The sequence below is a fragment of the Pezoporus occidentalis genome, unplaced genomic scaffold (assembly GCF_034315485.1).
Source record: "Pezoporus occidentalis ecotype Australia unplaced genomic scaffold, CSIRO_AGI_Poc_V1 ctg314, whole genome shotgun sequence".
Taxonomy (NCBI): domain Eukaryota; kingdom Metazoa; phylum Chordata; class Aves; order Psittaciformes; family Psittacidae; genus Pezoporus; species Pezoporus occidentalis.
Window position 1 is genome coordinate 58,886 of NW_026915095.1, and position 140,766 is coordinate 199,651.

The 140,766-nt window shown below is 52.5% G+C and overlaps 3 protein-coding genes and 1 long non-coding RNA gene across 8 annotated transcripts; 1 reads left to right on the top strand and 3 right to left on the bottom strand.

Moving 5' to 3' along the window:
* The first annotated feature begins 3,716 nt into the window (after positions 1 to 3,716).
* Positions 3,717 to 5,271, top strand: LOC134168564 (exendin-3-like). The gene is made up of 3 exons (XM_062628373.1): positions 3,717 to 3,817; positions 4,942 to 5,094; positions 5,199 to 5,271. The coding sequence occupies exons 1-3, from the start codon at positions 3,717 to 3,719 to the stop codon at positions 5,269 to 5,271; spliced, it is 327 nt and encodes a 108-aa protein (XP_062484357.1).
* A 7,829-nt stretch (positions 5,272 to 13,100) lies between these two features.
* On the bottom strand, positions 13,101 to 75,385 carry ATF7 (activating transcription factor 7). 4 transcript variants are annotated; one of them, XM_062628363.1, is made up of 13 exons: positions 75,292 to 75,306; positions 57,027 to 57,095; positions 38,303 to 38,556; positions 33,292 to 33,388; positions 30,127 to 30,245; positions 27,385 to 27,519; positions 26,253 to 26,410; positions 23,392 to 23,491; positions 21,791 to 21,904; positions 20,510 to 20,656; positions 18,294 to 18,491; positions 16,555 to 16,663; positions 13,101 to 13,360 (listed from the first exon to the last, which is right to left on the bottom strand). In XM_062628363.1, exons 4-13 carry the CDS (start codon positions 33,338 to 33,340, stop codon positions 13,143 to 13,145), a joined length of 1,347 nt encoding a protein of 448 aa, XP_062484347.1. In that variant the 5' UTR covers positions 33,341 to 33,388; positions 38,303 to 38,556; positions 57,027 to 57,095; positions 75,292 to 75,306; the 3' UTR covers positions 13,101 to 13,142. The 4 variants fall into 4 exon arrangements, with proteins under 4 accessions (XP_062484347.1, XP_062484345.1, XP_062484348.1 ...); XM_062628361.1 differs by lacking the exon at positions 38,303 to 38,556 and having other exon boundaries at positions 75,292 to 75,385; XM_062628364.1 differs by lacking the exon at positions 75,292 to 75,306 and having other exon boundaries at positions 57,027 to 57,105.
* LOC134168565 (uncharacterized) lies at positions 71,699 to 74,393 on the bottom strand. The gene is made up of 2 exons (XR_009966581.1): positions 74,330 to 74,393; positions 71,699 to 74,130 (listed from the first exon to the last, which is right to left on the bottom strand). It is a non-coding gene; the product is annotated as an uncharacterized LOC134168565 (long non-coding RNA).
* A 426-nt stretch (positions 75,386 to 75,811) lies between the features above and the next one.
* Positions 75,812 to 77,076, bottom strand: ATP5MC2 (ATP synthase membrane subunit c locus 2). Of its 2 annotated transcripts, XM_062628365.1 has the most exons (4): positions 76,983 to 77,076; positions 76,454 to 76,531; positions 76,147 to 76,307; positions 75,812 to 76,057 (listed from the first exon to the last, which is right to left on the bottom strand). In XM_062628365.1, the coding sequence occupies exons 1-4, from the start codon at positions 77,019 to 77,021 to the stop codon at positions 75,943 to 75,945; spliced, it is 393 nt and encodes a 130-aa protein (XP_062484349.1). In that variant the 5' UTR covers positions 77,022 to 77,076; the 3' UTR covers positions 75,812 to 75,942. The 2 variants fall into 2 exon arrangements, with proteins under 2 accessions (XP_062484349.1, XP_062484350.1); XM_062628366.1 differs by lacking the exon at positions 76,454 to 76,531 and having other exon boundaries at positions 76,983 to 77,073.
* Positions 77,077 to 140,766: the final 63,690 nt, after the last annotated feature.

The window sequence follows — 140,766 nt, forward strand, 5'->3', positions numbered from 1 at the left end:
GGACACAATCCAGGCCGGGTTGGATGCGGTTCTCAGCAACCTCATCGAATTGAAGATGCCCCTGCTCCTTGCAAGGAGATTGGACCGGCTGGTTTTGAAGATCCGATCCAACCCAAGCTATTCCATGATCCTATGATCTTATAAGAGAGATTCATGCCCCCATGGTGCGGTCCTTTAGGGTGGCAGAGCCACCAGCAAGCCAACCAGGTGGAAAGGGAAGGACCACAGAGGGCGCTTGGAACCAGGAGCGCAGCATCAGTGGGGAGAGCTCCTGCAGGACCCTTCTCCAACCCACCCCGCTCGGTGCTGGCTGAGCTGAGCACTGCGGGGTCCTCCGTGGGGCCGGGGAGAGGCGGGATGGGGGGGGGGGGGACGGGACCCCATCACAACCAGAGTCAGCGTGAGCTCCTTGGGTGCCATTCAGAAACCTCTCTGGGAGTGATGGGTGCAAGAACCTCTCTGGGAGTGATGGGTGCAAGAACCTCTATGGGAGTGATGGGTGCAAGAACCTCTCTGGGAGTGATGGGTGCAAGAACCTCTCTGGGAGTGATGGGTGCAAGAACCTCTCTGGGAGTGATGGGTGCAAGAACCTCTCTGGGAGTGATGGGTGCAAGAACCTCTCTGGGAGTGATGGGTGCAAGAACCTCTATGGGAGTGATGGGTGCAAGAACCTCTCTGGGAGTGATGGGTGCGAGCGCTCCCGGAAGGCTGAGCTCATTAATCCCCGCTGATGACAGGCTCCGTGCTGAGGCCACCGCTGGCCCTCATTAGGAGGCTCCTCCAGATGAGCCCCTGCTGAGCACCAGCCCCGTGCTGACAGTGATGGGAGCTGCAGGGAGCTCTTCCGTAGCGCAATAATTACCCAGCCCCGGGCAGAAAGGTCCCGGGGGCAGAGCACAGAGAGGAGCCGGAGCCTTCATCTCCTCCGGGGCTCGTGTTGGATGCAGGGGAAGCGGGGTCCCGCTTGCCTCTGCCCATTGACAGGGTGACACAGGACACCTTTAGTCCCCTGAGCGCTGGACCACGGGCGGTCCACAGCCAAGAGCTTCAAACTGCCCCCGTCAGAGAGAGGCAGGAGCAGCCCTCAGAGGTTCAGGGAGCTCCTGCAGCTTCAGGGAGCTGAGGGCTCTGCTCCACTGCCAGCGATGGAGCAGCCAAACCTTCCCCGTTCAACCCATCCCAGTGCCCCAGCACCCTCACGCTAAGGAGCTTCCTCATCTCCGAGCTGAACTCCCCCTGTTCCACTCTGAACCCATCACCCCCTGTCCCATCGCCCCCGTCCCTGATGCAGGTCCCTCTCCAGCATCCTTGTACCCCCCTCCAGGCACTGGAAGCTGCTCTGAGCTCCCCACGCAGCTTCTCTGCTCCAGCCCCAATGCTCTCAGCCTGGCTCCTATGGGAGCTGCTCCAGCCCCTGAGCATCCTCATGGCCTCCTCTGGCCTTGCTCCACCACCTCCATGTCCTTCTTATGCTGAGGACCCCAGCACCGCACCCAGTGCTGCAAGTGGGGTCTCACCGAGCCGAGCAGAGGGGCAGGATCACATCCATGACCGGCTGCTCACGCTCCTTTTCCTGGTGCGCAGCCAGCACCAGATGATGCTGAGCAGCCCCAGTTTCACCTCTGGCCTTGGAGGACAAACCCAGGCTTGGATCCAAGGGTGCCCATGCATCTGAGCTGGGTTTTACCCTGCAGGAAGCAGCAGCATCCTGGTACCCGAACGCTTCTTTGACACCTTTACTCCTGCTTTATTCCTCTGTGTGTTTTAACTCAACCCCGAGCGGGGTGAAAGGGCAGAGAAATCAGCTCTCCCTGCAGGACCTATGGTGGCCAAGTCACCTGGAAGGAGGAAACCCACAGATCCTTTGGGCCAACAAGGACCCAGCAACAGCGAAAGCCCCATCCCCTGCTGCACGCATCAGCTGCAGACGTGGCAACGGCCTTGCCTGCAGCAGCCCCACTTCGAGACTGCTCTAATGATGCCGAGTGACCCGTGCAGCACCGACCAGGAGCAGCAGTGACCTCCCCGTCAGCTCGCAGCATCCTCCTAACAAGCTTAAAAGCGCTGGGAAGGGGAAGAGCAGCGCCAGAACCTGCTGCAAGGAGGGACGGGCGATCCGGCTTGGAGGGCAGCGGGGCTGGGCAAAGGTAGGAGCCTTTTCCCCCCTTCTTTCCCACCAGTTTGGGGATTAAACCCTTTTCCTCCTTTCTTTCCCACCAATCTTGGGATTAAACCCTTTTCCTCCCTTCTTTCCCACCAGTTTGGGGATTAAACCCTTTTTCTCCTTTATTTCCCACCAATCTTGGGATTAAACCCTTTCCCCCCCCTTCTTTCCCACCAGTCTGGGGATTAAACCCTTTTTCTCCTTTATTTCCCACCAATCTTGGGATTAAACCCTTTTCCTCCCTTCTTTCCCACCAGTCTGGGGATTAAACCCTTTTTCTCCTTTATTTCCCACCAATCTTGGGATTAAACCCTTTTCCTCCCTTCTTTCCCACCAGTCTGGGGATTAAACCCTTTTCCTCCCTTCTTTCCCACCAGTTTGGGGATTAAACCCTTTTTCTCCTTTATTTCCCACCAATTTTGGGATTAAACCCTTTCCCCCCCTTCTTTCCCACCAGTTTGGGGATTAAACCCTTTTCCTCCTTTATTTCCCACCAATCTTGGGATTAAACCCTTTTCCTCCCTTCTTTCCCACCAGTCTGGGGATTAAACCCTTTTCCTCCTTTATTTCCCACCAATTTTGGGATTAAACCCTTTTCCTCCTTTCTTTCCCACCAGTTTGGGGATTAAACCCTTTTTCTCCTTTATTTCCCACCACTTTGGGGATTAAACCCTTTTTCTCCTTTATTTCCCACCAATTTTGGGATTAAACCCTTTCCCCCCCTTCTTTCCCACCAGTTTGGGGATTAAACCCTTTTTCTCCTTTATTTCCCACCAATTTTGGGATTAAACCCTTTTCCTCCCTTCTTTCCCACCAGTTTGGGGATTAAACCCTTTTCCTCCCTTCTTTCCCACCAGTTTGGGGATTAAACCCTTTTCCTCCCTTCTTTCCCACCTCTAGTGGAAGAAATCAACCCCGAGTCATGCAAGCGGTTGGTGACGGGCATCCCAAAGTCTGGTTATCAGGAATTAAGGGATTGGGGCTGGAATTTTACTCCTCCTGACTGGCTAGGGCTCCTAGATAGAAATAGGGCTCCTAGGTAGAAATAGGGCTCCTGGGTGGATGCAGTGGTCCTGGATAGAAATAGGGCTCCTGGATGGATGCAGTGCTCCTGGATAGAAATAGGGCTCCTGGATGGATGCAGTGCTCCTGGATAGAAGTAGGGCTCCTGGATGGATGCAGTGCTCCTGGATAGAAATAGGGCTCCTGGGTGGATGCAGTGCTCCTGGATAGAAATAGGGCTCCTGGATGGATGCAGCACTCCTACACAGAGACTGTGATGAGGTTTCTTGCAATGAATTCTACCTTTAGATTGGCCAAACCCCTCCTTGGGGCTCTGCGCCTGCTCCTAAGCAATGGCAGAGGTGCCGATGGGGAACTGTGAGGCTGCACTTCCCATTGCACCCATCCACACCCTGCCAGGACCCCCAGGCTGGATGTGTCCCGTGCCACGCTGCAGGGCTGGGGGGGGCTTGGGGGGGCAGTGGTGATGGTTTTCTCTGTCGTGACATGGATGCCTCTCTCGTGACTTTTGCCTTCTCCAGCAGGACCAATGCAGGTCGTGCGGTGGCTGAACCTCTGCGGGCTGGTGTTGGCCGTGCTGATCCCCACAGGGTGGCCGATGGGCACCAAGGACCCGGAGGGCACATCCAGGTAGGGAACGTTGGTGGAGCTGCTCCAGGAGATGCTGCCATGGGCAGGGGCTGTTGGAGCAGCTCAGCCGTTGCTGTCGCTGCCTCACTGCTGCAGCGTTCCTGTTCTCATTGCTCCAGGCAGGCTCCCTCCTGGCTCTCTCCCTGCCCATGCAGGGACATTGCCATGTCCAATCCCCTGGAATTCTTGGATGTGTCAGACCAGTGATGGGATGCAGTGGGACATAAAGCTTTGGGAAGGATGCTTTGGGCAGGATGCATTGGGAAGGATGCATTGGGAAGGATGCTTGGGCAGGATGCTTGGGCAGGATGCATTGGGAAGGATGCTTTGGGCAGGATGCATTGGAAAGGATGCACTGGGAAGGATGCATTGGGAAGGATGCTTGGGCAGGATGCTTTGGGCAGGATGCATTGGGCAGGATGCATTGGGAAGGATGCTTTGGGCAGGATTCATTGGGAAGGATGCATTGGGAAGGATGCTTGGGAAGGGTGCTTGGGCAGGATGCTTGGGCAGGATGCTTTGGGAAGGGTGCTTTGGGAAGGATGCATTGGGAAGGGTGCTTGGGCAGGATGCTTGGGCAGGATGCTTTGGGCAGGATGCATTGGGCAGGATGCATTGGGAAGGGTGCATTGGGAAGGATGCATTGGGAAGGATGCTTTGGGCAGGATGCATTGGGCAGGATGCATTGGGAAGGATGCATTGGGAAGGATGCTTTGGGCAGGATGCTGAGCTTCACTCCATGGGGAGGAAAATCCATTGGGAACCCTCTGCCGGAGTGAATTTGGGATAGGAGGGACCCCAACATCATCTCTCCATCCTGGAGGGGCTGATAGGAGCTTCGGGCATCACCACACTCCTTCCCAGGAGCAGCAGATTGGAGGCACAAACCCACTGCAGCCAAGCAAGACACAGGGCAAATAATATGGGATGAAATTTCCCACCTAATGTCAGGGATAAACCTGGCCAGGCTGGGCTGACCCCCTTGGGAAATGGTTTTTATGGATTCTTAGGGCTTTCCTGGAGGATGCTCCACACGGTCAATGCCCGAGAGGATTCTGTGCCCAGAAGGGTGCAGGATGGCACCGTGTGCATTAAAGCCACGTTGTCTGCCCCATCCCGAGCAGATGGAGCTCATCCGAGCCACAGAGTGCCCAGACCTTGGCGTCCAACAGGAAGCGGCACTCGGAAGGAACCTTCACCAGCGACTTCACCCGTTACCTGGACCGGATGAAGGCCAAGGACTTCGTGCACTGGCTCATCAACACCAAGCGGTTCAGGTGGGAAGGGGGCACCAACGACCCAGCACCGCTCCATGAGCCCCATCCCAAGGGAAAACCCCGCTTTGGGATGGTTTATCCCCACCTTTCCTCTCGTTTGGCAGCTCCACAAAGAGGTACCTAAAGGAGGAGCCGCGCAGCATCCCCTTCCCCGCTGCGTCCCCACTGCTGGTGTAAGTGATCCCCAACAGCCAAGGCTCAAAATGAGTCATTGGAAAACTCATGGGGATTCCCTGCTATTCATTTGTAATAGGATGAAGGAAATGAAGCTGGATGGGGTGGGGGGATTCAGTCACTTCCAATGGGAAGAGGTTGGTTTGTTCTCCCCATGCTTTCGTTCTGGTGTTCTGCACCTCACTTCAGCACCTCAGCCTAGTGGAAGGTGTCCCTGCCCAGGGGAGGGGGTTGGAACTGGATCTTGAGGTCCTTTCCAAGCCAAACCATCCCATGATTCTATGATGACCGTGGTGGGATCAGCGTTTATGGGGTGTATTATCATGGTTCGGTCTTGCTGAAGCAAAGTGGTCGCTCCTTTGCCAACGCGTTAAATCCCTGTTGCTGTTCCAAAGCTCCAACTCTGATTTCAGGGGGAGTTGAAGCCGTTCCATGTCGGTTTGGGTTTGATTTTTAAGGTACAATTAAATGGCAAACCCAGGCGTCAGCTTCCCAGCATCATCAGCATGGGGATGTTGGACCCTCCATGGCCGGCAGCCGTTGGATGCTCCAAGGGAAGGATCCATCCATCACACGCAGCCGCCTTCACCCATCCGGGCTTTCCCAGCCTCCTCCTCCTGAGCCTGCTCCCTTCCCTTCAGACCCACAGTTCTCCACTTCCTTTTTCCTAAAGTGTAATAAAACCTTCCCTAAATCCTGCTGCTCATTCCTGATGTCTCCAACCTTCCTGAGCATCCCACGGGGATCCCATGGCCACTGGTCCTGGGGGATATCAAAGCATCAGCCTCTGCCCCCAGCTTGGTTCCGGTGCCTTGTTTTTCCCTCAATTCCTGGAGTTTTAAGGAAAAGGACAATTGGGATGCACGTGCTGAGCCCAGACCTGTGCCAATGGGATTTAGGACTAAACACCCCCCTGCCCCCCAATATGAAGGGTAACTGGGATCCCTTTGGATTTAATTTGGATTGAATTCTAATGGATGATCCAATGGATGATGCTCTGATGGGGGATTTCTACCCTGTGCCAGAACCTTCATCCCACCTGGTCCCATTCCGGATCCCCTTGCACACATCCCTACTCTGTCTGAGGTGCCTTGTGTGACATTGCCACCCCCTGCCCCCTTCAGCAAGGAGCCCACTGCGATTCCTGGCAGAAAACAAGGTTAAAAAATATAAAAATACATGAAATAAATGTTTAAAAATTAAAATAAGAAATGAAGAAAACCCCCCACATTTTAAAGCCCAAACCAACGAACAATCACTGTTGAGGGGGTGGCATCGGTTTATTGGGGGACGGATGACGATGGACGGACTCAGCGGACTGGGGCTCAGCGGCGGCGGCCGAAGCGCTGCGGCGTCGCCATGGTCCAGAAGGGGGCGGCCGGAGGGTCCCAACTGCGAGGGCTGAGCTGGGGCTGGACCCTCACCCTGTGATGGGGCAGACGCATGGACTGGGTAGGATGGAGGTAGGGAGAAGGGGATACAGGGACAGAGGGACCGAAGGGGACAGAGGGATGCAAGAGGATGGACAAGAGCAGACTGGTACAGAGGGACAGAGACAGAGGGACCAAAAGGGACAGAGGGACCAAAAGGGACAGAGGGATGCAAGAGGATGGACAAGAGCAGACTGGTACAGAGGGACAGAGACAGAGGCACAGAAGGGGACAGGGGGATGCAAGAGGGTGGACAAGAACAGACTGGTACAGGGGGACAGGGACAGAGGGACCAAAGGGGACAGAGGGATGCAAGAGGGTGGACAGATGGACAAGAACGGACTGGTACAGGGGGACAGGGACAGAGGGACCGAAGGGGACAGAGGGATGCAAGAGGATGGACAAGAACAGACTGGTACAGGGGGACAGGGACAGAGGGACCGAAGGGGACAGAGGGATGCAAGAGGATGGACAAGAACGGACTGGTACAGGGGGACAGGGACAGAGGGACCGAAGGGGACAGAGGGATGAAAGAGGATGGACAAGAACACACTGGTAGAGGGGGACAGGGACAGAGGGATGCAAGAGGGGGGACAGATGGACAAGAACGGGCTGGTACAGGGGGACAGGGACAGAGGGACCAAAGGGGACAGAGGGATGCAAGAGGGTGGACAGATGGACAAGGACAGGTACAGTGGGGACAGGTGGACAGAAGGCGGTGGAACAGATGGAAGCAGACTGAGGGACACGGCCATGGGACATCCACAGACAGACGGACCCTAACGGGGACCCGGCACCATCCAGGCCACTTCCTTGTCCCGCTCTGGGTGCCCCCCCAAACTCCCGGCTCCCCCCTAAACCCTCCCGGCCCCCCCTCGGGTCCCGCTCACCTCTGCGGCTGGACGGGGGGTCCGGGGCTGCGGTCGGGCCGCTGCAGAGACCGGAGCATCGCGCCCAGGAGGGCTGCGGGAAGCGGCGGCCCCGGTGAGACGGCGGCGGCGGCCTGCGGGGAGGGGTCGGACGGGGAGGTCGGGAGGGGAGGGGGGAGGTTACGGCAGCGCCGGACCCAAAGGGTTCCACCGCCCCCCCCCGCAACAGAAGATCCCGTCCTCAGCCCCCCCACCCCCCACCCCCTGACGGCGCTCACCGGGGCCAGGTCGGGGTCCATGGGGCAGGAGCGGGGCGCGCACAGGGCCCCCCCCAGCAGCAGCAGCAGCAGCAGCATCCGCCCGTCCATCGCCCCCACCGCCCGCTGCCGTCGCCGCCTCTTATTATAACCGGGCCGGAGCGGGGGGTCCCGGGGGAAAAGGCCGGGGGTTAAATCAATCCCGGCCCCCCCCGCCCTTAATGGAACCCATTTACGAGCCGCGACGGCCCCCGGGGATGGACGGATACGGACGGGTGATGGGCGGATGATGACAAATGGACCGGGGCCCCTCCGCATCCCCCGCCTGGGACCTTCAACCGGCACTACCGGGGCTGCTCGGACCGAGAGACCCCCCCCAAATCCCGGGATCCCCTCCTCAGACCGGGACTCCCCAAAGTCAGGACCCCCCCCTCGCTGATCCCAATCCCCGACCAGGGACCCCAGGACAGGGACCCTGCCCCTGCACCCCCTCAACCATCCCGGTCCCCTCTCGGTCCCCCCTTCTTCTCCACCGCGGCTCATCTCCGCCACCGTGTGGCCGCGCTGCGCTATTGCAGCCCCGACGGGACACACAGATCGCGTGTTTCTCGCGCTCCCTTTGCCCCAAAACAAGCGGAAATCGCCCCAAATCTGCCCGTGGGTGCCCCGGACCACCGTGAGTCCCGTTCCCCCCCCCTCCCCCCAGCAGGTTCACCGGCTGCCACCCCGCGGTACCCCAAGTTATGGCTGGATGGTGTCACAACCCCACGGTGCCCCCGAGGAGGACTGAGAGCATCACCCAAGTGGGTGACAACCCTGTATCCCCCCGACGGGTGCCCCCCCGCACCCAGGTCACCTCCCCTGAAGCAAAGGGCAGCAGGCGCCGGCTCCTGGGTAATATTTAATGTTATATTTGCAGCATAAATAAAAGGCACGTTACATGTTTGGTACGAGACGTGTCCCCCCCGTGTGTCCCCGTGTCCCCAGGGGGCTGTGAGGACCCGCTCACAGGGTGGGGGGGCACCGCGGCAAGGGGGTTACAGCTGGAACAACCATAAGGAGCTGCGCATCCGCTTGGGAAGTTGCTTATACGTCTATATAGGGCTGTATATACTCAATAGATACGTGGGGTTTCATAGATACTACACCCTCGGGGGGGGGGGGGGGGGTCCTTTTTCTTGGCTTCTCCCATGGAAGCTCGGCAAAGGAAGCAGCGTGGGGGGGGCAAAGGGACACCCCAGACCTTCCTCCCCCCTCCCAGGGACCCTCGTGTCCCTTTGTCACCTCCTGGGCTTGTTTCAGGGCGTGGAAGTTGGGGGGGGGGAACCAGAGCGAAACGGGTCCATGAAGTCCAACACTGACTGCATCTGCTGAGCCATCGCAATCCAGAACCAAGGAGGAAAAGGGGCACCGATCCCAAAACCTCCCTAATCCCGAAAGAAGGAGCATTCCCAGGGTTCAGCTGGGGAATGACCACTCTGGGATGTGGGGCTCAGCCATTTCTATTCACCAGGACAATGAATCCCAGTGGCTGGTGCCACCTTTGGGGGGTCTCCCTACCTCCCCATCACCACCAGAACGTGGGCTTCAAACTCCTGGCAGAGCCCCAGGGTCACATCAAATGGGCCACGGAGGAGGGATGGATGGTGCTGGGTGAACCTAAGCTAAGGCAAAGAGCAGGGCCTGGGGTGCTCCATCCCTTGGGAGCATGTGAAGAGCAGGAGGAATCACCCTGAAGCACAAAGCAAGAGGGCAGTGGGGCTTCCTGCCCTGAACGCCTTCAAGCAAGAGCTGAACCAGGAGGAGAGGAAAACGCCTTCACCCTCTCCCATCACCATGGGTCCAGGGGGAGCCTGCACCACCAAACTGGCTGGAAAGGCCACCTTACACCCAAAACCACCCCCAAAGCCAAAACCTGCCCTCTCCACCTACAGCCTGGAGAAGGAACCTCACAGAGACGTGATGAGGAAGGAGAGGCTGATGCAGGGCAAGAACCCAGCAGCCCTTCGGCTCTTTGGAGCTGCTGGAAGCGCTCGGAGCCCATCAGCTCCCTGGGATCAGCACAGGCATGATCCAGGAGAGGAGAACACAGTAGAGAGCCTGGAAAGAGGCACCCAAGCGTGCCCATCCCACTGGGAAAGCAACAGCCACCAGTGACATTCAGCTCCTGAGGTTTGGGTCTGGCTCAGCATCAGCTTCTGCGACCACAACAAGGATGAACCTCACCCCATGTGCTCCAAAGTGGCATTTATGGCTTGGGAAGCCCATCCATCACACTGGGATGGGATCACACGGTTCCAACCAGTTGCTGGCTGGGGGGAGATGCGTTAGCAAAGGGTCACACTGGGCTTTTGGTTGCCTTCCCCACTGCGGGGATGCTGTTGGCAAGACCCCAACCCTGCTCCGGGACCTGCTCCCACAGCAGTGATTCAGGTATCGGATGCTTTGGGGTTAAAACACCCCCAAAAAGGACACAGAAAGCTGGAACCCTGTCGATGAAAGGAAGGAAACCATCAAGGTTTGGTCGACACTTGTTCCCTGCCCAGGTGTGGAGCTTTACAATGGTGTTTCCATGGATGTGGGGGTTTTCCAAGGCACTAAGCAGGGGAGCACAGAGAGACAGGGGAGCACCGACGGCATCGGGAGCACAGGGCACAGGGGGAAGAGCCACTCTCTGAGTCCCCATTCATCACCAGCAGTGTCTGAGATCTCTGCTCTCCCACCACAGGAAACGGGGTCACTTTTAGTCCCTAAAGGCAACATTAAGGGCCGGGGAAGCTGCTGCACTCGACGCCAGCGCTGCCCTGTGCGGCCCTGTCCCCATCTGCTGCCTCTTCCCTAACCACCCCCTCACCTCTGCCTCATCCAACCGGCCCCAACACCACGAAGCAAACAAGGCACCAGCGGCAGGATGAGCCACAAGCCCAATTCCTGCTTCTTCCCTGCCTTCCATCACCCTTATCCCTGGCCAGACGGGGTTTTCCTGCCGAGCCTAGGAGGAGCTGGTGAGCTGCGGTGGGACCCAGCCGCTGCGCCCGGAGCACTGCACACCAAAGAACAGGGATTCAAGGAAGCAAATATGTTTAGAACACATTTTTGTCATTCCTGCTATTGCCAGGGAAATAAAGGCGCTTCTTCCACCCCCCCTGAAGCAAACTGAGCACATCCCAAGACCAAAGCAGGTTATAGATGGGGTTTTCTGCTGCTCCCTGTCACAGCTCTACAACCCGCATCCACCAGCAGCCCCAGGAGAGGAGCCAGAGCCAGGCTGGATCTTCTGTGTCCTGCAAAACCCTCTGCCTTTCGATCCTGCCCATCCCATGCAGCTCCTGAGCCCTGGCCTGGCTGAAACCTCTTTCTGCCCAGGTCTCAGGGTGCTAAGACATCCTGAACCCCCACTGCAGCAACGCAACAACGCTGGGATAGGAAGAGCTGAAATATCGGGGCACAGACTCTGCAGAAGCAGCTTTCCAGAAACAAAAAGAGGGTCCAAGGGAGGCCTGTGAAGGATCTGAACCGGGAATGAGAACTGCCAAGGCCGGAAGTGACCCCGATTCGGCATGAGACAGCTCTGGAAGCAAGAGGAGCCAAAGGAGCACGAGAGCAGCATCAAGCAACCAAACCCAGACCCGCCGTGGCCAACACTGCCAAGGTGAGGAGAACCTGAAGAAGAGGGAAGAAGGGGCAGGGAGACAGATCCCATCGATGAGAAACACCAACGGCCGAGCTGCCCCCATCCCCAACGGGATCTGGTTTCTTGCTCAGACCACGCTTTGGGTTTTGCTGTCCCTGGGAACCTTCCAAGTGTGGAGAAGCCAAACGCAATCACTTTGACCACCAACTTGGCTCAAAAGTGGCGAGTGCAACCTGAGGTGGGCGAGAGCTCAGGTGAGGAGGGACCTCCCGAGGAGGAGGAGAGGAAGACCAAGGCCTGCTGCGGCTCCATGGACTTTGGTGAGGTTCCTTCCACGAGCCCGAGCGCACGGAGCACCCCTTCCCGCTTCCAAACGCCCGATTCCAGTCGCTTGCTGCCTCGGGAAGCGCAACACAGACACAGACACACACACACACACCCCAAAACCGACCCGATTCCAAGCATCTTTCAACATCCAGGCTGGGGTTTTAACCCAGCCCATGAAACTGGAAGCTCTGCTCTTCCTTTGCTCCGGCTGGGAAGCGACGGATGCTCCGTCACCAAGAGCGGAAGAGAATCATGAAGAAGAGGTAAAAGCCCAGGCAAACAGAAACACTGCATCGTGCTCCCTCCCTTGGAACAGGCAACTGATTCATGAGTTAAGGCCACCATCGTTAAGGTCATGGAGTTTACATGTAGAGGAGATGATCCTTGGAAATGGAGGGATTTCTCTGTAGTGGAGTTGGGGGCAGCTGATGAATTCTGGGACTTGGCTTATCCCTGCCTGCTGGGACGGCTCATCCTTGCGTGCACCTCCCAGAGCACCTTTGCACCGGTCCCAGCGGGCACAGAGCAGCACCAATTCCTGTAGGGAAGACTGAGAGCAGCCCCTCTGCTGCTAAACCAGCCGGTACCTTTACTCCAGCAACCACAGCATCCCAGTACGAGAGCATCCATGAACGTCTGCAGCTCCCGGGGTGGCACAAGCGACCGGGAACACGTGTGTGTGTCCCCAGCCCCGTGTCCCCCCTCTCCCAATCACTGGGCACAAACTGATTTATGGCAATTCCATTCCCAACGTGTCCAAAAACCTGTTGCTGGCATCTTGGGAGTGAGCGTGCGAGGAACCAAACCTCGATCCCTTTAACCTCAGAGCTCAGGGAGGCTTCTTGTGCGAAGGTGCAATGTTTCAGGTAGCGAGAGCAGAGGGGGGAGCAGATGCCTGGAAGCAGCATGCTGTTAAAAATAAAATACATTGACAGCACGACTAAATGTCACAGCCTCCCAAGAGCTGTTTTCCTTTGCTGGGAGTGAGGAGGAGGAGGGAGAAAGGGGAGACTTGGAAGAGTGAAAAGCGCCAAGGGGATGCACTGAGCATGGAGGTTTAGTGTTAATGTGAGACCTGAAAGCGAACCTTTCAAGGTGCTTTTCCAAGTGAGCTCTGCGTGTTGACAGGTTGCCAACCCCAAGAGGTGAGGCCGTCCCCGTGGGGACAGGCGGTGGCCGGGCAGGGTCTGTACAGGCTGTGCAGCGTGAGAAGCACCACGGCTGCCCTCCGCTCGCTTGCAAAGACTCAAAAGAAGGCAAGAAATACAAATCCTCCTCATCTCCCCCGAGGCGGCAGGGCCACGGGTGCGCTCGGTGTCGGCGGGGAGCTCCGTGTCACACGCCCCAGGCTGGGACATCATCTGCCAGCAGACTGGGACTGTGGGGCCATGATGACGTGTGACGGGACCGGCAGGCTCAGTTCTGTCCTTTGACTCGCCATCTGCGTCAGCACCGAGGTGGCAACGGCTTCTGCTGCCGAGCGCACGCTGAGCCCGTTGGGAGAGCCCGTCACGGAGCTGTGCTGGATCACGGGAGCAGGGGAGCCCGTGGGCTCCGAGCTCTCCTTTGGGCTTTCTGCTTGGCCAGACAAGGAGAAAGGGATGGAAGGAAAAGAGGAGAAAATCAGGTTACAGAGACGGTGAGCGTGTTGCCGCCGGGTGGTAGCGGCAAGGCGGTGGGATGGGAGATCGCTCCTGCTTCAAAGCGTGTGCAGAAATCACTCAGGGATTTACTCAACGCTCACCTTTCACTGAATCAGAGGACCACGGAATGCTTTGGGTTGGAAGGGACCTTAAAGCTCCTCCAGCTCCAACCCCTGTCACGGGCAGAGACACCTTCCGCTAGAGCAGGGTGCTCCAAGCCCCATCTAAACCTGGCCTTGAAATTCCCAGCCTGGAGCAGAGAGGCCAATCCCTGCAGGAATCCCAGCTCCTCCCACCAAGCCAGGCCCCTCCTCAAGCAGCTGTTTGGCAAAAGCAAGGGAGGGCTGGAAATAAAACTGATTAGAGTTGGGACATAACGACCCGGCGGGTCCTGCTGGCCCCATCCCTTGGTGAACCACCAGCAAATCTTCCTGAACTGAGGCCAGGAAGGCATAAAGCTGCACACCAAGGACAAGCAGACCCTGCATAACCTTTAGTGTAATAAATCTGTTTCCTCATTAGAAGAAATGAACTTTCCTACATGTTGTTTCCTGGCATGGTACTTGGTTCAAGGCCATTTAGCCCAGAGACTCAATAGCTCCTTCAGAGGCTTTGCCATCTGTTGGTGAGCACACGGGTAAACGTGCACTGAAACCCTTCTGTAAAGCAGGGCTTTTTTGGGCCGTTTTTAATAGAAATTACCTGGTTTGCTCTTTATTGTCCTCTAGAACATTAAAATCAATTAGAGCCCATCACAAACTGTTTCCTTGCTCCATTTCTTTGCCTAACCTGAAGCAGTTGAAGGGATGGGAGGCAGAGAGCTTCTCCTGCGCTCCATTCCAAGCGATGTGGATCGGTGTGCCACCACTCTGGATTCCCTCCCACAAACAGCCCCTTGTGCCCCTGTGCAGAGCTTCAAACACAAAGGGTAATTTGTGACCTATCAAACGCCAAGGCGAGAGCAATCAGACCTCTCTCTTTAGGGGTATACACTCATTACCCACACATGTCAGGAGGAAATTCCCTCCTGTGTACTTGGCTAGATGAATTACAGGTAAGATGCGGTCACCTTCCTTTAAAAGAGCAAAATAATGGCATGAGGTGGGATACTTCTTCCACGTCAAGATGGTAAATCCCATGACACGGAGGGGAAAGAAAGTCAAAGCAGAGGTTTATAAACCTTATTGTGAACTGGGAAATGCTCTTTAGGGCCCGGATTTCTACTGGGTGCCTGAATCAGTCATGGAATGGGTTGGGTTAGAAGGGACCTTAAGGCTCATCCAGCTCCAGCCCCTGCCACAGGCAGGGATGCCTTCCACTAGAGCAGCTTGCTCCAAGCCTCTGTGTCCAACCTGGCCTTGAGCACTGCCAGAATACTGGACCCCTTTCCCAAGTGGGTTTTACCTGCTGGAACCTTGGCTCAGCCTTCACCAGCCAAGCAGACAGCTGAAAACTGACTCAGTGATGAGGGAAGGTCGAGCAGAGCAACAGAAGAGTTTGGCATCCCCCAAAAGCAGATTTACAAGGTATTACAAATAAAACAACCCAACTGTACATGAGGCAGCTGTAATTCCATCGAGGGAATCTGGCATTTTTGTTTAAGGACCTGTTTAGTCACAAATCTCACTAATAAAAAAGGCAGCCAGGGATGGGGGGGGCGAATTTCCTTTTTATTATTCAGATGTGTGATGGATTCCTATTATTAGAGTAGACAGACTGTGAGGAATAATAATAGGAACTGTAAACTTGGGGAGTTAACAGGAAAAATCATGTTGCCTCTCTGCATTATACACCTGCCTGCAAGGGCTGGGGGACAGCGAGGAGCTTCACGACCACATTACTCAAGCTCTGAGTCACTGTAATGAGGGAAAATAAACTGGCTGTGCCCCTGTACAACACGTATGTGTGCCTCACTGCACATGAGAGTGCTTCAGAGAGCCAGGAGGTGGGAATGGGGAGGCAGTCGGGAAGGACAGTGCCGGCTTTCCTGGCTTTTGTTGTCTCCTCCTTCCTTTTCCTCTCTCCATCCATCCCTGCGTTAATCCAGGCAACGCTAGGGGACCCCAGCATCCTCCCAAAGCCTTTCTGCAAATCCCCCAGTGTGGGATTGTTATTGCAGAGATGACATAAGAATCCAGACATAATGTTTAGCTCCTGGGTTGATTATAATGAAATAGGCAGCAATATAAAAAATGAAAGAAAGAAAAGAAGATAAAAAGAGGCTTCTTACCCCCAAACCTCCGCTAATTTGATGGGAATTGCAGAGAAGGAGATCTAGAGCCCCATGATGTCATCTACAGAGTCTGGCCTTTTCTGACTCTGGCTTTGCTTTCAGAGCAGCAATAGTTTTTCACTTCAAAGAGGATATCAAGTGCTTGGCAGGCTGCCTGGGAGTGGGTGGAGAGATGCTGGCCTACACTCCAGGGAGAAGCAGTCTTCCAGTGCCTAAAAGGGCTACAAGAAACCTGGAGAGGGGCTTTGGACAAAGGCCTGTAGGGACAGGACAAGGGAATGGCTTTAACCTGCCCCAGGGGAGACTGAGATGAGCTCTAAGGCAGAAGCTCTTCCCTGTGAGGGTGCTGACGCGCTGGCACAGGGTGCCCAGAGAAGCTGTGGCTGCCCCATCCTTGGCAGTGTTCAAGGCCAGGTTGGACACAGGCGCTTGGAGCAAGCTGCTCTAGTGGAAGGGGTCCCTGCCCGTGGCAGGGGGTTGGAACTGGATGTGCTTTAAGGACCCTTCCAACCCAAACCATGTTGTGATTCTATCTAGGATCTTTGTCAAGTATCCCGCAGTAGAGAGATGGGAAGGAAATGAGCTATCTCCTTCCCACAGTGCTTTCACACCACTGTGGCCCTTTCTGCCTGGTTGCAAGATGCTATAAACCAGGTTAACCTGGTGGAAATTCGAAGCTCCAGCATGGGGTGGCTCCTCCTTAATAGTGAGGCTTTAAAGGCCATAAGAGCAGAAAACACAGGACCAAGGTCTATCCTGTCCTGCCACCCGCTGCAGTTGGAAGGTGATGGAGCAGAGACTAAGATGAAAACTCCCTTCCTTTGTGTGCTACACATTTCATCTGTTTAGACCTACTTAAAAGGCAGGAAGGACCAGCAAAAGCCACCACTCACCAAGATAGCCCTGTGTCTTCTTCTGTAGTGCAGTGACGGGGCAGTCCTTGTGAGCCAGCAGGAGCTGCTTGAGTTGAGCAACTTCGTTCCTCAGTAGCGTAACTTCATTCTGGGATGGGAAAACAAACACACACGTGTGCATCACTCATGCTCTTGGCAACAGCCTCTAGCAGGACATGCATGAATGTTCCCCACCAATTCACAATGTGTTGTCTAACCTGAGATGTCTCCAGCCCAGGAACACCAAACAGTGGTTTTGGGGTTGGGGAATCTAGTGTGTAAGACATGAACACACATTTCCCTCCAGCAGCCCCTCGCTATGTTAATCACCTAATCCTGGACATCCATTTGCCTGATTCCTCTTGCAAATGCTGCTGGCTCTGATGGAAAACTAAACAGAGTGAGAAGCTGAGTGTAAAACCAACTCAGGCCATGCCAAGCCCTGGGGAACATCAGAGCTCCTCCAAGCTCTCGGTACCTCTGTGGGCTTCGTCTGTAAAGCAGACCTGCTGCCCTGAAGACTTTGTGCAAGTGTGTTATTCCTCTGCTGAGATGTTTGGAGAACCAGCTGGAATGAAGTCAATTGTATTTCAAAACTGCCTGAGGAAACAATGTCTATAATTATCTTGGGAAGAGAATGAAAATACCACGATCAGTGCTATTGAAAATCCCAGCACATGAGTCATAAGCCACCAGAACGGACCCCAGCTCAGTCTTTGCAGACCCTTCAATCCTTAGCATCAACAAGGGGGCTGACAGCAATGGAAGTGAAGTCTGTATTTTACATGGGCTACACTTCTGTTAGGAACACCAGGGTGCTGCTGCAGAACCAGGAAAACCCCATTGTCCAGGAAAAAGCAGCAGTGTGGCTGCAGAGCCTCGCTGCTCACCCTGGTGCCAGGTCCTCTGTGCAGGGAAGGGAAGCAAGGCTGCTTTTGCTGACCCCATGCCAGTAAAGAGCTCTCCCTTATGCAGGGAAGCTGCTTCCTGGGGCCCCCGTGCCCTGCTCCTGAGGCTGGTGTTGCTGCCTTGATGGGCAGAGCCCATTTGAGGGGACAGGGAGAGAAACCAGAGCACTGAAGAGCTCTTCCCCCATGGCCTGCTCGAAGCAGAGCATCAGGATGGAAAGCAAGGAGTGAGATTTGTTGAAGGTGGTGGGTGAGGAGAAGCTCCCCATGACCTGGCCTCAGTGTGTGCTTGAGCCCAGCTTCCCTCTGTGTGCTGGGCTGCACCCCCAGAGTATGAGCAGCAGCTCAGGGATGGGATCCTGCACCTCTGCCATGCTCTGGGGAGACCCCTCTGCAGTCCTGCACTCAGGATGCTGAAGAGAGACCTTCATCAGGGACTGTAGCAACAGGACAAGGGGTGATGGGTTCAAACAGGCAAAGTTCAGGTTAGATGTAAGGCACAAGCTGTTCCCCATGAGGGTGGTGAGGCACTGGAATGGGTTGAATGGAGAAGGTTTGGATGCCCCTTCCTTGGCAGTGTTCAAGGCCAGGCTGGACACAGGAGCTTGGAGCAACCTGCTTTAATGGAAGGTGTCCCTGCCCGTGGCAGGGGGTTGGAGCTGCATGAGCTTAAAGTGCCTTCCAACCCAAATCCTTCCATGAAATCTAGAGGCAGCACTCCTGTTCCAGACAGCAGCACGCTGTCCCCGCAGCACGGGGGAAGCCGCTCCCTGCGGGGTGACGGTCCTAACGCTGGCAAGGGGCTGTGCTCAGCCTCGGTTACATACTCACGCTCAGCTGGATGTTCTGGGTCGTGAGCTCCTCAGCTTTCTTCTCCAGGGAGGACACCCAGAGCTTGCGTTTCTGACGGCAGCGGGAGGCTGCTGCCCGGTTCCGCTCCAGGAACCGCTGCCGGCGCTCATCCGGGTCTTCATCCACCGTGCGCCTCCGCCGCCCGCCGGTGCTGGGGGTGGGCTGGGCTGGGGAAACCTGGTGGTGAAAGAGATGTTGAAGGGCAGGCAGGCACACAGCAGCACAACCAGGCTTGGCAGAGGAGACCGGCGTTAAAAGAGATCTGGTTCTGCAGAGCAGCCAGAGCTGCCCAGTGCAGTGATGGAGCGAGGGCAGACAGGGGAGCTGGGGATAAAGTTCAGTTCTGAGCCCTCACTGCAAGAGAAACATTGAGGTGCTGGAGCAGGGCCAGAAAAGGGCAAGAGACCGCCAAAGAGGAGGGATGGCAAACTCACAGGGCTAAAGACCATGGATGGGCTCAGCACCAGGCTTTGTAGGCAGCAAGAGCTCAACCAGGTGAGGTGGATTGCTGAGGCTGATTGCTGGGGTTTCGGAGTAAAATGCACTGATTGACGCAGGTGAAAGGACAGGGCCTCTGATCTGACCCCAATCACCATCAGCTCCCACTGGTGAGGAGCTGTGGAGCAATGAGAGGATGCTGTGAGGGAAGGGAAGGATGGACAGAGGAAGGATGGACAGCTCTGACCTCCTCACTACAAGAGAGACATTGAGGTGCTGGAGCGGGGCCAGAGAAGGGCAGCGGAGCTGGTGCAGGGCCTGGAGCACAGGGGTGATGGGGAACGGCTGAGGGACAGGGGGTTTCGGAGAAGAGAAGGCTCAGGGGGGACCTGATCACTCACTGACAGCAGGATGGAGCCAGGAGGGGGCTGAGCTCTGTTCCCAAGGGATGGGGCAAGAGGAAACGGCCTCAAGCTGCACCAGGACAGGTTTAGATGGAGATAAGGAACAATTCCAAACCCAGCCCAGGGGTGCTCAGGCATTGGAACAGGCTGCCCAGGGCAGGGCTGCAGTCACCATCCCTGCAAGTGCTGACACACTGTGCAGATGAGGCCCTCAGTGCCACGGATTAGTGGTGGCCTTGGCAGTGCTGGGGAACAGTTGGATTTAATGAGCTTAAAGCTGTTTTCCAATCTGGTTGGTTCTATGATTCTAAAGAGCCTTTCCCAGGTGTTTCTGGCAGCCCTTCCTCAGTGGAGTCTGCAAACTTCCTAAACGAACTCTCTGGGATCCTGAAGCCAGTGAATGGGTGAATGTCAGGGAATTAGTTAAATCCCAAACTCCTACAGTCACCTAACGGCACGTAACCAAGAGCAGGAGTTTCCTCCCCTCCATGCCAAGGAGCTAAGGTGGTAAATGACCACACAGAGAAACCACCTTCCTTTTGACTTCACTTAGAGAGAGTTTTAAAAGCACTTTGGGGACTCCCACATGGGCAGGGCTCAGGGATCAGCTGCCAGAGGGTGACATCCAGCTGCAGGGCTGGGAGCACTCAATCCCACTCTGACGCACGCAACCACGCACGGGTCCAAGCTCTGTCTCCACTTGGGTTCAGTAACTCATCCACAGAGCACAAACAAATTCCAGCTTGGGAGTGGATCATCTGCTTTCAGAATGAAGCTGGGTTCAATTTGCCCTGGATACCTCCAGCTAAAGAAGCTCTCAGAGGCAACTGGCACAAGTAAAGCGACACATTTCCTGCTTTGATATGGGGAGAACAAAGGGAAAAGTCAGGGAGGGCAAAGGCACAACCTTGCTGGTGCTTCTGCGAGGGCTCTGTAATTACACCACCACAATCAGGGAGTGCAGCTCCACTCGGGTACTCGCTGTCAGGCAGCATATGGATATTAAACTTTTGGAAGCCTATCTAACTGATGGAGCAGGTGGCGATCCTGCTGGAAAGCTGGCATTTGGTGAGCTGGCAGGAGCTACTGGAGCTGATTGCCTAAGAGGGGAGCATTTAACCCCAGTAATTGAGCAGAGAGAAGAGAGCGAAAATATTCTTTCCAAACTCCAGACCTTGTCAAGCAAATGGACGTGTTGCTGAAGTTTGCTGCCTGGTGGTGTTGGAGAGCATTAGCAGCACTGAAAAACAAGGCTTTTTAACCCATTCTGCAAAACAGGAAGCCACAAGGTTTTCCCCTGCCTTCCCCAAGGCCCAGGAACACCCCAGCAGCTCCAGCCCTGCAGCAGCAGACCTGTGGTTGAGCTGGGGAAGGGGCATCAGGGTGCTGGACAAGGATCTGACTCTGTTCCGGACGTGCGGTCACCATCGTGCTGGCTGAGCCCACCACCAGGTTGCTGCCGTTCAGTGAGGAAGACGCCGCCAAGCTGGCCTTCAGCCTCTGTTAAAGGAGGAAAAAGGACATCAGGAGACCTGTTCTCCATGCTGTGAAGGCTTTAACCGGCTCCTCTATCACCCCAGGAGTGATGGGGATTGGGCTCTTCAGAGAATGTGGCTGATTCAAATCCAACCGAAAGCCATCACCATCTGGCCTTCCCAAAGGCAGCTTTCAGCTTAGACCCAAGCAGACAGGTGTCCACATCCCAAAATTACTACTGCAGCTGGCACCAGTCAACTCCCAGCTGGCAGGATCTGCAGACAGACCATGGACTGAACAGGCTGCAGAGCCCAACTGTCCTTCATCACCCGCAGAAGGGTCCTTCTGGGATGGAGAAGGACCTACACATGATTGAGACCATGTCTTGCAAGCAGCCAGAGCAGCCAGATACAGGCCAGTGGGGCAGGATGGCTCCTCTATGCCTCAGCGTTGTAGCTCTGATCTGCACCTGGATCCTGCAGACACCAAAACAGGGTGCAGTGGGAGCAGTGACAACAGTGAGCAGCTCTAAGAGGTGGGTTTGCAAACAGCTCCACCCCATCCAGGCCAAAAAATCGGAGGGGGGGGGTGGGGGGTGTCACAGAATCAGAGAATCACTGAATGGGTTGGGTTGGAAGGGAGCTGAAAGCTCATCCAGTTCCAAGCCCCTGCCATGGGCAGGGACACCTCCCACTAGAATAGGCTGCTCCAAGCCTCATCCAACCTGGCCTGGGTTTGCTCCCCCCTCTTCTTCCACCTTGCCTGAGTCATGAAGAGCCAAGAGAGGAAAACTCTTTCATAAGCTTTGAAAGGGATTTACATGAAAGCCATTCCCAGGATCCTTGGATTACAGCGCAACATCTCTTCTCTTGGCTCTGCCTTCCTCAAGCCCACCTCCAATCCATCTGTTATTTTGGAACTAGAACTAAACAGGCGCATTTAGGATGGGGCTGACGTTTGCCCTGACAACAACGTGCCTCCTCTGCCTGCCAGAGCCGCAGTGCTGATGAGCCTGATATTCCTGGTGGCATTTCCAACACCTGCTCCTGGAATGGGAAGATGCTCTGATGGCTCGGCAGGATTTCCAAGAAGCCACTGAAGACTCGGGGACAACACCAGGGACGTGATGCCCTCCCCAGCATGGATTCAAACACTTACCATTTTGGCTTCAGAGTGCACTGGAAGTCCTGACGGGGAAATGGACCCGCTGCTGTTGATGGGCGGCCCAGGAATCCCGGGAATGTTTGGCACCATGGACATCGGCCGAGCCAGCTATCGGGGAGGAAGCAACACGAGGGGATTGGAAGCTCAGGGGCTTTCAGGCCGCGCTCCGTGAAGCAGCTCTGTCATAATTCCCCAACTGAGCCCATTTATAAAGCCTGACAAAGGCACAGCCTTTAACTGCTGCCATCAATTCCTGCTGCTGTCACTGAAGGCCAGCAGCCACTCCTTTGGTGGCCATGGTGCCTGTTTCAGAATCACCCAGCCATCCCAACCACTGAGGACAGGAGGAGGGCAGCTCTAAAGCCTCCTTTCCTTCCCTTCCTTTCCCTTCCCTCCCAGAGGGCTTTTCCCCACCAGCACAGGAAGGCGGATACAGTGGGAGGGTATTAGATCCCCTCCAGATCTCAGCACAGCTCTACTGCAAAGCAGCCACAACACCAAGGGTAAGGCAGAGCATCCCTGCACAAAGCTTTCTGCCTCCACAAAGAGGGGAAAAAACAGAGTATGCACTTGCTTTTATGAGCCACTCAGGTGTGCTGTTGTAAAGCACTACATGTAGGGACAGAACAAGGGGAATGGCTTTAACCTGCCAGAGGAGAAACTGAGATGAGCTCTTAGGCACAAGTTCTTCCCTATGAGGGTGCTGAGGCGCTGGCACAGGGTGCCCAGAGAAGCTGTGGCTGCCCCATCCCTGGCAGTGTTCAAGGCCAGGTTGGACACAGGGGCTTGGAGCAAGCTGCTCTAGTGGAAGGGGTCCCTGCCCATTGCAGGGGGTGGAACTGGATGATCTTAAGATCCTTTCCAACCCAACCATTCCACAACTGTGATCCTACAAAACACAAGGTGTGTTTCAAACAAACAGGAAGGTTTGAAGATGTTTCCATGCCCACAAGCTGAGCTGAGCTGCCTGCGCATCTGCCTGCTTTGACATCAACGTTCCTGTTACCTGAGGCAGGAGGTTTTGGCCGTTACATGCCCAGCAGGACAGGCAGGATCCACATGGGCTGCCTGGTCAGGAGCTGAAGCACTCAGAAGAGGGACAAGGCACCCACCCACCAGGCAAATCTGCTCCTGAGCTCTGCAGCATGGAAAAGTCTCCGTATGGAAAAGCACACCCCTCACGGCTGATATTCCAACAGCTCTTTAGCCCATTGGCAAAGCTAGGGTGGCTTTCCTAGCCTGCAAAACCAACATGTTCTCTGCAAGCTCCAATGCTTTCAATTGAGGTACACTGTTCCAAATGGAAGCAGCTAATCAGGGATCCTGCAGTTCCCAGCTCTGGATCAATGGCATGAGCCATCTGTCCGGGCAAAGCTTTGTTTTATTCCAGACTTATTGCCCTCTAGTGTGATGGACGTGCTATTGCTGCCTTGCCAGAGCTGCCCCCCTCCTCCTCCTCTTCCAAGCCTTATCTTGCACAGAGGGGGAGATATATTTTAACGCTGACAAAATGGGAAGCGTCTGCATCTATTTGGCAGGAGCAAAACGCTGTCCCCTCCTCTGCCATGCAGGGCTGTGCTGGAAGCTTCTCTCACCGATATAACAGAAGGCATCTGCACGGGAGGGCCTGGGAGCACGGGCATGGTCTGTCCATTTGCAAGCTGCACGACAAGGGGCAGGGATCCTGTGGGAGACCTGCAGAAACAACAGTTGGAGTTCACACGGATGGCTTCAAGTTTATGCTGTCCCGGCAGCCCCCCGAGCTCAAGGGCACAAGCACAAGTTCATTCTGGTTAGCAGATTTGGGCTCTTTTTCCCATTTCCCTTCCCTGGGGTGATCCCAGCTGCTGCTCCTCACTAGGGGCTGGCAATGATGTGGGTGGCCCTGAGATATGATGTGCCCCTGGGTGTACATAGGCTGGGTAAAATATGCTGGCTGAGGCACAGTGTCCACCTGAACAGACAGAAAAGCAGAGCCAAGAGCTGCTGCAGCTCCTCCTTGGAGAGATGAGAAGTGTCCTCATGGGCTGAGCCTTGCACCAAGCAGACGGGATCTGGGCTGCTCCTGCCTACCAGGAACTTCTGGTCCTGTGAGCCACGTTTGCTGAGCACCCAGGAGAGGGCTTGCAAGGGATTCATCTCCTGGGGCTGAGAGAGCTGGGCTGGTTCAGCCTGAAGAAGAGAAGGCTCCTGAAGGGGAGACCTTAGAGCAGCTCCAGTGCCTAAAGGGGCTGCAGGAAACACGGAGAGGGGCTTGGGACAAGGGCCTGTAGGGACAGGCCAAGGGGAATGGCTTCAACCTGCCAGAGGGGAGACTGAGATGAGCTCTTAGGCACAAGCTCTTCCCTGTGAGGGTGCTGAGGCGCTGGCACAGGGTGCCCAGAGAAGCTGTGGCTGCCCCATCCCTGGCAGTGTTCAAGGCCAGGTTGGAGCAAGCTGCTCCAGTGGAAGGTGTCTCTGCAAGTGGCAGGGGTTGGGAAAGCTTTAAGGTCCCTTCCAACCCAACCCATTCCATGATTCTTTGATTTAGTTTCCATTAAAAACCGCTTCTGAATCTGATTCCAGTGAAAACCTCCCAAACCCAGAGTGGGATGGAGAGAGCTGATCTGTGTCTGCTCTGGGAGACAGGAACAGCCCCACTCCCTGAGGGAGGAGAAGATCCCACTGGAGCCTAACTGTGACAGATTACAATTCCTTAGAATTCTTCCCTTGCAGATTGTTCTGCAGTGAAATGCAATGTTCCTGCCTGTGGCAACAGCACGCACTCCCTGCCTGCACTTCAGAGCATCAAAAACCTCCCTGTGCTCCTGCTCTGAGCCTCCCAACTCAGCCTTTCTAGGAGAACAGAGGAAAAGCTGGAGCTGATGTGCTCCAGACGACAGGGAGAGGAAGGAAACCATCCCTCTGCCAGCAAGGGCTGATGTCCTGCTCCTCCTCCGTTCCTAGCAGCGCAGCAGGGAACCGAATGGAGGCAGAGATGAGCCAGGAAGAGCAGAGCAGAGCTGCTGGGAGCAGCAGGACTTTGGGGGAAGGATGAAAAGGGGATGGAGGAGGTTGGGCTGACTCCTCTGAGGAAGCTGTGCTGGCATGGAGTAACGGCAGGGTGGGGAGCAGCAGGAGCTGTGGGTCAGAGGAGGGGGGAGTTCATGGTGCCAATAACTCAGGCTGGAATTTTTAAGGCTGCCTTGGGAACGCGAACGCTCGCCTCTCATTCATTTCTATTGGGCATCCCAAATCCTCCAGGCTGCTTTTGAAAATCCCAGCCTAACAAGGCGAGTTACAGGGAGGTCACAGCCTCCCCTCCATCTCTGTCACGCTGACAGCCCTGCCACGTCTGCACCAGCCCCAACGCAGGGACACTCAAAGCTGCAACCCCATCCCTGAGGAGGGATCGACCCCCCCCCGCCGTGGGCTACAAGGGGAATATAAAATCATATTCAAGTCCAGCTTACTCCAGTTCTGCTTTCTGCATGCCTCGAAGCACAAGGGGACTCCAAACAGCCTCAGGAGTCGGTGCCTGGGCTGGGTTACAGAATGCCCTTTGGAAAACCTCCGGACAATCACTTAACCCCTTAATGCCTCAGGACAGGATTTAAAACTTTCCATCAGGAAATCGGGATTGATGGTGCCAGGGGGTCAGAGCAAAAAAACCATACATACAAATATGAACTGACAGCCAGAACAAATGGGCTGGTTAATGTAAGGAGCCAGCCTCAAACAAGGGTAATTAGAGAGAGGCCAGGACCACAGCAAAAAAGATGCATCCTGACACCAAATAGAAGCGGAGCTAAATATATGTCTCCTGAGGGCTCCCTGTAATGTGTTTCCTGCATCCTTTAGGCTCCTTCCTTTTATGTGCAGGGCTGGAGCTACCCACCAGTGGGACAGGGCTCGTAACTGCTGCAGCGACTGCTCTGGAGCCTTGGCTCCAGATTGTTAAAGGAGCAACAAGGAGCAGGTCATTAGATGTGCCGAAACAAACAGCTCCCGAGGCAGGAGCTGACCACGGAGGAGGCCAGCAGGTTGCAGGAGAGGTTACACTTCAGAGGCAACAGCTGCCTGAGAAAGTCCCAAAGCCATTACAAGAGGCAGACAATTTCCTCTTGCTGCTCCCGCTGCCGTGGCAGTCTCCAAAAGCAACCTGGGAGTCCCCAGCCAAGCCCTGCTCTCACCATAGACAACAAGTGGCATGTCAGCATGGTGGGGGACTGGCTCTAATTCCTCCCCGGGGTGGGTTTTGCCTCGTTTCGTTACACGGAGACAATTAGTTCCTGCTTCCTGCACTCCCACCCCATTCTGCTTCTGCAGACAAGTGCTGCAGCGAGGCCCTTATGCCCAAGCAGCCGCAGCGGGCACCACAGCCCCTCGGTTGTTCTGATCATCAAGGAACTGATTGAGGCACCTAATTACTGCCCAGGCAGCCTGACGGGACAGGAGGAAGCTCCCCTGCACTCACCCGAGCTGTCTGTTGGAAGGGGGAGCCTGGGTGATGACAGAGGTTGGGGAAGGCAGCGTAGGGTGGAGCGGGTCGTAAGCCAAGTGGAGGGGCAGCGAGCCGGGTCGCACGATGGTTGGAGTAGGTGTAGAAATGATGACAGGCTTGGAGGTGATCTCCTGAAGAGGAACAACAGGCAGTGGACATGCTGTGAGTTATCAGTGTAGTAATGACCTGGTTTTCTCTTCCTTCTGATGGCTTAAGAGCAGTTTAGTGCTACAGAAACTGAGGCACGAGGGGAGCAACTTACCCAAAGCCACAGGGATTTGATGGTAGAGCAGGGAGTGGGACATGGCAGTTCAGATCCTGCTGTCTGCAGCAGCCTCTGGCAAATAATCCCCCTCCTTGAATTACTGCTCCAGCCCCAGCTAGCATCTCTAGGGTGGGAAGTTATTCAGAGGGAGGATGTCACATGGATAATGTGACACCTTAGAGCAGCTCCAGTGCCTAAAGGGGCTGCAGGAAACACGGAGAGGGGCTTTGGACAAGGGCCTGTAGGGACAGGCCAAGGGGAATGGCTTCAACCTGCCAGAGGGGAGACTGAGATGAGCTCTTAGGCAGAAGCTCTTCCCTGTGAGGGTGCTGAGGCGCTGGCACAGGGTGCCCAGAGAAGCTGTGGCTGCCCCATCCCTGGCAGTGCTCAAGGCCAGGTTGGACACAGGGGCTTGGAGCAAGGTGCTCTAGTGGAAGGGGTCTGTGCCTATGCAGGGGGCTGGAACTGGATGAGCTTTAAGGTCCCTTCCAACCCAATCCATTCCATGATTCCATGACTAATCTGCTCTGAATCACCAGCCCTCCAGGACACAGGGAGTTGGTCTTGGCCTCATAGAAGATGCATTAGTTGTATGTCACTTTTGCCCTGCCAGCAAAGCACTCCCAGGGTGAACACAAGACCTTCTGCAGTAGCCAAATCCCCACGGAGACTTCAGGGCAGCAAATGTGTATTTCAGCAAACAAACTTTACTCTTTCTTTCTAAGACAAGTGGCACCTCACAAGCCCAAATCCAGCCCTGACACCCACGTGGAGAAAAGGCTTCTTCTCATCCAGAGGAGAGGCCAACATCTCCATGGGGCACTGGTGGAGGAGACCTACCTTCTCCTTGTTCTGTGGCGACTGTGGGTTAGAGGCAGGGCTGTCTGGTGGGGATGAGTCCACCTCTACCGGCTCCTCCTCCTTTATCTTGATGTCTGGGGTGGAGGGCAGAGACATGTCCAGGGCTCCAGCACTCTACAAGGAAAGCAGCCACAGACTGAAAGGCCAATTAGCTCACATTGTTTGGGAAGCACTGGGCTGCTCCCAGAGGAATTGCTACGGCTCTGCCAAAGGATTATTATTTATCTGGACTGAAGAGCATCTGGGAGCCCGAGGCGGCCGCGCCGGCCCCATCCAAACAGAGACAGAGGCCTGGAGAAGACAGTCTCTGCCCTGGATGGCACCATTCCATGCTTCCTCAGTAACTCACACACAATTCTTTCCATAGTTTCGATTTTGGGTGCTCTTTTCCCCTCCTCAAAGGGCTCTGCTCAGGAGAACAGGTAACAAAGCCAAATGCCTGCGAGTTCCAGAAGGCACTTTCATTCACAGCAGAGCTGTAAAGCATTGTATAAATCAGCCTGAATTATTTTATGACCCGATTATCAAAAGCAAACAAAGAGCCATGCAAGTTATTAAATATCTATGAGCGCCCCATTAAAATAAAACCCAACCATATGCCTGAACCTGGCAACTTGCCACCCCACCCCACCCCAAGTTCCAGCAGTGCCACGTGCCCCATTTTAACCAGTTCATGACTTGCTGGGGACAGGAAAAGGGCAATAAGTGACAATAAGGTGGGGGGATAACTAAAGGGAACGGCCACCTCTCCCATCCTCAGAGTTGGAGGAAGAGAAGACCAGGGAGAAGATGGAGCACCGGAGGAGCACGCACCGGAGCGAGACCCTGCAGGATGCTGCATTTAATTGGGTTCCAACAGACCTCACAAATCACCAGGTCGGTCCCTCCTTCCATCCGGGCCAGGAGAAACTCTTCCTAAATCATTCCTGACAGCTGTTTGTCCAACCTGGTCTCCCTCCCTCCACAATCAATCCCAGCGCTTTCCTTCACTCGCCCCGACCGCTGACAGCTCGTCCGAGCATCCAACCTAAACCTCCTCCTTTGCTGCATTTTAAGTCCTCTCCAGGGAGGGAAAACTGCAGCAAAGAGGGTAAATCCAGGCATCTGTGGATGTGCCTGATGCTCGGAGTGGGGTGCACTGATTTATGCAGGGGCTTTGCTTGCGGTAGGTGCAGTAACCATTTACCTGCCCTCTTTAAGCACTGGGAATCACAAAGGAGAAGGGATTAACATGCAGGAAAGTTTCAAACCACTTAAAGTGCCTCCAGGGAAGCTCCTGCTGTGTCTATGTTTTTAATTAACATGCTGGTGTCGAGACCACCCTTGGAACGGGAGGACAAAACACAAACAGCAGCAGCAACAAGGGCTCCATGCGGCCAAACGGTTGAAAGCATCTCAGAAATGCAGCAGGCAGCTCTGGCCAGGTTTGCTGAGTGACAAGCCATCTGGGCTGGGGGACCTCGCCTCTGCAGAGGTTTTCTAGGAGGGAAAATGCCTTCCCTAATGCCTGAAACCACCCCAAGCTTCACAACACCCCCCTCTGCCTGGCTGCAAGGCAGAGATATTTCGACTGCAGGCATCCTGAAGCGAAAGCCAGGGAACAGCGAACAGCTCAAGGGTCTCAGCTGCAGCTCTTGGGTAGCAGGGCTTAGGAGATGGGTGGTCTGACTTTGAAACCAGCTGGCTAGACTGTGGGCTGCTCAACCGTTTCGATGGGAAACCACAAGCAAAAAGCCACCTTCTCCCCTGCACGGAGCCGAGAACAAAAGGCAGGGAAGTCAGAGCCGCGCCGCGCCGCGGAGGCCCTTGCAGCATACCAATGAGAGAGATCAATTTCTGCTTTAAAGAGCCCTGTTATTAGGAGCGAGGCTGAAAGACAGTTTTCAGGTTTAATTCTGAATTCCTCCGTTGCCCATCGGAGGGAAGATTTACGCGGCTTCTGCTCCTGCAGTTTATTTCCGAGCAGCGCCGCTGACTGCGAGCGTATGGACGCCCATAGATCAATTTAGTAAATGTATGTGCCAGCCTAAGAGCCCACCACGCATCTGCTGCTCCTCAGCTCCTGCGAAAGGGAGGGGGAAATGGCCTTAATGAGCTGCTATCCGATGAGATCCCCTTGTCCTTCACCCCCCTCCCCGCGCTCCCCAGGTTGGCAGGGGCAGCCTGAATCGATACCACCTTGCGTAGGAAGGAGCTCTTTGTTAGGAGCAGCCTCTCTCCTCCATGGAGCCCCTGCTCTGTTTGCATCCCTTCACATGCTAAAGGCGCACAGCTGAGCTGATCCCTGCCGACTGCACCTTAAAGGCATCAGCCTTCAGCATCTCCATCCCAAAGGAAGCTCAGAGTGAATTTTTGCTGCTTAGCAGAGTCTTGGCTCTTTTCCTGCACCTCCTTCTCAAGGTGCAAGGTATGCTGGGCACTGTCTTGGCTTTCTGGGGGGGGTGATGTTGACGTGAAAGACCAAAGGGGTAATAAACCATCGAAATCCCCTCACACCAGGCCTCGGATCGCAGGATAACCAGCCAAAGTCACCTGAGTTCAAATAATGAAGTTCCATATTAAATCCTAGACGACCCTAAGTTACCCTCCAACAGCCTCTGTTACACCTCCAACACTCCAACACCCTCTGATGCCTTTCACCAGAGCAGCACTGTCCCCCCTCCAGCCCTCACAACATGCACCAAGCTCTGTTTTATCACAACAGTGGCCTTTGCCTCTTGCCTTTTTCTCATCATCCTCTGCAGCTTTCTTGAACTCGTGCTCAAAGGAGCTGGCCAGTTCATTGAAGAGTCCCACTTCTTCACAGTTCTTCAAGAACCGAGTCGGGGTCGGAGTCTGATCTGTTTGGGGTTGTAACACCAAGCATCAGTCAGAGAGAGGGGAGAAAACACATCCTGAACCACCCTAATCCCCTCTGGGGACCCCCAGAATATGGGGTGTTGTGGAAGCCTGGGTGCTCTTCTGCTAAGGTGTGTGTCTTAAGTGACGATTCAGAAAGGGGGAACTCATTCCTTATTGATTGTGTCTCTCTGGTACTAAATAACCATCGCAGGCAGTGATTGCTGCAGAATTCCCAGCCTGTGGCTCGTGTGTTGTCCCTCCCATCCCGGGCTTTCGCCTGTCCTCAGCTGAATTGCTGCTGCGAGGAAGGAAATCAGTGAGGTTTCATCTCCCTGAAACAGCAGATCTTACAAATAGAGAGTGATGAGAAGGGAAACAGCTGACTGGAGCAGCTCCAGTGTATGGAATAGAGCCGGGAAGAGCCGCTTCCCTCCCCGTGCTGTCTCCACGCATTAATCCCATCCTCGGACAGGCGGCTCCGTGGGAGTGCTGATCGTTACCACCCTGTCCAAAGCCATCCCTCTGGGGCCCGTTTTCCACCAGATTAACACGTTGAGTCATGATCTCTCTGGCCATCACCCAGGCTATAAAGCAGGAAGCAATGGCCCCGCTCCCGGTGAGCCTCGTGCTGCACGCATGACGTTAGGTCAGGAGTCCAGGTACCAGTGGGAACCCAGCACGAGCACACGGCACCGACAGAATCCATCTGGCAGCAGAAGCACATGGATTCGGAAGCACAAAGGGGATCCCTGGCATCGTTTAGCCTGACCTCCTGCATAAAACATCAGCTGCTTGGCACGGATGCTCCCCGGGCGAGCCGCGGGAGCGATGCGTGAGCTGAAGGGGCTATGGGAAACATCGCCTTCCATTTCCAGCCAGGGGTGGGGAGCCTTCGGGAAGCCACTCCGGTGATTCCTTCCCCTCGCTGTCACAGGACTACACGTTATCCCCAGCCTGTTCAAACCCTACCTCTTGCCTTTGTCGATAAAGCAAAGGTCTCCTCCGAGCACACTTTGCTTCCCCCCCACATCTCTCGTCACTAAACCAAGAAACTTTGTCAGCTCAAGATCTCGGCAGGAGGTGGTTTTTCCAGGGCTTTAACAGCTCTCCGGGCTCTTTCTGGACCATTCCCTGTTCAGCAATGTCCTTCCAAGCCGTACACACCAGCCCAGAGCCCAAATCTCTACCAGCTCTAACCAGCAGAGAGAGGACAATTCCTCAGGACTCGCTTTAGGCTCAGCAGGGCGAGAGCCACACGTTGAATCCTCCTGCACATCCATGCACAGGCGGCTGCCCTGGGCTCGGCACAAAGCAACAGGGAGGGAGAGAACAAGAAAAGCCAGAGACAAAATGGTGGCTTAATAAAAGCCAACCAGAAAGGACATTAGGAATGTAGGGCAATAACAGCCTGGATCTCGCTGCTCAAAGCCAGCGTGCTTTATAGCCCCCGCAACCCCCAGGCTGCTCAGGCTGCGTCAAGATCTCAGCCAGGGAAAGGCAGCGTTAAATAGGCTGGTCCTGCACTGCCCACAGCTAAAGAAGTTGGGGGGGTTTATTATGTTCTTCGTGGTTTAGCCCTGAGCAACCCACTGAGCATCGGCTCAAGAGGGGCTGGGAGAGGGGCTGGACCGTGTTCCTTGTGCTAAAACTGAATCCCTGCATCCCACCCATGGTTTTACCTGCTGGAGCTTGGGCACAGGAGGAATCTACAGCTCTGGGAGAATCATAGAATCACTCTGTGGTTTAATCTACAGCTCTGAGGGCTGCAAAGAGGAGGGTTTTGAGCAAGCTGCTCTAGTGGAAGGTGTCCCTGTACCTGGCAGGCCGTTGGAACCAGATAAGCTTTAAGGTCCTTTCCAACCCAACCCATTCTATCATTTTAATGCTGTCTCCCTGTTGGAGCAGGTGGGATTTTGGCTGGAGATGGGACCATCCCCTGTTCCTGCTCCCCCATCACCACCTGCCCAAGCTACACCCTGCATTGAGCAAGCAATAGCTGTGAACCCTGTTTAGAAAGGGGGGGAACTGAAGCTAAAAGCATCTTTAGGAATGTGAGAGTTCTTTCAGCCCCTGCCCCAAATTCTTCACCATCCATTCCCAAGAGCCTGATCCCACTTGTAACCAAATCTCCCTCCGGGAGCCTGCTCTGCCTCTCCAAGGGGAAGCTTTGTGCCCTTCTAGCAAAGCCTGCAGCAGCTCTCCTACGATCCTACCTGCAGCTACAATTAAGTTGAAGGCTTTACGGAACCAACTGAATTGCTGTTTCCTGCTCCAACACCAAAGTGGGGCTGGAGATAGGGAAAGGATGCCAGGCTCTTCAGCTCCATTTCCCCTTCTGAACTCTGAAGGCTTCACAAAGCATTTCCTCCTCTCTTCTTGTTCTCAGCAACAGCCTTTCCAGCCAGGGGTAACACAAACCTTCTAAGCAGCCTGACTGAACAGGGCCTGACAAGGCAGGCGGGTATCTGTAACCAGCAATGATCTGCTGCCAGACAGCAATATATGGGGGGGGGTGTGCTTTTGTTCTCCCAAACTGCATTGACCCCGTGCTGCAGGAGCTCCTCATTTGGGCTCTGCAAAGGCACAAACTGGTGCGCTCAATGGTGCTTTAATTTATTAACTGCTAGCCTAAAAGCTCACCAAAATTGACACCTGGGCTGAGGAGAGGAAGCTGAGTTTGTCAGCTTGTGCTCCTCGTCCTCAAAGCACACGCAGGAACGTGAAAGCCCTTTTGGCCATAAATCTTCCAGTCTTAATAAAAAAGGGTGAGAGCTAGAAAAAAAAAAAAGAGGAGGAGGAGGAGGAGGGGAAAAAAAAAAAGAGCCCAAACCCCACAAAACCTGATACTGCCATAAAAAAGGGAAAAAAATAGCAACTTGGAAGCCTCTGGCTTTCCTTTCCTCCTGATTAAATGCAGATCACAAGAGGGTTTTATGGGAGGTAGAGCCGTTTTGCAGTGCATCTGGTCCCTGGTATTAATCTTGCAGTCATGCTGTATTAATGTGCCCCATTTCCCGCGCTGGCCTGGCTCGGAGCGCCGCATACCTGCGATGATGACTGAGTCGGTCCGAGCGGGGCCGAATTTCAATGTCATCTCATGCTTGTGTTTATGAACAGCCAGGTGGTCTTCGTTTGTAAACCTCTGCAATGAAACCATTGAGAGAGGGGTGAAGAAATGCAGGGGGGCTTTAACGGGTACATCCTGCAGGAGGATGGGGAAGGGGGAGGAAGGGAAAGTCGCCCGGAGAGCAACGGTAACGCAGTCACTGCCAAGTGTTAAAGCCAAACCAGAGAGGGACATGTTGGGTGGGAAGTGGGGTGTGGAAGGAAAATGCCATTCCATGGGGCTTCTGGGTGATGAGGGACAAATACTGTTGTTAATACTAATAGTAATGATGATGATAATACATTTTGCTAAGCATTGCAACCGATGTCGGAGATGTAAACCCGCCCCGCTCACTCGGTGAGAGGCTCCCCTTTATTGCTGCCCAATGGAGGGATGAATTAGGGGCTGTTAGGGAATGATTTTGGGATGGTATGTGGCAAAGCTGGCACCTGCCCACTCATCCAGGCTGTGGCTTTATGGAGCAGGATGGAGCGAGATGCCCGCCGTGCAGCTTGCCGATGGCGCAGCCGAAGCACGGCCACTGTGGAACATGGAGAGGGGGGATGCAGCATAAAGACTCCATCTGAAATTCCACCTGAATTGCAGGATAAAAACCCACCCGTGACAGCGTTAGGTCGGGGAGCCGAGTGCGCGGGGCTGATACCCAGACAAAAGGGCAGCATCATCCGTTGCGGGGCTGCTTTGAACGGCTGCACCAGCCCCAAGCATCGGGATCAAGGAAAGGGCAGGGGAAGGGGTGAGGCAGGGATGGGGTTAAAGCAAATCATCATAAAGACCCGAGGATGGATTGCGCCTCTCCTAATAGACTGCGACAAAGCGGGAGCTGAGGGCACAGCTCGGGCCGTACCGCAGGATTTTTATGCATCCCGGAGCCGCGCGGCATCGGGCTCGTTTCTAGAAAGAGCTGCTGCTGCTGCAGTGAAACATTCCTGCCCTTTTCCCCCTTCCTTTTGTCTTTCAGATGATCTTTAAGTTCCCTTCCAAGCCTCCTGATTGCGTGAGTCTCTTTAAAGCATCCAACAAACAACCCCAACCCAAAGCCACCTGTGTCGGTGAATCAGCTCGAGCATCACGCCCCGGGTGCGCTCGCTCTCGCTGATGCTTATTTACAACTCAGATTTATTTGCCTTTATTAAGCAAATCCCTGTTTTCCAGGCTTGGAAGCTGCCACGGTGCCTTCCTGGGAGCTGTGTGACATAGCAGGGATGTTAGTGGAGGGAAGGAACAGCAATGCCGAGACAACGGGCGCATCCGCACACGTCCCATCCATCTTCCCCTTCGGTGCAATAAGGGTGTTATCAAAGCGTCCTTCAAACATGCTATAGGAGAAGGTGCTTTTGGTGATGACTCGTCACCGGGGCTCAAGTTAACACAAATTCAGAGCTCGTGGGTCCTAATGGTGTTGCAGGAAGAAGAGGTTTTGGCTGTGTAATTCCAGGTGGGCACGCTGCAGCTTTCCCACTGCTGCTCCCAGACCCGGTCCGCATCTAAACCTTAACTACGATTTATTAATGGCTTTGTTAAAGACACACATGCCCTGGGTTTCTTTATTCCCTGCAGCTCCCCAAACCCCTCAGCTCTGCTCCAAACACAGCCTCCATTCCAACCAGCGCTACAAATCCCGGCCATTCCAAAGCATCCCCAAACAAAGGAGAAGCGAGCGAAGCGCCGCCGTCCTTTTCCCAATGGGAAAAGACCAAATCTGCAGCATTGTTTTGCATTGCTCTTGGGGAAAAGGAGAAGGGGGGGACACAGGGAGGGAAAAGGGGGGGCACTGACACTTGGTCATGTTTCTAGCCCCGAAAGCACCTCAGGTTTTTAAGGGGCTCGGCTGCCATCCCCGCTCGCCCTTGCGATGACAAGAGAATAGGTGGGTTACGGTAAGCAGAGAAAGATAAATCAGGGTTTTGGTGAGGAGCAAGGAGCAGCTGGTTCCAGATGAATACAGAGCAGGCAGGAGGCTGCTGCTCCCGGAATACGGAGCACCCTGAGCCAGGGGAACAAGGAAAAGGAAGAAAATCCCCACTTCTGGTTTAGACCCAAGATTCTTAGGTCAATGCGGGAAGTGGCACAAGGAAGAGGCAGAGAACGGGGTCTCATTTCCCTCCCCGGCTCCACCATGGGCACGGTTCAGCCCAGCTTTGCTATACCTGAATTTATTTTAATGTTTCATTTTGCTCCACTGCTGCCTTTTTTTCTTTATCCTTCCCTCCCCCCCCCCCTTTTTATTTTTTCTAGGGCACTTTCCCTGCTTTCGGTGCGTGTTACAGCTCTATTTAACATCTTTATGTGGTCTTGCAGGCTGGGGAGCTCTCTTTTTCCCTGCACAGAAATGCTCACAGACACAATATATCTTTCCACATACATTTCCAAACGCCGAAACCTAGAGGCTGAGTCTGGCACTTCAGTTCTAAATCATGTCATTTTACACAGAGAACGAAAGCGGGGGGAGAAAGGGGGGAAGAGGAGGGAGAAGGGGGGGGGGGAAATGGAATGAGTTAAAGCCACAGCATTGGCTTTAATATTTAATCTCCTTCCATCAGCAGCTGCCATCCAGCAGTGTTATTTCAGCCCGCTATTCTGCGGGTGTCGGAATTAAAAGGAAGAGGTAGACTATGAACTCTTTGGGATAACGAAAAATCAAAGGGCTTCACACCCAGGGCTGAGTAAAACCTGAGTTTCAACACCACCCACCGCCCCGAGTCCTGCTTTTCTCTCCCTTCGGATGGCATGTGGGGGTTTTGGGAAGCACAGGGTTGGGTTTATTTACCCCAGAGACTGTAACAGCTTTTGGGAGAAAAGAGACTCGAGGCAGCCTAAAGCTGGCCACTCCACATTCCTCACTCAAACAGGCTGTGACAGCCCCATCAATAAACGTGCTCCCTTCAAAAGCTTTATTTAATAGGACACAACCCTTCCAGCTGGACCAACGCACCACCGCCGTTAGAGCAAGAGCCAGAGAAGAAACGCAGGAGGCCGACGCGTTTCGGCAGGCTGAGATTTTTTCCATGCCTTTAATAAGCACAACGGGAGGAACCAGGGCTTGCGAGGGGTTTTGCCTTGCTTTTTGCACAGCTTCCAACCGGCTCTGCTGCAGGAGGAGGGTCGAAGCCACCGCATCCAAGCCCACGGCCACGCCGAGCCCCGGCGCTCGCTGCCTCTTTCGGCAGCTCCAGCACAGCTATTTTTTAACCTTGACAGTCATTTGCAGAGCACATAAACACCCTGGGCCAGCCATGCAGCCAAGAGGCGGTTTTAATAGAGACCGGGTGTAGGCTACAACAGCACACGCTGTTCCACGGCTGCCTGGTTGTAAAGAGAAGACTTTACCGCACTGAAAGCACAAGCTGGGGTACGGAGCAGAACTGAAAGGGGCGAGGAGCCAAATCCATCTCCATCAGGCTCATTGCACAGCTGAATTAATCAGCTGTCGTTAACACAGACGCTGCTCCAACCTTAAACCCAGCACGGTGGGTGTTAACTCTGGGCACGGACACCACGGAGCTGCCTGACATGGTTGAAACACCTGGAAAACAGGGGGAAACGAAAGGAAAGGGCACGTGCCTGCAACTGCGGCGCGAGAGGGGAGTGAGCGCCCCAAGAGCTCCAGTGTGGATGAGCCGAGCTCAAAGTCACCCATTTTAAAAGGAGCCACAACAGGTTTGACTTCCAAAGTCCATCCGGTTGTGGTGATGCCCTAAAGCAATGATTGTGACGTGATCAGCCGGGGATGAGGGGATGGGGGGGTCAGAGAGTCATGGAATGGTTTGGGAGGAAGGGATCTTAAAGCTCATCCAGTTCCAGCCCCTGCCACAGCCAGGGACCCCTTCCACTGGAGCAGGGTGCTCCAAGGCCCTGTGTCCAATCTGGCCTTGAACACTGCCAGGGATGGGGCAGCCAAAGCTTCTCTGGGCACCCTGTGTGTTGTGCACCCTCACAGGGAAGAGCTTGTGCCTAAGAGCTCATCTCAGTTTCCCCTCTGGCAGGTTAAAGCCATTCTCCTTGGCCTGTCCCTACAGGCCCCTGTCCAAAGCGCCTCTCCATGTTTCCTGTAGCCCCTTTAGGCCCCGGAGCTGCTCTAAGGTCTCCCCTTCAGGAGCCTTCTCTTCTCCAGGCTGAACCAGCCTGGTTCCAGAGCAGAGCTGCTCCAGCCCTCACAGCATCTTTGTGGCCTCACTCCAACAGCTCCACATCCCTCTTGTGTTGATGCCCCAGAGTTGGATGCAGGACTGCAGGGCTTTGCCTTGCTCTCCTGTCACCTCCATGGGCGAGGGGTAACCACCTCCTTCACTTTGGGGAACCTCCTGGTGGGAAAGACATGGGAGAGCAAGGCCAAGGCCATGGGGAGATGCTGGACCTCCTGCACTCATCCCAGCCCACCCAGCATCCGAGCAGCACGTCCCCGCGGCTCTTCCCGGCTGCGGCAGACCTGCTGCCTACGCCCCAGCCATCCATCTCGCCGCTGACAGGGCTCAGATGGATTTCCAGCCGCTTGGCAGGCTGGAGAGATATTCCCCGTTCGCTCAGCACAACGGCCGAGGTAACTAATGCGGGGTCACGGGTGCCCCGAAGGGCTGGGTGCCCAAAGGTTATAGCTGTTACTGCTGGTGAGTGATGTGACCCCCCAGTTCTTGCGCAGATCGGGGCTCCATCTCACCCATTTCCCATCTGAGCAATGACAACGATAATTCCCTCCCTTGCAGAGAGGCTGTAAGGATTAATTCACTAATGTGCATAAAGTGCCCAGATACTGGAGTGATTCATAGATTTTAAAGGCCGGGGGGACCATTACAATTATCTACCACGTGAATCCCCAAATGGGCCCGTTTCCACGGGAAAGGAGACGACGAGGAGGGAACGCCGCAAAGACTTGTTGGTTTGAAAGAATGCACCCAGGGCACAGCTCAAGTGTCGTATTTTTACACTTACAAGAGATGACACACACAGATTTTGGACCTGTTTCCTCTTGGAGCGTTCCCCCTATGGCAGGGCTCGCCAGGCCAGGTTTCAGAAGAGCTCAGAGCCCAGTTGCTCCCACTGAGTCTCTGGAAGCAGCCGAGGCACCGAGTCGGTGCAGCTCGAAGGTGGCCGCGGCAGCTCCGGTTACTGAGCGCTTCTGGAAAGCTGGTTTCAGTGGCAGCATCCTTCTGCTAGAGGAGGGACGAGCCGACACCTCCGCGAGCCTGAACAGGATAAATGAGAGGAAGAGTGAAGGTTTACGAGCGATCAGCTCCAGAATAAAAAACCCCACATCATTTATGGCACGTAGAGCATTCAAAAGGGAGCTCTGCCGCTCCTCGAGCACAAAAGCCCTTTGCAGGAGGGGGAGAGGCTGCTGGTGGGCTGCGAGCTCAGCGCAGGCTTTACATTGAGAACGCCCCGGAGTCAAGGTCGTTTCACTCCAGCCTGTGCTTGGGGCGGGGGTGGAAGAAAAGCAGAAAGAGGGATGAGAGGGAATTGTGCAGGAGCCGCGGCCACCGGCTCAGCGCCCGCAGCAGCACTTGGCTCCGGCGCTGCCGCAGCGGGGCCGCTTCTTGCACTGCGGCAGGATGCTGCTCTGCAAAGTGTTTGGGCTTCCAGCACCTGGTGCCCTTCCCACAGGCAGCAGGAAAAGCTGATTTCTACTCACTCAGGTCCTGTGACTATCAGAGGGGCTGCAGGCAGCTCTAGGTGCAAGCAGCACATTTGTGCAATTCCCCCACACACACACCCAAACTGCATCAAGATTAAACCTTGAGATGTCATTTTTGGCTCAGGCAACACCAGGGACCGATGTGGCTGTGCCTTTTTCTTTACAAACCTGCTTACATCCTATGACAAATTCACCTTCCTTTCCTTGATTTAAAAGGGCATAAAGGCAGCAGAAACTTCAGCCTGTTTACAGGCAGAACGAGGTGCTGGCATTGCAAAGCCACGTTCAAAGAGCCAAAAAGCGCTTTAACAAACGCTACTTTTGGGATGCACATTGTGCAAACCACAAGAATTTGGCTTTTTTTTTTTCTCCTTACAGAGAACCATCTGCCTTTGGATGCTGTTTTTCTGAGGGGCTGGGTGTTTGGTTATCACAGATTGGTGCTGCACAGCAGCATCTTCTCTGTGTCACATCATCTGCCCTCTTAATGCAGGCGGCTCCACGTCGGGCTTCTCCCATCCTCTCCAGTGAGCCGAGGGGAGAGCAGCAGCAGGGTTAAGACGCCAAAGCATGACACAGGACACTCCAGTTTCCCTGAGCTCAGTGCCTGGGAGGTGACAGACAAGCTGTATTTTTTATAAGGCAGCAACAAGCACAGGGAGAGGATATTTTATGGGCTGAGCATTCGGCTCCTACCAAATCACTGGCAATGAGTGCTGAGATGCAGAGGGTGCCCCCCAAAACTTCCCTGCAATTTAAACAGAGTTAAGCAGGTTCTGGAGCCCATCCCATCCCCATTCCTCCTTGGCCAGAAGGGCAGAGCATTTAACTCCGAGTAGGTAAATAATTTAATTTACATTTCTATAGCTCCCCATATCCCAGAGGGCTTCTCATACACATGCCCCTCCACTGAAATGCAGGTGTTTCAGCAGGGGGGAAGGCAGCAACCATCTGGCCTACAGCACACCATATAGCAGTGAGGAGGGAAGCCAAGGACACACGGGGCAAAGTCTTTAATAAACTCTAAGCTCAACTTTACTTCTTCTCTTTACGGTGATTTTAATAAAGTCCTATCTGGTAGACACCGTTTCTCCTTCAGCCCGAGCTGAGCATCGGCACGTCTGAGTGCAGGCAAAACCAAGCACCATCCTTCTGGGGCAGCCAGCAGCCAACCTGCTTGGCCAGGAAGACATTTATCCCAGTGGGATTTAACCTGGGTTGGACACCGAGCGCTTTTCCCATCAAAGCCATCTCCAGCTACTGAGGAATTCCTCTGCAGTGCACCAAAGGACCATGAACCAACCTTCTCTCCTCTTTCAAGGGGCATATGTAGGCAAACAGCAGATGGCTGAGGTGGTTCATGAAGCACCCAGGGAGAAAGCAGCCCCTGATTTTGCCCTAAGTACACCTGATCCCACAGACAAAGAGCCCTCAGTGCCTCAGAGGCACCGCTCCCTCAGGAATCACAGCCCAAACCCTAGGATTCAAACCTGAGCTGGGAAGATCAAACTCCTAAATCTCAATGGGAGAGCAAGCAGGGTTTGCCAAGGCACCACTATCCTCCTGCAGTGCTCGAGCGATGCTCGAGGGGGATGGACACCTCGAGGAGCCAAGTGTGCTCCTCCTGAGCTCTCGGTGGGCAGCTCCATCGTGGCAGCAGCAGCAAGTCTCTGCAGCCAGACACAGAGCATGGATGCAAGGAGCTGCCCGAGGTCACACCGCGCCGGCAGCGCTCGCTTAGAGCCGTCACAATTACTTCCTTCCACACGGTGGAGCGGTTTTTAGGCTTGTTTGGAGGCAAGTGAAGGTTATTAAAACCCATGTATTAATTACTGCTGCCACATAAGTTAAGAGGAGAGGCACAGCAGTAATTAAGGGAAGTGAGTGAGGAGGTGGAGCTGCACAACGTCAGCGACTCCACAGCTTGTGCCGATGGATTCGCGCTGGCCCCATGGGAACCCCCAGATCGCTCCAATGTGGATGTGAATCATTATTACATCCCCAGCTCGAATCCCAGCAGCAGCAGCGCAGGTTTGCAGTGTGACCTTGGGCAAGCCATCAATTCTTCCCCTACCTACCAGACAGAGCAAATAAAAGGGGGGGGGGGAAAGGCACAATCCTTCATGAGGGCGTTAGGGAAGAGGGAGCCGACTGCACACGCAAGTACCAGGACCCATGTGAGAAGCACTGCAGGAAAATAAAGAATATATATTAACAAAGGCAATTACAGCTGCGTTGCCCTGAGAGTATTTCAAGTGTGGGAGCTCAGTGATTCATTAGGAGCCCAGCGTCTCTTCCCATCACAGGAGCTGGGAGATAGAGCCTAAGGAAAGCGGGCAGAGGCACGGGAGCTGGGGCTAAGGGAAATTCCTGCCCTGCCCTACTGCTCAGCTGGGGCTGAGCTGGGCTAGGAAGTTGTGTGGCATTGAGGGAGGAAAAGGGTGAATTATGCAGCTGGGTCATTCACAAGGGTGATGCAGAGCAAGGATCCTGAGCCCCTGGGGTGGTGGTAGAGAAGGAAGGGGGAAAAAGAGGGGAAACCAAACAAAGAATTCCCCCCAAAGGCTTCAGATCTACCACAGAAACCCAATCTGGGCTCCTGCCTCCCCCTGTGTGGCTCTGCTGTTTACCAAATGAGTCACTCTTCCTGCCTCCAACACTCCACAGCTCCTGAATGAAGAATGTGGGAGCAAAAACCCTCCTTCTCTGCAAACAGCCTCGGCCCCGCACGCGGCTGCGTGCGAGGGGATTCAGAGTGCAAAGAGCAGCAGAACAGGAGCCTCCTTCCCCGCATACCCTGAGAAACAAGAACGTAACGTGTAAAACTCATTCAACCCCAACCTGGAGTGGATGGATTTGCCTGCAGGGCTGTGGGTTTGTGCTGGGGGAGGCTGCACCGGGATCTTAAACCGCCTCTGGATGGTGGCCAAGCCTGTCAGTGCCGCACGGGCGAGGAGAGGCTTTGGCAGCTCCATGGTACGGGCTATTCCCGCTCCCCTGCTCCCTGCCAAGTCATGGAAGCAGCCTGGGGATGCTGCCCCAGTGCTATCAGTGAGCTTGGAAATGGAGGTACAGGGCAGAGGAGGGACTGGAGCCAGCAGGACTGAGCCTAAAGCAGGATCTGGATCTCGCTTGGATCTTAGGTACCCAACGCAGCTCTGTGGGAGCAAGGGTGTGTGGTTGGGCCCTCAAGCAGCACGGCAGAGCTGCAGGGAGCTGCTGCGCCCATGCATGGGATGGTGACGTCTCCCTTTCCATCCTTACCCCAGGAAGAGAAAGCAGCGCTGGGAAAGCAGGATTCCAGCAGTGGATTCTGCTCCAAACAGCCTCAACTCCAATCCAAGCCCCTTACGGTCGTTCCCAAAGCTAATTCTCAAGGGTTAAGGAGAAGGGAGGTTAAATTTGGTCTCATCTGAGAGGTTTGGGGGTTGTCCACTCAGAAGATGCCTGCACCAGGCTAACAGGATCCTCTCGCTGCTGCACTATTGTTTCAGGGCTAGGAGAAAGCTGATCCTAGAGGAAAAGTTAGCTCCAATGGGAAATAGCTCTCATTGTGCCACTGCTTGGAAGCTCTCATTGTGCTGAAGCTTGGAAGAGCCTCCGTGACTCAGCCTTGACCTCTGAACACCACTACAATTAGGAGAAGGATGCCACGGTCCCCATTCAGGTTTTTAAGGCACTGGAAGGTTGATTTCCTTCAATTCATTCGTGATATTGGGTATGTGCCCACCCATTCATGGTGTGTGAGGCTCCAGCACCTGAAAACAGGGGTGGGTTTTGCGGGCCTGAGCTTGCATCTCTCCAACAGCATGTCTGGTGAGAGCAGCATGTCAAATGAAGATAGAATTCAAGTGCTTTGGGGGTTTTCCCCCCTTTAAGGGTGGCATTTCTTAGTGGGAAAGAACATGCTCTGAGGAAGTGTAGACCCACATAACTGACTTAGCCATAGAATCATGGAATGGTTTGGGATGAAGGGACCTTAAAGTTCATCCAGTTCCAAACCCTGCCACGGGCAGGGACACCTTCCCCTAGAGCAGGTTGCTCTGTCTGCAGTGAGAGGTACAAGCGCTCAGTGGGGATGGCTTTGGCCAGCTCCTGTCTCCACACCTATCCCAGCACAAGATGCGAAATGAGAAACTGAGGAATCCACCAAACCCCTGCAGTGACTCCCAGCAGGCCAAAGCCATTCCTGCCCTCGCATCCCTTCCCATCCACCCTTATTCACTGAGCTCCACAGCTTATCCTAAGGCACAATTCCCATTCTCTGCCTCCCTTCACCTTCTTGATTCTAAGCAGCCCTTAAAGCTTCCCACAACGATCTCCCCAGGGCCGTGCATCCTTCCTTTGTGCCTCCCCACATGGTGCTTTTGGCCAATGCACAGAGCTCCTTCCCTCTTTTTTTCTGCCCCTGCTTCCCAGATACAGACACAAACCCCAGCCCTGTCTTTTATACGGCCCATGATAAGTTGTCAGGTGTCAGCTCAGCACCATAATTAAGCTTTTAAAAGCAGATAGGCAGCAAAAAAAAAAAGAAAAACCTTCAATTCCTGACGCTTGACACTTTTTGCCTCTTGGAAGAGCCACCTGGTTTATCGTAACAGGTAGATTTATGGGCATATTAACGCGGCGCTGCTGCTCCCACCCTGATGAGGTTCTCAGTGACCCTCTTCTCGCTCAGGATTTATGGCTTTCTGTTGCAGAGGGCTCTAACTCCAAGCTCTTTGCCTGCCTCCAGCCTCCAGCAGGAGCATCTCCCGCACTCAGGCTCTGGAGCCTGTTTTTCCCACCCCACATCAGCTGCAATCATTAGGCAACAGCCTCGACTTTCAAACGGTGCCAGGTTTGCCCCAGCAAGTCACGTCAGGCTCATGGGGAATCACAGAATCACAGGCCCGTTTGCCTGGGAAGAGACCTTAAAGCTTATCTAGTTCATCATTATATGAACACAGAGGCGAGATATAGATTAGATATACAGAATCATGGAATGGTTTGGAAGGGACCTTAAAGCTTCTCCAGTTCCAGCCCTCTGCCACGGGCAGGGACACCACACACTAGAGCAGCTTGCTCCAAGCCCTGTCCAACCTGGCCTTCAACACCACCAGGGATGGATGGGGCAGGCACAGCTTCCCTATTGAATCCATCCCAGGGTCCTGCCATCCTCACAGTGAAGTCCTGCTCTTCTCCCATTCACTTCCACACATCTCACAACCCCTGTGATGACAGAGCTCACAAACAGGGCCATCTACACCGCAGGATTACATCCAGGAGCCCATGAACCCACTCCCAGCTCTCCAGACCCAATCAAATCCCCAGCAAAAGCCTTTCTGTGCCTGGAGTGAGCTCCCAGCTGCGATTCACACCAGCTCAAGGCTCTCACTCACTTCTAACTGCCTCCTGTACATACCCTTTTAACACCCCTTTCCACCTGCAGCCCTTAATAAAGTGGATAAACCCTTAAAGTGCAAGCAAAATGAAGAGGAGATAGAAGCAATGTAACGCAAGCAGCTTTGCCATCAGCTTTTCCCCACCGTGTTTGATCTACAGACTCGCAGGCAGAGATCCCCCTCCCCGCTGCGGTGCCAACGGGCTGATGATTCAGCGATGTGGAAATACACAGCTGAGGTCACCAAAAACCACTGGATTCGCATCTTTTGGGCCCTTCCTGTTTTGCTGCCCCCCATTCCACACTCAAAGGCATAAAATTTCACGTGCAGGCAAAGCAAAAGGCATTGAAATTCTCTTCTAAAGCTCACAGACGGCTGGAGGTTTATAGCAAGCAGCACGTAAGCCTCTTAAAAAGGAGCCCAGCTACCCCAGCAAGCACAAAGTGGGTTTAATACCAAAAACGTGTGCAGGAAACACCTCCCCTGGCCTCAGGAACAAAAGCCTGCATTAAGACCCCCGCGAGGAGGTGAATTAGCAGCTTCTTCTAAGGGCAGAAGCCAGAGTGAAGACGTCAAAGTGATGCTGTGCCATGAGGAGCTCACGCTGTATCCTCAGCATTGGCCCTGCAGATGTCTGGGGTAGCAGAAGCAGTGGGGAAGGTGGAAGCATAAAGCAACTATAGCAACGAGCCAGCAAGACACACACAAGCAAGGCAGCAGAGGCATGCTCTGCTCTTTAAAGCTTAGATGGCTTTAAATCCAGTCCTTGCAATATCTATTCTTATAACTGAGTTTTAGTGCAGCTGAAGCTCTCATCTCCCTGTCTGAAGCCACACTAAGGGGCTTTAAGCAGATAAACAGAAGTGATGCTTTGAATTGCTGTCAGCTATTCAACTGACCCCCACATGAAGCCCCCCTTTCTGCCTAACTGCTACGCAAGATGCATTTCCCATCTACCAACAACCCAGACTAGTTCAGCATCCCCCCAAATCTCTGCCCTGCCGTGCTCAGCCTTCTGCAAGAACTTCCCTTGATGGACCGGTTTCATTTGCAGCCTTTAGTGCTGAGATGAATTGACAGCTTGTTTTGCAACGCTGCAGAACTCTCCCACCCCATCCCCTCTACACACACACAGCTCTTTATTGTCTACATGTTTACTCTCAGGGGGAATGTGAGGACTTTAATGGTTTTATTGTTTTAATCCAGCATATATAAAAGAAATTATTTGAGGAAAACAGCTGCTCCAAGTGCTTGGAAGTGGTGGAGCTGTTTCTCTGCTCCCAGCATTAAGCAGGTGTTAACTAAACACGATGCTCCTCCTCAGATGTATTACGGCAGGAGATTTGTAGGGCTGGTACCAAGAGCTCAGCCCTTTCCTCTCCCACCCAGGCCCTGCTTTAGCCTCAATTCCTCCAGCCCAGCTCCACTCACGCAAGGGTGGCAAGGAACAAGTCCCTGCTTGCTGCTTCCTGTACACAAAAGGACTGCTGCAGACCACCCCTGTGCCGCCTTCTTTACACACAGAGAAGGAAAAGCCCCCAAAGTGGGGGTTTATTCTCTTTTTGACATGCAAACACCAGCCCTTTGTGTGGCTACAGCATCACAACCCCCGCGGCGGCAGGATAACGCGGTGGCTGCCTGGCGAATCAACCCTTCTCAATATATATATAAAATCCATAAATAAATGTATTTATTGTGAGCTTTTACACCTCAGCCCAAGAGCTGACTCTTTAAGGAAGGTTCTCCTGCAACCACGGAGGGAAATGTCAGTCCAAACCCCCCCACAAATGCTTCAAAAAGGCACTATCAGACCCCCCTCTATGAGCAGCCCCGCTTTGGAGCTCAGCTCTCACATGAAATCTCTACAAAGGACTTGACATTTCAGGTTAAAGGGGGTTTTTCCACCCTGCTCTTCAGCAATGAGATGCTCAGGGGGGTGTTTTCTCCCTACCCCGTGTATAAGGACACAGCATCTCCCGTTTGCCCGCGCTTTGGCAGCATCGCGGCGGCCGGGAAGAGCCGCATGGACCGCCCGCCCGCTGCCGCAGAGGGGCGGAGCGGCCTCTTTCCAGCCAACAAAGCCCGTTCCCATCCCAGCGAGAGCATCCTTGGGACAAAAAGAGAGGATTTGAGCTGCCTTTCCAACGGGCAAGAGCCGGCTCTGCCCGCCCCCCGGTGCCCCTGCAAAGCTCGGTTGTGTCCTTCTGGGATGCGAGGGTGGAACACGGGAAGTGGGCTCAGGAAACGAGAAACCCACTGCTTATTTAGATAGTGAAATAAAACCAGGTCATGGTGTTGGTTACTAACATCTACCTCCATGCAGGGGCTCAGCAGCAGGAGGAAAACACTCCTGTCCCTTCTCCTTGCAACCTAAAGCATCCCCCTTCAGCATCGCTTTTGCTGGGAAGGAGATGGAAGCCTCAGGAAGGGTCCCCATACTTGCTTTTTTAATCCTTACACAGCCACTTGATTGGATTTTGTGCAAGAACCTAATAGAAAATGCTGACAACTCCTGCACCTCTTTGAAAACCAAGTGTACCCATGATAGTGAGAGACATCCCTGTCCGTGGCAGGGGTTGGAAACGGATGATCTTAAGGTCTTTTCCAACCCAAAGCATTCTGTGATTCTCTGGCACGGCGTTAAAGCTCCGTGCTGCAGCCATGCTTGGGGAGTAACTCATGCAGTACCACACAAAGCTGACAGGTAGCAAATGAGGCTTTGAATGACAAATAAAACCCCCACAAAACCAAACAGCCTTGTGTTTAAAAGACTGCTTTTAAATAAGGAAATATTTTACTGGCCAAGAAAGCAAATCAGAGCTCAAAAGAGGAAGAAAAGCCCATTCCTGAGCGTAAGGCAGGTTTCGATTGTATCTTAAGATCTTCTCCCCCAACCAGCCCTCCTCCCTCTACCACCTCCAAACCCAGTGCCCTGCTCTCATCTGCTTGATGAGGGATGGCTCCTGCCCTCCAGTATGGATGCATCAGGATCAGCTCACACGAGGTTAAACTCCCAAGCTACAGCCAGTGTGGTGGTGCCAGCTATGGGAGAATGCAGTCACCAACAGCCTTCTGCTCCTGCTAAGCTCAGGACCACAAGCAAGCTTTGAGATCAGTCTAACTGCAAGTTAATAAAAGCCTGGCTTAATTTATGGCTCTGTGCTAGCAACACATGCAGTCTGCATTACTGATACTGATATAGAGCAAGAGCTGTAGATAAGGGCTGAGATGAGTTCGGTCCCTACAGAAACTGTGATGGGGGAACTCCCTTAAAGCAAAAAGAGAAGGAACCATTCCCTGTGAGTGCACGGGTTCATTTGGGGGTATTTTTGCAGCCCTGGTCATGTTCCCAGGAAAGGGGAAACCCTCATTGTGAATAACTTATTCCTAATAGCGGAGAGGGACTTTTAATAAGGGCACACAGTGATAGGACAAGAGGGAACAGCTTTAAACTGAAAAGGGGGAGATTGAGATTAGATACATGGAAGAAATTCTTTACTATGATGGTAGTGGGACATTGGAATGGGTTGCCCAGAGAAGCTGTGGATATCCCATCCCGGGCAGTGTTCAAGGCCAGGTTGGAGCAACCTGCTCTAGTGGAAGGTGTCCCTGCCCATGGCAGGGGCTTGGAACTGGAGGAGCTTTAAGGTCCCTTCAACCCAAAGCATTTCATGATTTTAACATCTAATCTCCTTTATATGCTCATATTCATATAATATGTTCATATTCATATAAATATATATGTAGATACACATATGAGACTATATAAGAACATATCGGAGTGTGCACTCTCTCCCTAAATACACGTTTATAGCTGCTGAGTCTGCAAGCCACCCATCAAAGAGCAGATGGTTTAACAGCCCAGCTTTCCCTGGAAATCAGGCTCGATGCTCCTCAGCGCCCTTCTTCCAAAACAAGGAAGGTTAAAGGCAGTTTTTAAGCAGCTCTGAAGAGAACAGGGTCTGCTGCTCTGCGGGCAGGATGGGTCCCTTCACCCAGGACCCCCCCCAACACCCCTTCCCCAGCACTGCAGCTCGGCAGGAGATGCGTTTCTGCTGTGATTTGTGAGCGCTTGAAGAATCCTTTGGGACTATAGAGGGGCTCCAAAAGGGCAATTAGATCCATTACTGGCTCTTCTATTGCCCCATGAAATAGGTTTACTAGTTGTGTGCCGCCTCATATACTCCAGTTTTATGCCAAAATGAACAAGGATGCTAATGAACGACTGCGGAGCACGCGGATGCGGCGGCCGGCGCGCACGGAGCATCCTCCGATCGCATCTTCTCTGACAGGCCCTGCATTAATGCTGCTTCCTGCAGATTTGAAGGTGTTATTCAGGCATTCTGCAGCCTTGGCACAGCATGCCTTAGATGATAAAGGAGGGGAAACAATGCAGCCGTTTCGTCAAATCCAAAGGTGCTATTTCTTCATTTCCATTGCTGCAGCAGCCAATCTGGCTCACAAATCCTAAGGGGGGCTTGGTCTAGAGCAGCCCTGGGGCAGGAACATAAAGGCCATCACCAAACCTCACTGTACCTCCAGAGCAGGAAGCCAAAGTCACAGCCCAGATGCTCCAAAGAAAATCCAAACTAAAAGGGAACTAACACGAGTTGAAGTTATTGATCTCTACACTTTACACCAGTTTGAGCTCGAAGCAGTTACTTCACACACACAAACCCCACAGATCCATTTCGACCACCAAACCTGGAAGGTTCTCATCAAACACACAGCAGAGCCTTCTCAAGCACGTCCAGAGACCTTTTGCCAGTCAAATCCTAGTGCTGCACATGCAGTGCACACAAGAGGACGACACTGGAACAGCCTGAAATGCATGGAATAACCATTCCTGGGTAAATCTTGCTCTTTAAAACAGAATGGCCTTAGGGGCGGATGTCCCAGCTTGTGGCTGGGACCCTGCCAGAAGGGAAAAGCTGCTTTCATACCCCCAGCCCTTCACATGTGGCTGCAGAAGGGTGAGGAAGAAGAGGAGCACTCAATCATTAAGGTGAAGATGTCAGGGGTTTCTGCATCCTGCTCTCAGCATCCCATACCAAAGGCTGCCCAAGGAAGGCATCTGGCAGCAGGGTTAAAGCTTATTCACCCGTCAGGAAGAAGAGAGCAAGAAATCCAGCAGGAACGGAGAGGACACTGTTCCCAGTTCCACTTCCATGTGCCACAGCAGGAACAGGGTGTTGCAACAACCCTGCCTCTACGCTGCAGCAACCAAGGGTATTTTTAAACATGGGGAGGGAGTGGAAGGCAAGGCAGTGAAACAGAGGAATCAGCAGCGCAAGCAAGGGATGAAAACCAAGCCCCACGCTGGGGGGGGGGGTGTGTGACAACTGCTCAGCATCATCCTGCCCCATGGCACGAGGCCATCGCCTGGCATCAGGAATTGCGACAGCGAGAAGCCTGTGGGAAGCCCTTGCGAAAGAGAAGCTTCTTCCTTTACTCCTGTGAGGAAGCAGCTCCCAAGTTCCTTATGGCTGCTGGTTTCCAGCTTTCCAAAGTGCCCTCAGGGTGCATGGAGGACACCAAAGCAGCCATCAGGCTAAACACACAGCTCCTACCGAGCACCTCAGCAGCCAGAGGGGATGAAAACGGGTTTTCCTATGAGGAATGAACCCACTGAGGGTTTCATGTTAGCAGGAGCTGAGCTTTGGCAGAGCCTCACGTGGCTGCTCCCTCCCGGAGCCATGGGATTGGAGCAGGGGTCCAGCGAGTCCTTTTGGCATCCAGGCTCTTATTTAGGAAAGGGGAATCTGGAATGTTGTCCAGAGCCATTTCCATCTGACAGACAAGTGTCTGTGTGGGTTCAGCGCTCACACACGTGCTCCAAATGCAAAGCAGAGCTGGCACGCTCCGAAGTGGCAATGAATCCCAGGCAGTGGAATGATAAAGATTTTTAACTTACAGGAAATGCTGCTATTAAATAATATTTAAGTCTTAATTATATTTTAAAACAGCCATTTTGGAAAAAAAAAGAACTTCTATGACAGTGCTTTTGTAGTTAAAGGTCTGTCAACATTTCCATTTTAAACCTTCATTTCGAGGGGCTTTATAATTTGGCCATAAAAATTCATTCCAGGCTGGAACTTGGCATAGAGGGGCTCAGCCCAGGAGCAATATTTTTTATTATCCAATTTGGTTTAAATTGGTTTGGCCGTTTTTAAGTTATAGGAGTGTAAAAAATAAACGTTTCCTGCTTTCAGATGCCTTCCCAAGCTTCTCCGTATTCCAAATTAGCTTTCCCCCTCCCCGCCTCCAAAACCTACCTTCAAACAAGAGGTGGGAGAGCTCATTTCACTCTGCTGACAATACATGAGTTACAATTCCGATTAATCCACTTCTTTTCATGCTAACAACCTCAAGAGTTACTATAGCCAAACACCACTTGTATGTGGACCCATTACAGCCTGTAACTGCGCTGAGATTTGTGGAGCATCTGCCATTGTGGGCTTCATGTGCAGGTACTGCAGCTGGGGAGGCCTTCATTTGAAATCCAGAAGGAACTCTGGAAACCTGCCTCCCTGTAAAACCATAGACAGACCTTTCCCCAACATGGTTCTCTGCAGGATTTCATTTCAGCTTCCTATAAAAAGGCTGCAGATGTGAAGCAAGCAGGAGCACGCAGCTCAGAATTCCTCACCACGGAGCTGCAGCCTTTTCCTTTCCATTTCAAACCCTGAAAAGAAACTGGAGTTTATGGCTCAGATCTTCAAATCATCCGGGTGCAGTAGGGAGATGGCACATACGTGATGCTATTGCTAACACAGACAAGCGCTCGCTGTGCCCGAGCTGACACAAAGCTCAGGGCAGGGTTTTATTCCTGCTCCATCCTTAATATCCCCCATTTCTCATTTTAATATTGAGAGAGGAAGCATCCACCACAGCTTGAACCCACCAGGGAGCGACGTTTTGGGGCATGTTGGGAAGTCTTGGCACTGCCTGGAGCCACCTGCATGAGCTTGGAGATCACAGAATCACAGACCCTGCTCAGCTTCCAAGAGCAGATGAGATGGGAAGCACCTCTGGTGTGAGCCAGCCCTGAGCTTGGGTCTCTGGTGACATGCAGCATCCAGCCCCACTGTGTCGTGGTGTCACCTGGAGCTGAGACCCAACATCAATCCATGTGAGCCTGGAAGGGGCAGTTGGGAGTCCTGCTCTTGGCCTGGCACCCTCATGTGCAGCTTTGGGGCCTGACATTCCCCATCTTGCTCCACAGAAGAAGGCTCAGCTTTCCAGGGAATAATGCTTCCTACCTCATTGAATCATTGGGTGTTAGAAGCCTGAATTTTTTAGGACAAAGGCCTGTGTCCAAGTCCAGTCCCATTCATTTCCCGTGCCAGGACAGTAACAATTCCTACTGGAGGCCAGGGTATCATAACTGTGCTTAATAACCACTTCCATTCCTGCTTGCTCTAACAGCAGGCAGCCAGTTAGGCTGGCGTTCCTCAAGGATTCAAGTTGAACGTGGAATTTCTTAGGCAGTTTTTCTGGCTTCCCTTCCTCAGCTCCAGGAACAACATCTCCAGAGGCTGTTAAATCAATGCACAACGATTACCACACACAGTTGAGTCCTGCATGGTCCTGGCCAGGGCTGGCATCAAGTTCCAGCAGGGCTGAGACTTCCCAATAGTAAAGGGGGCTCCTAGAAGCTTCCATCAGGGAATATTTCTTCCCCTTCTGCTTTACAAAGGGACGAGAGAAGGATGGGAACAAAGCAAACCTTTGAAATCATACTAAAGATGCTTTGTTGAAAGCCAAGGGCCGTGAGCACTCCTTCCTCTGTGCCTGCCTACCTGCTTCAGTTACTCTGCAACTGATGCACCTGCAGGGACAGGGACAAGTCTCATTCCTCCCACCGGTGGAGCTGGTCCTTTCCTGAATGTGGGATGAAGATACACGGGTATAAATCACAGTTCAGACTTCCAACAGCCATGACTCCATGGCTGGAAATCCCATGGAGTGACCACAGCATCAAGCACATCCTGGACCATCCCAGAGCTTAAGCTGTGATGAGAAGAGCTCACAGCCTCTCAGCAAGAGAAGAGCCATTCCCCCCCCTCCTCTATACCAGGACTCATATAAAAGCAATAATCTATATTCGTTTGGATTATACAAGCTACAAAACCCACCTCAGCTTCAGTTCCACATTTAACCAATCTCAGAAGCCATTTGTTGCCTCGTATATTACAAGGCAATAGAGATTTAAGGGATAATGGTCATGGCGGCAGAGTATACAAAGCAATAAACTGCTTTTGAGGTTGGTTAAATGCCAAGTGATGCTGAGGCCTCAATGCCATAAACATTATTTCTATTATATGACAAGATAAGAGGATACAATAAACCACAAAGAAGAAAAATCATCTTCTGGCCTCATGGAAGTTGTGGGCTCTGCGTTTCTCGGACGCTGCCCGAGCATCACCTCAGTGCCACAGGTTTAAAGGGAATAAACTGGTAAATTAAGGGGAGGTTTCAAAAGCAAATGGTTGTTTGAGGAAATGGCCTCAACGTGTAACTGGAGCATTGGAATTAGGACCCCAGTGATGATTCCTGTTACTTATGAAGAGGGAAATGGTGTGGAGAGGGGAGGCAGGGCTAGGGAAAGTCCTGCTCCTAGTAGAAGATACTCAATATTATGGCCCCTCCATTAGGCTGGGCAACAGGAGCGGCCCATACAGTCTTATTAATAAAGATGCTTCTCCTTGATGACACTTCATAAAGCCTCAAGTATCCAAAGCCTTCAGGAGAGGAGCAGAAGAGCAGCCTGAGGAGAAGGACCCGAGGCTGTTGGTCAATGAGAAGCTCCCCATGAGCCAGCTGCAGAGTGTGCATGCATCAGCCCAGCTTAGTTTGACTCAAGAGAGTCAAGGAAAGCCTCACTTGAGGCACTGCTCTGTGGCTTCTGCTCTGTGTATTCTACCTCCCTCCTCATCCTCAGGCAGCAGCACGAAGGGGTATGTCCCTGCTGTAGGATACTTCTCCCTCCATACATAAAGGACATGGGAAAGGGGGTAAGGGAAGAGGACAGAGTCATTTGTCCTCTTTGAGGAGAACCCACATACATGACCTTGAGAAGAATTTGGTTTAAAAGCAGGATCTGCAGCACATTGAGGTGTCAGCTGTGGCACAGCAGCCTCGCTGTTAGGAAGCGATCTCGAGTCCAGGCTCCAAAAATAGCCACCATTCAAGACCTAGCAACCAAAACATGTTTACAGCCCCACTGAAAGCCCACTAGCTGTGATGATACGGGGGGTACAGCGAGATCTGCTCGTCTATTTTTGGTGGCTATTCCCTCTTCCCCATCCTCACCTCCTTGAAAAGCTTGGCAGCCTTTCTCTGCATAGAAACAGGGAAGGAAAGGGAGGAAAAAGGACATACACCATAAGAGACAGGGCTGGTATCAGCTCCAGAGGGGAAGCAGCAGCTCATGGTTCAAAGACATTACGTTGGGAAGGAAAATAGGGGTTTTTCTTCCTTTAAAGGGGGAAAGTTACCTCTGGCTTCCCAGTGTCTCCAGTCTCCCGTGCAAATCAGTTCCCCATTCTCCTTCTCCTGTGCTGCAGCACAGCACGTTGCAATGATTGCAAGAGGCAGATCCCTAATTGTAGTGAGTGGAAAAGGACTGGGGGGGTTTGTCCCCATGCCCCTACCCCAGCTCACACTGAAATCCAGAAGATCATCCCCATTTACCCAGGGCCAAAGCAGCCTGTTCCCACCAAAACCAGAGTGCACCCCTCAAGCACAGCAATAGCCAAAAGAAGAGGAATCTGCAGGGATAAAAACATGCCAATGGACTGGGCATGGGATCAAAGGTTTGGAAAAGGAAGAAACAAAGATGCTGGAGCCATGTGGTGAAGGGGCCTGGTGAGCCAAGTGCTACCCTGTGATAACCCAAGAGGCTCGACAGCCATCCCATTCCAGTGGTGTTTTTCCTGAGGGAAAAGCACCCAAAGGTCTTAAAGAATCAGGAAAAAAGGCTGAATCCTGCAGGAAGTTTCACCATCTCCAGTGCCAGCCACAGCCTGGCTGGGTGTTGAGCTGGGAAAAAGCAGGAACATGGGATGCTTGGGCGTGCATTTGTGCGCCTGGGTGAAACAGAACCAGATTCCCTTCAGAAAGCTCAAAACTCTGGATTATCCAGAGTCTGACAGGAGCCACAGGCACCAGCACGTGCGGGAAGTCAGGATCTTTCTGTGGCAGATCACACAGAGCGACGTTTAAAGCCAAAGGTCTGGATCTTTGGGAATGAGCAGAGAGAAGCGCAGCCCCCTCTGCCCCCTGTTAAGGCTTCACTTTAACAAGAATCCCCACAAAGAACCTGTTTCTGATGGCTCCCATCAAGGGGTCAGAGTTTAGTGCCAAAAGGCAGCACAAGCTGCTGGGGAAACAATGCAGCACGTGCTTCAGAAGCTGAGCTCTGCAGGCAGCTGCTGGGCACCATCAGCCCCCCAGCTTCAAATTCACATTCATTTTAAGATCCAAAGCTACCCATTGCATTCCCCTTGTGCTCAGCTCAGCACAGCCACCCAGTCTTAGTCCGCTTGCCCCAGAAAGCCCAGCTCATCCAGAGTTAATTTTAGTTGATGACAGGTTGGGTACCACCGAGCTCCTCCAGAGGTACTGCTGCATGTTAGCAGTGAGCAGGATTTGGGAAGGCTCTTAAAAACCTCCAATGTGAAGCTGTGCACAGAAGAGAGGATGAAATAATGCATGGAAGACACTAGGACTTACAGGGAGAGGCTTGGAGCTGGGTGTATTTAGTCCAAAGGAATGTTAAGGATGATTTGATCAGTCAGTGCATACCTACAGGCATCACAAATCTCTTAACAAACCAACGCTGAACCAGACCCACAACCTAGAAGCTGCAACTAAATAGGTTTAGCCTGGGACTAAGGCAGCATTTTTCCTTACCAGCAAGAGGAATTAACTATGAGAACAACTTCACCAAAGGCTGTGGTGAATTTCCCGTCACTGGAAACCTTTTCCATCAAGTTTGGATCATCACTATTTAATGCTCTGCTTTGAGCAGGTAGTGAAGGACGTTCTAGGAAGCCGTGCACGAGGTCAGGTTGGATCCCCATGAATCATCGTGCTCTGAATTACCCCGATTCTAACATTTCAATATTAACATGAAGAATTGGCAGAATTACCCATAAGCAGCAGTCTGGAACAGCACAAGGAGGAAGCAACCACCTTTATCTGTCATTTGTGGGAGATTGGGGGAGATTAAATTTAAATACATTGTTGTTTGCCTTAATTGCGTGTTTGAATCCGAGCTGAAGGTTGTATGATTGAAGTGCTCACACCATTAAGTGCTCAAATACAGCTCATACATTTTAGAAATGACTTGCACAATTTCACAGCCAAAGAGGTACAAGATAAAAAGCAGCCTCCCAAAAAAAAAAAAAAAAAAAAAAAGAAAGAAAGAGGAAGATCACCTGCAAGTGAATGGAAACGACTCCAGATGAGACCAGACTTAGAATGGCCAAAAAGCTGAGTTACAACAATGTATTCTTACAAAGCCCCAATCTCTGAGAGTTACCAGATGAGATTTTGGCCCCATTTCTGTGCTCTAAGAATAAACATGGCACAGAATCCATATGCAGGCTCAAAAGGATGTGCCCTGGGGATGCAGAATTCTCTTTCATCTCAATTGAGAGCCCCACAAGAGGTATTAAGATATTAAATACACCAAAGAACTAAGCAGGGACGACGATGGGCGAGTACCCTGGGATGGGTAAGAGCTCTCAAATGCATCCCAGCATAATCACTTGGCAAGCTGACATCCCATGGCTGCAGCCCAGAAAACAAAGTGCGTGCACATCACTTAATACCTAATTAAAAGCTACAATCCCCCCCGTACCAAAGGCATCTTGGCACTTGGATGCTCACTGCTTCAGAAGAGGCAAACCCAGTTCTTGCTGTGCTCCACGCAGGGCTGTCCTGCCACAGAAGCTCCATGTCCTAACAGCTCCCAATTGCACAAGCCCCTGTTCCTCCCATTAACACAGTGTGAGAGCTGCCACCAAGCACCAGGGAGACCCTAAACTCAACTTTGGGAATGCATAACCAAACACAATGGAGAGGTGCCTTCCTGGTTGCACGATGGAACCAAGCTTTGCCCTAGGAAAGCAAGGCCATACCCAACTCTAGCACTTTGGCCAGGGAGGACAAATTCACAATGGGCCTCTTCTTTTTTTCCTGCAAGCCCAAAATAGACTCCAGCAGTTTGGGGTTCACATAACACAAACCATCAAGTGTCACATTCTCAGCTGCTTTAAGGAGTATGCGACAGCAGCAAACACATCCCGACAGAGCTGAGTCTGTCCTTTGCTTCGACAGCCTTGAGAGAAGCTGAGGAACACTCCCAGCAAACATTAACAGGAGATGAGGGTTCTCTCTGGGCTGTGTGGGAAACACCAGTGGAATACCAATACCCCACAAAGCAAGGCAGGTTTCATTACTTGGGAGTGCACTTGCTCATAACCTGGATTTACACACTGCAAATCCTCTGATCTGATTACCTCCAGTGCTCACGTAAAACACCGGCTTTAAACTCTTTGCCTGAGTGATAAAACAGCCACTTTGATTCACACCACCACGTTCCCAATAAAGCACCCTGGAAGCATACCTGTCCGCAGCCGGGGGCATTGCACACAAACGGCCTGTCGTCACCCATATTTCATGCAGCTGAGTCAAGCTGTGGAGAGAAAAAAGAAGAGGAAATTGTTAAATAAGCTCCCAAAATTCAAATACCAAGAGCAGAAGCTGCTCTTTGCAGGGAGGGCACTGATGAATGATGCAGGGAAGGAGGTTTCTTTGTGCACGATTGAGGAAGAGGGATTAATCCAAGCCAAGTTTGAATTAGACTTTGGAGAGCCCAGCTGGAGAAAAGAGCTGGAGTTTTCCATGCCTGGGCTCCCACTAAGGCCCAGCATTGATTCTGAGAGGGCCAAAGGATTTTTGTGCGTCTCAGTGGCACCATCTGCAACTTGGGGATGATGCTCATGGAATGCTTTGGGTTGGAAAGGACCTTAAGATCATCCAGTTCCAACCCCCTGCCACAGGGAGGGACACCTGCCACTAGAGCAGCTTGCTCCAAGCCCCATCCAACCTGGCCTTGAACACTGCCAGGGATGGTTCATCCAAACCTTCTCCATTCAAACCATTCCAGCACCTCACCACCCTCACAGGGAAGAACTTCCTCATCTCCAACCTGAACTTCCCCTGTTCCACTTTGAACCCATCACCCCTTTGAACCCATCACCCTATTGCTCCACTCCCTGATGAAGGTCCCTCTCCAGCATCCTTGTAGCCCCCTTCAGACACTGGAAGCTGCTCTACACCAGCACAGGACCACCCTGCACAGGAAAGACCTCTGGAACACCCCCCAGATGGAGGCATTGAGGAAAGCACAGACACAGAAGCAAAGACAATCTACAGAGGGGGAAAAAAAAAGCGTGAGCTCGAAGCGATGAAATAAATCCAAGTCCTCTCTATGTACAAGTTATATTTTCAATGGGAGAGAACTAAAATTTGTCATTTAATTAATTAAGGGATTATAGGAGTGGTGCTCTGGTTTACAAGGCAATAATCTGGCTCCCTAGTGGGTAAACTACAAGGCTGATGGCAGGGGTAGTTTATCACAGCTTATAGCCAAGGATAACAAAACACTCACTCCTATTATGCTACAAGTGAAGCTGTCCTTATTAATAAGAAATCAAGAGTAAATAAAGTCACCCCCCCCCAACCTCCAGAAATGCTGCTGCCCCCCCCCCCCCCCCCCCCCCCACTGCTCTCTTTATAGCAGGATTTTAAAAAGCCATAACAAAGCAAATGCTTTCTCTTCAGGGGGTTGCCTCTGCAAGCACGTTCCGGCTCTTCACATCCCTTCCAGCATCTCTTCCTCGGCACTTGGCTCCAGTGACACATGTCAGCTCGCTGCAGGCAAGAGCAGAACTGAAACCCAAACGTGGCCACAAAGCCCTTTTGAGGGCCCTTTTTTGCCTTTCTAACCAGTCACACACGCACCGAGCAGCGCGAGAGGCTGGGGAGGGGTTGTTATTTTTAGGAGCCATATGAGAAAGTGCTCCAAGAATGCGACGGAACAGCGGAGGGGGAATGCTGAGGGACAGCAAATACTCCCCTTCTGCTTGGATTGAAGAGGCACAGACATCACTTAGGGCTTGAAAACAAGATTATTCTTGTATTACCATGTGCTAAAGCAGCTAAAATGGGTGGCTACAAGGTGAGGGGGGGGGGATTCCCCTCCCTGAGCACTGGCTTGGCTGCAGCACACAAAGCAACAACCAAAAGTTGTAAGTAGCTGCCAGGTCTTCTCCTGCAAGAAGAGGAAAGATCTCCACAACCCTGGCCTATGGGTGGATTTAGCAAGGAAAACTCCAGGGCCTATACAAACACAAGCTCCCAAAGGAGGAAGAGCCCTCTCACAAATGGAACAGGCGAGCAGCCAAAACGCTCCCTTGTACAGGACAAGTGTAAGGATAAAGGCAATAAAGGTGGCCAGGAACATAGAATCATAGAATGGGTTGGGGTGGAAAGGACCTTAAAGCTCATCCAGTTTCAACTCCCTGCCACGGGCAGGGATACCTTCCACTAGAGCAGCTTGCTCCAACCTGGCCATGAACACTGCCAGGGATGGGGCAGCCACAGCTTCTCTGGGCACCCCGTGCCAGCGCCTCAGCACCCTCATAGGGAAGAACAAGGCCAGGCTGAATGGAGCTTGAAGCAACCTGCTCCAGTGGATGGTGTCCCTGCCCGTGGCAAGGGGTTGGAACTGGAGGAGCTTTAAGGTCCCTTCGAGCCCAAACTAGTCTGCGACTCGTTGATGAAGCAGCTCCAGGTTAAGAGCTGTGGTGCTGAGAGCAGCAAAGTCACCAGACGTTAAAGGACAGTTACAATGCCTCTTGCTGTCAAAGTGAGGCCAGTTCTGGAAGTGTTTGAAGAGTGCTTAAATCACCCTCCTACATTTAAACTCGGGTGCGTGGGATGAGGTTGAGGATGCGCTTATTCCAGCCACAAACAAATCTGATTGTTAAACAAGCAGAGGAATTATAATGGAGGGAGGGTGCTGGATCTCACAGAGCAGCCAACCCTGGGCTGGCTTAATTACACAGGTCAGGGATCTGCCCTTACCCGAGCAGCCCAAGCCTTCCCCAACATGAAGAACCTCAGGGTCTCTCTACATCCTATTCAGGGGGACCTTACCACTCTCTACTGCCTGACAGGACGATGGAGCCACGAAGGGGCTGCTCCCAAGGGATGGGACAAGAGGAAACGGCCTCAAGCTGCACCAGGGCAGGTTTAGATGGAGCTGAGGAACAATTCCTGCCCCAGAGGGTGCTCAGGCATTGGAACAGGCTGCCCAGGGCAGGGCTGGAGTAACCGTCCCTGCAAGTGCTCACACACCTTGGAGACAAGGCCCTCAGTGCCATGGGTTAGTGGTGGCCTTGGCAGTGCTGGGAATGGTTGGGATTGATCTTAAAGGTCTTTTCCAACCTGGTTAATCCTATTCTATTCTGTGCTTCCAACACATATAAAAGCTAGTAGAGAAATTAAAGAACCAGAGGAGCTGTCAGTCCCCATGCTCTGATAACACTACCTAAAACAGAAAGCAGGAAAACAAACCAGGGCTGCCTGCAGGTGACTTCTGAGGTCCTAACAAGCAGCTCCATTAAAACCCAAGAACAACCCATTGCAAAGCCCTCCGTTTACTTGATCTTGCAAAGCATCAGGAGGATTCACTCATTCCTTAGAGCAAGATTTAGCTGCTCATTCACTACTGCCTATGCCTGGTATGTACATACATGTGCTCAGATTTATGTCACATTTAGGCAGGATAAATTGCTTCAATAAATTCTATTCTGAAGAACAGGCAGAATAAGCAGCTGATTGGATACTGGGAGCACATTCCCATTCCTCTTCCTGCAGCGGCAGGACAGTATTTCACTGCTTTGATGAGTTTCAGCATGTTGGAAACAGCAAGGTGAAGGGAAGAAATGCAGACAGATTACTGAAGCGTGCTTCCAAGTTCTGTCAGCACGGCTCTGACAAGCTGCTGCTGTCTCAGGGAGAGCTGAAAAGCCATTTTCAACCCAAATACACTGTGCTCCAAGAGCCTGTGTGTGTTTTCTGTCTCTTTTGCCTTATTAACTCATGCAAACGACCTCTAGGCTGGCTGTAAAAGAAGGGAAGCTGAAGCCACACTTCACAGCGGTCTCCAGTGTGTGTTGTGCTGATAATCAGACACCCCTTGGAGCTTGCACAGGGTATTTAAGAGCACAGATTTCCTGAAGCCTACTTGTATACAGCAGTGCTCTCAACGAGAGCAACTCCTCTGGAGCAGGCACAGCATGGGGGAAAACAGAATAAACATGAGCTTTGCATCCAAGAGAGCATCTGCTCTGCTGTGGATCTCAGTCCCACCTTCAACCGCAGCTTTAACTCCTCATCAAAGCAACTGCAGCATCACAAGGGGATGGTTGTGAAGAGGGACAAGCAGAGCCCAGCCAAAGGGCACACTTGACCAGTCAGTCGTGCAGCACTGCTAATCCAGAGTGTCAGCGCTAACAGAGCTATGACAGCTTCTTCCTGAAGTTAATCTCCTCCTTGATTTGTTGGGACATCGCCTCTTCCTATTGCTAGCACGGAGATAAATGAGAAATGTTCTGTGGAGCAGCTCAGTGCATGCCAGGATGCTGGGCTCACACTGAGCTGACACAGGAGGCACGTGTTGTGATAGCGTCCAGGAGATGAGGGGCTCTTCCCATGACCTGGCTTCAGTGTGGGCTTGAGCCTAGAACCGCCCCTGTGTGCTGGGCTGCACCCCCAGAGCACAAGCAGCAGCACAGGGAAGGGATCCTGCCCTTCCACTGCACTCTGTGAGACCCCCCCCTGCAGTCCTGATCCAGCTCTGGGGCATTAACACAAGAGGGACGTGGAGCTGCTGGGGCAAGGCCAGAGAAGGCCACAGAGATGCTGCGAGGGCTGGAGCAGCTCTGCTCTGGAGCCAGGCTGAGAGAGCTGGGCTGGGTCAGCCTGGAGAAGAGAAGGCTCCTGAAGGGGAGACCTGAGAGCAGCTCCAGTGCCTGAAGGGGCTCCAAGAAACCTGGAGAGGGGCTTGGGACAAGGGATGCAGGGACAGGACAAGGGGAATGGCTTTAACCCTGCCAGAGGGGAGACTGAGATGAGCTCTGAGGCAGAAGCTCTTCTCACCCAAACTGAGCTGCTCACCAGATCCTCTGTTTGCAATGAAGAACTTGTCTGGGCCCCCAGCTGGGGAGAAGTGATTTTACTTACCTCAGAACCCAAAATTTCCCCTTCTTTCCAAGTTCCATTCTTCCTGCAGCTACTCAAGCCAGCCCATATGCTACTGTCCCCCTGGTACATCACTGCATAAACTGAAGTGGTCCCAAAGCATGTTAACTAAGCCATTAAGAAAAAACTAAGCCCATTATCCTAGTCTAGACAGACACCTAGGGGTAATATTTTAAGTCCCTTAAAAGGAATTAGACGTATTACATGCATCAACAGCAGCAATGAAAGAGCAGCCTTCCTGAACAGGATTTCCCCCAGGAAGTGTGTTGGCACCTCATGGAACCCATTTGACAAACTTCAATTTGGAAACAGTTTAGGAAGAGACAAGAGAAGCAGGAAATGTGTTTTTGAAAGCACATTCAGGGATCTTTTCAATCCAAGATGCTCCTTATCCTTCCAAATGCACTAGTTTGGCTTCTGAGATATGCCCATAGCCACAAGACAAGTCATGGGTATGGCTGGCAGCTTGATGCCACAGTCAGGCTCTTCATTGTCTTTAGGAAGTCACCTACAGCAACACTTCCATGTTACCACAAGTATCCTGCACCCCAGTGTAGGCTGACTAACACCAGGATCCAGGTACAGGAAGTGTGGGGTTTGTGCTGCTGAAGCTCTTATAGACTGTTCCAGCTGAATTCCTGACAAGGAGCTGAGGTCTGGAGCAGCCTCAAGCCACGATCTGTAACTCTTGAGTCAGGCCTCTCCTGCTCTGCCAAAGACACAAGCAACTGGCACCTCTTCCCCTCTGAGGATGCTGCTGGGGCTCTTACCCTCCTATGCCCAGATGATGGTGGCCTAAAGGGGCTAAAAAAGGCCCTGGAGAGGGGCTTTGAACAAGGGTCATGGCTTGAACCTGCCCGAGGGGAGACTGAGCTGAGCTCTTAGGCAGAAGCTCTTCCCAGTGAGGGTGCTGAGGCGCTGGCACAGGGTGCCCAGACAAGCTGTGCCTGCCCCATCCCTGGCAGTGTTCAAGGCCAGGTTGGACACAGGGGCTTGGAGCAAGCTGCTCCAGGGGAAGGGGTCCCTGCCCATGGCAGCGGGTTGGAAATGGATCAGCTTTAAGGCACCTTCATCCCAAACCCAGCTGTGGTTCTGTGACACTCCCAAGCCATCAGCTCTGCTGAACGTTGGGGGATAGAGCTGGTATGAAAAATGCTCTAAAAATAAGGCTCTATTGTACTTGCATGTGACCGTTGTTCCTGCAGGAATGCTGCTGCCTGACACTCCTGTCCCTGTGCCTTGCAGGAGAAGCTGAAATACTTCACATCCCATTGAACACTTGGGCAGAAGCTAAAATAGTTGTGCTTCACGTTGCCAGAGCAGGTCCAGCCTCCAGCACGAGCACACTTACTGATACACCAGCACAAGCACATGTTAGCCTTAGGATTTATAGGAATAAACCATAACTTTACATTAATGCAACCACAAAATTAAAGCTCAAGGTTGCACCAACCATGAGGCAAACCCAAGAGAGCTGCAGAGCAACCTCCTAAAAATGGGCTTAAAGAACAGAAAACCAAAGCAAACTGCACGTTCTGCTGACTGACATCTCTCTCTTGCTAACATTTACTCACCTGGGAGGACCTGAGTGAAGGATGAGCTGCAGAATGGGTTGGAAGAAAGAAAAGTGCTAGATGGGGACATAAAGAGAAAGGACTTGCCCTGCAAGTTAAGAGTGTCAGTGAAAGGGGCAGAAACAAAAGGGCTCCTCATTTCCCCCTCCTGATTTTCAGCCTCCAAAAGAACAACCAGTTGTGAAAAGGGGCATTTTAGGGAATTTCAGCCTCAGTTTTCCATGGCTGAGTTACAGCAGGAGGGAAGCAGATGGGCAACACCTGCAGGCATAAAGAGGACACCCGGATGGTTCAGTGCATTCGCCCTGCCCCGTCTCACTGCAGGACATGTACTGCCATAGATTACAACTGGTTTACAAAGTACCTTGACAATCAGGTGTAAAACCCATCACAGACACGAGCCTCAGGCCTGCAGCAGCAAGTCCAAGCCAAGGTGCAGCTAAATCCGAGATGTCTTTCAAGCAACAGGCAATAGAGAACCTGTTTGCAATTGTCCCGGGATACTGAGTAGGGTAAAGAGCAGAGGATGCAGGGAGGGCTGTAACCTCCATAGGGAAACTCCAGTGCTCAGCAGGCAGCAGGAGGAGAAGCAGAACTGGATCACAAATGGTGCTGTTAAAACGATCCTCCAAAAGAGAGAGGTCTTTGCTACCTGGGTACTGCTACACCAATGGCAGGCAGAGCTCCTTCTCCTTGATCCATTCACTGTGCTCCTCAGTACTTCTACTTCAGCACTTTCATGCAAAAAAAGAAGGTAAAACAGAGCTAGGAGTTAACTTTTGATGAGCCTGAGCTCCATGGGATTCATTCCGGGAGACTAATGAGTGGCAAGGCCATCCCAGCTCCATTTGGATAACTTGGGTGAGACCTGGGAGCCATGCCAGGAGCATTAACAACCCAAGCCGCAATACAAACAAGCCTATTCACACACAAATAGTGCTCAAGACACCAGCCCAAGCCCCAAGGACGCTGCTACTGGGAAGAGGAGATAAACCCACAATAAATTAGATCATTATAGATGGCTGCACAGGATCTGTGCTGTGAAACACATCTGACTACGGGAGAAGATGCAGGAGCGCAGGCAGACTCCAGGCAGAACGTGGAATTGCCACTGGGAGCTGGAATGGGAAGAGAGGTTGGATTCAATCAAACCCCAGACGGCTTTTTTGGGAAGGCCAAGGGAAAAAGCAGTCAGGCTGAGAGCCATTTCCACTCTGCCAGCCAAAAAAAGAGAAGGAAGCACAAGGCACTGCCCCAAGCTCGCAAAAATAGTCCGAGATTTGCCACTAAAATGCAAGGAAGGAAACATGTTGCTTTGAGAGTGTTCCAGGAAAGGCTCTTTATTATTTGTCTAAGTGCAGCCATTAACAGCTCTTGCCTCCAGCTTCCTGCCCAGCCACATGAATATTCAGCACACGGTGCTCTGAATAAGCTGGGAGCAGCACCCAGAAAAGGCAGGAAGGGAACCCAGCATCAGGCTGGGGTTTAGCGTTGGAGCTGCCTGCACTACCCTGGATTAACGTGGGACACTGCAGTGATGATTCAGAGCATCAGAATCCATCAGAAAGTGGGATAAAAACAAACATGGCAAGTTCTTCCTTTAAAAAAACCACCCAAAACCACGAGTCACTTGAACATTCAGGCTTCCTTAGGGCAGGGTTTGTTCTCCAAGACACAGGGCTCGGTGCCCAACCTGCTTCTAGATGCTTTGTGAAGTCAACTGGCACCTAATTTCCCCTGGTGACTCTCCCAGCTAAATTAGGTGCCTGCAGGGAGTTAGGAACAGAGCCTGTTCTGCACCTTTGGGTGCCCAGAGCTCCATCTGACTACCAGCAGCTATTATACACCCAAAGCAATGGCAAAAGGTGTGAAGTTTTACAGGGAGAGGCTACCACGGAGCTTAGTGCAGGCTGCTGTTAGTCCTAGGCTTTGCCTTTCAAGTTATTTTGGGGTGTGAAAGAAGGAGGGAGAATGTTTGCTTTGTAACCAGAAAGCTACAAGAGAGCTAAAAATTGCCAAAAGCCAGCCCTATAAAATCTGCTTTAGAGGCATAACACCCTTCTGCTTTATAAGCTTGATAAAGCAAACCCAACTGTATAAACTGGAATATTGGCAAGGAACCGGCTGGAAGTAAATCTCCAACAGACAGACAGTATTTAACAAGTCATTACAAGTTAACCTACAGCACAGGGTGAAAGCAAAGTCCAGCCCTTTACCATCTGACTGTACCTTTCTGGGTGTTCAGCACTTCTGCAAAGCTTGGGGAGGATCCCCTTTCCACAAGAGCATCCCTAAAGAGATGGAATACATCAGAGATGTGCTACACCCTCCCTTCGCCCTTGCAAGGGCCTTAAAACCTGGCCCCAAAGCAGCACATCAGCTACGAGTGACTTCAGTGAGGCCAGGAAAGCTTTTCCCCTGCAGTGAGAGCAGCAACCCCCCTTGCCTGAGAGCTCCAGCCAGCAGAAGGCTTCTCCCAGCCCAGCTCCCACCAGTCCTCCCAAGCACACGACTTCCACTGTTTATAAGCCTCTTATAAACAGTAAGGAGCTGACTGTTACCATAACAAAAAGAGCCATGAGGAGGATAAAACCCATCATAGAAGCTCCATTGTCCGAGAGCCTCCTCGCGCTGGCCAGCCTCCAGATCAGATCTGGCCTCCTGCTTGGACTTCAGAGCAAGGTGCTGAAGAGTCTCATGTCATCTTAGCACAGCTGGGCCCCAGCTGAGCCACGGCACTGCCTCCACATCACAGGCAGCACAGAAAGAAGGAAAATGGAATCACAGAATGGTTTGGGTTGGAAAGGACCTTAAGATTATCCAGCTCTAACCCCTTCCCATGGACAGGGATGACCATAGACCGTGTCACCCAAAGCTCTATCCAACCTGGCCTTGAACACAGCCAGGGATGGAGCATTCACCACTTCTCTAGGCACCCTGTGCCAGTGTCTCACCACCCTCACAGTAAAGAACTTCTTCCTTATATCTAACCTGAGATATCTGTGCAGAACAGAGGAAAGAGCAAGCAAGACCAAGCACAAGAAGCTTCAACGATGCAGAACCATCTTCAGAAGGTCCTTCTGCTCAGGGACATTGACCTGAGGGACACTATTCAGGTGCCTTGTGAGCACCTCATGGGGTTTTAGGGTGGGAGAAGGCCAGACCTCATTGCCCTACCAGCACACATCCTCCTGCTCCTCCTTTCATGGCCAGATTCCTAAGAGAGAAGTAGCTGCTGCTCTCCAAACACCTCCTTCAAGTTACCCATGCCAAACACCACCGAAGCAGCCGTAGCTTGGCAAAACATGCTTTAACACAGGCAAGGTTTCTCCTTAGGTGCCAAGTATCAGATTTCTGCTAGGAAAAGGCATCCATCCAAAAGGTTTTGAAGCCTTTGATGCACATGAGACACAATCCAACATAAACCAGCAAGTCAGCAACTTCCCCAGGCAAGAAGATGGAGAAAGACCATCTCTGTATCATCATCCAATCCCTCATATGCCAAAGTTCTTCCTCTCTTAGCTTCTGGAAAAGAAAGATGGGCTCTACAGATGTCCCTAAGGTATTTACTCTAAGGGACAAGGTGAGACCAACCTGCAAGACCCTGACAGAGAGACGGAGCAGCACTTAGATGGAGCAGCCCCAAGGAAAAAGACTTTCTCTCCTCTTTTAACCCACAACCAACCAAACCCTTGCAGCCCACAGGGGCTCCAAGCAGAGATCACTGGGTAGGAAATGCTTCTGGAGCTGCTTCCAGCAGGTTTGAGTCTGCAGCACACCACAGAGCAAAGAGACACTCCAAGACACACACAGGCAGCCTCTGGATCTTGGCACTAAAGCTCTTGGGTCGCTCCTTCACGAGTGGTGATACATCTTCAGCTCTGTGCTTCTTCACAGCAGGGCCAACGTATTGCAAGAGAGCTGCTACAGGAGAGAGGAATAATTCAAGTTTAAGGAAGGAAGGAAAAACATAAGAGATTCACTGCTTCTTCCTGAGGAGAGATAATGAGAGCCATGACAAGCCATAGAGAATGCACTATATTAGGTTGGAAATGCCCTAGAAACCAGAGCCCCATTGCCTGGAATCATTCAGCCTCTTCAGAGCCCTTGTTTCAATGGAAGTGAGGGTTAAAAACTTGCTGAAAACAGGACATAAGAATCCAAATCAAGCTTAGGCATGTTTTCCCCACAATGGGGTGTGAGGGGAAGAGCAAGGTCAATGCCGAGTGGAGTTCAGCCCAGAAGAGACTCTTCCGTAAGCGACTACCTATGGATAAAGCTCTTACCAATGAATTAAAGTAACCAAAATAGCACCAGGGGGAGAGGAGCCAGTGAGACCTGAAGCTCCTGTACGTGTGCATGCCCATAAAGTAGAAATATTTTGTCCCACCTTGTTATTATTTACATCCTATTTGGCCATTTCTATTTATTTAGCATTCCGAGGCACACACGTTTTACGGTGTCATTACTTGATATGTGAGCCCTAAAATCAGAAGGGAGCAAGAAATATTCCAAATCTAAGCAATGTCTAGAAATGTGGGACATTATTGTGAGTTGTTTAACTCAAGCTGCATTTCGCCTTGGAATGATTGTGGTTTAGCACTGAACACAGCAATGATTTCCTGGCTAACTGACATAATTCAACCTGAAATCTTGCAGAGATGAAGGATACAGCAGCCTAAAGGTGGATCATATACACAGGCACTCTGTGTGCATTGAAAAGACAGAGCTTGCCCAAAAGCAAAGAAAGCAATGTGGGGTAGAAACGTGAAGAACATCCACATGAATGGGGCTTGGAGCAACTTGGACTAGTGGAAGGTATCCCTGCCCATGGCAGGGGGTTGGAACTGGATGAGCTTTAAGGTCCCTTCCAACACAAACCAGGCTGGGATTCCATGAAAACATACTTACTCACTAAAGCACTGCCAACACGCTCAGGCTCATGTTCCAAAAGCCCCAAACAATCACGTTTTGTCATGTTCACTGTGCACGTGGCTGGGTCAGAGCGTGGATCTGGATGATGAGCAACGCTCGCTCTCATATAAACCCTCCAGGTCTGTAGCAGTGTCTCTGCCATGTAAAAGCTTCTAATCCCATTGAGGCTAGAGATAAACCTCCTCAGCCCTGTTTCTATACAGTAAATCTCCCCTGTGCTAGGGGATGCTTCACTCTGCTTTCAGTTTTCAGGACCCAACAGTTAATTCCAGGAGCCCTGGCACCCAGGTGCTGTCAGCCCCGGTGACAATCTGCCTTTGGTTCTCATCTCCTCATCCAGCTCAGCTTTATCAACACTCCAAACACAGAAGTAAAGGCACTGTTCCTACCACTGGAAGAGCGGAAGGAGCAGGGGCTGCCAGAGCCTTCCTTCAGATCCCACTGCAATGAGAACAGCAAAAGGTAAACTCCACATTTCACTGCAGGATTCAATTGGCAAAGCTTTCCCTCCCTGCACACAACCTCCTTCAAGTTCTGCAGCTGCAATTCAACCCCCCTTTCGGAGCTCTGAAGGATTTTCCAGCATCTTCAGCCCTGGACACGACCAGAAACGGGTCTATTTTAAACACTGCCTGCTTTAAATGATGGCAAACGTTAACTGCTTCGTGAGCTGAACATTTGTTCCCTTCCTCACAGCACACTCAGCACCAACAAGAGCTTTTTGGCACAAAACCCCAAAAGCTGGGTTCTGCTCCAAGCCTGCTTTGCTCACTTTGGAAACAGTTAAAGGGCATAAGACAGCTCGGTACAGTCACTTTAACAGGTAGAAATACACTCCTTTGGGCATTGCTTATTCCCTGCCAAGTGCATTTGGCCAAGTCTTTAATACACTGAAGTCTGAAAAACTGCTTTTTACGATTATTCTTATTATTTTACATAGTAACAATGGCATCCAGAGCAAGATCTCCACCAGCCAGGGCTGAAAACATTCTTAAAGCACACAAAAAGCTGTGCAAGAGGCTCTGCTAACAGCAACACATCCCCAAAGGGCAGGGAAAAGGGAACTCTGCAGCTTTATTCTCTCTGGAACTCCAGGCACGGAATCCCAGCGTGGTCTGGGCTGGAAGGGACCTTAAAGCAGAGGCACCTTCCACTAGAGCACGCTGCTCCAAGCCCCATCCAACCTGGCCTTGAACACTGCCGGGATGAGGCAGCCACAGCTTTTCTGGGTGTCCCACAACCAGCTTGCATGTCATCCTTAAGGAGCTGAAACATCCTTTTCCTATGGGAGAATGGGAAGGAAACGTCTTTGCAGAGCTCCTCTTGCAGGGCTTTTCAGTGGCTGGGGCTCACAAAGAGAGCTCAGAGCTCTGCAGAGCTGCAGTGGGTAGCACGGCCCGTTGCTGGCAGAGGAGCTTTGTTTATTCATGAACCAGCTTGCAACGGCTGGCACCGCATCTCTACCGCTGCTTTCTCCCCTCACACCAGGGTGGGACATGGGAGCAGCATTCCAGACCGCTGCAGGCTCCCCATGGGATTGCTCCTGCAAGAAGAGCACCAACCGATTCCAATCCCCATGCTGCTCCCCAGGAGCCAAGTCATGGAATGCTTTGGGTTCCGAAGGATCTTAAGCTTATTCAGCTCTAACCCCCTGCCACAGGCAGGGACCCCTTCCACTAGAGCAGGGTGCTCCAAGCCCCTGTGTCCAACCTGGCCTTGAACACTGCCAGGGATGGGGCAGCCACAGCTTCTCTGGGCACCCTGTGCCAGCGCCTCAGCACCCTCCCAGGGAAGAGCTTCTGCCTCATCTCCAACTTGAACTTCCCTTGTTTCAGTGTGAACCCATCACCCCTTTTCTATTGCTCCAGTCCCTGATGCAGGTCCCTCTCCAGCATCCTTGTAGCCCCCTTCAGACACTGGAAGCTGCTCTGAGGTGTAAAATGCATTGCTTTCAGCAAGGAACTTCAATACGTGGCTGCTGTTGCCTGCGAGCTCAGATTTGTGCTTGTCCCAGTATGGCCCAGCAACTCCTGCTCACCTACAGCAGCAAAAGGGTGATGTGGAGGTAGGGAAATCCATCCCAGCCAACTTGGCCTCTCACTGGCAAAGAACTTCAGAGGGAAGAGGTGCAAGCCAGAAAAATCCCACTCTGCTAAAGCCTTAACCTGCACTAAAATCCGGTTCCTCCTGGGTGAAACCACACTGCTGGAGCCGGTTTAGGCGCTGAATTCATCACGTTTCAAAAGCAAATGTCAAACCAAGCCCTACAAAGGCTACTGGAGGCCTGGCTTGTGCAGCAGCACGTGCCCCACCAGGTGTGTGTGGGGAAGGAAAAGGCAAGAAGCCTCTTGGAAGATTGTGAAATTGAACTGCAGAGAAGGAATTAAGCCAAACCCCCACGCGCCAAGACTAATTGCAGCAAAACACGCTCTAAATACCAGCTCTGAGGAGGGAGAACAAACCCCAGTGCATGAACATCAACCACTGGCTTGGAGAGGAACCACTGTGGACACCAGCATCTCCGAGAGCTGTAAATAAGGAAATCCTGGCGTCCTTCAGCATTGCTGTGCTCCATAGCCTGCTCCTGCAGCTTGTCCACCTGTGTGTGCGTGGCTTGGAGGAGGGCTGAGGACATGGAGACAGCCTCAGGCTCCTGTCCCAGTGCTTCTGCTGGCAGAATTAAGGCCACACACTGGTTAAAACCTGACTTTTTTGGATTCAAAGAAGCAGAGAAGGAGCAGAATCAAAAGATTTGCTAAAGACTATGAAGACAGGCGGAGAGCTGGGGTTGTTCAGCCTGGAGAAGGCTCCTTAAGGGGAGACCTTAGAGCAGTTCCGGTGCCTAAAGGGCTACAAGAAACCTGGAGAGGGGCTTTGGACACGGGTCTAAAGGGACAGGACAAGGGGAATGGCTTGAACCTGCCAGAGGGGAGATTGAGCTGAGCTCTTAGGCAGAAGCTCTTCCTTATGAGGGTAGTGGAACACTGGAATAGGCTGAATGGAGCTTTGGCTGCCCCATCCCTGACCGTGTTCAAGGCCAGGTTGGACACAGGGGCTTGGATTAACCTGCTCTAATGTGTTCATGCCCATGGCAGGGCGTTGAAACTGGGTGAACTTTAAGCTCCCTTCAACACAAACCAGTCTGGGATTCTCTGACTTCAAGCGGAACTCACCGGGAATTCCTATGTAGGAATTCATCAGCCAGACAGAAAGATGTGACAGTTATTGTGATGCAAAGGCTGATTAAACCCTCAGGTTTATATACCAAAGGAAGCCAGGCTATAAATGTGCTTTTGTTTCAGTCATTATAGGCAGCTTCCTACACACCTCTGCACAAAACAAAGCCCTTTTCCAGCTCCCCAGGGAAACTCAGCCCCTGGCTTACATCCTTGCTCAGCCTACACAGCATTCACCCTCTGTACTACAAGCTCCTTGAAACCAAAACCAAGAAACTAGATTAAAAGGTGGGGGGAAATACTTAATGAAGTTCTAGGAAGCAACAGGTCCCCAGGTCCATCTGCTCCCAACGTTTCCTCTCCAAACGCCTCGTAGTTGGCTGCTAAATGAGGGAAGAGCAGTTTTGGGGATCTGGCCTCAATTCTTGGTGCTGGGAATGTTGAAGAAAGAAGGGAAAGTCAAAAAAGGCCCTAAGAAGGGGATAAGATAAGGATAAATAAACCCCAACAGGCTGTGAGAAAGCTCCACACATGATGCAGCAGAACATGAGACCGAAACCAAATCCATCCCAGAGATCCTCAGCTACAGACCCCAGCACCACGAGGCTGCCACAACTGGAGCCTTTTACTAAACCAGTTTAAAATGGTTCCATCATCAAGAGGCAGCAGCTGGTTCCGGGTGAGGCTATGCCAGTTCCTCCTGGCTGCCTCACCACATGAAAACAGCCCAAGGAGGATGGAAGGAGGATTTGATTTCTTCCTCCCAACCATCACCCATGCACTTCCTCTCTCAAACTTCCCTATCTTTCCAAGGGGGAGAGGGGAATCTTCTGCCTGCCCCATGCCACGTTCACAAACTCCATTTGAGAACAGTGCTTCCAAGTTAGGCCAGACTAGGAACCATCAACCAGCTTAAAATGAGTAACAGCACTCACAACGTACCAAGGTGGGCTCAGCAAGGCTCAAGAGCAAGTTTGTTTTCACCTAACACCTCCATAAATCACAAAGAGAAGGAAAGAAATCAGAGCACAAAGTGGGAGCTCCATGAGTGGGAACTGATGGAGAAAACTGGGAACTAAGGAACCTTGGGCAACAGAAATGGAAGCAATAAATAGAGGTTAATGTTAGAAGTCCCCCTCAACAAGGAAGAGTTAAGCTACAGCAAAAGACAAATGGCAAGTGGGAGGTTGAGTGTGTTCACCAAGTTTGTGTGAAGCTTTTCCTCCTCCTAATCCGAACAGACAGAGAGCAGGGAGGGGAAGTCCTGCTGCAAAGCACAGCCAGCTCCAAGCTCTTGGGTATCAGAAGGATATTGGCAAATTGGAAGGCATTCAGGAAAATCCAGTGAAGCAGCTGGAGGGATTGATTTACAAGGAAAGATTAAAATAACTGGAGGCCTGGCTTGGCTAAGCAGTGACTGAGGTGGCCATGATGATGTTTTACACTTGGTTAACAGGCAAGTGCCAAAAAGCAGAGGAAGTGTTGAACGTCCCACACTTAGGTAGAACCAAAGCACTGGCAGGTATTTAGGGCAACTTGTGGCTGCATTCAAGCTCTCAAAGCAGTGAGAGGTCTATCGGGTACTAAAATAGCCTCCCACTTCTCACTTCCCAAGCAGCTCCTAGGAGCAGAAAGAACACACTGAGAGAAGCCCAGGAATCCCTACAAGCCTCCCAGGCTGATTCCCAACACACTGCTTCCACCCTGAACCCACATCTCTACTGTTAAGTTTTTAACACCAAGGGCAAACAAGCCCAGCCCACAGAGGGACTGCAGCTGGCAACAGTCACAACCCCACTCCTGCCACCAAAGGTGAACATGATCTCTTGCTTTAAGGAAATGAGGAGCAAGGATGTTAACCCTCCTCGCTTTCCAAACGGGAATCTGGCTGCTCAATCCACCTCCCACAAGCTTCTCCTCCACATTCAAACAGTGAAGTTATTCTTAGGCCCTGCTGAAAAAAAAACCCAATCCAAAAGCATCCAACAAAGCCCGTGGTTGAAAACTACTGCATTCCTCTCCAGAACCAACTCCAGTTTAGGCACCACTCGAAAAGCAGTTTGCAAAGAACCAGCCAGGTCCTTCAGGCCACTCCAGGTGGAAGAAAGTTCCTGCCCCATAAGCACAATAAAAGCAGAGGCAAAATAAACTGGGAAGCTCAATGAAGCATTAGTGACACTTTCCTGTTGTACTCAATGTTAACCTGAAATGTTGGCTTTAGAGGGACCTGAGCTGGGGAAAAAGTGATAACTTCATAAGGAAAAGCAATGATGGGGCTCAGTAAAGAGGCAGCAAATGGGCAAAGGAGAGCAGAACAAGGAGGTTTTGTTGTCACACACACTTCAGCACACACCTGAACTAGCTGATCTCAGCTGAGGGACTCCAAACCAGCACTTCTGGCAGTAGGAACAACCCAGCTTTGAGCTGAGATCCAGCTGCACTCACAGAGCTGGAGCTACCGAGAGGCAGATTGCACTGGGCCAGCAGCAGGTGAGCAAATGCATGGTGAAACCTCATCACTGCAACAAGCTCTGAGAAGTCTGAGCTCTCCCAGTGCCCCAGTAACCACTGATGTGGACTTGGAAAGCAACTACTTCATACTCTGAGTCCTGCTGTTTGCATCTTACTGACAGTACCACAGGAGCCAGTGACCTGCTGAGAGTCCCCCACCTCCCAACACCCTGCAGACCCACAGCCAGGCCCCAGCCTACACCTTACAACCACTCTACACCCCGTCTACACCCCCACCTCACCATACAACCTCTCTACACCCTGTCTACACCCTCACCTCACCCTACAACCTCTCTATACCCTGTCTACACCCCACCTCACCATACAACCTCTCTATACCCTGTCTACACCCCCACCTCACTATACAACCTCTCTATACCCTGTTTACACCCCCACCTCACCCTACAACCTCTCTACACCCTGCCTACAGCTGCTTGCCACTGGGAGCCCCCACACATAGGCCTGCCCCAAAAGAGTCACTGAGCCCAAACCCCTCCTCATCCAGGAGGGCAGAGCCCAGTTAAAGGGGTTCCTCCTGCACCTCAGGGGATCCCCAACAGGATCCATTCCAAGGCTTCTCTAACCCTTAGACCTCCATATCTATCACCCCTTCAGGACACCCCAGGTCTCTTCCGGGTCCCCCAGGACCTGCACACCGAGGGGTGTCCCATATCTGCAACCACCACAGCCCCCCCTCAGTTCTCTGTCATCTTCCAGAGCTCTCTCACCCCTCAAGTCCCCCCCCGCATCCACAGACCCCCAATACCTCTGCAGGGTTCACCCCCACAATTCCATACAAGACCCCCCCCAGTCAATGCCCCCCTTATTTGCACCCCTCCAGCCCTCTCATATCCCCCCCCAAGCCGCCCACCACAGAAACCCTCACCAGACCCCTTCTCTCCTGTCCCCCCACACCCCAAGCACCCCATATCCCGCTGATCCCCCCACACCTCCACCCCCAGCCCCGGAAGCCCCCCATTTTCCGCGTTCTCCCCCCCCCCGCCCCGGGGCCTCCGGTTCCCCCCCTCCGGCACCGCCCGGGCCCCTCGCTGCCTCCAGCAGCCCCGCCCACTCGGGGCGGGGCTTGCTCCATCGCGGCGCCCCCCTCAGCAGCTATTGGCTGCAGCACCCCTCACTCCAGGCCAGGCAGCGAGCCGATTGGCTGGAGGGCGCTGTCAATCAACGAAGGGGAAGAACAAGGCAGAGCGGCCGCCTCACCAAAACTCGGGGAGAGTTGGGGGGGGGCGAGGGCGGGGGGGGAAGGGCCGGCCGGGGGCTCCTCCACCGGCCCCCGGGGGTTCCACTGACCGCCGCCATCCACGTCCCGGGGCGGCCCCACCGAGCCCGGTGCCCCGCCGGTTACCTGAGGGAGCGCCGGGCCGGGCCGCGCCGCCGCCGGGGCCTCCCCGCTGCCTGCCTCTTCGCGCTGGGGCCCCCCCTCCCGCTCCTCACCGCCCCTCCCCACAGAGCGAGACTCTCGCGAGACCAGAGGGGAGGTAACAGTGCCGGACCAATGAGGGGGCTTCGGGGGCGGGGCCTCGCTGCAAAGGGGCGGGGTTTCATCGCGAAGGGGCGGGGCTAAACACGCCTCCGAGAGAGGGGACCCGCCTTGCAGCGGGGACAGCGAGACGGGGACACCCCGGTACCGGGACACCCCGAACCCCGGGGCGGGTGGTGCCCCTGGGCAGGGACACGGGGAGGTGGCAGCCCAGGCCCCAGCCCCAGCAGCTCCCCACTGTCCCTGGGCGTCAGTGATGTCCCTGTCCCCTTGGGGTTCAGGGTGGCTGCAGGCACTTTGTGTGCCCTCCGAGGACACGTCCACCTCGCCACGCCAACCATGGCCAAGTGACACAGGAGGCACCAAAGAGACACAAGGAGCTGGGTCCCGTTATCAAACCGTCTTTATTCCCCTCCCACCTGCGGCAAGGCCAGGGTCGGGGGTCTCCCCTGCCAGGGCACCGGGCACAGCGGGGCTCTGTCACCGTCACTGTCACTGTCACCGTCACCATCTCCATCACATGGCAAAGAGGATAAGGAAAGCCACCATGAGGCAGAAGAGCCCCATGGCCTCGGAGAGGGCGAAGCCCAAGATGGCATAGGAGAAGAGCTGCTGTTTGAGCGAGGGGTTCCTGTGGGGAGAGGAGAGGCCGCTCAGCAGAGCACACCCAGCCCCAAGCCCCCCATCATTCCCACCCCGGTGGCCCCCCCCCCCACCGACCTGGCATAGCCAATGATGAGGCTGCCGAAGACTGTGCCGATGCCAGCACCGGAACCGGCCACCCCCACCGTGGCAGCACCGGCACCGATGAACTTGGCGGCCGTGTCGATGTCCCGGTGGGCTGCGCTCGTCTGGATGGCCCGGTGGGTGCCCGCCGGTGCCTGGGGATGTGACAGGAGGGTTGGCAAGCGGCTGGGGGGGATTAACCTCACCCCAGCCTCAGTTTCCTCCCCACACCCCTCTCAAGGCCGGTGCTCAACACCCCTGTGGCTCCCCACTGTGCCCCAGTCCAAGCTGACCACGTTACCTGCTCCGTCTGGGCTTCAGGGATGCTCAGCACAGAGGCAGAGAGGGGCTGGCACAGCACCCGTGGGCTCCTCCTCACCTGCAAGGGACATTCAGCCTCAGACTGGGGTGGGACATCCCACCCCATCCTCTCCAGCACCCAAGAGTCCCCTGAGGCTACCGCTGTCACCTCTGGTGTGTGTGTCCCCCCCCCAAATATGCTCAGCCCCATGAGCCAGCAGCACCCAGACGGGAGAGCCTGAACTGGCACCCACCACCACAGTGGGTGGATGGGTCCTGTGTGACAATGGGGCCAGCACCCAAAGGGGCTTAAACTCCCAGCACCGCATCCCCCTCCACGGGGGTAATTAACCCTGGAGCGATGACAAATGATCTTTAACCAGAGTGCAGCTCTGTTCACCTTCCAGGGTGGCCCTAAAGCAGCAAGAAGTGTCCCCAAACCTCAGCCCCTGTCTGTAAGGGGGTCATATATCACCCACCCCCCTATCCCCCAAAGAAGGGAGAGGGAAGGAGGGTTTGTCACTACTCACTAGTGCAGGAGTGCAGAGGAACTTTACACAGGCGGACATGGCGAGGGACGGAGGGACACGGGCGCGGAGGGGACGGCTGGAAGAGACACAGGCATGGGGTACACGGGACCTGGCCTCATGGGTGCCGGGGACAGGCAGGGGACATGGGGGACCCGCGGGACAGGAACCATGCGGGGCAGGACATGCCTTGGTCACCCAAGTGACAGCTCCTGGCTCAGCGCCACCACTTTGGGGTACAGGGATTTGGGGTAGAGTGAGGGAATGGCCCCGCAAAACAGGGGGGAGGTTAAAACAGGGGGTGGTCATCCCAAAGGAGGGGGTACCCCAAACAGGGGGTGTTCACCCCAAAACAGGGGGGGACACTCCAGAACAGAGGGAGGCACTCCAGAAAAGAAGATCACCCCAAAACGGGGGTTTCAACCAAAACGTGGGAAGACTAAAACAGGGGGTTCTCACCCCAAAACGGGGGGGATACACTCCAGAAAAGAAGAACACCCTAAAACAGGGGGTTCTCACCCCAAAACGGGGGGGACACACTCCAGAAAATAAGAACACCCCAAAACAGGGGGTTCTCACCCCAAAACGGGGGGGACACACTCCAGAAAAGAAAAACACCCCAAAACAGGAGGTTCTCACCCCAAAACGGGGGGGACACACTCCAGAAAACAAGAACACCCCAAAACAAGGGGTTATTACCCCAAAACAGCGGCTAGTCCCCCAAAATGGGGGGGGTGCACCCCAAAATAGGCTCAGGTCACCTCAGAACACGGGGTTATCACCCAAAGCCGGGGGGCTCACCCCAAACCAGGCCCGGCCCCGCTCACCCCAAAGCAGTGTCTGAGGGGATGCCCCATCCCCAACCGGCTCCCCATGGGGGGGGGTGGCTCGGCCCTGTGCCCAGTATCACCGAGCCCGCTCGCCGCGCGCGCGGGCGCCGCCTGTCGGACGGGAGGTGGCGGAGAGGCACTCACCGGCTCTGCGGGCTCTATTGGAGGGGTACGTGTGTACATGTATGTATATGTGTGTGCATGTATGTATATGTGTGTGCATGTATGTATATGTGTGTGTATGTATGTACATGTGTGTCCACGTGTGTGCGCCCATGTGTGAGCAAGTGTGTCTGCATGTGTGTGTGCATACGTGTTTATGTTATATGTACATGTGTGTACACGTGTGTGTGGTCATGTGTGAGTGCCTACATGTGTGTGTGCACACGTGTTTATGTTATATGTACATGTGTGTACACGTGTGTGCGCCCATGTGTGAGCAAGTGTGTCTACATGTGTGAGTGGACACGTGTTTATGTTATATGTACGTGTGTGTACACGTGTGTGCGCTCATGTGTAAGCAAGTGTGTCTACATGTGTGCATGCACACGTGTTTATGTTGTATGTACGTGTGTACACGTGTGTGTGCTCATGTGTGATCAAGTGTGTCTACGTGTGTGTGCACACGTGTTTATGTTATATGTACGTGTGTGTACACGTGTGTGCGCTCATGTGTGAGCAAGTGTCTACATGTGTGCATGCACACGTGTTTATGTTGTATGTACGTGTGTGTACAAGTGTGTGCGCTCATGTGTGAGCAAGTGTGTCTGCATGTGTGCATGCACACGTGTGTGCATGCGTGTTTATGTTGTATGTACATGTGTGTATGCGTGTGCGTGTTCATGTGTGAGCAACTGTGTGTACACGTGTGTGTGCATGTGCGTACATGTGTGTCTATGTGTGCATGTGTGTACATGTGTGTCTATGTTGTGTGCACATGCGTGTGCGTGCTAGTGGGTGTATATGCCTGTATGTGTGCGCATGCGTGCGCATGTGTGCGCATGTGTGTGCATGTGTGTACATGTGTGTGCTCATGTGTGAGCAAGGGCGTCTGCATGTGTGCGTGCACACGTGTGCGCACACGTGTTTATAGTGTGTGCACGTGTGTGTACACCTGTGTGCTAGTGGGTGTATATGCCTGTACGTGTGTGGGCACATGTGTGTCCATGTGTGCCATGTGTGTGCATGTGTGCACATGTGTGTGCTCATGTGTGAGCACGTGTGTCTACGTGTGTGTGTGCACCCGTGTGCACACACGTTTATGGTGTGTGCACATGTGTGTGCACGTGTGTGTGCTAGTGTGTGTATATGCCTGTACGTGTGTGTGCATGTGTGTACACATGTATGTGCACGTGTGTGTCCATGTGTGTGCTCATGTGTGCGAAAGGGTGTCTACACATGTGTGCGCACATATGTTTATGTTGTGTACATGTGTGTACGCATGTGCGTGCTCGTGTGCGTATATGCCTGTCAGTGTGTGTGCACATGTGTGTCCACGTGTGTCCCTGTGACGCGTGTGCATTCCCACGTGTGTGCACGCGTTGCACAGACGTGTGCACGGTGGCATGTGCGGTGGCTGAGTGTCTGCACATACGTGTGCAAGAAGCATGCGTGTGAAGCTGAGGGGGGCACCGTGTCTCACCCCAGGGTGCTGGGGGGACCCCCGATGGGTGCTGGAGCCCCGGGGAACCTCCCCTTGCCCACGGGGTGGGGGGGGGGCGCTGTGACCGGGTGGGTGCGGGGCCGCGCTGTCAGGCACTGGATTTACGAGCAGCCCTAATGCGGGAGCCCCCATTAATTAAATCATCGCGATAATTAACTTTCATTACAGGAAAATCAATAACGAGGAGACGGGGCTGAAGGGGGGGGGGGAAGGGACCGAGGGGCGCATGTGCACATGGATGTGAGGGTATGTGAATGGCTGTGTGTGCACCCACATGGATGCGAGCACGCCTGTGTGCATGTGTGTGCACATGTGTGTGTACATGTGTGTGTACATGTGTGTACATGTGTATGCACAGGGGGGCACATGGCTGTGAGCACGCCTGTGTGCATGTGTGTGCACATGTGTGTGTACATGTGTGTACATGTGTGTGCACAGGGGGGCACATGGCTGTGAGCACGCCTGTGTGCATGTGCGTGCGTGCACATGGGGGTGCGTGTGTGCATGTGTGTGCGCATGCGTGTGTACATATGTGTGCACGGGGGTGCACATGGCTGTGGGCACGCCTGTGTGCATGTGTGTGCACATGTATGTGTACATGTGTGTGCACAGGGGTGTACATGTCTGTGCGCACGCCTATGTGCATGTGTGTGCACATGTGTGTGTACATGTGTGTACATGTGTGTGCACAGGGGTGCACATGTCTGTGCGCACGCCTGTGTGCATGTGTGTGTGTGCACATCGGGATGCGTGTGTGTGCATGTGTGTGTACGTGTGTGCACATGTGTGTGTACATGTGTGTGCACTGGGGTGCACGTCTGTGCACACGCCTGTGTGCATGTGTGTGAACGCACATCGGGATGCGTGTGTGTGCATGCGTCTGCATGTGTGTGCATGCGTGTGCACATGCATGTGCACGGGCTTGCACACGACTGTGAGCACGCCTGTGTTCCTCTGTGTGTGCGCTTAGGCTGTACGCACAGGCTTTACACTCCACACACGCGTGTGCACATGTGCAAGGCACGTACCCGCACCCCTCAACCTGCCCCCATCCCCCCGAACCCCTTTTTACCCCCTTAAACTCCCCCCTAAACCTCGACACCCCCCCGCTTTCCTCCCCTTTCTCCTTTATTTTTCCTCCTTTCCCCACTTTTTATTCCCTTTCCTTCCCTGATGGAAGCGGCGGCTCCGTTCGCTGCCACTGACCTTAACGGCTTAAATTAAAAAGCAATGTTCTGTGTGCACGGAGATGGGGGGGGGGAAAACATCGGGGGGGGGGCCCCCCCCCCCCCTTCTCCTCCTCCCCCCCCCGCATGGGCTCTGATGGTTTTAATCTCACCGTAATGGCTTTGACCTTGCGATTAATAGCGGGGGGTGCGAAGCCGCCGCGGCGTGACGGCGGCCGCGGTTCCGGGGCGGGGGGGGGGGATCGGGGGGTTTGGGGGGGTCTCACTTTAAGGGGGGGGGTTGAATGCGACGGGGGTGTGGGGGAGGAGTGGGGAATGGGGGGGGATTGGGGGATGCTGAGGATTGAAAGGGGGGGGATGAATGAGGAGGTGATGGAGGGGGGGTGATGGGGAATTTCAAGGGGGACACAAGAGGGTGAATGGCGGGGGGGGGTGGTCCGGGGTCCGGGTGGCTGCTGTGGGGTGCGCCGGTGGGCAAAGGGGGTGTAGGGAGGATGGGGGGGAGCAGTGGAGCATATGGGGGGCTCACGAGGGGGTTCAGGGGGATGGGGCGGGTGGGGATGGAGAGGACGAGGGGGAACCGGTGCCCCTGAGTGGGGGTTACCGGTCCCTGTTCCCGTCCCCATCCCTGTCCCCGCTCCCGGTCCCCGTCTCCGCTCCCGATCCCGGCGCTGGCGCAGTCGCCGCCCGCTCTGCATCCTAATGAGGAGGGAGCGGGACCAGCCCCGAAGAGACCCCGAAACACAGGGATGGGACCGGGATGGGGACCTGGATGGGACCGGGATGGGGACCTGGATGGGACCGGGATAGGGACCTGGATGGGACCTGGGTGGGACCGGGATGGGGACCTGGATGGGACCGGGATGGGACCGGGATGGGAACCAGGATGAGACCGGGATGGGACCGGGATGGGGACCGTTGATGGGACCGGGATGGCGACCGGGATGGGACCGGGATGGGGCCCAGCTGCCCCAACGGAATCCGCCGGGGCCGGTGGTGGAAGGGTGGGGAGGACCCGGGGGGCACAACAGTGCACCCCCCTGAGTGTAAGCACCGGACCTGTTCCCCCCACACAGCTGGATCGGGGCTGCACAGCTGGATCCCAGTGATCCTGGGGGTCAGTTTTACACCTGCAGCTGGATCCTGGGGGGCTTTATCACAGCCACAGCTGGATCATGGGGGGCTCCATCACATCCACAGCTGGATCATGGGGGTCACCATTGCACCCACAACTGCACAGTGGCAGCCAGGACTCCCGTGGGGGCAACCAGGACCGCTGGGGTGGCAACCAGGACCTCTACAGTGGCAATCAGGACCTCTATGGTGGCAGCCAGGATGCCAAGGTGGCAACCGGGACCCCAGGCTTGGCAACCAGAACCCCAAGGTGGCAGCCGGGACCCCCAGGATGGCAACCAGGACCCCCGGGTTGGGAACCAGGACCCGTAGGGTGGCTCCCACGACCCTTGGGTGTCAGTGGGACCCTTGGGTGCCACAGCCCCACACAGAGGGTGCTGCGGTGGCCACGGGGAAGCGCTGGCGGCCCCGCGGTGCCATCACACCCCTCCGTGTGAAATACAGCTCCATAAATCCCGGCCCTGGTGGCTCTTATTGCTTAATTAGTCCATGAAACGAGATGATTCAGAAGAGCCCAAATGGGGATGGCGTCATGGGAGGCATTAAATGGAAGGGGATCGGCGGCGGGTGAGAAAAAACAGGGGTGGAGAAGGGAGTTTTGGGGGGGATCCAGGGATTTTTTGGCCTCCTCGGTGATGCTGCACCTCAATTTACCCACTGGGATTTTGGGCGCTGAGCAATAGCACCCTTAACCCTACCACTGTGCCCCCAGCACCTCTCATCCGGAACACGGGGTGTAATTTAGGGGTGTAAGGGGTTTGGGGATCCCATCCTCCAAACCCACACTGATGGGAACGGGGTATCCGAACATCCCTCGGCACCTGCGGATGCTTCGCACTCCGCGCTGGCTCCTCCACTTCCATGGGGCCTTTTCCTATTTTCTATTTTTCCTTTTTATATGCTCTTTTATGACAAACTTTCCTTTACATTTGACATTTAAAAGCTGATCAGATCTCCCCGGCAGGACAGCAGGAAATGGAGATATTTATTGGGGTCTCGCTGATGCCAGGAGAGCTGCGAGATTTACTCCGACAGCGCGGCAGGATTAGCGATACCGTCTCTGTCCGGGCGGGATGCTGGAGCCATGGGATGCGCCACAGGCAAAGGACAACGATTTATGGGGGACTTGGGGTTTGCTTTAGGGTTGGTAGAGCCCAACTGAGCCCATGGGGATTCTCTAGTGGCACGTAGAATGTTGTGCTGAGGTGCTGCTTTCTGGAGGGGTTTTGGTGTTTGAAAGGAAGAGGCTTGGCTTTTCCATGTCATCCAAAACCCCTTCCTGTTGCTTTCCCCCTTTCCTGCTCTCCAGCATCTCCTCCCTAGGGATGTGCCTTGGGCTGGGGACAGTACCTTGGACCTGGGGCCATGTCTTTACCTGCTGCATGTGGGAATGTGTGATGGGTTGGTGGGTCCATGGTGCTGCAGAGCCAGGAGGAGATCAGCCCTTCTCCCCTTCTGCCAATGCCACCCAGCCAGCAAATGCCCCTCACCGAGGTGTCTGGTCCAGAGCTGCAGCCACTGGGATGGAAGAGGTGATGTCACCGCTTGCACCTGTGACATCACTGCTTGCATCTGTGATGTCATGGGTTCTCTTAAGCCAATGATGTCACAGCCCCCCCTGGACCAACCCTAAGAAGGTTCTTTGGCTTCTGGGTCAACCCAGCCCCAGCTCCTTGCTCTGATCCTGCAGGATCCTGTGCACCCAAGGCCAGGAGAGCCCCGAGGAGGTGGGAATTAGGGGACAGCCCCCCCCCCCCCCCCAACACATGCTTACATATGTGTGGCCTTGTGAGTGTGTCATTTGGGTGCCACAGAATGCCCATTGTAACCTGGTTTTGGGTGCTTGCCCACAGCCGGGTACCCTGGGTTTGGGTGCCATAGGGTGCCCATGTCCCAAGCACCCCAGTTTTGGGTGCCTACATCCCAGTAGCCCACTTTTGGGTGCCATGGCTTGCCCACAGCCAGGTATTAGGATGCTGACACCGGGGCAGCTTCATTAAGGCCCTCAATTACAGCAGCTGAGTGAGGAGCAGTGATTTATAGGCACAAACCTCTCCCCCCCCCACCCCCTTCAGGAACCTGCAACAAAAGCCTGGCTGTGGGGGGTGCCATGGATCAATCCCGAGTCTTTTCTCCCAATATTTTCTGCTGTTCCTTTGTTCTCCTCGGGAAGCTCTGACACGAGCAGCACTGCAGAGGAGCAGCGCCCGCCTCCAAGGGCTTCCTCTTCTCCCACCATTCCCACGTTTTCCCCTTCTCCTTTGGGATTTCCACCTCAACCGGGGTATTCTTTCCTTCTTGTGATCTCCTCTCTGGAGCCTCATCCCAAGCAACGTGATGAGTGGGGAGAAGATGGGGGTTGATGAGCTCAGGGATGGGGTGGTGGGATACAGGAGGGGGTGGTCGGTCATAGGATGAAGTGGTGGGTCTTGTGGTTTGGGGTTGTGGCTCATGGCATGGGGCAATAGGTTGTGGGATGAAGTGGTGGGGTTTTGGGATGGGTTTGGGGCAATGGAATGGGGTGGTTGTAGGTAGGGTGGGGTGGTGGACCACGCAGTGGGAAAATAGGTGATGGGATGGGACATATGGAAAGCCACGGGATGGGATGGGGTGATGCAGGTTGGGATGAGACAGAGCAGGGTAGGGTGGGGTGCAGCATTCCAGCATGGGAAGAACCACATCCCAGTGCAGCGGGTCAAGGGATGGAGCTGCATCACAGGATGGGATGCGCTGTGGGACCCGGGGCACCCATGGGTGCTGTGATAGCACCCAAGACTCCAGGTCCCTGCAAGCCTGGGCTGGGGTCTGTCCCGTGGGTGGGGAGGGGGCAGAAGGATCCAACAATTCCCATTCTCGGGACACTTGCTCCCCCCTCCGGGCTCGCCCAGGAACGCAGCGACGCGCCCGCCCCACACCCTTGGGACCAGCCGGGGCTGCCACCCCCCAAGGGGGAAGTCCAAGGGGGACCGAAGGCTCGGTGGGGCTCCCCAGCGTCCTCCCACCCCCCAAGCCCCCAGAGACCCCAGGCATAGCGCAACAGCCCCCCCCCCCCCCCCCAGCACCCATCTGCAGTGGGTTCTCTGGTGTCTAATAAAGGTTGTGCTTGCCTGGCTCTTCCCTATGGGCTCACTCTGGCTCTTTGCCTAATCCCCAACCTTCTACCCCCAAATTTAGCCAAATCGATGAACTCTGCAGTTTTTACTCCCCCCATCTCCCAAATTTGGTTGAAAAAAGCCGAAAAAAAGATAAAAGTTATTAAGGGGGGGGGGAAGGCTGAGGTTGGGTCAGTGGGGCCACACTTTGACACCCCCCCGCCAGCCCCTGGTTCAAATTGGGATACCCCAAAGCCATGGCAGAGGCTTTGCCCCCCATTACGGGAGTGTTTTGGGAGGGGGAGCGGTGGGGTCCTGGGTGCTGCGGCCACCCCAGTGCTGCCTGTGGAAGCCGCCGGTGGGAAATGGGATTCGTTCCACCAGCGCCGGCAACAAAAGGAGGCGAAAAAGGAGCCGGCAAAGCGGCTGGAAAATGAATATTTAAAAGCGAAGGAAACCCATTAAAACGGCTTCATTTTTATTCCCATTACAGCCCATTAAATCAATGCCGGGGCAGGCAGAGGCAGGGCGGCTGCAGAGGGGGAAAGGGGGGGACGCGTACTCAGCCACCAGCTCTTCCATAGGGAGACCTGCAGCCCCTCCAGCACCTCCTGCCCTCCCTGGCTTCAGTTTCCCTATGTGCACACCTAGGGGAGGACCCCCGGCTCCCTCCAGTCCTCCCGGTTTGCCCACCGGGAGCTGGATTTGGGGGCTGGGAATGGCTCCTTAAAGCTACGTCGGGGTTGGGAGCTGGATTTGGGGCTTGGAAGTAGGTCCCTAAACCCCTGATAACATCGAGGTCATGAGGTGCTGCCCCAACCCCATAAAACCGAAGCTTCCCCTGGCACCACCGGCTCTGTGGCTGCTTTTATGGTGCCAAACATTAGGAATTTGGGTAACACAGGCAGGTTATGTTACAGCAGAGCTGCAAAATGGCCGGAGAGACCTATTTTGGGGTTAAAAGCAGGTGAAACAGGGAGCGTTGCCCACAGCCTTCCTTGTGGGGAAGGGGTTCATCCTGCAGGGGTGCTGCGGGGATCTGCTCCACCCTGAACCCCATTTCTATACCCGCAGTGTGAGGGGCACCCAAGGTCGTTGGGGACCCTGGTCCCTGCCCATCACCCTGTGCATCGCCCGTCCTCGTCTTGTCCCCTGCGAGTCCTTACGGGGGGACCACGGGGACCACTTTCCGGCTGAACGGCCGCCACGTTGGCCAGGGATGCTCGGGAAGTTGAAGAGCAGCCGAGGGAAGGTTTCCATGGCAACAGCCAAAAAACCCCCCTCTCCGCTCCTCCGTTTGGGGGGAAAAGGTGTCATTTGTATGCAGGCGCCGCGCCGCGAAACCCGAGCAGAGAATGAAACAGGCGAAGGCAGGAGAAGGGCTGCCGGGGGGGGGAGAGGCAGTTAGTGAGTGCCAGGCCAAGGGACAGGGATGGGGACAGGATGGATGGGGACAGGATGAGGATGGGGAATGAAACCTGGATAGGGACACAGCGGGGACAAGTTGGGGATGGGGAGTGAGATGGGGATGGGGACAGGATAAGGGGGATAAAGACAGAGATGGGGACATGATGGAGACACAGCGGCAATAGGATGGGGACGGGGATGGGGAATGAGATGGGGATGGGGACAGGATGAGCACGGGGATGGGGACAGAATGGGGACAAGATGGGGACAAGGATGGGAACAGGGATGGGGACAGGGCACAGGAAAGGGGATGGGGACACAATGTGGACAGGATGGGGACAGGGATGGGGATAGGGCACAGGAAAGGGGATGGGGATACAATGTGGACAGGATGGGGACAGGGATGGGGACAAGGGCAGCGGGGACATGTGAGGGGTCGAGGTGCTGTAGCCAGGCTGGCATGGGAGCAGTGGAGGCCAAGGTGAAGGAGAGGGATGCTGAGGTGGAAGGAGATGTCCAAGGAGGTGCCCAGGGGGAGAGAAATCCTTTTGTCCATCTGTCCTTCCTGTCCATCTGTCCTTTCTATCTATCTATCTATCCATCCATCCATCCATCCACCCATCCATCCATCCATCCTTTCTATCCTTCCTGTCTATCCTTCCTGTCTATTTATCCTGTTTATCCTTCCTGTCCTTCTATCCTTTTCATCTGTCTGCTTGTTCCTTCCCTCCATCCATCCTCTCCATTCGTCCAGCCCACGCAGCCATCTGTCTGTTCTTTCCATCCATTTATCCATCTTTTCTGTCTATCCTTCCTATCCACCCCTCTGTCCTTTCTATCTACTTCTCCATCCTTCCTCTCCACCTGTCCTTCCTGTCCTTCCTGTCCCCCCCACCCTTATCCCAATGAGGCTGAGCCTCCCAGTCCCCCTATCCTTATCCTGATGGGTTTGAGCCTCTCAGCCCCATCCTTCTCCCAACGGATTTGCCCAATCCCAGTTTCCAACCGGTTTCCTGCATGTTCAGTGACCCGAACTGGCCAGCAGAGGGGCTGGGAAGGGGGGCCGGACACGCCAGCCCTGGACACCAGCACCTGTATTAATCCCTCCATCCCCAGTGATAGCGGGACAGGGACCAAACCCCACCCTGGGGTGGGAGACACCACGAGCCCCCCTCCACCCCACCACCACCACCACCAAGGGGTGCTTTGCAGGGGGGTGACACCGAGCCGTGGCATTCCCAGATGTCCCCTTGTGCTTCCAGCTCCGGGGATCCGGAAAAGCACCGGCACGGCCGTGATTTAGCACCGGCAGCTCCTCGGGAGGCATCTGCCTCCTGTCAGGGCTTTGTTCCATGCGGGCGCTGCAGTTCTTTGTCCGCGCCGCGCTCCCAAAACGAGGAATTCCGCCTTTATTTCCCTTTTCCCACAGCTTTGCAGGGAAAACGGAGACAGGGAACAACAGGAACACGATGATGTGAAGCACTGTCAGCAGGATTTCACCCTGGGTTTAAGGATTGGGATGCTGGGGGATGCAGCCACCTCCACCCCCAAATTCACATCTCTCCTTCCCAAGCAAATACCCAATAGGATCCATTTGGGTTAGAAACAGCCCAAAATACAGCAGAGAAGAGTTTCTTCATGGCTGCTTGGCCAAAATGCTCCTGGAGCAGCCCCTCCACCCCAGCCAGGCCCCATGGGGTGTGTGACAGGGAGGTGAGGGCTCAGACACCCCAAGTCCTCCTGAAGCTTTGGATTTAATCCCGTTTTGCCCAAACCAGGATGCGGCAGCTCCTCGGGAGGCATCTTTCCCCCAACCCACCGTCTCCTATGGGTGATCCCAAGGCGTGGGTGAGGCCTGGAGGAGGCAAGACGGGTTTTGGGCAGGATTCCCAGCTCCATTCCCCGGGATCGGGGCTTTCCAGGGAGATCCTCCCTCCTCCACAATGAGATGCTCCGTTTTCATCCCCCAATAAAACAACCTTCTTTCCTTGCACCAACTCGTCTCCAGCATCTCCTGCAGCAGTGCTCCCAAAAAGATGCCAAGATTAAAAAACACCAAGAGGACGATGGCAAAATAGCTTTTTCTTATCATTTTCCAACCATTTTTTTTACCTACACCTCACTTTTTAACATGGATGCTTTGTTTCCTGCAGGGAAAGACTCACTTTTTGGTGAAGAAACCCCAAATCTGGCCACTTCCAACCTCAAGGTGAACATTTAAGAGCATTTGGCTGCAGGTCCAGCTCTGGTTACAGCAGTTTTGACCCTTGTGGTGCATTTTTACTCCCCATAATCTACATTTTCTATTGAAAACGATGGAAATCGATTCCGTTTCTATTGAAATTAATGGAAAGAGAATTCCTGGACATTTTGGGATCCTGCATTTCACCTCCTTTGAAGCCTCTCAGGAGCCGGCTCCACTTGTTCACCTTCTTTTTCCACGCTTAGAAATCCCCATTGCAACCAGCTTGCCATTGCCCAGCGTGGACAAATCACCCCGAATCCCAACGATCCACCCCAAAGCATCTTTCCTCCGCCTTTCTTGTGCTTTTGAGCCGGCATTTCTGCTCCTTGCGACAAGAGGAGGTGAAAGCTTTGCCGATGGGAGCGGGGTGGAGGTTGGCTCTGTCCCTCTAATAGATCATTTTTATTTCCTGTTGTAACTGACAAATTGTTCCGTATTTTATCTCGGATCCCTCCAGGCAAAGGGGCTGCGGGAGGTGCTTTTTTTTTTTTTTTTTTTGGTATTACCTAGGAAAAAAAAAAAAAAAAGAAAAAAAAAAGGTCATAAAATCCAACAATAAAATCAAAAAGAAAGTTAAAATAGTCCAAAAGACCAGAGCCGCTGGTAATGAGCACCGCAGAGATGCTCTATAAACCACAGCAAGGCTGCAGGGATAGCGAAGGAGGGGGGCTAAGAAGCAACAAGGATTCAATTCCCCCCTCCCTTTTCCCCCTTAAAACCTGTTATCACCTCCCCAAAACCACTGGGGGGATTTTCGCTGTGCCCAATTGCCATCATCAGGTGCAAACACAGCCCGAATCCCACTTATTTCCCCATAAACCAGCGTCGCTCCTAAAAAAACACCCTCCTTGGGATTCAAAAGCCCTGATTTGATGATTTTTTGCTATGCAAAGCTTGGATTCTTCTCCTTAAACCACCGTTTCCGTCAGGATTCTAATTGTCTTTGGAAAGGTCAGGCGCTGCTCCTTCCCCCACCGCTTGCTTTATCTGCCCCTTGAGAACACCAGCGTTGGCTCATTCCGCTTGAAAATCTGCTGCTTTTGGGGGAAATATCCCGTTAATAACATTAAAATGAGATGAGAAAAATAAAAGAGAGGTTTTTGAGGAGGAGGTTGCTGGTCTGAAATCCTCAGATGGCTCCTGCCCATCCAAAGAGGGGCTCCAGGCTCCTCACAATGCTCCCCCATGGCGATTGTTTTCCCTATAGCCATGGGTTTTGCCCCGTTTTAGGGAGATAGGTGGGATTTTGCGCACCTGATTTAATTGAGGGGGGTTAATCAAAGCAGAAACCCATCTGCATCCATCCAGTTGGTACCAAGCTTGGGCAGACGTTCCTGATAGGACAAAGCACCCCTTTCCCACCTCCACCCCCTGTTCACGAGTGACTCAAAATCCCTGAGAATTGCCCCATTTTCCATTTTGTGCTCCTTTTCCTGCTCTTCCTGGGGTGTCATTTGGGATGAAATTTGCCCTTTTAGGGGTGGGGAGATGAAATAAAGGGACATTTTGGTGGCCACCCCTCTGCTTTCAATAGCCACCCTGCAGAAGGACACCCATATCTAAGACCCACTGAGACCATTACGGGCATTTTTTGGGTGGAAAACCATCATTTTCCAGCCTGAAAAGCCGGATTCCGGGGATGGGGGGGAAGGAAGGAGCAAACCCCCATCTCCCAATGCCCCATGGCTTGGGGATGCTCCACGATGCTTCAGGCCTCGGTGGGCTTCCCCCCGCCCCCTCTCCAGCCTGGCTGTGGCCACCTTGCAAATCTCCTTCTTTTTTATGGGATATTCGATCCGTTTGAAGCATTCCTGGCTTGTTTATAAATATCCTTGTCTATAAATAGCTGCACGGGGAGAAAGGAGCTCTTAGCCCAGGGCGCTTCCAACAGCCTGGGGAGCTGCAGGTAAATAAATCCAAGGAGGAAACAAGACGCTGCTCTCCAGCATCGTGGGGAATATGGATTCAACAGGCAACGAGGCTTCTTCTTGGAGATAAGGGGGGAGAAACGGCAGCTGTAGGACACCCATTCCCCTGGGACTCTCATCCCTCCCCATCCCTGTTTTACCCCGCCTGGAAGAGGCAGCCCTGGCTCTGCGGCAGCGTGCATGGATCCCGGTTTTCCAGCCCGCCTTCGACAGGGGGAGCGTTGTGCCCGCGCATCCGCAGCCCTGCGTGTCCTTGCTCGCAGCACCGAGCATCGCACAGCCCATGGCACCCCCACAGCGCCCTGGGGTGCTCCTGGTCCGTCCCCCCTCCCCTCTCCCAGCTCTTATTTCTTAATCCTCTTGTCAAAATGGACCTGAACGTGGCCAATTCAGGGAGAAAACCACTAAATTATCCTGAATGAGGCAGCTGGGAAAAGGGGAGACACGGCACCAGTGTCCTCTGCAGAGGGCACAACCTCGTATTAGACACTAGAGAAGCCAAGCAGAAAGCAGTGAACCCCCGGGGGGGAGGGGGGGCAATCCCAACTGATGGTACTTTGAAGCTTGGTCAAATCCTTGGTCAAATCCTGCTTTAAGTGCTCTCCAAAGGGCCATATCCTGCAAAATCCTCTGCTGTTGGCCGAGCAGCATCAGCACGGATCCAGGACCCGGTGATTCTGGGTGGAGAAAAGCCCAGAAAAGGTGGAAATAGAAAGGAAAACGATTGAAATCCCCCTTTTGGTCTGTGCTGAGAGTGGAAAAAAAAAAAAAAAAAGAACAAACCAAAAAGCAGGAAAACCAAAAAAAACCCTGACTAACTCTATTTTATTTGCTGATCAAAAGGAAAACGGCTCCTTGCAGGCAAGGAGGGAGTGGGCTTTGGAAGGGCGTTCGGTGGCAAAGGCGGCGTCTGAAGGTTTGCATAATCCAAGAGGGTTTTACCTCTCCAGGGTGCATTTTCTGGGCAGCCACCTCCTGTCTGGGCTCTGCTTGTCCCAGCTTGCTGCTGCGCCGGCGTTTTGGGCTCTGCAGCGGGTTGGGTTCCTTTGTCCCCCTTCCAAAGCAGGCGGGATGAGGGAAAACGGGCACATGGGATGAGTCCCTGTGTGGAAATGTGGATGCTCGGGGGAATTTGTGCAGGGTTGGGGGTGCAGAGGGACCACAGAGCTGGTGTGGGACCTTTCCGGGTTTGCTTTTCTATGGGGGAAACACCCCCGCCTGGGTTTTGCTTGTGCCCCATCTCTAGCTTAGTTTTGCACCACAGAAACATCCCCACCTTGATTTGGCCCTTGCACTGCAGGAGCAAGCCCACCTCAACTTGATTTTTGCATTGGAGGAACCTCCCAGCCTTGGGTTTTGCACTTGCACTATGGGATCCTCCTCAGCTTGGCCTTGCTCTTGCACCAGGAGAGCATCTCCACATTGCCTTTGCTTTTGCACCACTGGACATGTCCACCTTGGCTTTGCTTTTGCACCATTGAACATCCCCACCTTGGATTTGCTCTTGCACCACTGGACATCCCCATCTTGGCTTTACTCTTGCACCACTGGACATCCCCACCTTGGCTTTGCTTTCACGCCGCAGGAGCACCCAACCATCCAAGCGAAGCCAAGCAAAGACCTCACCCCGTTCCTGCACCCACTTTGCACCAACCTCTCCACGAGCTCCACCGGGCGATTCTTCGCCAGGGTTACATGGGGATGCCAAAGGGGAAGAGAAAAAAAAATCGAGGAAAACGTGTGGGGAGAACACGTTCCTCCTTGTGCTCCATCCCGAGCGGAGCCAGGCGCAGCGGGCGGCTGTAGCCTGGGCGGCTGGAGCCTGTTGCGGCTTGTTCCCTGTATGCGGAGTTTTACGGATGCGTCGGTGAGGTTCTGCCTCCCTTTGGGGCTCTGCGAGGCTCCAGAGGTTCTGCAGAGCAATTACCCCCTTCCTCACTCCCGCGAGGATTTCAGCATTCCTGCCAAAACCAGCCCCGAATTTCCCTGCCTGCCCCTAAGCGGGGTTGGATCCTTCTTCCATCCCCTTCCCGTTTCCAGGCGGGATGGAGCCCCCTCGCACAGGGCAGGCAGAGGAAGTCCCGTGGCTTTGCTTTTAGCATGAAAACGAAGAAAAGCCTTTAAAAAAGGAGGAAACCCAACCTGCCAGGAGCCAAACGTGCACCCGAGCAGCGGCCGCGCAATCACCCCCGTTGTTAACCTGTAATTACTGCCCTGATGAAACGCAAACAGGTTTCACTCGGTGGAAAGTCCGTCTCGCCTTCCTCTATCTCGGTTTAATTGGCTCGAATTTGCATGAACACAATTACCGGCCGCGTTTTGCCTCTGGAAAGGTTGGGAAAGTTATGGAAATGTCTGGAATAAAGAAGGGATTCGTGAATCACCGGCATCGGTAGCTGCGTTGGGTATGGGAAGAGCTGGAGCCTTTGTGTCTTGGGGTGTAAAGCCTGAAACACCCCATGAGGTCAGAAAAGGAAGGGGGAGGATGGGGTTTGTCTGGAGACAGAGTCAAGGATTGGGTTTTGGGGGGGGGGCGAATAGGTGTCCTGACGCCCTGTGATGGGATGGGGGATGGAAGCCAGGCCCAAGCATCACCGTTGTGGGGTGGAATGAATCAGTTCAGAGAAAAAAACCACTCAATCCCCATAGCACTTTGAAAGGGGAAAACAGGGGTGAAGGAACTTAAACCCAGAGTGCCCGAGATGCCCAGCCCATTCCCAGCCCCTCTGCAGCCTCCAGGCAGAAGCAATCCTGGCAATCCAAGCGCATATTTTCCCTTTCTGTTTTTTCCCCCTTATTTGCCTTTCCGAGCCAAAGAAAGCACCGAGCACGGCGCAAGGAAACCACCCAAACCCAACAAATCAGCCCCCAAATCCCCCTTGCGCATCCCATCGGCCTCCGGCGGGATTCCGGGGGCCTCGGGGCGGGCGCCCATGGGAGCTGGGCCACGTGGCAGCGTTTAGGCGAGAGCCATAAATCACAACCAGCTGCTGAGTGGGAAAAGCAAAGGAAAAACCCCGCGGCGGCTGCGGTCGGAGCAGCCTCACGCTCAGAGCCTCCCGGGGTGGGAATGCCTCAGGGTGCTCCCTGTGTCCCCACTTCGGGGGACACGCAAGGGATGTGAACGTGACACCCCCCCCATACACACACACTTGGCTTTTTGGGGGGGCATCTCCAAGCATCTCCAAACCCAAATGGTTTTGGTTTTGGGAAGGGTGTTTTCCAGGAGCTCCTGTTCCGTCCAGTGTTTGTTCAGCTCCTAAATAATTTGGGAGCATCCCAAAGAATTTGCAGCTCCTTGCGCCTTGCTATGCGTGCTGCGGTCACTAGATGGGGAGATAACAGCTTAGCAAGAGCGTGTGGAGCTGCTGCTTGCTCCTGCCTGGCTGCCAGAGCAGCTCCAGCCTTGCAGAGCTGGGATTTCCAGCCGTGAGCTGGAGATGGATGGGTGCTGGGGTGCGCTGATGCAACGGGCACCCATTGAGCTTCATCCCAGCATGTCCAAGACCACTGATTTGTGGTCCAGGGCTTGTCCTAGCTCCTTGGCCACCTGGATCCTGCTGCTCCCAAGGGTGGGAGGTGATGGAGGGTCCCCTCAACCCCTAAACATTTGGCCCAACACCAAAACCCAAAAGGAGAAGATACAGGAGATGCAATGAAGGCTGCATCAGCAGGAATGCAGTGCTGCATCCTTCCTCCCCAGGAAGTGAAGAGCACGGCGGAGCCGCTGTACAGCATCCCAAATGGGATGCTCAAACACAGCATCCCTCCCACAGCCTCCTTATCCCTGTATCCCCCTTCCCAAGGGCCAAGAGGATCCCGGTTTGGGGCACTGAGCTATCCCTTCCATCCATCCATGGCAAATCCTTGGCGGTGAGTGTGGAATAGCCCTCTGGAGCTGTATCTTCCCAGTGTCACAAGGCTTCTCTCTATCTCGCCTCCCCAGAGCATGAGTTACAATGTGCAATAAAAAGAAAATCAGTGCATTGATGCCAGTTAGTGTGACTAATCCAAGCCCCAGCCTATTAACTGGTGAGTGGAGCATCCGTCTTGGCTCTCATTAGAAACTCAGCCAACTACCCAGGGATAAATCTTTCAGCACATGGGGGAGCACGGCTCAGTAGTCAGAGCATCCAGGTTACCCGGCTTTTGCCTCTGGAGCTGGATTTGGTGCTTTAAAGGAGCCAAATGGCCTCTGGGCTCTGGGGGATGCAGACGGATGGATGGGAATGGGGAGCTGGTGTGTCGCAGTGAGAGATGAGGAAGGAGGAAGAGCCCCCAGAGCGTCCCATAGGTATGGAGGTGGGGAAGGGAAACCGAGGTACAGAGCAGTTAGTGCTTCAGCAGCCCTGGATGGCATCCCATTACCAATGGCATCCCATCACCACCAGCATCCCACCTCCAACAGCATCCTATTGCCAACAGGATCCCATCACCACCCGCATCCCAGCATCAACAGCATCCCATCACCAACAGCCTCATCCACCCTTCCCTGAAGGACACAGTGATTCTGCCGTGGTGCTGCGCTCGTGCACGTGCTCTTATTTGCTTTACCTCGGCTCTCTCCATTAATCTCTCATGATTTACAGGACTCTGTTATTTATCTTCTTCTCCCTCCTCTGCCAGGCTGGACTGGAAGGTCCACACCTTTTTATTGTGCAATAAAACCCGCACAATGAAGAGGATTTCGTGAGGTTTTCCAGCCGTGGGGGAGCAAGGGGATGCTGCAAGAGGCAATTCAGGGACCCAGGACACCCCAGCCACGCATGTGAACAAGCAAGGACTCATGGAGGGAGGCATAACCCATCCAAATCACCTCCTGGAGATGTTTGGTAGCATCTTGCAGAAGATGGGCTGGCAAGAAGGAATGTGGGTTCTCGTGCCTCAGTTTCCCTCCTGGCCCTATGCATTTGGGCATTGCAGGTTTATTGATGGGGACATAGAATCATAGAATGGGTTGGAAAGGACCTTAAGATCATCCTTCCGCTAAAGCAGGCTGCTCCAAGTCCCACCCAGCCTGGCCTTGAACACTGCCAGGGATGGGGCAGCCACAGCTTCTCTGGGCACCCTGTGCCAGCACCTCAGCACCCTCACAGGGAACAGCTTCTGCCTTATATCTGACCTGAGCTTCCCCTGTTTCAGTCTGAACCCATCGCCCCTTGTCCCATCGCTCCAGTCCCTGATGCAGGTCCCTCTCCAGCATCCCTATAGCCCCCTTCAGACACTGGAAGCTGCTCTGAGGTCTCCACGCAGCTTCTCTTCTCCAGGCTGAACACCCCGCATGTTCTCAGTCTGTCTTTGTACGGGAGCTGCTCCAGCCCCTGCTCATCCTCTTGGTCCTCCTCTGCATTTGCATGTGGTGATGTGATGGGGATACCTCTCAGCCCAGTTACTACCATGGTGGTGTGGTCACAGTGATCCCCCCTTCCCATCCCAAAGCAACACATCTTGGGCTGGACCCCCGCATTCACTCCCTCGATTCAAACAGGCTTCCACAAGCCCTTCCTCCCTGCCAAACTCTGCCTCCAAACCCCACCTTTGTCTTGGATTTCAAATAAAACCCCATTACATTTGCTCCCAGCCCGGTGCAGACGCTGGCTTCCAGATGACCGGCATTTTACGGGAATACCTCCCTATTAAGCTGCCAGTGCCAGCTCTGCATTGGCCAGGAGCGTTGATTTAAAAGCACCTTACGGCTGCTTAACATAAAGCTCAATCAATAGAAAGCAGCTTGGAATCAATCTGAGAATACCCAGATCCAGGGCCTGGCTGCTATAAATCAATATCCAAATCAGACATGGAATTAAACAGGTGCGATCTGGAGGAGAGATGGTGAGTTAAGATTTTCCTGCATGTTTCTGAACGCGGCCAAAGGACTGGCTGAGGATCACAGATGTTCTCATCTCACGCTGGTGGCATCGCCCTGGCATTGCCTGAAGAGCAGCGGCAGGGTTTGAAGGGCAACGCAGGGTAGGAGGAGGTGGAAAGGGACCTCTGGTCCCTCCGTGTCATCTAGGAGACAATTCGCTTGTTGAGGCTCTTTGGTGTGTCACAGTGGGCTGGAAGAGACTGTGAAGGACCATTGGACCAACCTTGGGCCATTAATGATGACCAAGGCTTGAAGACATCAAGGACAGTGATGTCAAGGATGGAGATTGTCCGCTTGCCCCAGAGCTTCCACCATCCTTATCCCATGCAAGCATCAAGAGCAGGGCTAGAGACAACGGAGAGTGCGAAGACCTTCATGGTGGATCCTCTGCCCTGGTTTCAGTGTTACCCCTGCAGGAGGACAAGTTGGAGAATGCCCTTGGCTAGAAACCAGTGCTGAAGTGAGAGCCAGCCAACACCTCTAGAACTTGGATGATGTCCTCTTCTCTCCAGCCTGGAGCAGACCCCACCATTGATCTTGAATTGGCTGATACGGGGAGGTTTTCTGACTCACCTGCACGTCGCCGCGGACAAGGAGCCAGCACCCTGCTGCCTGCCACCGGCCCTCCTCCTGGTGACCTCAATCTTTTTGGAAGCCCATTGTAAAATCCCAGGCATGGAGGTGTTTTTACAACCCCCCCCCCCTTCCCACCACAGCTGCGGCTGAGGCCAGCATGGAGCAGTGTCCCCGCAGGGAGCTGGCCATCGCCTCTTGGCCGGGGCTCATCTGGCATCGCCGCGTGTGAGTAGTCGCCTTGTCAAGAAGCTGGAGCGTCTCCAACCTGATGGTTCTCATTTCGTTGTCAGCTCCTTGCCAGCATCCAGCCTCATTGGCTTTCTGACCGCAGCGGGAGCATCCGTTGGGTGGGAGAGACCTGCCAGGGTGGGTGGTGGTTTCATCCTGACTGCTGCTGAGTACCTCCCAGCCTGGGCTACCCACTGCTTGTGCCCCTTTTTCATTGTGCTGTGGTTTCTGGATGGTCCCAAAGCACTTCTACTGCCACCGAGGACATGCGTAGCTTGTGGCAGGGTGCACATGTGGTGGGATCAAGACCCGTCGGCGGCCAGGATTGTTGCGCACGCATGTTGCATACGCACATGGTCACATCCGAGTGATCCTGGAAGCTCTTCCCAGCACCAAACACAACGTGTTGCCAACTCAACAGGGTTGACGCGTTGGCTGTGAGCCACCAGTGAGGATTCAGTGACGTGGGGGACCCCACAGGGGTTGTGCCAGCTCCATGGGATGGGGATGCAGCTCAGCTACCCGAGCGCAGAGCCTGGCTCCTCATCCTCAGCCAAACAGCAGCTTGGCCAAGCGCCTGCCTCTTCCACCTCGTTAACGTCAGGGGGATTGATGGAGCTTTGGTATCGCCCCAAATGCCTTGACCTTGAAGAATCGACCATTTCACATGGGCTTAAAGGATAAAACGATGCTTGAGTATTGGCTGGGCACGAGCTGCCTTATCTCTTCTGCAGGCTGTCTTGTTTGGGGCTATTACAGTAGCATACTGTCCCACGATCGCTTTATAAGGATGGATGGTTAGATAGAGATAATAAAGCCCAGGAGTATTAAATCTTCACGAGACACCGGCCACACTGCCTCATCCACCAGGCTGAAAAGGGCTATATATGTTTTTCATAATTCCTAATTACTTTTTTACAGTTCTCTCCCATAACTCTGTCCATCATCTGGGTCAAAATCTACAATGTGTGTGGGAGTGAGAGTCATAAAGCTGTGAAAACAAACAGTTTGTCTTCGGGGAGATTAACGCACAGTTAAAAGACCCATTTTAACACCCTCTCCATGCCAATTAGTCCATATAATGGGCTCCACTTGATATTTGAGTTGGATTTTCTTGCGCAAGGATACCAACGTGCTTAATTGCCAACACATGATCCCTAATTGGCGGTGGTGTCATCTTGGAGGTATGCAGTTTATGCAAGAGAAAGCAGCGATTTGGGGCTAATCTGGAGAGGATTGGGCAAGGGAATGCTTTCTGAAATTCCAAAAACCATCCTGGCTGTAAAGAAGAAGATCCTGAATGGTCATAAGGAGCAGTGTTGGGTTCATGGTGACTGTGGAGGATATGCCACAGAGTGGATTCTCAGTTGCAAATGGTTGAGGATCCTCCTCTGGGGATGTTTCTTCTGCTTCAATGGAGTTAGATTGGAGCATCGCTGCCTAATCCAGTCGGGATTGGCCTCCCGGTTTCAAGCTATTAGGTGACACACACTCCCACGGAGAGAACAATTGCATAAAAAGCCATTTTTTACCCCTTTGGCTCTTCCCTTCTTCTTTTCAGATAAATGACATCAGAGATGTCTCCTAAAACCCCAAACCCCACCAACCCCCCAGCCCTCCTGCTCTTTGAGGTTCCCTTCAGAACTTATAACTGGTTTCCAAACATCCCATTCATGGGAGCTGGAACGGGGCCACGTTTGGCTCCAACGGAACCGTGTCTTTTCTTGGCTGCAGCTGGAGAGATCTGGGGCAAAATATCCTGTGTTTCATTTCTCTGCTGGCTGGAAGGGATGCTGGGCTGGAGGGATGGGGGGAGGGAAGGATTTTGCCCCCAGAGAGGAAGCCGAAAACCATAACTCCTTGTGAAAGAGGTATTTTTGGAAGGCTTGCCTCGGCTGGTGGTGCTGGAATGTGGCTCCTCGCGGTGAGTGACAAGGAGGAATTATGCTGGGACAGAAAATGGCCTTTCTTCACCCTCCACCCAGCTCACATCAGGGCTGACACCCAATATTATATATATATACATACAGGAGATGAACTGCTGTGGCTGGGTTTGCTCGGGAACAACATCATCCCTCCCAGATGTCCTGTCCCATATTGTCTTGCACAGCAGCACTGTCCTCCCCCTGCTACCCCACATCCTTTCTCTAGCCATGGAGAACCACTTGCTTCTCTAGATGGGGCCACTGACAGAGCTTTTCTACCCTCTATTCACTTCCCAGGGCCTTTTTGCTCTGGATTTCTTTGTTTTTGATCAATCCATCTGAGCAGGAAAGCAGCCCCTGAGCAGGAGAGATCCAGGTTTTGTCTCTTAAAAACTAAAAGCTGGTTGCTCTGGTTGCTGGCAGGGGATGGGTCCCTAATGCCTCCCCCACCCTGAACAGCCCAGGGCCCCCCACCAATGCTGGGAGGACTGGGGTGGAGAGAAACAGGCAAGGGGGACCTTTGGGGGATGTTGTGGTACTTGAGCGTCCACATGGCCTGTGGGTTTGGGGTCTTGACTTGTTTCTTCTTTCTATGATTCTATGATTCTTGATTTTGGGCCCATGGAAATGACCTGAGACAGAGCTGCAGGGAAGTTATCCCTGATGGATCACTGAGGTTATCCCTGTGAGGAGGAAGAGAGCATACGGGGTTTGTAGCTTGGAACTAAAAGGAGGAAAAAATACATATGGGAAGGGAAGAAGGGGGGGGGAAAAAGAGAAGAAAAGATAAAAAAAACATTAGGAAAATGAAAGCAACTGGTGACTGAATTGCTCTGGTTAAACATCTGCACAGCGTTATGGACACGGCGCTGTCTTCAAACCAGGCACGCTGCTCCAGCCGCTCTGCTTCGCCTCTCCCAGGCTGGGTGAGCTCTCCCTGCTCTCCCGCTTGGCTCTAATGAAAGCAGCAGCTTTTATAAATAGCAGCTGAGAGGTCCTGGATGGGAATTCGCCCGATTTAACAGTTCTCTATTTAGACAAAGCATCGGCAGCTCCTGCAAAGGGGAATCAAGCGGGAGCCGGCATCCCGGGTGCCCCGATCCTGCTCTATCCGGGAGCTGGGAAACAATGGTCCAGGGCAGGGGATCAGGCTGAGTTTCCATCTCAGGAGCTTGGTGGTACCTCTGTCACCTTGTGGCTGCCCACGCCCGGGTTTCATCATCTCTAACATCAGGAGCTCCCCACAGAGCCATGGGAAAGGTGTATTTTGGTCAGGCTTTCCTTTGCCTTCACTGTCGCTGGATGATTTAGGGGGTTGTAGGTCAATGACCACCTTGATGTCTCCTGAGATTCATCCTGAGCTGAAATCAGGGCCAGTGACAGGTGAAATCCCACCCATCCGCTCCACGCTTCAGCCCATCCGGATGGCTCTTGAGTTGCTCCTTCACAACAGGGTCCCCAGCAGCGCCCATGCACCCACCCTCGAGGGCACAGCAAACCCCACCTGCATCCCGCTGGGATTTCAGGAGCACCACGAGGAAGGACCGCAGCCGCCGGGTGTCCCTGCTGCAGTGCGGAGGAACCCGAATCCCCCTCGGAGGCAGGGATGCTCGGTGGCCAAGCAGCTGTGGGATGAGCCAAGAAGCTGTTTATATCCAGCAACTTGGAATCTGGCAACGGCTCCGTCTGCGCAAAACTTTTCACTTGGCTACCAGGCTGTTTTCCATCCTCGGGTTATTTCTCCAGCTTGGGTCATGTTTATAGTGGATTAACCTGCTGTGAGGAGCCTAGGTATTATTTATGGCTAATTATTGGCATTTGGCTGGGAGGACTGAAGGAATACGATACCGTGGTGCTTACATGGCTTGTTCCAAGCTCCATTCAGCTCCTCCGCCTGAGTGTGCGTGTTTACGATGCCAGCTCACGTTATTTTCATTACCCCCTTTCCACTAATAAACTTTTGCTTGAACCAGACTTGAGAAGAGAAAAAGCCTTTGCAGAAGATGTGTTGGTGTCTTTCCAAAGAACCATTGTCAAAGAAATCAAGGGCGCAGCCTTACTCCGGCATGGAAGGAGTTCAGCTGCAGTGGATTCGCTGCATTTGCATCGTATTAACTCCGGCTGCCGGCTGCCAAACAGCTCGCTCGTTGCATCTGAAAATAATAAGGCTGCAGGAATAATAGTCCTAAAGTGGATTTTTCAAAGCATCTTTTAAAAATACCAAGGCCAGGCTTGTGTTTACACTCAAGGCTTTTCTGCACGGCCGGGAGACGCCGTCTGCTTCAAAGGCAGGAAGACGAAATGTCTTTGGGTCACAGCTCGACCTGGATTGTGTGAGGAAGGAGATGAGCAAGAGGTGGTGTCCTGTGGATCGCAGCTCTGGGACAAGCAGGAAGGGTTCAATGTAAAAATGTTATCAGTTTGGGAAACTCGGGATGTTTTGATGGTGCTCAAGCTCCATCCTGAAGTGGCAGCGGCGTCTTCTGCTGATCTGGGTGGAAAACCCGTCCCTTTTGGCCAAGAGACCAAGAAAAAGGTGATTCAGGCCTTGGGCCACAGTCAAGTCAGCACCAGGCAGCTCTGACGCAGCTGCCTCCACCCAAAATTCCCAAATCCTGCCCCAAAACACAGGCTGATGCTCTGGAAGAGGCATCTTGCCAATGCAGCGTTGCGTGATGCAAGGGGAGAAGGCAGAGGCAGTGAAGCAGGGAAGGAAGCTGAGCTTGGGACTGGTTTTGAACTGATTCTTGAGCACAGTGGCTGGGGAGATGCTCATGGGACCACACAGTGGCAAGAAGAGACAACACCAAGAGGCTTGTTGACCATCACCCTCTGCAGCTGCCTATGGTGTGCCCATAGCTCCAGCTGGACATTGAGGCAAAAATGCCCCTTTGCTGCCCCATCCCCATGGACATGACCTCTCTGACCAAAGGAAAACCTGCACAACCCTACAAGCCATCAGAGACTCCACAGCATGTAGAGACACTGGCATACAGGGGACAGAGCAGAGGAGAATTTGCGGGTGCATGGTGGTGGGTGGCTTAGGATGGGACCAGGCTGCTTCCACTGCTTCCCCATCACCCATTCAACTCCCTGGAATGACACAAGGTTCAGTGAAGGTGACATTCTCATCCCGACTGGAGCCGGGCACGGCCCAGCACTGTTGGGAACAAGGATGTCACGGCAGCAACGCGTCTCCCAGACTATTTTTAACCACTCTGGGTTCCAAATCCATCCTAAAGACCCCAGCCGAGTGGCTAAGCCCTTCGCGTGATGCTCAACTCCCAGCCCTGAAGCACCTCCAGCCCCAAGCTCCCTGGAAAAGCTTCCCTGCTCTGCCGATGGACGCGAAGGGTGTGTTTTGAAAATGAAAGAAAAAGCAAGTTTTTAACCCATGTAATTATCCCTCTGTAAGTCCTGGCTGCAGCTGGTGGTTCCTTAAGCTCCACTTCCCTGCAGCATCTTCAAAAGCGACAGCGTTGAGCCCTGAAACGTCCTCCAATGGTGACCACCAAACCATGATCCATGCACATGGCACATCCAAAGGGCATCCCCCAGCTCGATGGGCCGCATCCATCAGGAGATGACGCTGGAGCTTTCTTTCCAGGTTATCCCACGTATTTCCCTTCATTGCCTGCTTGCAGAAGATCTTTGGGATAAGGTTTTCCCGAGCTCCAGGCAAAGAGCAACCTGATGACCTCCGAGTCCACACTCGCCTCTGGCAGGAGCCGCTTTTTGTTCCCCACGCATCAGCACAATGAAACCCTTGATGGCTGCGCCTTGCTGAGCAATTTTTATTTGTTTCTTCAAAATCTTAAATAAACCTGTTTTTTAAAAGCACCTCTGGAACAAGGGAAATGTATTATTATGGTAATTGTCTGGTGCTAATTATACTTATTACTATAATAACCGTTTTGTTGTCACACAAATAAAGTGGATTACATCATTTGTAAGTGCCAGAGGCAAGCGATGGCTCGGGAGCAGCGAGCAGGCGAGTTATGCGGGTTTTCTCCTTGGGCTTGGGTGAGATGATGCCCAGCAAAGGCACCTCCAATGGGGGATCTGCGTGGAGCAGGCGGATCTGTTCAGTGGGGAGGATGGAGCCTCTCTGGATGCAGATCTGCTTGTAAGGACATTGAGAGGTGGGTGATGAAGGCAAGATGAGAGGTGGGTGATGACGGTAAGATGAGGGGAGCTGTCGTTCCTCTGACACTGCTTTTCCGCTGGCCTTGGTCACCTCCCTCATCCTTGGAAGGATTTTGGGTGCTGTCAGGGGTGCGATTGCAAAAGCACCCACTCTCTAATCCACCTTGAGGTTGCTTGAATGAGATGCCACCTCTCCTCCCCGCTCACCTATTACTCAGGCGCCTGGGATTTGGGATCCCATGGCCACGGCTCCAGTGGAAAATCCCAGACGCAATGCCGGGAGTGCGGGTCCTCTCTCCCACCTGGCACCTTCCCTCGCCAAAAGCTGGGAGCTGTGAATGCCTCGGCGTGTTGCAGCAAGCCGGCTTTGCCTGTGTTACCTACGTGACTGTTCCAGGAGGAAGCCGCATGCGCCATCCCGACAGCAGGATTTCAGTCTCGCGTGGTTTTGGGGGCGAGTTTCACCCATCTGCCTCCAACTCTTCATCCACAACCGCCCATCCGTCCCCCCAGTGAGTGCAACCCTGCATCATCCCTCCTTTTCATTTCATCCTTCCCCTTCCAGCCTCATCGCCTGCATAATAAACCACCCTCCCCCAAGCAACCAAGTCCTCATTTTCCAGGGTATTCAGCAAAAGCAGATGTTTTGCCTTTTTTTTGTGTGTGTGCACGTGTGTGTGTGTCTCTCGCCTCCTCTCTCGCGCTGATGGGCCCCTGGAGCTTATTTTACACGAAAGCAACACAGGTTGATGTATTTTTAAATGGCTTGATTTTATCACCCTGCTTAATGATTTGTCGCGTTATTTATTAGACAGTGGGATATCCAGAGGGATTCATCGCATTAACGTATAAATAATGTGGCAAATAGTTCAATAGAGCCATAAAAAAGGGGATTTAGAAATAAATTGACCTATGTTTGCTACATGTAAACGAAGGTGGTGAATGATAATGTGTGTCATGCCCTTAAGCGTGAAAAATAGGGGCCAAGAATAAATCACAAAGTTTCTTTGGCAGGTAAAAAACTGCAAAGCAAAAAGAGAAACCCCAAATTCTTGGGGTTTTTACCCCTCTTGTGTCCCCTGCTGCAGCCACGCTGGTGTTGGGATGTGGCCGTACATCTCCCACTGGCTCGGAGATGCTGCTCAGCTTCTCGCCATGAAGGCACGTGGAACTCTGTTCCTACCAGGATCCTGAAGGATCCAGCATGGAGCTGAAATGTTCTTTCACCTACACAATAAATAAGACCCCGCGTCCTCATCGACACCCTGCAACGCTGATTAAAGCAATAACCCAACCACTCCGCGTTCCCACGCTGACTTACGAGTTCACAGCATCGCCTGATGTTGGGCAATAATTAATTTGGAATAGATTTTCCCATTTCCTGAAAATCCCCCTTCCACTGAGGAGCTTTTCCTTCTGCTGGGGAGGCCAAATCCCAGCACCGGGGTCATCTGAAATCCCACACACCAGCCAAGCCACCAGCTCCAACCGGCACGCAGCTTTGGCACCGTTGCCTGCCAGAACGATATCTGATCTCGGCGCTGGTGCCAAATGATTTTATTCTGCAGCTGTAAGACAGATCCCTATTTTTTTTTCCCCTCTTTTTACAACGTGCTACAGTTTAATTATTTAACACCACGGGGGTACAGGAGATGACACAGCCAGTTGCGAACGAGAGCGAGCCAAGCTCGTTGATGGATGGGCTCGATGAAGGATGGATCGCCGTGCCAAGCAGAAAAGGAAAAGGGAGTTTTCTCCTGGCATCACAAGGCATTGCTGGGAGAGAAGGGGAGAAGAAGTGGCCACCCCCAGGTAGACCTCAGCCCCCCCAGAACCTCTTGGTTGTTGGCACCAGCCTAACTTAGACCATGGGGTGATTGTAAATGCTGGAGCTGTGCGCTTCAAACCGTGGAGGTTTGCAAACTCCAGACTCAATTTCCACAGTTTTGCAAAACTGAAAAATGAGAAAATCCTACAAAATTCCCCCCAGGAGCCTCCAGCACAGCCCAAGCATCCCGGGACTGCCTGGTTTTAGCATCAAATTCCCAGCAGAGCCAGGCTTTTATCTGTGCCTGGTGCTGGCTACAAACCCAGGGCTCCAGCTCTGGCCTTGCTCCCTCTTCCCTTGCCAATGCGGTGGGATCCAAGGCTCTAAGCTGGTGAGTCAAACTCACCTCCTCCTCCTCTGTTGCCTCCACTTTGCACTCATGGAGCCGGCATCACTCATGGCCATGGGCTGGGAATGTCACCGTTGCCTCAGTTTCCCCTGCTCCAGCTCACAGCCCCACTGCTGGAGGCCATGAGGAAGCTTATGGATAAAAAGAGAGTCATATTATTTGCACATCAGAGGAGTTTAAGCGTTGAACAACCAAATTTGCTCCTTCTTTTACCAATAGGAGCCCTGTAGGGTGACTATCATCTCCCAGCCATGTTTCTGAGTCTTGCTGGAGCAAGCAGCAAAGCTCTTCCTCCCCCAGCTTTGGCATCTTAGGCTCCTTTGCGATGTATTTATTAATCTTGTGCACAAGAATGGGTTTTCCAGCAGGTAAATGCATTCACTAGGCAAATATTTCTTTCCTTTTCCCCCTCCTGGCTGCCTCCGGCTCCATCCAGCTCTTGGAGAAAAACAACCCTCAACGACCAAACCTTCCCAAAACCTGGAAAAAGCTCGGAGATCCCTTCCCGGAGCAGAAGGACAAGATCTTCCCGCTTCCTTCACAAGGAATAAACGCTCATTTTAGTAGCCAATTTGATTCACTTTTCAAGGAACAGGTTTTCATGCTTTGTGCATTTATTTCCTAATTTTATTATGCCATTTAATTAGATCATGCACATTGGTTTTATTGTTAAAACATGTCCTTGTTTTCTTTATAACTGGATTTCATGGCACTACAGGGACATTTAGGAAAATATCACATTCCAGCATCGACCGTCGAAATCAGACCTAGATCTGAACGGAGCTGCCGGGTCATAAATCTAGTCACAGATGGAAAAAGCGGGATATTATTCACAGCATGCGGAGCGCCAGCGGTTCCAGGAAGGGACACACACCCCCTCCGAGCCCTTAAATTACAGCCCGAGGAGGGACGGAGCGGAGCAGCAGCTCCCTTTGGAAGGACACTGAGAAGTTGTTTGCAGGATTCCTTTTTATGGGCTGACAACGGTCGGGGCTGGCCCCCTGAGACGCCCCGTTTCACGGCACCGTGGATGCTACTGAGTTCACCCTCTTCCCCCATCCACACCGAGAGCTTTCCGCTTGCTCCGGGTTTCCTTTGAGGTCCTCTCCTGCCGAGGAGCTCTTTCCCACGTCCCTTGCAAAATCCATGTGCGACCCAACCGGGTTGGATTAACGCGGTTTTTAAGGGGAATTTGGGAGGAAGGGAGACTTTTCTCGCCGTGGGTCGGAGCAGATGGCTGGAAGAAATGAGGAATGGTTCTGGGAACTTCCCTGGGGATGCCTGAGAAAGGGGAAGGAGGAGGGGGGGGGAAGAGAGAAATCCACACAATTTAAGACACTTGATCAGATGTTTGGAGGTTGGCTACAGGAAACTGAGACCCTGGGGCTTTATCTCCGGGTTTCTGAGGGCTGGGGGCTAGCAGGGGGCTGAAAGGGAGCCGGCTGCAAGCAGAAATCAATTAGTGCTGGGGAGAACTTGAGCCGGTTCAGACGGATCCGTTTGGAGAAGGCACGCAGCGAGCTGGGCTGGGCCGAGCTGCAAATCATCATCGCGCCGGCAGGTCCTCGCTGGGCTGGGACTCGGCAGCCCCACGGCTGTAATTCATGGCACAGCGGGGGTCCTGGTCCCATCCTGCCCTCCTTCCTGGCTGTGGACCATGAGATGGAGGAGCTGCGACCTCAGCTTGCTCCTGTTGGGCACATGAAGGTCAGGTTGATGGGTGTAGTTTGGGATGGGCCCCCTCTGATGGGATGCTGTGCAAAGGGATGCCCTTGTGCACGCTGAAACCAGCTGGGTGAGAGGGGTTTTGGGGTGGTTGATGGATGATGGGAGATCTCAGCTTCTTCTCTTCTTTCTTCCCAGGTGCCATTGCCCAAGGAGACACAATGAAAACATGAAGGCAACCAGGGCTGGTGGGTGAATGGAGAGAAGACCTGTAGCAGATCTGGGAAGGAAAGGAGACCCTGAGGAGGTGGCTACTCATTGGGAAAATCACATCCCCTTTCAAAATCAGACGTGATCTCCAATGGAGGGGGTTAACCCCATGATAAGTCCCTCGTAGACTGAGAGGACAGTGATTTAGCTAAAGCACTGCTTTCCCTGCAGATCTTTCTCCCAGTGGTCCACTGCATCACCTGGAGCTACACAAAGGTCTCCTTTTTTTAGCCTTCAGCCTCATCCTTGTGTCTTTTGCCTCTTGGAGCCTGAAAAAAATGGAGCTTGAGCTTGGACATTGCGTAGGACATCAGCACCTCCAGCCAAGGCGTTCAATACTTGTCATCTCCTGCAACACAGAATACAGCATCATTAGGGTTGGAAAGGACCTTTGGAGATCATCTAGTCCAACCCCCCTCCCCAGAGACAGGGTCACCTAGAAAGTGGGATCTAATTAAACAGCATAAATCCCGTGGAGTTTTCATTGCATCCCTCCTGACATGAGACCCCCTGTCATAGCCACACCACAGCCACCAGCTCATGCCAGGACCAGGCAGCTAACAGCACCCACCAGGCCCCAACTACCGTGTCCTTTTACATCTACCCAGCCCCAGCTTTTACAGCCCTGTGTAAACCCAGCGGCTCAGGACGTGTCAGCCCTGATTTATACCAACATAAACAGCAAAAAAAAGAAACCCCATTGAGGTGCAGGTACTGAGCTCCGTTACGCCGGCAGCGGGCTGAAGGCACCCGCAGCAGCGCCGGGTTCAGCTCCAACCAGGCTGAATTTGGCCCGACTTGTTTAAAATTCCTTTCTCTGCACACGAAACCATTTTCGGGGAAGTTTAGCCTTGGGGAGATTTATTTCCTTGTTAGCTCAAGATTTTCCTATTAGCCCATCTCAAAGAAACATGGCTGCATTTTCTCCAGCGCACCAGCTGTTGTGCGAGATGCAGGTACATATTACAGCCGTCATTAAACGGGCTGTCATTCCTAGCTTTCTAATTACCGTATGAATAGAGAGTAGCACGAACAGAGCAGCCGATTGTTCCACTGTGACTTACAAGGGGAATCAAAACTGGAAGATGCAGTCATCATACTTGGGTTTTTTTTTCCCCTTCCAAACCGAAATGACAAGGAAATTCGGGTCGGTTTTGGCTGCGAGCATAGAGCTGTGCCTCGTTTTATCATGATGGGTTTGCAAAAGGAAAAGCCCTCGGTGCGTTTCCAGTCTCCCCTCTCCTCTTCTCTCCTTTGGTTGGCTTTAAACATGTAATTTAGCAAAGCAGCACAACCTAAAATGAGGGAGGACAAACATATGGTAAAGTAGATGCGGGGAATATTCCAATAAGCAGTAATATACTGCGAAGATGTGTCCTGGTTGCAGTCAGCAGGGTTTTTTTTTGCAGTAATAGCTCCCTCCTTTGTTGCAGGAAGTCATGCTTTAGTTTTGCAGAGAAATGATCTTTCCCAAGCTCTTTTCCATGAAAAAAAAGCCCCTCAGCATCGCTGTGCTGGGGTCACAAAGAGCCCATCGGTGAGTGGCAGCGTGTTTAGCATCTAGACACCCTTGATTTGCAGCACCTATTACTGTCATTTTATAGACCGGGAAAGAAATAAAAGCAAAAATACAACAAAAGACGGCACAGAGGTACCAAGGGCTGGTTCTGGGAAAGGGAGAGATGCAGTTTTGCTCAAAATATGATCCAAAAATCAGGTGAGAGCCAGCCAGAGCCTGGGTTCATGGTGCTGGAGAGGTGCCAGCAGCTATCCCAAAGGCTTCAGCATCCATTTTGGGAAGATCTAGAGGAAGAGGTTGTTTTGATGTGGTTTGGATTTCACCTTTTTAAACCATTTGATGACTGGAGATGTCCCATGAGGGCCTTACTCCTGGAGGTGCCACATCTGTGGCAGCCCTGTGGACTCGCTGATGTCTATAGGAGGTTGGGCACATGGAGGTGAGATACCAGGAAGTGCATGAAACTCGTCAGAAATGAGTACTTTTGGGTTTCCTACCTAATGCAACACATCCCACCTTTCACAGGGGCAGGTTTTGTACTGAAAGGTGAAACATGAACTGCCCAGCATCCCCTTGAATTGGCACATCAAGGTGTAGATCAGCACATCCAGGTTTTTGGATCCAAAAGAGGGTCACCTTTAGGGGTCAAGGAAAGCCAAGCAAGGAGCCCTCTGTCTCATCTCTTCCTCTCCCACATCAGAGAGAGATTTGGACCCAACGGGGCAATGGTTCAGCCAGAAGATGGGGCTGCGGTTGGGCACGCACCTCACCTAAGGAGCCCCCACTAGGATGACAACATCTGGAGATGCAACAGCCACCAGGATAGCTCAGGAAAGCCGAGAGCCCGACCTCTGCCAAAGAGGCCAAGGCAAGGAGGAGCGAGCTCGCAAACCACCCGCTCTCAGGCTGCTCAGGTTTTATAGGACCGACCCCGTCCCCTTCCCATTGCGCCAGAAACCTGGCAACATTCTTGGGATTAACGATTTCCAGACATCCCCGCCTGCAGCCGAGGAGGGGAAGGAACAACACCAGCCAGTGGCCTCAGCTGGAAATGGGGCAGATCTGGAGGAGAAAAGGGTTTTAGGGTATTGGGGGAATAGGCTGAGAGAGCTGCTTATGGAGAAGTGGTGTTGCAGCTCCCAGTGCCCTTCAAATAGAGATGCCAAGGGGTTTTCTTGAAGATGCATGGACCTATCGAGGTCTTGGGCATCCTGGGATGACATGGGGTGCTCTGAGATGCAGGTAGAGCACCACCTCAGCCCTTTTCCCTTCGAGGAACCCCCTCATCATCACCCCCCAGCCCTTTCTAAGCATTTTGCAGACACCTTTAGCCCCGCAGTTCATCCTCACGCAGCTCAGCAACAAACCCCCAAAGCCAGCATCCCCCACTATCCCAGCGCAGCTTTGCAGCGAGCCCTGGACCACTCCAGCCACGCAGAACCGGGTGTTTTCCTCCCTCCCCTCTTTGTTTCTCACCAGCTCCATCTGCCTGACTCCCCACCTGAAGGCAGCACGGTCCTCAGTGGCATCTCAACACGTTGCCATGGAAACTCTAATGTCACAACCCGAGGATGATGGCTTGGGGTGGGAAGGGAACAGCAGGAAACGGTTTCCATGCAAATATCGGTTGCAATAAAAGGCCAATAAATAAACAAGCAAAGGAACTGGGGAGAGGTGAGGAGAAACAAGGAGGAGGGAACGTAAAATTAAGAAATGGGATGCTGGCTCCCTCCTGAAGAGCTCGTTACTTGCATGCAAATGGGCTTGGGTTTAATTGCGGCTTCATGAGACGCATTGGCAGGGCAAAGACACTGGGTGGGGGTTAATGAGACACACACACACACACACACACCATGCCTAAATTTGCTCAGAAAGGCAATTAGCACCAGGTTCTAATGAGCTCAGGTGGCATTAGGGCTGTATCCGGCAGGAAGGCGGGGATGAAGGTCTTGTTGGGAGCGGGGACCCCTTTTTCCCACGTGGGGAAGAGGTTTGGGTGCTCTGGGGTGGTTTCATTAACCAAAGAAACCCATTTTTACCCCCAAAAAGGGTAACAGTCCCTCTAGGGGAGTGGCTGCTGGGGGTTTATATATCCCTGGGGAGGCAGCATGGGATTGGTTGGAAATATGGGTGGTAGTACAGGATTGGCTGGAAGCAGAGTGAGGTGGCAGCACGAGATTGGCTGGAAGCAGAGCTAGGTGACAGCACAGGGTTGGTCAAGAACACAGATGGCAGAGTGGGATTGGCTGAGGGGTAGGGATAAGGGAGGATGCCCCATGGTGCAGCTGGACTTGGGCAGGATATGACCCCTGGGAAGATGCTGTAGGCGGGATGCCCTGTGGAATAAGGGGAGGCTGGGGTAGGATGCAGACCCCTGGAGTAGAACGTGCCCACTACAAGGAGAGATGCTCTTCACTATCCACTTTGCAAACTGGATGAGTGGCCCCCTCTGCCAAGCCTTTGAGAGCTGCTGGGATGGGCACAAGGACAGGGCTGCCATGCCCTCATCTCTGCTAACCCACCCCCCTGGCAGATCTCCAGTTCCATCATCTTTAGGGTACCAAAACCCCCCCACATTTTGGACCCTGCCACACCGTGGAGCCGCCCTGCCCGGCTGCAGCTGCACCGGCGGGGATTAACCCAGCTCCAGCATGTAGGAGCTTGCAGCATCCTTCCCGACACCGAGCCCTGGCTCCGCTTAATAACCCAGGAGCCCTCACGTAGGATACGTGTGAGAAGCTGTGGGCTGTGGGCTGTCAAGGAGAGGGAGGAATGTGAAGCACAGCAGCAGCGAGGGGTGAGGTTGGTCCCGATTAGGGCTGGCCTTGAGCAATTCATGGCCCCGTGCCTCAGTTTCCCTGCCTGTAAAGCTGCGACGGTGGTGCTGACGCCTTCTTCTGAAGGTGCTGGGGCAGCAGACGTGTCTGCTGAGGACTTGCTATCTCCATACGTGTCTTTGGCACCTCGGTGCCGTTGTAACCGTGTCCCCCATGGGGGTTTTGTTGGTGTAATTATAGTTTGTGTAAGCAGCCACACCTAGAACTGAAATAACTGTGCCCAAACCCAGCCTGTGGGGGGGGGGGTAGGTCCTGGATTCACCAAAACCAGGAGCTCAAAGAGAGAAGGAAATGCGGAAGGAATGGAGCAGGTTTTGGTAAAAATAGAGCCTTTTTGAGGCAAACTTGGTTTGCACACGGCTACTGATTACGTTTGGGTGTAGGGAAATGGTATCATAACCCTCTTGCAGTGTCTCCACAGCTTCTTTTAACGCTGTGATCACCATGGATATTACACTCTCAGCTCAGCTACGAGGCGCCCAGGGGCCATGGTGATGGGCACCCTGGGAAAAGCCCAGCCAAACTCAGAAATGCCACCTCAGTGGGGGCCACATCCTGCCACAGGTGCCCAGCATGGCCTGAGCTGGCCATGCGGTGAGGCTGGGGCTGTTCTCAGTGCCAAGGTCAAGTCCTTGGTGGTGGTATTCTCTGAGTTGGGCTGCTGCCTGCTGGTAGTTATGGGTTCCGATAATGGGCGGGTGGCGAATGGAATACCTACGAGCATCCAGAGTCTGGGGATTTCCTAAACCCCAGATGATATCTGCACCTGCGGGTGAAAGTCCTGCACGGCCGCTCACTCATGCATTTGCCCTGTGGGGTTTGATCCCGAATTAGCATCGCTCCTGGCCCCACCTGAGCTTTCTGGCCTTGCATTTGCAGAGTGGCAACACTTGGGGTGCTGCCACCCCATTGTCCGGGCCATGAGGACCTTCTCTACCACCACGGAAGGTGCCCAAGTTCTGGCCTCTTGTCCTGGACCACATTTGTTCCCAAATCTCCGATTCTCTAATTTTCCTTCAAGAAAAACCATTAGGGTTATACAACCACATGAAATGTCTCCTGACGGACAAGAAAGGACATGAATCCAACCTTTCATCATTCCCCCCCTCCAAATAAATCCAGACAAGGTTCCTTTGTAGCAGCTAAGCTGAGACACCTTAACATTTCCCTGCTAGCAAGCTCCAAGTTTCTTTACTCACCATATATTTCCCCTGACAGTTTGTACAGATACTTAAGACACCATATAATTATCAGCACAGCTAAAAGGCAAGGGCTGATTTATTTGTGACAAGCACCACCTTTCCGCGATGACGCCATTGACACTTACACCGAGGCTTTTTTGGCGTGGGGAGGTGTGGAGAAGCAGAAGCCAGGCTCTTTTCTCCCTTCTTTTTGTGTTCTTTTAATGCTCATCCCATCCTTTTCTCCCCTCCGGCGCTCCGCTGCGAGACAACCAGCACCCAGGCCCAGGACCGTCCCCACCATCCCCAAGCCCCCAAGGCTCTCATGATTTCATGGCTTGGGCCAATGCAGGTCTCTCCGTCTGCACTTCTTTGACTCTTGGCGTGTGAACAATGCGTGCACTTATCTCAGTACTTATTTAGTGCCCAGCTCCACACCCTGAAATTGCCTGATTATAGCTTTCGGAGGTTGTGTGATGCATTGGGTTTGGCAAACAGATGTGCCAAGCAGTCTTGTTGAAAACCCACATCCAGGCAGCAGCTTTCAGCTCTCCAGGTTGTTCCCTTTTTTTTTTTTTTTTTTTTTTGGGGTTGCATTTTCCCCTCCTCTCCCTCCCCCTTTTCCCTTTCAGAAGTAGCTCTAATAATTGCCTTCATATTGCTCTCAGCAAGGGAAGGGCTGGGGAGAAACACTCAGTGTTTCAGCCACTTGCCAGTAATTTTCTCTCCAAGGAATGGGCCCCTCCATAGCCAAGAACTCATGACTCTTTTGCCTGGTTGTCTCCTTGCCTAGAACAAATCCACCCCCTTTGCCTCCTCCCTGCTTCCTCCGCCAACCCAACCGCCAAGACGTCTCCTCTCAACTCGTGACCTCTTCAGGTGCACGTCTCCGCATGGCAAGAGCTGTAGGGGTAAGGAAAGCAAGGCGAGGCTTTGTTGGTGCCAAGGGTGGCCTTCTCCAACCCATCCTCTACCTCTCCTTCTAACTCTACATCCATCCCAAAATGGCTTGATGGGAGAGGGAGATGTGCCGGCCCTAGTATGAAAGCCAGGAGATGTCTTGTGGCATGAATTTGTCCAGTCGTCTTTTGGAGCTGGTGGAGAGAAATGGGCACCTTCTCAGTTCTTCTCTGGCTCATCTAAGACAGCAAAATCAGGATTGAAGGAGGGGTTTTTGGAGGTACCGGTCTCTGTTGAGTAAAAAGCCTTCCATGGCTGTTGATAGACAAGATAAAGTCTTACCCAAGAGGACGAGGAGAGGTTTGACAGGAGTCCCTTGGTTCCTCCCAACTCAACTCACCACTAAGCCTATGGCAAGAAACCTCCACATGGTGAACAAGCCCTATGAGACCCAAGCTGCCCAAACCCATCCACTAGGACCCCATTATCACTGCTCCCATCAGGGCAGCCCTGAACCTCACTTTGCTCTTGAAAGCTGCTCTCAGGTGCCCATAGCTGAGGTTCTATAGACCATTGGTTGGGTTCTTCCTCCCCCTTGACATGTTGCAATGCTTTGAGGGGCTGTTTGAGATATGGGACAATGAGGAAGGTGTAGCTCACAAGCACAGATGCAGAGACTGAGGTGACACTGAGGAGATAGTGATTGGGGCATCTACTGCATGCACTACCACCATGAATACTGCTTGAATCCCACAAGGAATCTGCCTTTCTGTGTCTCACAATTGTCGAGATGAAGCCCAATGTACTGCTGTGATGGTTGCATGTGGTCCCCTGCCTGGCTAATACAGGAAGCCTGGCAAGAGCAACTCATGCGGGGACATCTTCCCTTTGGTCTTCTAAGATTGCCTGAGTTGAGTGTTCAGCTCAGTTGGGTTGCCCACATGTAGGTGTCCGGAGTTGTTTCAGATGCCCCAAGGCATCTGAGATATCTCATAGAGCAGGTCTTTTCTGGTTCACCCACACCTTGTGCCATTCAGGGCAGGCTGCACTGACCCATCAGCAATGGCTTGGAGGGGCCCTAACTCAACAAGCCAGATGTACACCCACCCGTGCATGAGCCGGACCATCACCACCTCAGTCCTGCTCCCTGCCCAGGTAACCCTGGACTCTATGCTTGGGGAATGAGGATGATGATGGACAGATGGGTCCCCTCCTTTCATGCCACCAGTTCCCTGGTGAACAGCACCACTGTTTCCAAAGCTAATTTCTCAATGCGAAAGTGCAGGTTTCTTCCTTGCCTTTGCCATGTCGATCCTCACCCTGCCTGCCCTCCCTTGCCCACTCTCACGTGCAGCGACGGGCTCAGACTAGCTCCATTCCCAGCAGCAGCTACAGCAGCTTTCTGAGTCACCCCGACATTCCCGCGTGCCCCAGAGAAGATGGGATTGCAACTGCTCAGCTCAGGGCCTTTGCTGCCTGTTTGCATCACCAAGCTCCCCTTGGAATGGGGAATTAAGCCTGTATATCCCAGCTTAGCTCCAGAGCAGATCTCTTCCCTGCCCCACCTCCTGCTAATTCTGAAAGCAATTTGAAAAATGTCCTGGAATCAAACCAATGCTCTGTGTGGAAAAAAAAAAAAAAAAAAAAAAAAGAAAAAGGGAAGCACAAGAAACACAAAAAAAGTGAAAAAATAGAAAAGAAGAAAAATAATAGGGAAAAGAAAAAGAAGAAGAAGAAAAAGGAAAAGAAGAAGAAAAAAGAAAAATAAAAAGGAAAAAAAAAAAGGAAAAGGAAAAAGAAAAGAAAAGGAAAAATAAAATGAAAAGGAAAAAAAAAGAAAAGGGAAAAAGAAAAGGAAAAGGTAAATTAAAAAGAAAAAGAGAAGCCAGATGCTGTTTGCTCCCTTTCGCTGCATCTTTTGCATGTGTTCACACCAACTTCCCATGGGGATGCATAAATGAGAGAGGAGAAGTGAGCCCCCTTCAATCAGCATGAAATGCCACCTCAGCCCATGCCACCCCCTCTCCAATGGAAACCCTGCGACATCTAAATTGAAGCAGGTTCCACCCGGTTCCTGCCATCGGCATGGGGAGAAGTACGCACACGCAGAGGACAATTCATCGGCGCTATCTCGGGTACCGATCTCCGGTGATTCACCCTCTGCAGGTGTCTCTTCCTCACCTTTGATTATAACGGGAGTCTTTGATATCTCAGCCTTCATCGTAGACAGGCCCTACCTGTGCGGCTGCTTTCGAGCACCTTGTTCGAGGCTGATCTGGAGGGTAAATCAGGAAACGTGCTGAGAATGATCAGAAGCCGAAGGAAACGCGACCTTGCGCAATCTCTGCAAGGACTTTAGGGTAGAGGAAGCAAAAGGAGCAGCAATAGCTGCTTCATGTCAACGTCTGCTGAAAAGGGTAAATTAACCCCTCTGTCTGCTGAGGATAAGAGAAGAAGGCAAAAGCTTGAGCAGTGTGTACCAGGTTATCACATCATGGAGCAACTTTTCTGCTTGAAGAGCCCAAAATGGAAGAGGAATAGAAATCTCAGAGTCCTAGACAGCAGCTGGGAACCAAAGAATACTTAGATGGGTTTCCTATGATTGCACTGCATGAAATATCATTCAAAGCCTACCACCAACCTCTCCATGAGGAATATGTCATCTGAAGTGGTTTAGCACTGGCCTTAGAGCCAAAAATGTTTGTTCTTCTCCCTCTCTAAAAGAATTGGGGTATTAGAGTCACTTTTAGTTGAATGCCTCTTGAGAATGACCCAACCTCAATCGTCCTTAGTGCTGTACAATGTGTACCACGTGAAATGGGTTCACCATGTCCTCCTAATAAAGGAGCATAGACAAGGTCCACTTGAGAAACTCTGACCTTTTCCCCCAGGGACTCAGAAACAGATGAATTACGGACAGAGGTTGGCCAACCTTGCGGTGAAGAGGAGCCCAGATGTCCTGCATCCCACGCCTGTGGCTTCATGGCAAAGCCTCCAAACACTTGCGCTGTTCTTGGCCCAGAAGCGGTGTAGCTACAGGCCCCAGAAATGCAGGGAACCATAGGCTGGATTAAATTTGCCCAATCCCACAGACTCTTCAAAAAAAAAAACAAGAAAGAAAGAAAACACCCAATCCCAGAAAGGCAAAGGCAAAAGCCAAGGAGAAAGACCTTGGGTGGCAAAACCACATGTTTATAGCCCTTAGGCTTTGACAGATCATTGGCTTTAGAGCCCTTCCAGCTCCAGAGAAGGAGGAGGCAGACAGCTCCCAAAAATATGTCATTGCCAGCATTTTGAAAGACACATTTTTGGCAGGCCAGCTCACAAAGACAGGCCTTCTGTCACCACAAAGTGCTCATCGGCTTGCCCACATGTTGATGACAGCTTCGAAGCTCTCTTGTCTTCTTGGAGGCTTTTCTAAGGAGGAAGGATGCTGAGCTCCGTGTGCACTACAGTTTGTGGGTGTAAATGCTCCCTGCGTGCAGAGAAGAATGTGAAAAACCTGAGCCCACAACCATGTTGAGTCATTGGCCATGGCAAGCAACCACGGGCCGAGCTGCCGCCCAAGCCCTGAGCCTCTTGCACTGGTAGGGTGGTTTTCTGTCGTGTTTTGGTCTCCCTCAGCGGAAATCCTTGATTTGACCGTCTGGCACCAGGGGAAGACTATGGAGAAGTTTGGGCTTTGTCAGGAGAAAGAGGTCTCCTGGAGTCCATGCATCTTGGGTGACCCAAAGGAAGAGAAATACCCACCTGCAGAGTAGAGCTTTGCATCTTCCAAGAGCAGCCACATCTGTGGGAGTCATCTTGAGACCTACGAGAGCATCTGCTCTGGGCTGGAATTCTCCTTGCAGCAGCTGCGAGAGGGATGTGCTTCACATACCACGTGTGTCCCATCCCACAGCTGCATGGGTTGTGGCCAGCATAAGCATAGGGGTTCTTTGGGCCTTGAACCTCCACCAACGAAGGGATAGAGAAATGGTTATTTAAATCCAGCCTTGCTATATTCAACATCCCAATTTGTGACCCTCAGCTCCCCCTAGAGCTACCCCAGGACTCTGGGCCCCAAACCCCACCTGATGGCATTCCCACGGGATGTGGCAAGTGGGAAGTCCCAGAAGGATCCAGGAGATCTGAGGCATCCGCCTGGAAGAGAGATTTTAGGGCAGTAACTGGTGGTCTCCATCCTGCAGCACAGCAACCCCACCTGGGGCTGTTCTGGGGGCTCCTGCTAAGACCTGTCTGCCCCACAGATGTTTGGTCCCTTTTATGCTGATGACTGTTTGGGAAACTCCTTGAAGAAGCATCTGTCAACAAAAAGCCTCATCGTGTAGCTCAGCAGCTCTTCCCAAGCCCCCAGGACATGGCTTTGGGAGCTTTTCCTGCCTCCTGTGTGGGGCTTTTCTTCTGCATCCCGTCACCTGGATGCTGCTTACAGCCCATGAAGGCGTGAGATGCAACTCAAACCCAAACCACTGCGACCCACTGCTCTCCCCTGAGCACTTTCCTTTCCTCACTCTGAAATGATGCTCCTGCGTAGCTCTTACCTAGTTACAAAGGGAAATAAAATCATCAGCTGCAGCAGCCGCAGTGGCTGCAGGTATCACGTTTGCAAAGCAGGGATATATCTGGGAGGAAAATCATGCAGGTTCACGTGTGAGCAGCAGGGAAGTGTTTTGGACATTAAAAGCTGTTGCAGGTGGGTGATGCACCAGGCTGGGATGAAATAATACGAGAAATAGAGGGAGACAGTTGAAGATAAAGGATGAGTAGATAAGCAGATGGAAGATGAAGCCCTCAACAACCTTGTCTAACCCCATAGGTAACCCTACTTCCATCAGGAGCTTGAGCCAAGGAGCCGTCCAACCCATATGATCCAATAATCCCATACCACACTATCCCAACGGTATAACTCTAAGCACACTCCTGCCTCTCTTTGCAGGAGCTGTTGCACAAGGGAAGGAGTTAGCAGCACGCGAGGCACTAAATAAAAGGCACAAAATCCTTGTCTGGTTCCCCCCCGCCGGCATTTCGGAGCCGTCCCAGCCCCAGAGGCTTGAACGCATCCCAGGGGAGAGCCTGGAACAGGTCCCTGCCTTGTGGTCGTGATGGGCTGAATCAGCTCAAGGCAGTTCTTATCCTGACTTGTCTAATTGATACCTTGGGTCCAAGGTGTCATTAAAGCGCTTGGATAATCGCTACGGCTACAGAAAGCCGGACTGTCAGTGCAGGGAGGGTGATTAATGTTCCCAAAATCCAGCGTGGGGTGTGGGAAGGGGGAAGCGGAGGGCGACGGGAGCTGGAGCAGCCCCAGTGGGTCCCTACAGGGATGGTCCCTAGGGTGAGGGGTGTCCTCAGGGGGTCAGCCCCAGCTCCTCCAGCCTGGCCAGGCTGCACACACTGTGTTGGCACTCGTAGGCTCAGAGGGTGATTACGACCTCTCGTTTAATCTTCTTTTATTAGCATCAAACACCCATAGTCTTGTAAGTACATGTGTTCTCCTATTGACGCGAGGGAGCCTTTGATGCTGATTTACGGCAGCGAGGTGCAGCCAATCTATAATTGTACCCTAAAAATGGGGATATTAAGGAATTAAAGGCATTTCTGCAGCGCCAAGGGAGGCGAGCCCCTTTCCGCCACCATCCTGTGACACTTTCCTGTGTGTTTCCCAAGGAAGAGAGGTCCGAACCATGGAGAATATACCCTTGGGTTAAGGGAACAAGGTGATTGCCCCAAAACCTTTCTCCTTGGACCTACAAAAGCAAGAAAACCTGTAGGAAAAGTTGCTTGGCTATAGCCAGGAAGGCAAAAATCCTCATTACACCCCATACTAAGGCACGCAGAAGGAGGAGGTTGGAGGAGACCCTTTATGCATCATCTTTGGGCGTCTAGGCTCCTCCAGTTCCTCATGCCACCGTGATGGGCTGGAGGCATTGGCAGCACAAGAAACAGGTCATTGCTGCAGCGTTTCTTGGCAGAAGAGACTTTGCTGCTGCTGAAGAGGCAGGCTGGAATATAGGCCACTGAAAGCGGAGCAGATTTAGTTAAAGGCATCTATTTTCTTCTTAGCACTGAGTTAAACTCCACAGCAAGTAGGTCACCCCATACTTTTTGTGGCAGAAATCGCTCCGGGACCTGCTGGCTACCTCCATTCTAGGAGAGGTTTTTGGCACTACCTGTTGGCATCTTGGCTCCTTCCCATGAGCTGCAGACACTGGATGCGGTCCCACACTGGCTGCCAGTGATGCAGAGGGACGCGGCGTCTGTCCCTGCTGTCACCCCGCTCTCATTCACCCGCCGGCACAGCCTTGCCTGTGCCCACAATCCAGCCTTCATTCATCAGAGCTCCCTGGTGGTTACCCCAGAGACCTGGGCCTGCTCCAGTTGTCCTCAGCACCCTTTGGAGCCCCCAAAGAGAAATAGGTGCCTCCAGTGCGTGGCTCCCCCCATCCTGAGATAGGCAGCTTGGAGAAGGTGGTCAAGGTACCCTATGGGTGCTGCACGCTGGGTGACGGCAAAGCCCAGGTGATGGGAAATGGGGTGTAAGGGGGCATCTCAGGGCACAAGGACAGGATTGTGCCATGGGCTTGAGGTAGAGCTCACTGGGATCCCTTTTTGAGCTCTTTGGGTTTAGGAGAGAGCTCTTTTGGGGGCTCTGTCCCCTCTTGTCTACAAATAACCCACAGCGAAGCCCATTTGCTTGCTCCCTGCAACCTATTTGAGCAAGCAGCGTGCTGGTTTAGAGATGGGGAAACTGAGGCACAGCATGCTATCAGACAAATTCACATCAGGGCGCTGGGGACAGCCTGCAGCATAGGGCAGAGGCTGGGTGGAAAGAGCACCCGATGATGTCAAATGAGACAGCCGCGTTCCAAAACCTTTTGCTCTTCTTTGGGTTTTTTTAGGTCTGTTTTTCTCTGCTTTCCACCAGTATTTTTCCCCCTCATTTCTTCCAACGGGTCATTTACTGAGTCAGAGATCCCCCGAGCGATGAGCTCATGGAGCGGCTGGCGCTCAGCAGACCTGGGGACACAGGGACTTGCCACAACCGGTTGCTCCGACCCCGCTGTGCCCCACTCACACCAAGAGGTTTGCTCCAGCATGGGGGCACCCCATGGGACTGAGCCTCACCTGGAGGCACCAAGGCCCAGGGGGGACCTTGCTGTCACGCTTCCTACCCTGCAGACGGCTTCAGCCGGCTGCATCCACAGGCAGCAGATTTACAACCACCCCGTCGTCATTCACTGTCAAATTAAGAGCTTAGTCAAAACAGGAGAAAGAGCCGCACACTTCCTTAGCCCCTTTTCCCTAAATACTCCCTTTTTCCCTTTAATAAAAGCCTCCCGGAGCTGCCTTTTCTCTCCCTGGCCTTAAACCAAAGCTTTCGGTGGTAGGAGCATCCCGTTCGGGATGGCCCATCCATGCAGAAACCCCCCTGCCTGGGCACGCCAGATTTATACCATCTTCGAAACATAAATGTCAAGTGATGGGGCTGCGTAAATTACTTTTAATAAGAATAATGCTGTGTCTCACTGGCATGTTAATACATATATTACCCATGCTGAGCGCAGAGGGCTCAGCAGGATGCTGAGCATTTAATACACTTGTTCAAAATGCTCATCAGAGAGAAATCAGTGGCTCCCACTGGCAAACCCCAACGTGCGCAGCTCAAGCGTTGAGCAGTTAATGCTCTCTAGCTGGGTCAGAGGCATGTTTCCCCCACAGCAGCCCCACAACTGGCACAAAACCTCCCCATATAAAACTAAAGGCATCGGTTATCAAGTCAGGACCAGGATTCGAGGCTGGTGTTCGGGGTGGGCTGAGGTTGAGAGCGGAGGACATAAATGCACAAAGGTGTCTGCATCCCAAAGGGACTAAACCAGGATGAAACCACGTTTGTTTCCCCCAAATCCAAGTGGGAAAGGTGCTCCAGCACTAATCCCCTTAATAGCCCCCCTTAATCTTCCCCTATCTAAATACCTAGAGTTTCCAGGGCCCCTTTTACCAGCCTCCTGGGTCTGCCCATTCTGAATGAAGGGCTTTGAGACTCTCAAGCCTTCTTTATGTTTTGGAGAGTGTTTTCCTTGCCAGAGTCGCATGCAGGCTGTGAAGCATGAGCTCCACCATCGCCTCATTGCATTCACGGGCTGGAGGGCTGGGGGAAAAAGATTGATTTATGATTCCCTAGAAGTGATTTATGCTCTTTGCAGTGCAGAGTGGCAGAGTCCCCCCTACCCACACACACACACACACACACACACCCCTTCTCTGTTGAAAGCTTTAAGATGGATTCACAGGCAGCCTCCAAAGAAACAAGGCAAGGGGCTTCCCCCCCCCAGCAGCCCTCCAACCGCCAGGGCTGCGACTATAATTACCCAACCTGTAATCAAGGTAATTTGCATCCAGCACGACCCAGGGTTGCACATGCCCAGCAGAATTTTCCAACCCTCTGCAATCCTGCAGAGCAGGGCGAGAAGTTTTATAAGGAAAATCCCGGCACGTCATTGGATTCCTTGGGATCTTGCGCAAGAAGAACCTGGCATTCGGGACGGCAGCGGGAGAGGGTGCAGTCCGGATGGATTTAAGTATTAACTTAAATTTAGGAGGTGCTGAGCCATCGTTCCTAGATGTGGGGTTTCTCCTCCAACCACGCATCCCCATTTTGCCTGGATCCGCCCGCAAAAATCCCTACTGGAATCTTTAGGCTGCTTTCCTAAAGGAATTATTGCTCGTGCTCTGTGTGTGTCCATGTGAGCCGGTGTATAAATTCCCACCTCTCCGTGGCTTTTAGACCTGTTGGCCATATTAATATCAGTACTGAGCTAAGGGTCTCAAAGGTAATTAAAATCCTGCAGTATTGATGTAACCAGGTGAAGGCGAGAGACAGTATTTCTATCTCAGGGAGGTCTGGGTGAGCTCCACACCAGTGTAACCTTTGGAGCCTCGCTGCCAAAGAGAGATGTTGATGCTGCCCAAAGCCCAGCAGAAGCTTCACCCAGGGCCTGGATCCTTCTGGCAAAGGGAAAATCCATTTCTGAGGTCGTGCTTTAGAGTTAGTGAGACTTTTCTCAAAAGGGCAAGTTATGAACCACTGGCAACCATGTTTCCTCCATCCCTCCATAGCTGCTGGCTTGAATGGCACCCAATAAACACAGGCATCATGTCCTGGGGAGCTTCCACCCAGCCTCAACTCACCTTCAGTGCAACCATTCCCAGGGCTGGCATGACAAGCCATGGTGTGCCATCACCTTGTTGGGCCATGAACACAAGCAACGGCCCCTCTCCATCATCCCCAGTAATCCTTTCCAACATCCCTTCCCAGTAATCCCCTCCTAGTGGGACCAGTAGTAGGATGGTGATGTGATACTTGTGCCTGAGCAGTGCTAGAGCCTGGGCTACGAGGAGTGAGCCACCAGCTCATAAATCACCCTCCGTCCCATGGCCCGGCATTATCATTCATCTTTGAGTCCTCACAAATCAATGCGGTTGATGGCTGCCGTGTGTGGAACAGCGTTTTTTTTTGCTGGATAACGTGGCATTAGGAGCTGGAGGGAGAGACCATTTTTAAAAGCTGCCAGTAAAGTGTTTTACAGGACGGCCACTCATTTATTTTCAGATAAATAAGCTCAGCAAAGGGATGACAGGAGGAAAGCGAACGCGCCCGTTCCCACTTCCCCCCAATTGAGTTATTTGGCTGAACAATAATTGTTGGTTTCTCCTTCAAGCCTTCTTTTCATGGTGCTCTGAGCATCTCTACACTATTGCAGCCACCGAGCAGGGAGGGGTTGAGCCTCTGGGACTTGCCTGGGATTTAAATCTTGGGTGTTGAGCCCTCAACATGTGCAGCTTCTCATAATGGAAGATGTAGTGATAGGACAAGGGGTAACGGGTTAAAACTTAAACAGGGGAAGTTTAGATTGGCTGTAAGGAGGAAATTCTTTCCTGTGAGGGTGCTGAGGCACTGGAATGGGTTGCCCAGGGAGGTTGTGAATGCTCCATCCCTGGCAGCGTTCAAGACCAGGTTGGACGAGGCCTTGGGTGAGATGGTTTAGTGTGAAGTGTCCCTGCCCATGGCAGGGGGTGTTGGAACTAGATGATCTTAATGTCCTTTCCAACCCTATTCCAACTATTCTATGATTCTATGAGGATTTACACTGGAAGAGCCAAAGCATCTGCAAAAGTAGAAAGGAGGCATGGCCCAGCTTTCAGCTCTTTGAAGTCCCTCATGGTAGGACCAAGAGCATCTGCCGTTTTGCAGGATGAGCTTGAGGCTTGTTGGAGTCAATGGAAGAACTTGCAGCCTGTTTCTGACGGGTCTTCTGTGGGATCAGGCTTTGCCACCACTGAAGGATGCCTATAGATGAATCATCTCCTGCAGCCAGTGCTTGGCTTCTCCAGAGAGGATCTGGGCTGGTTTCTTGGCCCCATAAGGTCACTGGGAAACATTACAGGATGCAGGGGTGAGCTCAGGCTAAACAGCCAGAGCCTGCCCGCTCCCTCCCCACTTGGCTCCATGTCAAGCTGTCCCCAGTCAAACCAGCCCAGGCTGGAGAAGCTGCAAAGCCACATCCACACTGTTGACCTGGTAATCCCTCCTGGAGTTGGCAGTCCAAGGTGGGGGCCAAGCTGGGCACCTCTTTCTGCAGATTACCCCATATTAAACCAGTCCACAACCAACTCCATTGCCTCCAGAGCGTGCGGCTGGTGGGTTAGACCCTTCTCTCCTCCTCCTCTTTCCTTATGGAAGGAGTTACGGGTACAGAGGAAAGTTATTCCCATTTCAGATGCAATTTCTGCAGGATGCCCAACATTGCCTGCTCCGTGCTGGTCTTCCTGTTTGCTTGTCCAGGGACTGCCAAAACCTATCCAGGGCAGCTGGTGTCTTTAATTTGATGAATGGCTCTAACTGGAAAAAATAGGTATCTTTTTCCAGCTTTTATCAGCCCACCAAAGCATTTCCCAGAAGAGGCACCCCTGGCCTCCATTAGCTCATCCCTGAGTCCAATCCTCCAAGCTTATAAATTTTTCTAATGCAGAATCTCTGGGGAAGAGGGTTGAAATACAGCCCTGGCTGTTACAAAATGGGAGATGTTAAAACCCGCTGCTCACAGGGAACATTGAATCTCAAGTGCTGGAAGCGCAACTCAGATCTCCATGGGGAAGGCTTTCTGCTCGTGCCAAGATAACCAAGCGGGTGACTTGATCCCATCCCACCTCGTTGACTATAACTTCAGGATAAGAACCACTTGGCTCTGGTGGAAGGGAGCCTTGAGGTGAGGAGTCCTCTGCTCATTCACAGGTTTGGTTTGCTTTTACGAGCTTAAAAACAGCTCAGTAAATGCTTCAGAGCCATGTAATTCCCAGCAACCCCAAATCTACCTGTCAGGCAGTGATAAAACCATCGCACCCGTTGTTAGAAAGCCTTTCAGCTGGAGTTGTCAAAGTGTTTTGCCAGGGAAATCACAGCCTTTAGCTTCATTTTATAGGGGAAATCATGTAGCCAAGGTCACAAGTGAGTTGATGGCAGAGCCAGGAATGAGCACACAGCAGATAAGGTAGAACAAGAAGATGAAGGGCTCCCAGCCCTTTCCTGAGATGGGATGTTGCCGCAATCAACCTGGATTTGTGCAAAAAGATGGAGCAATGCTAGGAAACGTGTCCAGCTCAGTAGGAATGGTCCTCTCCTGTTGATGCACATCCTTGCCACTCCTTGGATTTGCCATTTGGAGAGCAAAGCAAGGAAAGCAAATAAAAATCCATGGATAAACCATTCTTTTAGCTTCCCACCCAACCAATGCAACTCAGTCTGTCCCGTATGTGGGAAGGGATGGATGCAAGGGCTGAAGCAGGCAGGTTCCACAGAAAATACCACAGCAGAGGACATTTTTAAAGAGGGACCTGAGCAATCAGGGAGGTTAATGGTTCATTCCTGATTCGGGGGTTTGCAGAACATAATGAATATGGCAGTGCTCTTTGGAATGATCCTCATCTCTGGTGTCTGCAGCAAGGTGCACTGCTTTGGCAAGAAGCAAGGTGAGAGTGGGTATGGCTCATCCCCAGAGCTTAGTCATGGAGTTAAAGGGTGGTGTCATCAGCACACAATAAGAAAACTCCCTGGTCTGAGTTTCATCCCAGCATGATGACAGGGGTAGATTGAGCTGGCTTTGCCTCCCCAAAGTTCTTGAGTTCCCAGAAATCCCATTTACTGCCCTTCTCTGCACTCTGGAAGGGGAAGAAGATATTGATATAAGATGATGTATAAGGCATTGTGGTAGCAAAACCTTGTAGGGGAGAGCTGAGACACCTGATTCCAATCCAGGCTCATTGTACAAGGGACAGGGCAAACACAGGACCAAAGAGAAACTGATCATTAAGAAGGGCTTCATTTACCCAACTTCACAGATCTTCTGTGTCTTCAGACATGATGAAGCCAAAGATGCCCCAAATCCCAGACACCCTCAGCTTGGCTGGGCTGGTGTCATCAGGTGCTGCGGCTGGTTTGAAGCGCTGCAGAACTGGTTCATGTGTGACTGGCCTGGCAGCTCCTGCCTCTCCAGGTGGATAAAGGGGTGAGCTTTCTTTGCCATCCCCTCAGCTGACTCCAGTCACCCTAATCCATCGTGATGACGCCAAGGTAATGTGTATTTTGCTGGGAGGAAGCAGACTGTGCAATGCTTTGATACCCAAGCTCCAAAATCCCAGGGTGAAATCATGATTCCCTGGATGGGACAACTTCATTGGTGATGGTTTTTACTCAGGTCCCAAGAGCTCCAGGAGGAGGAATAAAGCTGTCTTTGATGGGCTATACATCTGGTCTGACCCTTTGTGATGCTGAAGCCAAGCATGCAAACACCTTGGTGCCCATACATCTGAAACCCAAAGCCACATTTGGCTTTTTCCAACGTCTTTTCCTTCCCCCCCCATCCTTCTGTCTTATTTTTAGCGCCCCAGACAGAGACTTCAAAAGAAAATCTCTTTGCAAACAGAAAGTCGAGCCTGGCTCATCTTGGCAGAGGTTGTTTCGAGGTGGATTTGCTGCGCGTGGGTACGAGCAGCCATCAGCCTCTCTGAATCACAGGGCTGCAAATGCTGAGTAAAGGCCCTCTCCCCAGAGCCCAGCGCTGTGATTCAGGGAGCAGGAGTGTGCACGAGGCTGTGCCTGCTCCAGAGATTTTTGGAGCTTGCAACCTATTCCCTCCAAGCAAAGCCAAGGTTTGCATGAGGTCTTCCAACTCAGTGGGCATTAACTCCATCAGATCCCAACTGGGTGGGGATTGAGGGTGGTCAGTGACCTCTGGTGTGATCCAGCTGTTGAGATTCCCAAGAACCAGGATCCTAATTCCCCCTGAGCTGGGCTGGGGCCAGGGAAGGCCTTGGGGAATTGAGTGCTGAAATCCTGCAGGAATCAGGAACTGGGCCTGGAGAATCAATTCACACCTTTGAGGGTGGAAAGAAAGACAAGGGAACAGAAGATGAGGAGAGGAGAAGAGAGGAGAGGAGAGGAGAGGAGAGGAGAGGAGAGGAGAGGAGAGGAGAGGAGAGGAGAGGAGAGGAGAGGAGAGGAGAGGAGAGGAGAGGAGAGGAGAGGAGAGGAGAGGAGAGGAGAGGAGAGGAGAGGAGAGGAGAGGAGAGGAGAGGAGAGGAGAGGAGAGGAGAGGAGAGGAGAGGAGAGGAGAGGAGAGGAGAGGAGAGGAGAGGAGAGGAGAGGAGAGGAGAGGAGAGGAGAGGAGAGGAGAGGAGAGGAGAGGAGAGAGAGGAAGGAGAGGAAGGAGAGGAAGGAAGAGAAAGGAAAGGAAAGGAAAGGAAAGGAAAGGAAAGGAAAGGAAAGGAAAGGAAAGGAAAGGAAAGGAAAGGAAAGGAAAGGAAAGGAAAGGAAAGGAAAGGAAAGGAAAGGAAAGGAAAGGAAAGGAAAGGAAAGGAAAGGAAAGGAAAGGAAAGGAAAGGAAAGGAAAGGAAAGGAAAGGAAAGGAAAGGAAAGGAAAGGAAAGGAAAGGAAAGGAAAGGAAAGGAAAGGAAAGGAAAGGAAAGGAAAGGAAAGGAAAGGAAAGGAAAGGAAAGGAAAGGAAAGGAAAGGAAAGGGGAATACTTCCCTTAATGCTAGTAAATTGAATGCCCTGGAGGAAAAAATACCCATGAGTTCCCTCCCCAGTGTTTGTTTTTGAAAATATTGTTGCTAAACATGAACCATGGGCCAAACCCAACTGGGCGTAAGTTGGCTCTGCCCCAGACACTTCAAAGGAGCCAGGCTTGCCTTACACCACCAACACTCTTGGCCCAAGGAAGACTTTTTCTTGGCAGTCGGAGCTTCCAGCCACGCCAGGGCTCAGCTCAGCCCTGGCCCGAGAGTGATGCTCTGATGAAAGCTCCCTTCTTTTGGCTCCACAGCCCAGCACCATCCCAGGCATCAGCACTGGTGGAGGTGGCAAACACACCAGCACTTGGGTTGGGTTTACTTTGCTCCTTGCGTGAGGCAGGCTGGGCATTTCATTAACGACAATTAATACATTAATTATCCAGAGGTCAGAATAATATCTGCAGATCTACAATGCACCGTGGATGCGTGCAAGGGAGATCACATTTGGGTTTGGGTACGCAGGAGGGGAAACTAAGCAGTTTTGCATGTCTGTGTGTGCACAAGTGTTGGCTGTTGGCTTCAGAAAGGCAGGAGAAATCCTTCTTTTGGCTCTGGCACTAACCTAAAAGATCCACGTATGTGTTGAAGAATAAACCACTTTAAGTCGTGGGATTAGGAAGGGAATTTACCTTTTATTTCTATAGCTGCTCTCATCACTGCTCGTCCCAGCTCGTGTAAATCGGAGACCCTGTGACGAGTTGGGACTTATCGAGGCAGGCTTTTTACCCCTGCCAAAAGTCAGTGGGAAAAGGCGATAGAATGGGAAAGGTGATGACATGGAATGACCCCCTCTTGCCCATCATTGCAGGGTTTGGTGTAGTTTCTCCCTAGATCACCTTTGGACCAAGCAGCTTTGCACCTTGGCCATGAGAAGGGAAATAAAATGCTCCTATGGGACTGGAGCAGAGGGGTTCCACACATCCCCTCAGATTTAGAAAGAAAGGATATAAAGCAAAAGAACAAAGCCCTTTATATGATTCTATATTGTTATAACAAAGCCTTCCCTCCCTCCTTTGGCCAACTTTGGTTGCAAACGCCAGGGTGAAGCAGGCAGGAGAGATTTGCCCCCAGAACCATCCCTCCCATTTTCTACCTGCCCCCAGTCTCCCCAGCAAGCAGTTTCCAAAGGTACCTTGCCCAAATGTCATGCCCCAAAACACAGTGGGATTGGAGACAAGGGAGATGACCTTTTTCTGCCTTACATCTAAGCAAATTAGGGGCCAAAGGGTTAATTCCTTCTTGGTTTGGGGCACTTTTGAAGTCACTGAGATGAGCAGGCACTTCTGAAACTGTTCCCCTAGTGATTTTCCAAAGCCTTTGGAAATGGCATCCCTGGGTTTGAAGTCCCTTGGCCATTTGCTGCCATTTTTCTCCTTCCTGACTCGGAAAGTTTTGTTCTAGCAGTGGAAATAAATAAGACAAAAACGTCCAAGAGAAGGGGAAAAAAACACAGATTTGGGGGAGGGGAGAAAGGTCTGGGAGAGGAATATTTCCAGAGGCAGCGAGTCATGGGAAAAATCCGTTGTTTGACTGGAAAACAGATTTTTAACCATGCGAGACACGGCGGAGCGGGAAGGTTTCTTCAGCCTGGACAACCAAAGGCATATTTAGTAGTGGGGGTGTGTGAGTTGCTCTTCTTTTTTAGCTCTTGTTAATCAGTTCACATAACAACAACCGATCTCATTACCCTCTGCGTTTCCATCCAGCCAAACCTCTCCAACAGCTCCCAAGGCATTTTCATCCCATTTCAACCATCCCTCCATCCTCCTTTCCTCTCTCTGCTCTTTCCAACGCCAGCACCCCACTTTTTCAGCCTTATTTTCCTTTTTTTTTTAACCAAAACCAATCCTCTTGACTCTGATATTTAGTTAATACTATGGAGTCCCCTCCAGCCATCAAGTTTTAAGCATAACCCCAGTCCGGGTCAAGAGGGAACTTTCTTTAAACCCTGTGAAAGTACCATTTTCCTACCAGGAGGACTATTTCATAGCAGCGTGAGTCATTTCTCTTCCTGTTGACATGTTTTATTTTGTTGAATTTACGCCTGACAAATTTAGGAGGCAAAGAATGAGCTTGACCATCTCGTAAGGGCAGCGATTTTTCATACAGGGCTGTTGCGAGCGGGAGCCATGTGAGGCAGAATAAATCTCTCCCCGTGCACAGGGAAGCACATGGGGGAGAAAACTAACCAACGACCCTACAAGGTGGTAAATTGTAAAGTTGTTGTTTTATAAAAAGCCCTCAAACGTCCCCAAGCTGTAGCTGGTTTTTAGGAAATCCAATTTTCTTTGGCAGCTGGGCAAGAAGAAAGGGGAAATAAAGAACAACAACAAAAAGTCAAGTGAAATCTTCCCACCAAGAAATAATTTATCCAAGATTTCATCTGCAGGCACATCCAAAAGCAATTACAGGAGCCTCATTACCATTATTTATTGAACCACCCCCTCTAGCCAAAGGAAAAGCAAAATACATAACTAAAATGAGAGGAAAAGGCCTCTTATAAATATAGTTAAGAGTCCATAACGGCTGCCGGACGATGTAAGGGAAAACCAACAAAGAAACCGCACTGGAAAGTAAATTAAATCCTTGCATGGTGCCTTGGAGGCAGGGGGAAACCAAGAAGGTCAAAGCCAGTTGCATGTCCAGGAGGTCCTGGCTGCGTTCAGATGCCTTCAGACCTCCTCCTCCTCACAGGGAGAGAGAGGAAGGATCTGCTCTGGTTTTGCAGCGTTTTGCTCTTCAGTTCACAGACAAGACAGACAGAATACCCTGGAAATGTAGTATACAACCTGGGGAATACACGGGGAACGTATTCCAGAGGATACAGAGTGCTACTGCAGGGCCAGGACATCGCTGACCCCTTTCTCTCACCATGCATGTGGTGAGAGAATGTCCAAGGTCCACATTTGCACATATGGCACAATGACAATGGGATGGATGGATGGATGGACGGACGGATGGACAGGCAACCCTAAATGGACCTTCCCTTTCATACAATTTCTATTCAGAATTTTCTATGGAGACCCTTGGGTCTGTAAAGAGCATCCAAGATTGAAAAAAAACAACTTTGCACTGAAGACGAATTCAATGTTTTCCATAAAAATTAATATTTGTCCAAAAAATACCATCTAGGGATGAACCCCCTGTGTGGAAACCCAACTCATTGGCAATAGACATGTGCATTTACTTCCATGTTGACTTGTATCACCTCAACACTGCTCCCTGATTATCTTCTCTCTCAGTGATCTTCTTTCTGGTGACCCACAGGAACCACAGGCCTCCACAGGTGGGCACCTAAGAAGCTGCAGAGAGGACCAGGTCTTCCAGAAGAAGCAGTATTTCTTGCCCCACACGTCCTGCTGTGGGAAAGGGAGTCCTTTCCCCTATGTTTCTCCTTCCCAGCTCCCACTTCCAGCAAACCTGATCATCAAGAAGGAAAACAGGGGGTTCCCAAAGCGAACAGAACTCCACAACACCTTTGAAGTCATTCCTCTAACGCATATTTTGTACAACAGACCTCCTGGTCTTGAACCCGTTTGATGTCCCCTCCTGTACATAGTCCTCCCTTGGGTCCTTCCCTCCTACCCAGCGTTTGAGGCATGTGCCAGTGATCTCTGGAGCTGGAGGTTTCAGCCTCAACTGGAGTCTCATGTACCTGGGAAGGGAACTAAAGTCCCATTTTCCACCAGCTGCATTTTCCACCAGGTTGGTACAGATGATGCATTTGAGCAGTGCTATGGGGACATCAGGAGAAGAGGAAAAGGGCCAGAAACGCAGCGGCTGCACAAAGAGATGGGCGGTGAGTGGAATGCATCCACCTCCAAGGGATACTGCAGCTTGGATCTGAAGAGGGGATGCACCCAGACATCACCTCTACACCCCAATAGACACAACTGCGTGTCACAGAGGCGACAAACCCAGCGTGGCTTCCAAAAGTGCACGGGTTTTCTTTAAAGGGGCCGGGGACAACAGGGCAGAGCGATGCTCTTTGCTTGGGGGAAAAAAAGGGGGGAATTGATGCTGTACAAACACTGCATGGGAAGGGGGAGGAGGAGGAGGCGCCCATACGCGCCCGCGCAGCTCCGCCAACGCGCTATTTCCGCCGTCGGGAGAAGCAGAAGATGCTCCCTGCGTTTCCCATCCTTCCAAAAATGCGATTATTTAGGGTTTTTCCTGAAAAAAAATCAGGATGCTGCAGGGAGGGGGGGGGGGGTGGATCTGCGCGATCGGCGCTACAGGTGCCCGGGGGGCAGAGCCCCATCCTCCTCATCCCCGGCTGAGCCTGGAAACGCTCATCGCATTAGTCATAGGTCACCGGGAAGGCTCCGAGTTAAGACATGCACGAATCATCATGGAAATCTCTCCCCATTCCCACGGGAGCGAGCTGGCACCTAACCACCCGTGCAGGGCCGCTTTCCTGCCTTTTTACTAGTAGTATTATTTTGTTTTATTACTATTATTATGTTTTCCTCTTAGGAAAGCCCAGAGTAGATCCATAATTCTACCCTCTCTCCCTTCCAAAATAGCCCATCGATGGGTTTTAAAGCAGCCTCCCGTCCTGGGAGGTGAAAGGCAAAACCTTAAAGGGAAAAGAAAATCAAGCCCGAAGAAACGATTCCCTTCCTTAAATAAATTATTCCCAGTTCAAAGCCCGGCGCTGCGGTTTCGTCACTGATAATGATCGAATACTTTTTCAATCAGTGCTTTGCTTTCCTAAATTAATAGGTATTTAAATGAGGAATAAAAGAAATGGACTGAGTAGGAAGGCGTGTGCGCACTCAGGAGCAGAGAGTTCCAATGTTGGATCTGAAACTGAAATTCCCGAAGGAAGAACATGTATAAATATGCCCTGAAAACAAAAAAAAAAAAAAACAAACGATTTTTATTTAAGAGTTGGTGCTTTTTGTGTCCTTGCAGAAAACCACAACTTTAAGCCTCGAGGACCTTTTCCAGGACCTATTTCCTCTCTTTTTAAACCGGACTTTCTTATTTTCGATGCATTTGCTCCTCAGTATTTGCAATCTTTGCCCATCAGGTAACTTATCTGTAAGTTAAAAGCTTTCTGGGAGGGGAAAAAGGAGAAACCTGATTTAAAAGGATATTTTAGGGCTTGTTGGCTTTTTTCTTGTTCTCTCCGAGAAAGATATTGAGCTGGTTTATGAATTTCTTTCATGAAATACATTTCTTTAACATAAAACCCACCGAAACGACCTGTATAGAGCATCAGGTGAAAAAAAAAACACTCAGGACACTTCGTGGTCGGACACCGGAGGGTGATGGCTTCCCGGTTTTGCCCATTTTCACTGATTTCTGTGGAATTCTTGAGTCCAAAGCAGCGTCAAACGCTGGTCCCAGGGCGAGTGTCTGTCGGAGCATTAATTCCTCACGACATTCCGCGTTTTGTGCTGCAGGTCGGGAAAAGAACGATTTGAATTAAATACACACAAAAGGATGGAAAAAGGGGGAGGAAAGGGAAGGAGGAGTAGGAGAAGGAGAAGGAGAAGGAGAAGGAGAAGGAGAAGGAGAAGGAGAAGGAGAAGGAGAAGGAGGAGAAGAAACCTGGATATGGGGAGGTGATGGGAGCAATCCCACCGGGCTCCCCGGCTTTAGGAGATGCTTTGAGGGAAGATGCAGAAAAATGGGGTACGGGAGGAATAACGGGAGTCCAAAAGCGCAGGAAACATGGAAAAAAAATAGGCCTTTGCTGAGAAAAAAAAAGTCTCCAAAGCAAACCACATCAAAACGCAACAACCCAAACGAAGACAACTGGGATAAACTGAAGCAAGGAAGGTGCATTGCAGTATTTGCCCCTAACTCATCACCTCCGGTAGAGCGGGAGGCGGATTTTCCCGAGTTTAAACCGAGACACATCATTGTTTTAAGGGTTTTGGGTTTGTTTTTTTTCCTCTTTTTTTTGTTTCTTGAAGGGGAGAGGCAGGATGGGGGAACACGGAGAATTGTTGCTCAAATCATCCGGGATTGCCCGGCCCAGTGTAATTATTCTCTGACAGTCACTGTTTTTATTTCTCTGGTCATTTCAGAGTGTCTGAGTTTCAGTGTCGGTTGAAAAGCATCGCCTGGAGCATCTTTTCCATTAATTAAAGTGCAAAATCTACGCCAGACATCCAAAAGCACCGCTCCCGCCTTCCCCCCCTCCCCGTACCCCAAGTCCATTAGCACACCAAAATGCTCACTTGACACTTAATCAGAGCCGGCAGGATCTGCTTTGCCTCCCCAGCCTCTTGCCGACTCGACTCCCCCGAATCGTGGGGTCCCCAAGTGACACCTCTCAGCTTGTGACTCCCCTCAAACCCCAAGACAAGGAGAGGCCAGAAGCGGGGTGGACCTCCCATGGGTTGGGAAGGATGGATGGATGGATGGATGGATGGATGGATGGATGGATGGATGCATGCATGGATGGAAGGGAAGATGAACACAGAGATACATGTTTCTGTTGGGGTGACTGCTAAAAAAAAAGCAGATTTGGGTTCAAGCTGTGTGTGGAGTGGGACTGGAGGTTGCCACCATGCAGCTTCATATCATGGTCCTGCACCAGGTAGGAGTGGGAGTGTGTGTCCTGGCCATCCCACCATCCCAGACTGTCCCCTTGGACAAGAGACAAAGGCCAGCTCTTCCTGGAGGTGACACCTTTCCTGTCCTGGTGTCAGCTGCATTTCACCCTCGGTGAAGGCAGACAGAAGGGGAGAGGGGAAATGCACAGGTCGATACAGCTGGGTGGACTGGAACCACTTTTTGGAGGTGATCTTTCCATTCTAGTGTCCCAGAGAAAATGGAGCAACAAAGATGAAACAGGCAGAAGAGGGTCTTGAACTTGAGAAGACTCAAGACACAGAAGGTGGCCAAGGGGACAACATAAGGGAGGATTGAGAAGGTCCCTGCATCCTGGTAGATCAACTGTGATGAATCCGTACCCCAAATTCCACAGGGATGCATGCCCCTGACATGAAAGAGGCCAGATGTGGCCAGGCCCTGGCTACAGGCTGCTCCTATTGTTTTTGGGAGGGTGGGGATGTCCATATTGTTCTCCTGGGGGCAGGAGGGAACCTTTGTTGCTTTGAGCATGGTGGCTGCTGGCGCTTCTCTGTTGTCTGGGGATCCTGTTGTCCCCCACGGGGGATGGTGGGGACAGCTTCATTGTCTCAATGGGGCTGGGTGGAATGCTGAGACTTCAGCAAATTTGGGCCTAAAATGAGCAAAGAGGGGCATCTGTGCCAGATTTGGGATTGGGGCAGGAAAGAAGAGCACAGAACTCTCTCTGGGGACTATTAACTCTGAAGCCTACAGCTAACCTCAGAGGGGGGGAGAAACCCAGATGAAGGAGACGGGGAGGAGATGCAGCAACAAGAGACCTTGGAGCTGAAGCTCCTACTAATCCCCCTCCAGACGGAAAAGACCAAAAATATGGGAGCTGGAAGAGGTTTCCAGGAGCAGGACATGTTTCGTGGAGGCACAAGGTGCCCACAGTGGGGGATCAGGTTCGTGGCTCTAGGGCTCAACACATGGGATGCATCAAGCCACCTTCCCCTTGGCTCCGTAACGACCCTCCCCAGCCCCAGGACTTTCTGGTTCACTCTGTAGATCCCCGGACAAAATTTGGCTCAATATGGGCAAATGGTAAAATGTGTCGCTAGGAAGCGAAGAACAAGGAATGCCAAAAGCAGCCGCCGCTGGGAAGAGAAGAACAGTTGTAATTATCTGAAGTTGGAGTTTTGCCAGTGATTTTTTTTCCCTCTTGTTTCTCTTGGCTTTGTGTGATTGAAGTTTCCTTAAAAAAAAAAAAAAAAAAAAAGGAAGGGGAAAAATATATTAAAATCGAAGTTTTCCTTTCTGCCATTCGCTCCCTCATTCTCCTATTTCTCCTTTTCCCTCACTCCTTCTTCCTTTTCCTTCCCCAGAGAGGCAGAAATGAACCACGGAAGTTGCAAATCGCCGCATTTATCACCTTCAGCGGCCTCTCCCTCGCCAGAAGCTGCATCAGAACTCCCAAATTCACCTAAAAAGCCGACGCAAGTATCCCCCAAAGCCCTAGCGCTGCTCCAGCTCACCTAGTGCAGCCAATTACATTCTTAATTAAATTCCCCCAACCATTTATCCATATCTGCATGCAAATATGCCTGTATATATATACATAACCACAGGCATAGCCGTAAATACAGACATGCTCATCTGTCTAGGCACAGATTCTTTTATCCTCAAATCTCTGGCTGCATATAGAGGAGCAGGAAAAGAGGAACAAATCAGCTTTAAATTGCTTAACTTCCCCTTCATGGAAATTACTCCTGCCACGGAATGAAGAGGACTCGGGGTCACCTCGGTGCTTGCTCCCCGTCAAACACATGGGAGATGCAGGATTTAGGTCTTTCTAAGGGGGTATTTAGTGAGCAAACAACCTCTGCTGAGAGGTCTCTGCCCATCGGGAGGGCCAGGAGCACCCTAGGGTCCAGCCGAGAGCATCCCCCCCCCACCTTCCGCTGGGCTCCGAGGGCTAAAACCGGAGTCGCCAACCTCAGCCCTGCTCCGGACTCTTTATTTTCAGCTTCTTTTGCTGGGCAAAGGTGCCAAATTCGCAGCTTTTAACTTCTCAGGGCCACGAATTCCCCTCCTCTCTGTCTGCCGTCGGCTTTGCGGTGGGGTGAAGCGTGGTTGCAAAGCGCCAGGGCTATGGCCACCGTGGGGTGTCCGTGGGCCAGCAGAAACAAGGCAGGAAAATGCAGCTTTCTATATCGCCCCAGCCCTTGGGAAGCTCCTGCCACAGCGAAATGGGGACTTGTAGGAAGAAAACACCTTTGTCCCGCAGTTTTCCTACCTTAATCCAGCCTGTCTGTAAAAAGTAGTTCGGGCGAAAAAGAAATTCGTGTATTTACCCTCCTAAACCCGCACTCGTGGCATAAACCGGCGGCTTTAATCTGATTTGCTTTTATTACTATTATTATTAACCACCTTGTTGGCATTTAAATCCTCCCGCTCTCCAGAACTGCGGGTTGTTTTTTTTTTTCCATGGAAAACCTCAAATCTTCCCCAAATCCTATCGCTTTTCCCAGGTGCTTGGCACATCCTTGGAGACTTTGCCTGAGTAAAAACCTCTGTGCGCGAAGGAGCAAAGCCGGGAGTTTGTAATAACCTCAAAGCGCGGCTGGAAAAATAACGTGGAAATATTTAGGAGGAATTTGGGAGGGGAAATTATGGAGAAAAAGGAATTTTACCTGTAAATATTTGGAGCCGTTAAGAGCGATAAAGGCCGGTAACTGGTGTTCATGCATTTGACAGGCAGGAACGCGACCAGGGCTGCTGCAGGGGCAGCTCGGCGGGGAATAAATCCCACGAACAGCTCGAAAAATGACCAAAATGAAACCACAACTGAAATGTACAGAAGGGACCCGGCTGGGACTTTACCTTCCACGGCCCGACTTTGCTGCAAGGAGAGAAAGAAGCTTTGAAAGAGCTTTGCAAAATGCCAAGGGAAATGTTTCTGGTCCGTTGTTTAAATACATGCACACATATACCTTTCTTCCCCGTTAGTTTTCATTATTTCTTCTCAAAGAACGAGAGGAAAGAGACAGAAGAATTAATTTAAGGCAGGACATCCCTAGAAAATCGCTTCCTTCCGTGCAATTTATGCGCGTTTTAGATTTGAACACTCAAGAGCAGGTTCTCTCTTTTTATCTTAGATCGCTAATCTATTGATCTGCAGAGATAAAACCCTTTTGGTACCCTTGATTTTCCCAAAAGTCCATTATTCGCTCCCAGATCTTCAGGTTCTGCTTCCAGAGGTCGTGCAAAAGGAATGGAGAGAACGAATTGGAAGAGGCTCGTCCCCAACAGAAATTCTACAGTTTTTTTTGTTGTTGTTGTTGGTTTTTATTCGTAAATAGCTCTAGGAGGTCTCTAGCTCTCAAGATGCATTTACATATTATGATATGATGTTACGTAAGGTTAATATGACATGGGGTAATCACTGCAGAAGCCACCCAACCGCTTTCCCGTCGCCAGCACACTCCCAAGAGCTGCCTCCAGTCCCCACCTCCCTGCAGCCTTGCTGAAACATCAGTTAGATTCCTCATTTATCGTCCCCTAATTCCTCACCTGCTGAATATTTGGGGGTGTTTTAGCTCCAGAATGAAAGCCTTAGGAGCGGGTTGGGAAAGCTTTGGCTCTCCACTTGATCTGCAAAGCTGAACAGGGCATAAAAAGTGTCCTGAAAGAGTTGAGGAGTCCAAATGTCTCCGTGCGAGTCATTCATTAAAGGGCATAATTAAATAGTGCTCCTTGGAAAGACACAACCTGCCAGCGGGCTTTCTAAAGAGAGCTGTGGGGAGGGGAAATAAAAAGCAGGACCCGGGATGTCTGCAAGTATTTTGCAGAAAGATTTGATAAATAACTGGTTAGGGAGAAGGTTGGTCGGTTTGGGCTTGGTTTTTAGCAAAAGGCATAATGTCGAATAAACTGGACGGTAAATAAAAGGTGAGGTATCTCCGGGGGCTTCAGCATCTTCCCAGGCAGCACTGGGTAGCTTACAGTCGGGATAGACATGTAGCGACAGACATAACCCCCGGAGGGAAGATGGACTGGAGGCAAAGGCTGTGAGGGAAGTTCTTAGAGGTATGCGTGGTATAGAATGGATACAGGATGTACAGTAATGGGATGGATAGGTGGGGATATGGATATGTAGATAGGTGGAGAGATGGAGGGAGGGAAGAAAGGAGAGGTGCATCGCCCATGTTCTGTTGGGCTCCCACCTATGCAGCACCATTCTGCCGCACACTCTGAATCAATTAGATTTGATTTTTTATGCCCATTTTGAGCTAATTTTGGGAGCTCATCACACGCAAGGCTGGGATGCTGCTGCTCTTCTCCTGCCTCCAAAGTATGTTGCGGCTTCATAGGGTGGGGAAAAGGGGGATCTAGGGAGAGGATTCCCCTGGATCATCCTGTCCGAGAGGGGGCACTCACCTGAGTCCTCCCTCCGTGGGTTACCGCGGCCCAACTTGTGTCTAGAAGCAGGAACTGGGGAGGGTTGAGGGGACCCGGGGGGGAGCTGGTGACACTACCCAGCATCAGCCCAACACCGTCCAACATCACCCCAACACCGCCTTTGCCCATGCCGAAATTGCACTGACTCAGGTAAACGGGGCTACACCTAAACGCCAACCCCCAAAATGAATACAAAAGACAAAACCAATCATATTTTGGTTCTTTTTGCCCCCACCAGCCCTCAGAGTGGGATGAATCCTCATGCCAACCCATACCACATAGGAAAGAAAACCTAGATTTTCTATAGATGTTCTATTTTTTAGGTAAACCTCCATATTCTGCAGCACCCAGAGGTCCACAGGAGCAAAATCTTAGCCTTCCCCTATTTAACTTGAATTTCCAGCTCAGCAAACACAATCCCCCCTTCCCATCCCTCTCCATCCCCACCTTCTTCGTCCCTCGCTCCTCTGTAGCTGTTCCCGAGGAAGCCTTTGCTCTATGCACTTGCCATTTAATGCCTAAAAGCCCCAGCGTGACAATACAAAACCCCCATATTTTACGTTTTTCGGTTACAAAGGCACATCCTCAAGGGGAAGGGGGGGGCGAAACTCCTCAAGGGTTCTTTCCATGTGTTGCAGGAGGGGTTAAACACATAGGAGTTGTGCAGGTCACACGTGGTGTGTCGGAGCCTGAGAAAGCCTTGGAGGACAGGGAGGAAAATGACTTTATTTTGCCAGTAAAGGATAAAAATCCCTTTTCTTTCACCTCTTTTTTACCTGGGTGCTGAATTTAAAAGTATCTTGCTTGTGCCAAAGTTTTGCTGATGCTTTGGATATTCTTGGAGCAATTACAGGAGAGGGGTGGAAAGGCAGCAGCTTTTTAAGCCCGACTTTAACCCCCCAAATCCGTATTTGGAGTTTAAACTCGTGAAAGAGGAATCTCATCGGGTTCTTGGCAGTTAGAATAGACTCTGAGTATTATAATGAAATCAGTGTTATTAATCGCCATGGAGTATAAATAGCCATACCTGGGGTGAAGGCACAGTCCCACTCCTGGGTGAAAATCCAGGTTATTCCCATCCAGACAGATCAAGAGCCTGCAAAAATCAAAGCGGCCCATCCCACACACCACCCGCACACGTTCTGGGGGGGAAACCGGCAATTTCAGCTTCTCCCTGCCAAGGTGGAGTCATGTATCACTTTATTTCCCTAAGCATTTCTTCTTGAAAATCCAGCCCAGCAAAGAATTTTGGGAACAGGCTGGGATCCCTCCATTTACCTAAAAAAAACACGTTTTTCAAAGGCAAACATCAGCCTGTTTTGGGGTTGTTTTTCCGTTTTCTTGCTTCTTTGCTTATTGCATACATATTTTCCCTAGCTAATGCCTAATAAATCCCAGGTTTCCCATAGAGAGTTGCCCTTCTCCCGTCATGATGCTGTTTGGAAATGAAATTGCATCCTTTTTTCACCCGCAGTGTGAACGTGTGGGCATCGCTTGTGCCTAATTTATCATTTCTATTTCTCCATTTAATGCACTCTAAACCCCAGTTTGACAAATACAGATCATGCAAGTTCAGCTTCTACCTATGGAAATGAAACTCTTCAGTGTTTTACTGTTCAAAATGTGAATAACCTTGGCAAAGAGCCCCCTCTCGTCCCCCTCAATCCCTCCCAGCAGCTCCAAGGGATGAAATATTTGGCCACGAAGTGGACCAAGAAGCAAATAGTTCGGGTGGGAGAAGGGGAGGAAGAGTCTAAAACATGCAGCTCTCATACAGCTGGTTCTGAAGGGGACTTGGCGAGAGAAAGAAGGTTTCTTACACTGGCCTGGTGTTAGTCTCCGACCTTCCAGACACATCTTGAGTTAATTCGGGACCAGGAGATGG

Coding starts and splice junctions, on each gene's coding strand:
- LOC134168564 (XM_062628373.1), top strand. CDS start 3,717: ATGCAGGTCGTGCGGTGGCTGAACCTCTGCGGGCTGGTGTTGGCCGTG. Junction 3,818..4,941: donor GACCCGGAGGGCACATCCAG/GTAGGGAACGTT, acceptor CATCCCGAGCAG/ATGGAGCTCATCCGAGCCAC. Junction 5,095..5,198: donor ATCAACACCAAGCGGTTCAG/GTGGGAAGGGGG, acceptor CTCGTTTGGCAG/CTCCACAAAGAGGTACCTAA.
- ATF7 (XM_062628361.1), bottom strand. CDS start 57,074: ATGGGTGACGACAGGCCGTTTGTGTGCAATGCCCCCGGCTGCGGACAG. Junction 23,492..26,252: donor CCTTCCAACAGACAGCTCGG/GTGAGTGCAGGG, acceptor TTGTTTCTGCAG/GTCTCCCACAGGATCCCTGC. Junction 13,361..16,554: donor GAAGACACAGGGCTATCTTG/GTGAGTGGTGGC, acceptor CTGGCCAAGCAG/AAAGCCCAAAGGAGAGCTCG.
- ATP5MC2 (XM_062628365.1), bottom strand. CDS start 77,021: ATGTCCGCCTGTGTAAAGTTCCTCTGCACTCCTGCACTA. Junction 76,308..76,453: donor CTGAAGCCCAGACGGAGCAG/GTAACGTGGTCA, acceptor TCACATCCCCAG/GCACCGGCGGGCACCCACCG. Junction 76,058..76,146: donor CTCATCATTGGCTATGCCAG/GTCGGTGGGGGG, acceptor CTCTCCCCACAG/GAACCCCTCGCTCAAACAGC.